Source organism: Lagenorhynchus albirostris, chromosome 20 (genome assembly GCF_949774975.1).
Source record: "Lagenorhynchus albirostris chromosome 20, mLagAlb1.1, whole genome shotgun sequence".
Taxonomy (NCBI): Eukaryota; Metazoa; Chordata; class Mammalia; order Artiodactyla; family Delphinidae; genus Lagenorhynchus; species Lagenorhynchus albirostris.
Genome location: NC_083114.1, coordinates 4,377,226 through 4,521,404, shown reverse-complemented (window position 1 = coordinate 4,521,404; position 144,179 = coordinate 4,377,226). Strand labels below are relative to the sequence as shown.

At 43.0% G+C, this 144,179-nt stretch overlaps 1 protein-coding gene and 1 pseudogene across 1 annotated transcript; one reads left to right on the top strand and one right to left on the bottom strand.

Moving 5' to 3' along the window:
* Positions 1 to 47,513: 47,513 nt before the first annotated feature.
* On the bottom strand, positions 47,514 to 132,562 carry HS3ST3A1 (heparan sulfate-glucosamine 3-sulfotransferase 3A1). Its single transcript, XM_060134279.1, has 2 exons — positions 131,964 to 132,562; positions 47,514 to 48,135 (listed from the first exon to the last, which is right to left on the bottom strand). Exons 1-2 carry the CDS (start codon positions 132,560 to 132,562, stop codon positions 47,514 to 47,516), a joined length of 1,221 nt encoding a protein of 406 aa, XP_059990262.1.
* Positions 132,563 to 142,840: 10,278 nt separating this feature from the next.
* The window catches only part of LOC132511469 (uncharacterized protein C3orf38 homolog), a 5,483-nt pseudogene continuing 4,144 nt past the window's right edge, over positions 142,841 to 144,179 (top strand).

Here is a 144,179-nt window from a genome sequence, read left to right as displayed (position 1 = left end):
TTTCTATCATTGTGTCCTCCCGACATCTTCTTGCAAGAAAATCAGTCTGTGTTTCCCTCTCTGTTTGCCACATTGACTAGGGTCTGTATTAACAGGGACCAGGGGATTAGACAGCCATTCTTCTCCATCTCTTCTGTGCTATGCTATGGAAAAGGTAGGACACTGCTTTTTAAAATCTCAGTGTCCCATCGACATCTTTCTACATCCAGAGATCTAATTCTAGAAGGCAGCTGGGAAGCGGGTACCACCAGTGCTTTCTGGGATTTGACCTTGACTGGGCTGTGCCTGGCATGGCACGATAGGGATGGTTTTAAATAGATCTTAGAAAACAACCCAATCCAAAAATGGGTGGAAGGTCTAAATAGACATTTCTCTAAGGAAGACATACAGATGGCCAAGAGGCACATGAAAAGATGCTCAACATCACTAATTATTAGAGAAATGCAAATCAAAACTACAATGAGGTATCACCTCACACCAGTCAGAGTGGCCATCATCAAAAAATCTACAAACAACAAATCCTGGAGAGGGTGTGGAGAAAAGGGAACCCTCCTACACTGTTGGTGGGGATGTAAGTTGGTGCAGCCACTATGGAGAACAGTATAGAACAGGGGTCCCCACCCCCCAGTCTGCAGACCAGTACAGGTCTGAGGCCTGTTAGGACCTGGGCCACACAGGAGGAGGTGAGCAACGGGTGAGAGAGCCAGTGAAGCTTCATCTGCCACTGCCCATCGCTCACATTACCGCCTGAACCATCACCCCCATCCGTGGAAAAATTGTCTTCCACAAAACTGGTCCCTGGTGCCAAAAAGGTAAAAAAGTTCCTTAAAAAACTAAAAACAGAGCTACCATATGATCCAGCAATCTCACTCCTGGGCATGTATCCAGAGAAAACCACAATTCGAAAAGATACATGTACCCCAATGTTCACTGCAGCTCTATTTACAATAGCCAGGATATGGAAGCAACCTAAGTGTCCATCCACAGATGAACGGATAAAGAAGATGTGGTACATATATACAATGGAATATTACTCAGCCATAAAAAAGAATGAAATAGTGCCATTTGCAGCAACATGGATGGACCTAGAGATTATCATACTGAGTGAAGTAAGTCAGACAGAGAAAGACAAATATCATATGTAGAATGTAAAAATATGGTACAAATGAATCTATTTACAAAACAGAAATAGAGTCACAGATGTAGAAAATAAACATATGGTTACCAAGCGGAAGGCTGGGAGGGATAAATAGGGAGATTGGGATTGACATATACACACTACTATATGTAAAATAGATAACCGTTAAGAACCTACTGCATAGCACAGGGAACTCTACTCAATACTCTGTAATGGCTTATATGGGAAAAGAATCTAAAAAAAGAGTGAATATATATATATGTATAACTGAATCACTTTGCTGTATAGCAGAAACTAACACAACATTGTAAATCAACTATACTCCAATAAAAATTAATTTTAAAAAAAGAACTTAGAAAGATTTCCAAACAAATACAAAAATACACAACACATAAAAATCTGCAGTGCTGTCAAAGTCTCAGTTGTTGATCAGATTAACTCCAGACGCCCCTTTGCATCTTCTGAGTATGATTCTTAGGAAACTCTGTCCTTATCTTGGCTATTTCCTATTGATATTTTCATCTACAACCCTTTCTAGAACTGCTTGTGGATCCAAAGGTGATTCTTACTAATTTAGGATTGATATTTCATTTCATTCATTTGGCCCCTAAGAGCTTCAATGGGACGTGAGATTTTTCTCCTTTTAACAAAATGATGTATGTCAAAGCGGAATCCAACTTTTGACCCCAGAGTCGGAACGTGAGGGCAGATGGTAACCAGCTCAGTCCCCGGTAGCTTATGAAAACCTGCTTCTTCTTAGGATTATTTTGGGGAGGTAAAGCATCAAAGAGGAAGTTAACTGGACTCCTGGACAAATGAGTGTGATATAGGGAGGAGACCTCTGGAGGCATTTGGTGTTCATTAGTGGGCATTCAGTAGCTGCTTTATCATTTTTCTTGTTTGTCATGAAAAATAAATAGAGTTTAATAGATGATCTAACCTAGCAGGTTTTGGCAACAAAGTAGACTGTGTCCCATTATGAGCTTGATGTGTATAATTTAAAGTAAGATGGAACATAAAACCATTTCCAGCGCACATAGGGGAGTGAGTGACAGATTTAGGCCCTGATTGTGCAGAAATGAAAACCAGTGCTGTCTTGGATGGGGTACTAAATCATGTATTCTCTTTTATGGAGTTTGTGCTGCAAACAGCATATTTCAGAATAATTAACCCTGTCATTTTTTACTTAAAAGTTTGTTTTTAAAAATTGGAGTGCTTTATGTAGAAGGCAGAAGCTTAAGTGCCGTAATAGATTGCATGAAGGCCAGAAGAAATTTCGAAGGGCCGGTCCTGTTAACTCACAAAATTGGTCAAAATTACCATCAGTTAGCAGGAATTAAGACAGCTGAGCCAACCCAGGGGGAATTCTGCACTTGGTGGGAAAGATCTGGGGTCCCAACCAGGGCCTCTCGCCTGGCCGGGGTGGTGAGGTGAGCATCCAGGTCTGCAGGAATCATGCCTTTGGCAGGACATGTTGGATAATCATGTCCTTTTCCACGGAATAGCATCAGGAATGGATTAACCTGTGCTGCGACTTGAGGGACTCTTATCAGTGAATTGCTCAGATTTTCCGCCTGGTGGGTGAAGCGACCCGATAGGAGTCACCCCCAGGGGATTTTCCTTGAGATGTATTTCTTGATTTGTTCTCAGATTTGTAGCCTACACTTGGTTTTCTTTGTTCTCGAAATACGAAAATTCTCTCCCGGCAAATTAAAGAAACCAGTGCTTTGCTGCGTTCCGAAGGCCCCTATTTTGGAAGAAATTCTCCCCAAGGTCAGGACTCAGGAGAGCCTTCTGCTGCTTCTCCTCCACGCCTTTTCCTCCCGTAACCCATGGAAAGCATCTTTCTCCTCCTCTGTCTTAAGAAAACATCCAGGCGATAAACGCCTAGTGAATAATACATCCTGATGATGTTTATAAATGCACTGTGCTACTGTTGATACAGATATCCCCAATATCTTGCAAGAAGAGGTGTATCTAGCTAGTCCCATTCGTGCATCAGACCGAAAGATTGGGTGACATGCTGAATGGTCCCCAAGGAAAAGGCAACCTTGAAAAATGGGTCGCCAGCATCCCTCTCTTGGGGACTTTGTTGGGAAACTTCTAATGGCATTTCCCTTTCAGTTTCCATGATCCTGTTCTGATTTCCTTTCCGCATCGTAACACCAGTTGTTCCATCACTCAAGCCCAAGCATGCATAAAATTTATTTCATCGGGTATTTATGGATATGACTACTATTTACTCTCTTACAAATGGTCTCTTATGAAATGGAGAGTTTTTCTTGGGAGTTCAGTGATCCAGCAGGAAAAATCAATATTTGCCCAGGAAAAAAAAAGCATACACACAAACACTGACCAAACAGCTACATTCACTCTTCTAAAAGACAACTCAGAGAACAAAAAATAGGACAGTTCGTCCAGGGCCATCCTCCCAAGACACTACACTTAGGCAACCAGGAACATCTCTTACCTGACCTGTTGATTGAGTAAAAATAGGTTTCATCCTTTCTGTGCAATCTTCACACGCTCCTGTGACAGAGATTACTGTTCCCACTTTACAGGTGAGGCACCTGTGGTTTGAGAGGTATTGTCCAAGGTCTCATGGCCTGTGAGGGCAGGGCTGGGACTTGTGCTCAGACCAAAGGCCATCACCCTCTTCCCACTACAGCAGGGAAGTAGCCAAACAGTCATAACATCCCTAAAGAGACCATGTTACGGCTGTAGCCTCGAAATAATGATACTGACATCAATCAGGTTTGGGAACCATTCTGCATATTATCCAGATATTTTCTTTTTATAATCTTAAATATCAAGAATGACAATTTTTAATTCAACTATCTGAAGTTTGGTATGAATTAACCTTAAGATTCAAGTATTCATTTTTCTAATTTTGTTATAAAATTATTATTACTATTTTAGTAGTAATAGAACTTGGTTTAAAAAAATTGAAAGAAACTTGAAACCATACATAGAATTACAGAGTTAACCTTGATCCAAAGTTAATCACTTTAAACTGCTTTTTTGTTGTTATTGTTCTTCTGTCATCCTTTGTGAAGATTCTTATGCACAGGGTCATACCGTGTATGTGTCTATGAAAACTCTGTAATTTTTCACAAACTGAGTCATTTAGATATACAGTGTTCTACACCTCACTCATTTCAATAATATACATCCCACACCTTGTCTAAACCAGCATATTTAACATCTTTCTTTTGAAAGCTGTGTGGTGCTATAACCTATACCACCTTCTCGTTGCTGACAAACACAAAGGCTGTTTTTATATTTAATGGCTGATTGTTTTCACATCTCAAATATCATTATACTCAACATGTATTTGCCAGTATATGCATAGAGAAAATTCACACAAAATAGTTGGGTTTACACTTGATGCACTTTTAATTTTAATACATAAGGCCTTAATTGTCCTTCAAATAATGTTTTATCAATAGATTGCTTCTAACAGTGCATGAGAGGTTGTTTTATCCCAGACCATGGGATATATCAAAATTTCAAACTTTTACCAGATTAGTAGGTAAACTGTGATATTTTATCTCCTGTCCAATTTGCATTTCTTTAACTCTAGGTGAAGATAAGCATCTTTTCATCAGCTATTTTTGATGATTATTTTAAAACTTCCTGTTTATTTTTTTCAGACAATCTTTAAGTTTCTTAGAAATATGTTACCAGTGTGATTCCTATGACCTTTGTAAATGACAAAAAAATAGCCCATAGTCTATCACATATATTGCAAAATTTTTTACTGGTTATATCTTTTGTATCTGGCTCTGTTTATGATTTTTTTTTTTTTTAATGCGGTTCGCAGACCTCTCACCGCTGTGGCCTCTCCCGTGCGTTGCGGAGCACAGGCTCCGGACGCGCAGGCTCAGCGGCCATAGCTGACGGGCTCAGCCGCTCGGCGGCATGTGGGATCCTCCCGCACCAGGGTACGAACCCGTGTCCCCTGCATCGGCAGGCGGACTCTCAACCACTGCACCACCAGGGAAGCCCTGTTTATGATATTTTTAACAGCTTTAATTGACATGCAGTAAACAGCAAATGTCTGAAGTATACAATGTGATAGCTTTTGACATCTGTTTATACTGTTAACCATCTCACAGTCAAGATAATGGACACGCCCATCACATTCTTTGTGCCCCTTGGTAATTGTCCCTCCCTCACCTCAGTGCCTATCTATGATGGTTTCTATCATATATTACTATGCATTGTCTTGAATTTTATAAATATGAAAGTACAGAATGTAGTGTTTATTGTCTAGCTTCTTCACTCATCATACTATCTGCTACTTGTTTATCTGTTCCTTTATTGATGGACAGTTAGGTTGTTTCCATTTTTATGAACATTTGTGACAAACTGTTGTCTGGCCACATGCTTCCCTTTCTCTTAGGTGTAGGATTAACTTTCTAAGAAATTTCAAATTGATTCAAATTGATTTCCAAGGTGGTTATCCCATGTGACATCACCAGCAGCTGAGTATGAGAGCTCCAGTTTCCTCACATCCTTGTCAGCACTTAGTGTGGTCAGTCTTTTTAATTCTAGTCATTTTAATAGGTATTGATCTCATTGTGGTTTTTAGTTGCATTTCACTAATGACTAGTCACTTTGAGTGTCTTTTCTTGTGTTTCTTTGCTATTCACATATCTTCATTGGTAGTGTTTACTAAGATCTTTTGCTCATTTACTTGTGGGATTGTTTGATTTCTGTTCTTTTCTCTTTCTTTTGGTTTGATTTCTTATTATTAAGTTTTGAGAGTCATTTATACATTCTGAATACAAGACTATATTATAATATTGTATATTCTTTATATTTAGATGTATTAGACTTGTGCTTTGTAAATATTTTCTCCACATCTGTGGCTTGTCTTTTTATTCTTTTAACGATATCTTTCAAAAAGGAGTTTTTGATTTTGATGAAGTCTGATATCGTTTTTTTTCTTTCATGGATTATGATTTTGTTGTATCTAAGAAATCTTTGCATAGTCCAAGGACACAAAGATTTTCTCACATGCTTTCCTCTAGACATTTTAAAATTTAGGTTTTATACCTAGGAATATAATACAGTTTTAATTAACTTTCTATATGGTGCATGGTACAGATTAGAGTTCATGTTCATTTATTTTTCATTTGGATATCCAATTGATCTACCACCAATTGATCTTTTGCAAGGACTATTCTTTTTCTAGTGAATTGCCTTTGTACTTTTGTCAAAAATCAGTTGTCCCTCTATGTGTGGAATTATTTCTAGATTCTCTGTTCCATTACAATAATCTGCCCATCTTGATGACAATCCTCCACTGTATTGATTACTTAGCTTTTAATAAGTCTTGAAATCAGGTTGTGTTATTCTTCCAATTTTGTTCTTTTTACAGGGAGTTTTGATTATTCTATATCCTTTGCCTTTCTATATATATTTTAAAACAAATTTATCAATTTCTAAGGAAAATGTTGAGATTTTGCTTTAATTGCATTGAATCTATTTACATATCACTATATGGAAAATTGTGATATCTTAACAGTATTGTGTCTTCTGAACTATGAACAATGTATGTATTTCCATTTATTTAGGTCTTTAATTTCTCTCAGATTTATTTTGTAGATTTCAGGATGCAGTTCTTTCATATCTTTTCTCAGATTTATCATTATGTGTTTCATATTTTTATGTTGTTATAAATACGTACTACTTATTTTAATGTTCTATTGTTTATTACTGGTATACGAAAATGCAATTGATTTTATGTATTGATCTTACATTCTGCAACCTTGCCAACCTCACTTACTAGATCTAGTAGACTTTTTGTAGATTTCACTGGATTTTCTACATAGATGATTATGTTTTCTGTAAATATAGTTTTACTTCTTCCTTTACAATCTTGATATCTCTTACTTCTTTTTCTTGCCTTACTGCATTGGTTAGAACCTTCAGTGCAATGTGAAATAGAAATGATAAGAGCAGAAATCTTTCTTTCTCATCTTAGGGGAAAACATTCAGTTTTCACTTCTGCGTATGATGTTGTTGGTTTTTCATAGATGCCATGTTATTCCTAGTTTCTAGAAAATTTTTGCCAGAAATGGATGTTGAATTTTGTCAAATGCTTTTTCTGTGTCTATTGACGTCATCATATATTTTTTCTTTTTTAGAGTGTTGATATGGCGAATTACATTAATTGATTTTTGAAAGTTAAACCAACTTTGCATTCTGGGGATAAACCCACTGATCACAATGTATTATACATTTTAAATATTGTTAAAGTAATGTTTAGGATTTTTGCATGGACTTTTGTGGGTGATGTTGATCTGTCCTTTTCTAGTGCTTTCTTCAAGAAGGTTTGGATCTCAGCTCAGTATGATTATGTATGTGTAAGGTGGAGACAGCGGTGATACTTCTTTCTTGGGCAGTCTACTTGAGCTCTACGGGTAGTGGGCGTTCCTTATATCTGCTATGCTTATATTCTTTTTTTTTGCGGTACGCGGGCCTCTCACTGTTGTGGCCTCTCCCGTTGCGGAGCACAGGCTCCGGACACGCAGGCTCAGCGGCCATGGCTCACGGGCCTAGCCGCTCCACGGCATGTGGGATCTTCCCGGACCGGGGCACAAACCCGTGTCCCCTGCATCGGCAGGCGGACTCTCAACCACTGCGCCACCAGGGAAGCACTATGCTTATATTCTTTACATTTATCCTTACTTCTTACTAGCCAATCCTTTCTTATGCCATTGCCCAGTAATAGTTATTAATTCTTTTTTGTTTTTTTTTGTCTCCAAAGGTTTTTTCTTTGTCCTTTTATTTCTTTAAACTCCATCAGGTGACTGTAAAACATAAAAAATTCCTGAGCAACAAAGCACAACAGTATACAGCTGAGAAATAAATGAACCACTGAATCATCAGTCTGGTGTATGACTTTAAAGAATAGACTATCTTTTTATTAGTAAGGGTTTCAGACCAAACAAGAATTTCAAAGATAGAGGCAAAAGCAAAACAAGCTCTTTAAATAACTACAGACATGATTCTGAAGAAATGTCTTTGTATGTACACAGTGTGCGAAGGACTATTGGTTTGACATATAACAAACTTTTTCCATTCAAATAACTGGTTTCTCTTTCCTGATTGGACACTGCCTGATACAATTATAGCTGTATAATATGTTTTATTATTTGGTGGAGGTAATTATCCTTCATTACATTTTATTTTCAAATTTTCTTAGATAGTCTCAGGTTTGTTTACAGTTGAAATTTTGTATAATTGTATCAAAATTAAAGAAATTCATTAAATTTCAAAATTTATGTATGTGAGATAGACTTCTTTACAATCATATTGAGTCTTCTTATTGAAGAACAAATAAATGCTTCCATTTTTTCAAGCATTTTTTAGATCCTTCATAAGAATTTTGTCTGCATATTTGTTATGTTTATTCCAAAATATTTTATCTTTAGCTTATCTTGGTCTACCGTTCCTTGGTAGCTTATCTTTATCTTATCTTCATTTATTTTATTTACTTATTTTCATTTATTTTTTTATTTTTGGCTGCGTTGGGTCTTCGTTGCTGCCTGCGGGCTTTCTCTAGTTGCGGTGAGCGGGCTTCTCATTGCAGTGGCTTTTCTTGTTGCAGAGCACAGGCTCTAGGCACACGGGCTTCAGTAGTTGTGGCTTGCAGGCTCTAGAGCACAGGCTCAGTAGTTGTGGCACACGGGCTTAGTTGCTCTGCCGCATGTAGGATATTCTCGGACAAGGGATTGAATCCGTGTCCCCTGCATTGGCAGGTGGATTCTTAACCACTGCGCCACCAGGGAAGTCCCTCTTCATTTATTTTAATGGGACATTTTCTTTAATCTGGTTACCATTTGTCTCAGGAAACTCTCGTTCACATAGTTTTATTTCTTCTTTGACTCAGGAGTGTTTAAAAGAAAAAGTAGTGATAGATTTATAGGTAGTTGGATGTGTGTTTGATGGATTTGGAGGGGTTTTTTGCTTTCATTTTAAATATTAATTTTCAGTTTTATTGGACAACGATGAGAGAATGTATCTGTAGTATATCAGCCTTTAAAAATGTATTGACTTTTTTTTTGGTAATCCAAGGGTACTTGTATTTTTTTAGAAATGGAAACCACCAGAGTCTCTGCATTAGAGGTGGAAAGACTGATCATTATGTTTAGATCTTTTTATGTAAAGGGAAAGATAGTGAATATTTTTCTGTAAAGGGAAAGTGGGTGTTACGGTCTGTGTTACAGATACGCAGCTCTGCCATAGTAGCATGAAAGCAACCACATGCAATAGCACAAACATGGTTGTGTCTGTGTTCCAATAAAACTTTATTTACAAAAACGAGGTCTGCGGAGGCCTGGTTTAAAAGACAACTGATGGATATGTTTTAGGACCTAAAGGAGGAAGATCAACTGTCCTCTTTCCTTTTTGTATCAGGCTTGTTTAGCATATAAGTTTTCTGTCTATGTTGAAAGAACAGAGAATCTGATGGGGGATAGAGAAAAAGCCAACAGCCCACCCCTGGGTGGCCAGGACCCCTCCCATACAAACAGAGGTGCCTAAGCACAGAGGCAGGCTCCATTCTGCTCCTCTGTTCTCCCTTCCCTTGAGTGACTCTCAAGTGCCACTTGAGGGACTGAATTACGGGCCTTTGGACAATGCCTTTAATATTGAGCTGGTATAGGAACATGAGCACCATCCTAGCTTTGAATCCTGGCTCTTAAATACATGATCTGCTACCTAACCTCTCTGAGCCTAAGTTTCCTATGTGTAAGCTGAGTACAATAAAGCCAGCTTTGCATGGATAGTCTAAGGATAAAATGAATGAATGAGGTAAAATCCTCTGCACATAATAGGAACTTTAACAAATACTGCTTCATCTACCTTTTAAACACACACATGCACACAGAGATTGTCCTTCCCTTTGTTTTTGCCTGGCTTTTTTTTTGAAATGATCTCATTGCTTTTTTTTACCAGTTATTTTTGACTGGTTCACAATCTCCTACTATATAGCAAATCAGAACCGGTCCTAAGACTGCTCCGTGAGCTTCACTGCCTGAAACAGGTATCTAAAAATCCCATTACAATTTTATTTTTAAGGTGTTTACTACTGGCCCAAGAGTAGGATAATATGATTAAAAGCAACATGGAGAAAAATTTAAATTCTATAAATCTCACAAATAAGAGAATTGTCTTTTGTGTAGATTTGAACATAAGTGGAGTTGAATTTTTTCCTTTAATTTTAACAATACTAATTTCACTCACATGAGCCTTCCCCCAGCATTTCATATATATTTTAATTCTGGAAGGGAAGCTCTTGAGTTCTCCTGGGTTCGTTCTCGCTCTACATATGTATGACTGTATGTGTGTGTGTATTTATATCATATTATATTACCTTATATTTACATATGTAGGAATTTTTTTGCACTTGAATTGAGAGTAAGTTATAAACAACTTAAAACTTTACTCTAAGCACTTCAGTATGTATCTATTAAAAATGCTCATAATCTCCTACATAATCACAATAGAAACCATTCTTAAGAAAGTTTACATTGTTTTAATCCATGCAGTCAATATTCACATTTTCCCAATGGTCCCCCAAATGTCCTCTTTCGCATTATTTTTTTTTCAGCTTGGGAAGGGATGATTTCTAATGTCTAGCTTTCATTCTTTGAGGTGTCCGGCCCCAGTGGCACCTGTTTATTTTGCCCAGGTAGGAACCTCTCTGCTCCTTGCCTGAACCTGGCTGGCTGTAACGGTGCGACCTGGCTCCTTAGAGAGACGCTAACTCCGTGTGGCGGGATGTAGGTCTGCCTCTGGCCCCATTGACTTCCCTTTGCCAGGCAGACTTTGTATTTTTTTTTTTAATTACGATTTATCTTTTTCCAAGTACTCAGCCCTTCCCTGGGCTTGTAGTTTATTAATGAGCCATCAGATTGTTCTGGTTAAAAAAAAAGAAAAATCAAGGTTTGCATATTTTAAAAGGTAGTAGACACGAAAGGGCATTGTTAGGGCAGGGGATCAGCCCTGACTAACGGAAGTGAAGCCTTGATTTGTTCCTTGTCTCTAACTGTGAGAACACACTCTTCTCAGAAAAACGTTGACGACAAAAGTTTCTCTTCGTTTCTGTTTCATCTGTGATTTGTGGCATGGAACAGGAGTAATCACTTAAATGGGTGAGGCTCAAAAAAGCAATTGAGCTGACCCGGGAGTCTGATTTCCTCTGGGATGTCTTCTGGAGCACAGAGGTCAACGGCAGAAACAATAACTAAGGGCTCTCTCAGCCTCTTGGCCTGTGGCTATTTTCCATCCTGGAGGGTAATTTGCCAAAGTAAACTCTTGTAGATGGATGGGGCCTCTCCCCAGTCACTTTCCCTGCAGCTTTAGCTGGTAATGTAATTGCTGTACAGATCATGGAGGTCCAGCCCCCGAAAGGAAGAAGTACTTCATAATCTAAGTCCAGGAATTATCCAGTATTGTAGAATCTTACAGGTAAATACAACCCAACGTGGAGCTGTCTTCTCATTCCTATAATTCCACACGGCTTCCAGTTCCCATGAAACATAGACTGTTTTCAATCTTACTAAGGTTTGGGGGGTTGCAAAGGGATATTACAGAAAGGGGTATCCACCTTTGCTGGCTTCTGTCTGTTCTTCTCCATCTCTGAGTTTCTCACCATCTCTCTTCCCAAAAGAGAAAATTGTAGTGTGTTAATATCCAAAACAACTCAGCTCAACTGGCTTCTGCGTTTAAATTTGCACATGTCTCCCTGACACGGTGCTTAGCAAACAAAACCCTTTAACTTCTATTGGAGAGTACACTCTATGAGGGAAACAAAGACTACCTGCTTTCTGCCCTCCAGAAGCTTACACTCTAGTAAGGGAGAGTGATTTCCATTGATTAAGGATACATGAAGGAGAAAGAAGTACAGGGACTTCCCTGGCGGTACAGTGGTTAAGGCTCCGCGCTTCCACTACAAGGGCCATGAGTTCAATCCCTGGTCGGGAAACTAAGATCCTACATGCCACGTGGTGTGGCAAAAAAAAAAAGAAGTACATACTACAACTTCTTTGTGTTTGTTTACGTTAACATTTCTATTAGTGACAAATTGAGAAAGACAACCCCACATCTTCCTTGGCAGAGTTACAGCCCTTAGATTATGAGGGATGGAGACCCCACCCCAACCTAACTTTGGTTTAAGCTGGGAGGGGGCCTGGCCTCCTCTGAGGCTGGGGAATTTGGGAGGTCGAGCGAGCTTTAGGTGTTGTTTATTTCAGTGTTGTTGTCACATGGCCAGAATCACAGTGCTTATCTTTGGGGCTCCGGGCTCAGCTATAGGTGGCAGTCCCCACAGCTTCAGTCTCAGACGAAGTGGAGAAGAGTTGATTCTCCCATAGATCCGACGAAAGCCTCACAATTGAGAATCTCCAGGTCTGTTTAACCTGACTTGTGTTATCCCCGTCCTGGAACTGACCAACAAGTGGGGAGAGAGGGATGGGGGCAAAGATGTGCTGACTGACCTAGCCTAGGGCATGGTCTTCTCCTGAGGGTAGAGACAACGCTACATGAGTAGAGAGTAGGATGAAGTGCTCTTCCAAAAGGAAATTGAAATGGAGTGGTGAACAAATGCTGATATCTCCTACAGCAAGTAGTGTAAAGTAAACCATGGGCAGAGGAATTATATCCTACCTGTGAAACACGGAGGTGACCCCAGGTCCCCCAAGGCAATGTGAACCGTTCCCTGTCTTCCTCGGCTGCCAACACTGGTCCATCCTCCTGACTGGGATGTTATCAGCACAGGCTGGACAGCTGGCTATCAGGATCCCAAGGTGTGCATCCTGTGTTCAGAGCAGGTCACCTGCCCTACAGCCCAGTGCCCCAGCCACGGAGCGGCACTCACAGGCTTGCTCCCTGGACATGGGACAGATACGGTTCTCATCCTTCGGGGTTCAAAAGACCTGTCCCATTTCTGTACCCCAGAGCCTCACCCCCGCAAGCTGAGACACTGTGTGGGGACGGGTTCACTGAAGGACAGTGAAACTTTCCCACCTCATCATCTTTGGTCCATTGGTTTTATTTTTAATTTTGCTAATGGTAGTCATATGTTGTATTGTTCAAGAGCCACAGTTGTTGCTGCTGTCTGCTACTGCTGGTACCACTGTTATTATTACTGTTACTGATCCTGCTATCCTTGTTAAAAATGGCAATCTACCAGAAGTCCAGAAGTAGGAAATAGAGAATAAGAATTTGACCATGATCTCCAATATTATCTAACACAAAGACCTCTGGCAAACCAAGTCAGGAATCAGTTGTATGTTTGTGATGGGTCTGTGAATGGGAGGGGCTTGGAGCATGTCTCACGTGAGTGTTCTGGTCAACTAAAGGCTTTTGCCCAATGAGTTGGTGTGATGCTCTGTAGAACTTTCTCTTCTGAATCTCTCTGGAGCAGATTGTTCCCCCAGATTCTGATGGCACCCAGAAAACTGCCTAATTAGACCCAAATAGAAAGAGCCTCCTGAGTGTTTACCATTTGATTTTGCTTCCGAAAACCAACGATTTCACACTTTGCAACTCCTGCCTCTGTTGTTGTTATGGCTTCCGAGAAGTTCTTCAGTGCTGGATTATGAGTTCCTTGATGTTGTTTGTAATAACCTGCTGCTTGAATGTTTTGTCAACAAAACATTGTCTGGGTTTTGAATCTAGAGAATGGGAGTTTTATCAGGCTGAAATCTCCCCAAACAATCTAATGAAAAACCTTTCCCTCCAAATCAGATTTGCTAGATGATTGACTCTCTTATTTAAATTCTGTGTGGCTTTTGATACATTAGGAAGGGTGCTTGGAGAAACGTAAACTTATGATTATTGTATCAAATTTGAAAATCCTTGTGCTGAGCAGACACTGGCTGTTTTCCGTCTGTTTCCATAACTGCATTTAAAAGGCATTAAGTGTTGTGATTGTGGGTGAGTTTTGTTTGGGTCTCGTCATCAATTTGATATATAATGGCATAAATTTCAAAGATACATTTTTATGGTGCTGCATTTGGGAATGAGAACGTTATTGTTCAGCATGAGACTCACAGAAAGGATGATGCCGTGTTAATGATAACGACCTTACGAAATGTTCCGCCTTCAAGAACATTCCCATCCATTCATCACTCTCTCAGCTTGCAGTCTCGTTCTAGGAAAGCAGCGCATTAATCTCCATGACTGTTATGATCACTGGTCTCATTTTCTCTGAGACTGTTTCGCACTCATTCAGAGCCAGTGCAGCCCAGAAGGTGGAAAGACATGGCATGTTCGGCCTCATTTTCTTAGCCAGCTTACAGGGACTTCCGTTACCCGCTAGGCGAAAACTCCTTTAGTCTCCAGCTCTGAATGGAAATTCCTGGGTCAGGCTGAGACCCTGTGCTGTCATCATACAGAAGCACCAAACAGGGCTTTCCAAGCCTCCAAGCCTTTCCATTGTGGTGCCAATCAGTTTTGCGGAAGAGAAGAGGGACCTAGAACGGTTGTTTTCACTAAGGAAACAACAGACACAAGTGCAAGAAGCCCCACCTCCCCTTCTGCCCAAACCTCAAAAGACCCACAGAATATTACTCAGCCGTAAAAAGGAACGAAATAGTGCCGTGGTGTGGATGGACCTAGAGATTGTCACACAGAGTGAAGTAAGTGAGAAAAAGAAAAACAAATGTTGTATAATACCACTTATATGTGGAATCTAGAAAAATGGTACAGATGAACTTATTTGCAGTAGAGTCACAGATGTAGAGAACAAACTTATGGTTACCAAGAGGGAAGCGGGGAGGTGGGATGAATTCGGAGATTGGGAATGACATATATACACTACTATATATAAAATAGATAACTAATGAGAACCTACTGCATAGCACAGGGAGCTCTACTCAATGCTCTGTGGTGACCTAAATGGGAAGGAAGTCTAGAAAAGAGTGGATACATGTATATGTATAACTGATTCACTTAGCTGTACAGCAGAAACTAACACAACAGTGTAAATCAACTATACTCCAGTAAAAATTAATTTTAAAAAAGATCCATAGAAATGGAAAGGTGACAACAGGTGAAGTAATCTAAGTGCAAACAAACTTTTAAGAATAACTAGTTTGGATTTTGGGGACAGAATTCGAAACATGAGTTCTCATAAGTAAGTTATATATTCTTCAAATAGTCCTCAGTTAAATGTTAGTTTATCCCACATCTAGAACCTCAAAGTTTCGAATCAGTAGAGTCTGAATTCATATTTAATTGATGCTTAATTTTAGACTCTTATTTTGCATATCTGTCATGTGTCTCCCTTGAATGTGGTAAAACCACTTAGGACATGAGACCAGGTCTTTTCTTTCGGTTCATACATCCCCAATACTCGGGGTAGTGGTACCTGGCGTGTGATTGACACTCGGTGAGTAACTGTTGAGTGAGTGAAGAAGCGTGTAGTTTGGGTGGCTGACTATCAGCGACTTAGCACAATCCTAAATCCTGAAGTTCAGGGGCTTGTGAGGGAGACAGAAATTTCAAGCCTCGGTTCCTCGATTCACAGCGGCTCTTTCTAGGTGTGTAGAGCCCAACGATTGGCAGCAGCGTGGTCAGCAGTTGAGGTCAGGGAGTCAGCAAATGCACACTGGAAGGTCTGCTCCATACAAAGGCAGCTGCTTGTAATAAAAGAGCTGCCAGCAACCAAACAGCAAATGAACAAAATCCATAAACCCAGCAAACAAACGCGAGCTTCATCCAGCCATCCCCTCAGGGCACATTCCGGCTTCAACTCTGCTAAGACTGCTTATATTTACAGTTTGAATTCACAGCTCCCTGATCTCTCAAACTGATGATGAAAATTAGACACGTGTCTAATATTTCTTAATGTGTGCAGGTTCTCTTGCCTGTTAATCAGATAACGTGAAGCAAATGGAAGTTATGAATTTTTTTCCCCTGCTAATGTATCCTCCCTAAAATGCAGAGATTGAACTGAAAAGACTCTCTGTGAAACCTGAGTCTATCAAGTAGGTTCTCCCAGGGCCTTTGAAAGACAGATAACAAGCTGAGGTTATTAAAGGGTAAAGCCTCAAGCTGTAGTCTAAAGACAGGGCGTGTTGGAAATAGGACTAAAAGCCCTGGAACGGTCGGTCGTAGTCTAGCAGATGAGGCGGTATAAATAGCTGGATCAAAGGATGCCTATTCTAAGTTATCCTTTTCGCTGGGCATTCTTGCGGGGAGCAATGCTTGGGGCGGGTCTGCTTCATCTTGGGGAGGGAAACAGTATGGACCAAGCTGGACCACATACCCCCCCATGCCTTCCCCACCACTGTATGGTCCTCTGGTTTTCAGGCATCCCACATCTATTCCAGTGCCTCAGCCTGAAGGACTGGTGTAGAGATAAAGTGCAGACAGAGCAGCTCCAGGAGGCCTCATGACAATGTGGATACAGAAGGACTCCGCGTGAAACCAACTGAAACGTGGCAGAAATCAAATTAGTGAGAGTAAGAGTTGAAATCATATTGCACTAAAACACTCTCTTTAAAAAACATCTCCAAAAACATTCAGTGGAGGATTTTTATGCCTCCACAGTGTCTCTCTTACAGATGGAGTGGAAAAGTTTCTGCTGTCATCTGATGGATTCCCAGAATTCTGCTTCTGTGCCTCAGATTAACTCTCTGACTTTAGTTCAATTCAACAGATACTCAATCATCACCTAATACAGCCAAGACACTATGTTTAAGCACCTTGAGGATATATACATGAACAAGGTGAGAGACATAAATACTTGTGATGGAAAGGGCCTTAGGGATCATTTATTAATTCATTCATATAAATACTGGGTCACCACTATGTGCCGAGCTTTGCTTCCCTCTAGAAAACTAAAGAGATGGCAATAAGCCAAGACAGGCAAGATCTCTGGTTCCTGGGATCCAGGGGCATGTTCTAGAAGCACCTGAAAAGCTTATAAGATGCCCATGCCAGGACTTCACGCCACCTTGAAGGTTCTGATTCGGTCGGTTTTCATAGAATCATGGCAACACAGGTAATTCTGATATACCTCCTGCCTTGCACCATTTTACCAGCATTAAGTTGAGGGAACTAGGGCTCAGAGAGAAGTTGTGTTGTTTGCAAGGATATATACTGCTTAATGCCAAGTCATGCTGGGACCTTGAATTTCATACTACGCTACACCCTGGCCTGATAGATAAAAAGACATGTACACAAGTGATCATAAAAGTAGGTAAAACTTGACAGAGGCTCTAGGAAAGGTTCAGAGTACCTGAGGATATAGGTGGGGAGACCACTTCTAGGATGGTAATCAAAGATGCCAGATGAAAAGCACCTTAGAGGCCTTGGAGAATGATGAGGATTGTGTAAATTTTTAAATAAGGAAGTGTGAGTCCTCCAGTTTTATTATTTTTCAAGACTATTTTGGATATTTATGATCCCTTGCAACTCCATATGAGTTTTAGGATTGGTTTTTCATTTCTGCAAAAAAAAAAAAAGCCATGGGGATTTTGATAGGAATTGCATTGAATCTATAGACTGCCTTGGATCTATTACCATCTTAATAATATTGTCTTGCAATCCATAAACAGGGATGTTTTTCCAATTATTTAGGTCTTTTTTAACTTCTTTCAGCGTGTCTTGTCAATTTCAATATCTATGTCTTCCTTAAATTCATTTCCAAGTATTTTATTCTTTTGATGCTATTGTAAATGAAATCATTTTCTTAATTTCCTTTCTGGATTGTTCATTGCTAGGATATAGAAATCCAACTGATTTTTGCATGTTAATCTTATATCCTATGACTTTGCTCAATTAGTTTATTAGCTGTAATGGGTTTTTAAAAATAGGTTCTCTAGGATTTTCTGTCTATAACATCATGGCATCTGTGAATAGCTGTACTTCTGCCTTCCAGTTTGGATGCTTTTATTTCTTTTGCTTGCCTGATTGCTCTGACTAGAACTCCTAGTACTATGTTGAAAAGAGGTGGACACAATGGACTTGCTTGTCTTACTCCCGATCTCGGAGGAAAAGCTTTCAGTCTTTCACCATTGAGTATGACGTTAAATGTGTTTTTTTCGTAAGTGCCCTTTACCAGGTGGAGGAAGGTTTCTTCTTTTCCTAATTCTTTGAGTGTTTTTATCATGAAAAATTGTTGGATTTTGTCAAAGGTTATTCTGCATCAATTGAGAAGATCGTTTGCTTTTTTCCCCTCCTTTCTACTAATATGCTTATTACTTTGGTTGATTTTCCTATACTGAACCACCGTTGCTTTCCTGAGATAAGTCCCACTTGGTCATGGTGTATAACCCTTTTAATATAATGCTGGATGGATATGGAGGGATTCTTTCTTAAGTAATTAAATTAATCTAGTACATAATATAGTTACCAGTTAGAATACTGGTGAAGGAGGGCACATGATTGAAGGGGAAAGATTGCAATTTCTACGTCTTACATGGATACAGGAATAGCAAGCAGGGAAATTAGAAAGGAAAATGCACACTTTCTTATAGGCTTGAAGAAATCTCTGAAAAGACTCTGTGAAGGCCTTAGGCTGCAAAAAAAAAAAAAAAAAAAAAAGACTGCTATAAACCCTGACACATGGTGAAGCGTCAAAATCCCAGGCGATACATGGGAAAAGAATCTAAAAAAGAGTGGGATAGATGTATATGTATAACTGATTCATTTTGCTGTACACCTGAAACTAACACAACATATACAATGGCATATCAACTATACTCCAATAAAAAAACATTTTTTTAAAAAGGTACAAACTTCCAGTTATAAGATAAATAAGTACTAGGGATATAACGTACAACATGATAAATATAATTAACACTGCTATGCATTATATATGAAATTTGTTAAGGGAGAGTAAATCCTAAGAGTTTATATCACAAGAAAAACTTTTTTTTTCTACTTCTTTAATTTTGCACCTGTATTTGATGATGGATGATCATTAAATTTACCGTGATAGTCACTTCGTGATGTATGTAAAGCAAATTGTTATGCTGGACACCTTAAACTTACACAGTGCTCTCTGTCAATTATATATCAATAAAACTGGAAGAAAACAAAACAAAACAAAATCCCAGGTGAGTGCTGTCATTCATGCACCATGGCATGGATAATCGTGAACAAGGTCTGTGCAGTAGATGATAATTAAGTTAAAATAAGTTGGTGAGTAATTTCTATGTCTATAATTCTCTGTGCGTTTAGATTCATTTGTATTCCTGTCCTCTACTGCTGCCTAACAAGCCACTCCAAAACTTGGTGGCTTAAAATAAGAGTAAACATTTTATTATCTCTGGCAGTGTCTGTGGGTTAGGAATTTGGAGAAGGTTCAAATAGGCAGTCTTGGCTTGAGGTCTCTCATTTCAGTCAAACAGGAACTGGCCAGGCATCTCTCTGTCTTGGTTTAGTCTAAAGAGCTTCTCCATGTGTTTTCCCCACATGGGCTGCCTTGAGCTTCCTCATGACATGGTGTCCTCCCAGGGGAAGGACTTTGTGTCCGGCTGTTTAGAGCTTGAGTGCCCAGGGTACCAGGTGAAGCTGTACCTCTCATATGACAGCCTCCAGAGTCACATGGCATCACTTCCACCATAGCCTGTGGACTGACCCATCATGAAGGTTGGCCAGATTCAACAGAGGGGATGTGGACCCTATTTCTCCGGGACAAGAGAATCAAAAACTCACAGGACTGTTTTCAAACCGCTACAATTTGCTTGACTGAATCCTTGAATACTATTTTATTTAATTGATTGGAAAATCTAATTCCCCGATACTGAAGCATGAGCTTCGTTGTGTGGCCCATAGAGCTGCAGCAAAGCAAAACTTGCCACCCAGTGGTGGCAAGCAGAATGCCCAGGAGGAAACACGATGCACTTCTTGAGTCCTGCATTTGCAGCCCACGCACAAAGTGAGAACTTCACAAAACATTGCTACTCCCAATACAGATACACAAAACCCATCTTCCAGGAAACAATGTTCCATGTTTCTTCGTGCGAAGTTTAAGAAAATGCCATAAAACATCATCAGATCAAGGCCCTCGCAGTACCTGTGGCTGACACTTATTTGCTCTTTTCATTTGTATGAACCATTTCACTGTCCCACAGAGCGCAAACAGCTGGTTAGCCCGTAAATGAACACGATGATACAAGAATGATGTTCCGCATGCACTCAGGAAGGTCTCGCTGGATAAATAAAAGGTTGCTCATTTATTTATGATGCAAAAAAATCCACTGTGCATTCAGCAGACAGAATCATCAATTATTTATTCAGAACTCTCTGTCTCCAAGTATAGCTTTTTGAGTGCACACGGCATGACTGCTGTTATTACTCTAAAACATGTAATTTTCTTTTTGATGGTGGTGGATGTACTCTCACGAAGCACGTGGCGCTGTGGTAACCTGTGCATTTGATAAAGGATTTCTAGTTGACCATATACGCTTTTCATCCGATCCCCATGGTGCCCTGTACTCAGAAACCCAGGAGCTGTGACAGATGCATATCAGGAGTGCATTCATTCACCAGGAATCTCATGCCCTCTCTCTACCCCCAGGACAGAACTACTGCGTCACTACATCATTAATTAAACCCTGGGAGCAGACATCTTCTCAGGCATCACTGCTTACCCTAACCTTAGTGAGGGCATGATTCTCAAAGGTATTTAAAGGTATTTTAAACTGACTTTCCTTCAGCTTAACTCTACATCCATCACATCCCATTGTCAGATCAGAGAACCTGGTTTCCCAGGTCTATGTGGAAAGTGTGAAGAGCTGAAATCGCGTTGTCCACAGCCTACTGTGTGAGCTCTCCAAGGAGTTCATTCATCCCCCAGTGCGTATACAGCGGCCGCCCCACTGCTGTGCTCACTTAGTAGGAGACTAGGGGAAGGTACGTCACGTGGGCCAGGAATTACTCCTCTTCCAGACACCTGTCAAGGGCTTTCTTTATCTTTTATTTTAAAAAAAATTTATTGGAATATAGTTGATTTGCAATGTTGTGTTCCTTTCTGCTATACAGCGAAGTGAATCAGTTATATATACATACATATTTATATACATCTACATTATATACGTATATATACACATATACGTACATCTCCACTCCTTTTTGGATTCGTCAAGGGCTTTCTTGGTGCAGAGGGTGGGAAGTTCCCCTCATGTGAGGTTTGCGTGGCTGCCTAGCACAGCCTCTGATCCAACACAGCTTTGAAGCACTTGAGCAGCGTCCACAAGCAAGAGCAGCCCTTGGATTCCTCACCCAGGCCCTCCAGGGGATAGTCTATGCTTGGGCCCCGCTCCTGGCTTGAGGACCAGCAGGTGTGGTCTCCATGGAGGTGCATGGCTCAGGTGATTTGGGGGAGCCTGCTAAGTGGAGAGCGGGGGACTGGCGGCCTTCAGCTGCCACACCTTGGATCCACTGTGGCATGTGTGCCAAGGCCATCCTCTTCCCAGGCTGCTTCCGACCGAGGAAGGAGTGTAGTGGCCAGGGGCAGGAGAGGGGCTCAAAGAAAGCCATTTCTTACCAATGTGGAGCCCCTGTAATGGGCAGCCTCTGCTCTAGGACTCCCCATCCGAGGACCTTCTCCGGGCTGCACTGCAGTTTGAGGCTCTTCCTTCCCTTCGTAATTCCTTTCATAAATGTCACACTTGCATTCGGATCTGAAGGCTATTATCCTCAATAAATTTTGCTTCACCTTGCCTTTATAGAAAGAGAAACAGCATTTGCCCCAGCAAACCTCTCCTACTTAAAATTCCATTGTAGGGTCTGCTCATAGAGCCCTAACCCTAAAACTAAACATCACCCTCACCCTCACCCTCACCCTCGGTTTCTTCCTCACCTTTTCCCACTCTTCCCCTCTCCTTTGGGTTCCTGCCCACACATCTGCATCTGCCACACAATAGCCTTCTTTTCTTTTCTTTTTTTGGTGGCATATCAGAAATAGATAAATATTCCATCTGTCTTATCCTACCTAAACCATTAACACACACACACACAACTGCTTTACTTTCCAAGTCCCCGCTCTCTGTGGGGCAGGAATTGATCCTCCTTCTTAAGCCCCAGCCCCCAGTAAGACAGATGAAACCTTCTAGTGAAGCAAGGAAAACAGTAAAAATCAAGTTGAACTTTGTAAAAGATGGGTGAAACATGCATACGCTGCTACATCTGAATTTTACTTGGTCATGTTTTATTCATCTTTGTATTCCCATCACAAATGCCTGGAGTGTAACTAACATAGTTGAAATAACTGTTGAGTAAAAAACCCACAAAAATTTATCTCTGCTATTTCCCCACCCACACTCCTCTTTACATAACCCCTCTAGAACCTCCTGGTAGCCAGTGGCTTCAAGCTTCCTTCTGGCATTTTCTACAACCTTAACCCTTGCACCCAAATTAGAACTCTCACCACTCAGATTCATTCTTGGCTCTCATGTAAAAGCCATATTAAAATCCTTATTCTATTAGCTCCCATTATTCCGGCTACCAGAAATCTGATTAAACTTATAAAGTGGGAAAAGAATTTCCATGGAAGTCAGTCTGCTGCCTTTAACTAGCGGAAGATTTTGGATAAGTAATTCCATTCCCTTGGCTTCAGCTTTCTCATCCGTGCTACCTAGTGTATAATGTCTATTGTACATTAAGGGAATTTTCTGAAAAATGAATTCATACAACAATACAAATGGCTGAAATTTTACTTTATACTTTCTATGTATGTGTGTATATATATATTTATTTATTGCATATTCTTGTTAGATCAAATAAATCAGATGCATTCAGCCTTTCTGTTGAAGTGAAAAATGTCAAGTAGTGTTGAGGAGATTCTGGGAGGATTGGAAAGAGTGATTTTCCTGCCATCAAGGTATAATCACCACATACACTCACACTCAGTCACACACACACACACCCACATGTGTCTTGAGAGCCATATCCCACCTGCTCTGGAATATCAGGGCAAAAAAGTCTTGTTGACACACTTGGGCAACTCCTTGGTGAGACACTTAAGTCCTTTTCTTGGCCATCAAGGCACAGGATGGATGTCCCGACAGTGCAAGACAGCAACAGTAATAAATGACATGTAAGGGGTTTGAAATACAGGGCGAAACCTTGGTTATTTATGCTGAACCGCTCCGAAGCTCTAAGAGAAAGGAAATCTGGCAGAAACCTCTGCATTTCCTTTCCCCACCTCTGGGACAAGACCCTGAAATCCACACACCTTGGAAAAATGCAAAATATCTCTTGGATCTAAGCCCCCTCCCTATTGGTTTTAAGTACCATAATATGCAAAGACGACGGACAGCCGGGAGACCCTGCCGGTGTTCCTCAGTAAAATGTGCCATTGTACGTTGTAAGACGCTCCCATCAGAAAGACAGCAGATAAACAGCCTATTTCCTTTTTGTCCAAACTTTTTGGCAGGATCCTAATTTTTCAGTCTCCTTTATTCTCACAACATAGCTAATATATGTCACTTGCCCTAAATGTACCTGAGGGACCCTTGGGGTCACAGGAGTAGCAGCTTCAGGACAGACAATTAACTTTAGGAAGCTTGTTGCATCCATCTGATCGAAAGCAGCAGATAACGCAGGATGAGATTTTGAAATACCAGACGAAGGTTCTCCTCTTTTACTGTGTGACTTCCTCTCCCCAGGACAGATAGAACATTCCACTTCGGTGTATCAGGACAGGGATATGTCAGCAGCTGTGCCAAAAGGAAGAAGAACTGAGTCAGCTTTGGATCAAAATTGATTCTGGAAACTCCTGGCAGGAACAGTGGTCTACTAGAAAAAGAATTTTAAGTCACAAGGACCTCAAAATTAGGAGTTTCAAGAGCATACATGGTCCAGCAGATGTTTTCATATATCTCCCTGAAATGAGAGGTAGATAAACAGCTGAGTTATCCTGCCTGTGTATTGGGCAGATTTCAAAGGCTGGGAGGAGAGAGGTTCATTAGAAGAGAGAAAGGAAGTTAGAGGCTCACCTGGTCCTCAGGCAGGTCAGCAGGGTAATCGTGCCAGGTAAGCTGGAGAAGTAAGGCCGCGACATCTGCGTCTCTTCCCTGTGGAGCCTGGGGAGATAAAAACCCTGCCCTCTGGTGCTCAGCAGAACGCTGGAGCTGTAGAGTAGAAATGGCCGTGAGGTGTGTCTCAAGGACTCAGAGTCTTTAGTCTCAAGAATGGCACCAGAGAATGGCTGAATGTCTGCCTTGCACCCCTCTCCCCTCTGCCACAGAAACACAGAAAAGGCTGAGTGGGAGCTAAACAGGTGTGTATGAAGAGGCCTTTTGTCTGGGGCAAGGAGGATGAAGCAGCAGGCTGAATGGTCAGGTAACTGGAGAAATGTTGGGACCAAGGAAAGATAAGACAATGAATGCCAGCTCTGACCAACAGCAACGGAGGGACAGACACTCCATCCTCAAAACACACACACACACACACACACACACACACACACACACACACACACACACACACACACACACACACACACACACACACACACACACCCCTTGGCACTTGGCAAGAAACTGAAATACAAAATGCTATAGGAATTGGGAGAATCCCCAAATTCACACATTCAATGACTTGTTTCTTGAGTTTCTATACATCGTTTTAGGTTCCTGGGGATAGAAAGGAATAGAAAAAATTGTCCCACCCAGTGGCACAGGATCTTAAAAGAGAAAATAGGATCAGCTAGAGATAATAAGGTAATGAATGTCTTGAAAGGCGAGTTTGTGGCCTGAGATTGGTGTTCATTCCCCAGGGGTCTTGGGGCTGGGGCAGGAGTCAGGAAACACAAAGAGAGAAACATTGATGTTTTGCTCTGGTTCACTTAGCTCGAGGGCCTGATTTTGCCAGCATGATGCACAATATGCTTCATCTCTCTTTGCTGGGCCCTGCAGCCATCTTTTTGGTAGTTAACCTCAGAGCAAGAAAGAAGGGGAACCATCTTGACAGGTGACTCAGGATAGAGGCAGAAGTTATGGGACTAAATAAGATTTCTTTCAACCCTAGACTCTTGATCTTGTCACTCTGCCCAGTGCTCACCCTCTTGGGGTTTGTGTACTGGTTCTTCCAGAAGGACTTCCCTCCTGGCCCAGATGCCCAGAGGCCTTCCAAGTGCCCAGCTTTCTCGCTCCTAAGCTACTAGCTGCCCTGGTTTCTAAGTCCTGGCTCCCTGAGGCTGATGGAGTATTGCCAACTCTGTTTTGATGGAAACCATATGTTTGTAACTTCATGTCAGTGTCAGATGGCAAGACATGGAGTAGAAGCCATGGCTTCTTGTTCCAAGGGGTCTTTGCTTGCCTTAGGCTTGTAGATCAGTCCTACAGTTTGCTGGGATAGCCCAGCAGCCCTGTACTCTGTACAAGAAGTCCTTTTGCTAGACGTGCATGTGCTCTTGGTTCTTCCAGGCAAGAAGGCAGAATAGCCATCTCAGAATTGAAGCATCGTGTTGCCCACCCCGACATTGCTCCCCGCAGGGACACAGTTCACCTGGAAGGCAGTGAGGATAAATCCGGGCTTTGTTCCATATGGTGGTGGCAAATACTAGTCACCAAACTTCAAGCCCCCCTGAGTGCCTGCTGCTGATTATAAACAAAGAGGAGGGCCTGACATGGGCAGAGTCTAGGGCCAGGACCGCTCTCTCGGGCCTGAGCATAGGGGGGCACAAAGGCCCCTATTGTTTACACTGTCTGATGCCCAGTCAGGAAGCCCCCTTCGCAAACAGAGTGGCCTCTGCCAGCCCTCGGGGACCTGGGGAATACATTCGCCCAGCCTTCGGTCTGCGTGTTTAGACTCACGCCACACCGAATTTCATCTGGGAGGAAAAGCTGTTTCGGATGACCATGAATAGCAGCTTTCATCAGCTGTCACTCCCCATTAGGGCCAGTGTGATGTGGAAATGTACTAGAGGCTGGAGTGGAAGCAGCTCTTTCTATTCTAAACATTTATTGACTTCATTTATCCTTTCAAAAAAGTTAATCAGTCCATTTGACTTTCACCCCCCCCCCCATCTGGCTTAGGTTCATCTGACTCTTTGGGGCAGAAAAATTTGGTACCTTAAGGCCAGACCTGGGTGGAACTAAGGATGCCAATCTAGGTGATTCTGGGATTCCATTTAGTGCCCTTTCCCTTGGGGCAATCAGCTGTGTGCCTCAGCTTCCTCATATGGACTTGGCCTCAAAGAGACAGGATATGTTTTCTGTGTTAGGAGAAATGGGATAATGTCCCTGTGGGCAGGTATTCTGTCTTCTATTTGTCATTAGGAGTAGTGATGGGCTTGCTTCAGGGGCATTTGGTAAACCAGCTCCCTCAGGAAAAAAAAAAAAAGGAAGGAAAGAAGAAAAGAAAGAAAGAGAGAGAGAGAAAGAAAGAAAGAAAGAAAGAAAGAGAAAGAAAGAAAGATAGGAAGGAAGGAAGGAAGGGGGAAAGAAAGACCGTATTTGTAGCATTTGCCAATTTCCACAGTATAAATACTCTCACCATGGTTGAGTTCAAGGTACCAGCATGACATCACTGAATGTGGTGTCCATGCAGCTGGGAAGAGATGCAAGCTGTTGGCTCTAGTGAGCCAGTAGGGGTCAGTTCCAGCACACCACTGGTGCGTGAGCCTGTTGGTTGGTTGTACAAAGCTGTGTGATGGGTACAGGCCCAGGAACTTCTGATTGACCTGTATTCTTCAAGCCAGCCCGGGCAATAAAAGAGCTCTCGATCCGAGCTATGGAGGGGGCAGGAATGACTGGCTGTAGCCCAAGCTAGCAGACATAATGTACTTTAAGCTCCAGCCTAAGACTAAACAGGTCAGAAGAGTCATTCATTAGCCATTCAAGATGTTGAACAGGCAGTGGGGACAGGCCAAACCCTCGTGTTTTGATCCTCGACATCCTGCTTATGTTTGGCCACAATATAGAGAAATGCAAAACTGGGAACCAGGACTTGTTCATGCAGCCTTGATGGAAAGCAGATTCTATTGTGCTGGGCAAGAGAAGGAATCTAACACCTTTGAAGAAAAATGACCCTCGCTAGGAATTTTCTGTATAAGCTGCTATGGCTAAAGTAAACTTTCACAAAGCCAACTGGACTTCCCTGATCACCACTGATTCACTTAAGGATTAGTGCTTGGTTCAAAGCAACTGTGTGTGGAGCGTCTAGGGTGATCTCTGATGAACACCTCCTGTAGGGGCACTTGTACAGCGTGGTGGCAAAATGGTCCAATCGGGAAAAACATATAAATGTAAACACAGACAAGGTGAGTCCTTCGCCCTCAGTCTTTCTCTGTGGAGGGGGAGAAGCTGTTCTTCCAGTGAAATGAGGGGCCTGTGTGGTGCCGTAACAGCTGGACCCTGGCCTTCCCTTGTGTCCTCATCACAGTGCCCGGGTCTGCCTCGATTTCTGTCCCGGAGTGAAACCAGTCCTGCGCTTAAGGAAACTGCAATCTAGGAATATAAGTTTAGTATATAAATAGCTAGTATACAAAGAACAACAAAGAAATTGTCAGGTGTCACAAAGGGCTTGGAGAAGGGTGGGGTAGCTCAGAGTGATTAGAGTGATTGGAGAAGGGATTATTAAAGACACAGCGCTGCAACTGGGCCTTGAAAGGGTCACAATATGACGACCTGCAGAGAAATTAGGAGGGAAGGACAACAGGAGAACATTCCAGAAAGCATGAGCCAGTGTATCAGAGTCAGGCAGGCACGGACTGTAAACTGGGGAGCAGGAAATGAAGGAAGGAATCACAGAAAATAACATCAGGAAAAAAAATACAGACAGACTATGGCAAGGCAAATAGTGAATTAATGAAATTTTTTGACCAGGAGGGAGTTTCTGGAAGATGACTGTGGTGATAGGGTGAAGCCAGGAACATGAGAGAAACAGGATCCTTTTTGCTGATCCATCCAGAAACAATCTGACATTGAAACTTCTCCTGATCAGGATGCCATACTTATTAAAAGATGACAACACATGTGACATCTGGCATCAATGAAAAGGATACGGGAGCCGTATGACACTAGCTCTGGAGGTAAGTTAGCTCTGCCCGGACAGCCTGCCAGGGCCTGGGTATCTGCCATGGGGAAAGATGGTCCCTATGACCATGTGAAGCCGGGATGAATCCCTGAAGAAGGAGGAGATAATAGGATTCGCTCATTAAATTCTTCTTTCTGTTTTTCCTTATGAAAATTTTTCTTATGAAAGAAATGGAATAGATTCATCACGGGGTGGCTGCCAAAAGTGACGTAAAACCATCCAACACGGCGTCTATAGGAACGGCTTAGAAATGCTTTCCCAACATGACTCATTTCACTTTGAAACGCTCAAGTACAAAGCCCTCTGCGATGATGGACCTGTCAGAAGGCAGAGGTGGCGGAGCAGTGGGGTCAGAGGCTCTGGAGCCAGACTGTCTAGTGTGTCGCGCCCTCCATCGCCTGCCTCCTTCGAAAACTTCAACTAGCCCTTAGCTACCCCAGGCCTCGGTTTCCTCTTCCATAAACGAACGTGGAGCTTACTGACAACACTAAGTGAACCCGCACGTGAACTTAGCATAATACCTAACCTATGATAAGCAAGCAATAAGTGTTAGCCAGGGGTTCCTGTCAACTCCTCTTGACTGTTGACCTTCATGGCTCTCAGATGGAAGTTTGCTCACCCTTGAACACCCAGAACGGAGCCGGACATGTTTGTGCCTCTGGGATCGAGCTGTAGCGGTGCCTTCCCTGCTGCTTAGAAGAGAAATTGTCTTAATTGCAGCCCCTTTTAGGCTGCGGACAATAAGGGCTTTTAGATGTTTTCTATCCAAGTCACCCCTGGAGGGCTTGCTGGAGCCTCTATGCTCCCACGAGGTCTCCTGAATTGCTCTAGACCTCCCTGCTCGCCCTTCCTTCCCTCCCCACGCCGGGCCACGCCCCCGGGGGTCAGGGGGAGATGGAAGGGGAGCGCATCCGCCCGCCAGGTGTCCTATAACGGGAACATAAAGAATTCCCCGTCTTTACCTCCTTCCTGGGAGAACACATTTCCTTTTAAAGCAGCCCGATCTTTTTTTTTTTTAAACACTTTTAGGTCACCACCAACATCTGTAACAGGTTTTGCAACAAAACTTTAAAGAATGCTTCATTTTGTGCTGGTGTCGAGTTAGGAGAGTGAGATCTGGGCCCCAGACTCCACTGCTGCTCACCAGCCCAACACATGTTCTATTCTGAGGCTGATTTTATTCCAAGATAATCTATCTACCCTCCCCCACCCCTTTTTTAAACCAGTGCACGTATACAGCTCATGAGAGGACTTCACTTGCTCTACATTTTCCTTCTTCCCCATTCAGAATTTGCTCTCTCTCCTACAGACCTACCATCTCAGTCCAGCTTTCTTCAAAAATACCTGCCGTTCTCCCAGTTTTAAGATAAATAAGTCCTGGGGATGTAATGTATGGCACGGTGACTCTGGCTAACAATACTGTATCGTCTATTTGAAAGTTGCTAAGAGTAGATCTTAAAAGTTCTCATCACAAGAAAAAAATGTGTAACAATTCGAGGTGATGGATGTTAACTAGACTTATTGTGGCAATCATTTCGCATTATATACATTTATCAAATCATTGTGTTATATACCTTAAACTAATAGAGTTATATGTCACATATCGATAAAACGGGAAAAGTGTTTTGTTTTGGTTTGGTTTTTTTAAAAACATCGTTCTCCAGTAATAGGGAGAATGAGAATAGGAGTATCTTCTTCCTGAACTTCCCCTTGGTCCAAAGTTAGTATTTTGAAGGAAACAGTAACTAATCCCTATTCTTCACATAATCTCCTAAGTATTTTTTTTAAAAACCAAATCTATAGATGTGCATAGTTAATTTACAAGAGGTCGGGAGGCAGGTGTGCGTGTGTATGGATACAAGATGGGAAGGGAGCAATAACGATGAGCTTAGGGGTCCTCCTCTCGCTCCCACCCCTGCCCCACGGATAGAATTTCTGAAGAATTTACAATTGTGTAGACAGAGTGAGAAAAAATGCAACTTCCTGATTTACTCATTTGGGCAGGATATGCGCAGTCCTGCCCATGGATTGTGGATTAGTCATTCCATCCACCAGGAACTCCGGCTGGGGAGAACATCTTTCTGAAATAAACCAGGAGTTAAGGAGTAGAGCCTTACTGACCAAGTCAGCTCATGTCTCACAACCTTGATGCCCTCATCTCTTCCCAAGCCCCATTGGGTGATGCTCTTTTCACAGTGTCTTATCTCCTTTGGTTCTTTGCTTTCTCTCACCTGACCCTCGTCATTCCCCCATCACAGTGAGTTTGGCATGCATTAAATCCCTGCACACTTTCACCCTTCCTCCTGCCAGAGCTAGGGCTTTCTTTGTTCTACATTCTGGCTCTATGAGTTGGATTAAACCCGTCTGCCCTCACATCACAGGTGGTTTGCAGTAACATCGGGAAGAGTGTCTCATTCCGACCCTTGAGCTGAGCCCAGTTATGCTACACAACACAACGGTATTCATTCCTTCCCCCCCACATCTGGAGCCCCAGTTCTTGAATGTGAATGCCTCATGCTCTCTGTACTGGGTTCCCAGGTAAGTCACAAGGAACAAGAGAAGAACAGGCAGCTTCAGTGGCCGGTGGGCTGAAGAGGTCGTGGCTGGGGGCATAGTGTGCTAGGAAACAGGGAAGGTGGGGAAGGTGAGATGAGTTTGAAAGTCATTCCAGTGGCATTAGGCAAATTACAGAGTCCACAAAGCCAGGTCTGAATTGACATCCGGAAGTCAAAGCCAGGACTGAATCAAGTATGGAATTGTTACTGGCATCCAACAACTTCTAGAAGTACTAGGCTCTCTTCTTTCCACTCCTTACAGAGAAAATAAAATTTCATTAATGTGCCAATGGATAGAGTTTGAAGTCACAAGAATAAAGTCAAGAACCCTTGTTTTCTCATGGAGAGTCAGTCCATCTAGGATTTCTCTTTACCTCCAAATAGTTAATAGAATAAGAGGGGTCAAAGGGGTCTTCTCCTCTGTTCCCTCAGAAGGTAAAGGAGATCAGGATGTGACCACTAGAGAGAAGGACGAGGTTGACCACTTGGGGGCTTTGTCTAGGTCTTCAGGAAGCTACCATGGTTAACTCCAAAGATCTTGTTGAATTCCACGATTAAATGAAATTGAAAATTAACTGAGATTTTCTGCATGGCAGTTAACATTTAATTGACAGTGCTGTGCATTTGTTTATGCCTCTGGCCAATCATATTGAATTCCTGGATTTGGGTCCAGGGGGTTGGGAAATGATCAAATTGCATGGCTGTCTTTGAAATCCTAAGCTGTTAGAAAGCTTTAAAATTTAATGTATCTTCTATTTTTCATGAAAAAGGTCGTGTGGGTTGTGGATATAATTAGGATTGAAGCAGAACGTTTTTCAGTGGCAATCATTGGAATCACTGATTTCACTGAGGTATTTCTTTTTTCATTCCTTTTCAAATGTTTTTTGCTTGGAGCACAGGCAAAAAAAGACCCTGTGATTTGCCGAATTCTTTAATGTCATCCCACCTTCCCCATTACAGCCCTTCAGAATGCTACAGGGCATCACCCAGACGCACAGGGAGAAGGAATTTATGTGCCCACCAGGCCTGGAATGGAAGTTGGAATCTCAGAACACTTCATAAATCTGGGAGGCCTCTCATGCCTGTTGGCAGACTCCTGGCCCCTGAGCCATACGTCAGGTTGAAGAGCAACTTTCCTTTAAGAATCTCAACTATAAAGCATGATCCATTGTGCAAGAAGAAGGTCCCTGAGGGCCAGCTGGGTCCGACTTCCATTGCTCTGTTGGAAAGAGGTCAGTGTGTCCATCCATTCTTTTTTATTTTTAGACAGTAAAAGAGAGACACAGATAGGCAAGAAAGCCTGTGACACTGACCTTCGTCAGCTTCATCCTGAAAATGTGTAGTACGGCTGACCCTTTTTTGCTTCAAGGCTACAGCTTCACCCACTGACACGGCATTTACTGCCAAGCGTGTGATGACAACATAGCTTTTCTTAATTGCTCTTGAATGTAATGAAGCAGGAAAGAGAAGACAGGTCTTTGGATTCCTAGCCTCATCAGTGGCTAGTGAATCAAGCATTCCATCCCAGGACGCCGCTGGTTTTAACTAGCAGTAGGTGCGGGATTTATTGGGGCAGATGGCGGTTATACGGGATGCGGGTGTGCAGAGTTCCCCTGAGCTGGAGAGGTGCGTACCCACCGGGGCAGCCTGGTGCTGTGGAACAGATGTACTTCCTGCCCTGGTTACTTCTCCTGAGTTCTGTAACTAAAGAGCTCCCTGCTGACAAATTCCTCCAACACTTTAAAACCACATTTCCTGTGAAGGTCTTTCGGAGGTGAAGTAAAAGTTAACGGGAAGCGCAGTGAGGGGCCGGGATCGGGTTGCCTTGGGGAAGTTTATTACGATTCACACAATGCTGTAGACCCTGCAGACGTATCCACTCTGACGTGACGTGGTGAACTTAGAGGGAAGCAAGTTTGCCACTTCCTTCACATGGCTTGTCCCTAGAGCAGGGGTGGGGTTCCTCCCAGCCCACACAAGAGAGGCCGTGTTGGTGGTCAGAGGCGCCTCCCAGACCTCACTAGGAGGGGAGCTGCTTGGTCCTGAGTGATGTTAATGTCAGTGACAGCTCACGTTTATCAAGTACCTGTCACTGGCCAAGCCCTGCTCTCAGAACCTGATGCACGCAACTTTATTGAATCTTTAAAACAGTTCTACAGATCTGATGTCATTAATACCCCTATTAACAAAGGAAAGTGAAGCAAATTGAAAACACTATCGTCTGACTCTGCGATCTCTGGGAACCCAGATATCTTCTGGGCGCCTGTATTTCAGCTGTAGGTCTGGGAAGCTGAAATGTGATTAAGTTGGACATACTATAAAAGAGTAAGTTATCATTCGAGACCCTGGGGATCTTGTCCATCTTCCCTTCCAAGCCTCGCTTTTCCATTTTATTCCTAGAGTTCATTCCCTGAATTCTAGAGCAGGGATGGCAAATAGGGTTATCACATGCAGGGGCTTCAGTCACTTGGTAGGAGGTTCCCAAAGCATGTGGCTGGGGAGGATTCTCAGGGGAATCGGGGTTCAGTACATCAGAGCACTAAGATGAAAGAATGGCATCTTCTGTGGGTACAGGCGGGAGTGGATGAGGGGTTAAGACCATCCCCACAGTGGTGCCGTTGTATCTCCGTTGGCCCTTCCATAGGGACCTGAAACAGTAAATCAGTTCATTAACTTATGTATCCTGAGATGCTTCTCTGTGGCGGCACCGTGTTTTCTCGTGCCTTCACACCACCCCCAACAATCCCATCCGTCCTGGGAGGTTTGGGTCAAATACCATTATAGCCTGACGGACGGTCCACGGTGGTGAGGCTGGAGATTCAAAGAAGAGTTTCACCAGCTACTGGCCCCCAATCAGAATTACTTTACTTGAATCTCCGTGTAAAATAATAAGGAATGTCCTATAAAGAAGCACCGGTGAATGACAGCAACAGACCCTGTATCGTATGAGACGGGTGCCGTTTATTACATACAGTATAAAACACAAACACAATGTTTTTTTAAAACAGAAATAACATGGAACACAAAGTGTCCAACAAAATATGTGAAGACAGATGTTTTAAACTCCTTAAACCTTTATCACAGAAAACATACATATTTTATGTTACATAGAAAGAGAGAAAACCTGGCGCAGTGGTGCAAATTTAATAAATACATTTAAAATGGGATTTTCCAATTTTAAACTTAAATTTTTTTTTTTTCTGGCCTCACCCCATGGCATGCAGGATCTTAGTTCCCTGACCAGGGATCGAACCCGTGCCCCCCGCAGTGGAAGTAGGGGACTGTCAGGGAATTCCCTTAAGCTTAAATTTTAAATTTGTTACTATTGCCTCTAACTTTCCTTTTTGTAATTTTGTCACAGCGAGTCTTAATGCATTAAAGGTAATTAATACATTAAACAGTGTCTAGTTTGAATTACTAGAGTAGAAAAGTTAAAGAATTAAGAAAATTCTCAGAGAACCATTTTGAATAAAAGACCTTAGCAGCTTTTGTAAGAACTGATCAAGAATGATGGACTGAAAACAGAAGAAGAAATTATATTCCCTCAGAGACAGGAAATGGTCAGTTGTCTCAGATGGGGTAAAATTTGCAGTACTAAAAAAGAAATTTAAAGACTTAAAGCACATAAAAGCTACCTTTTTGATAACTGTCAGAGAAAAATACTTTAAAGGAGCTTTGAAAGGCTTTTTTTTTAAAAAGTTAATTGTCATCAAATATGACCAAACAACTTGGAACTTCAAATAGAGTGCCCCCTTAATACAGCATATATGTATTTCTACTTCAACAAACATGAGAAAATAAATTGCATCAAATCAACATCCACGACCACCAATGGTCTCCTTTCAGTTGCCTTTGCTCTCCAGGGGGAAGAAAATAAACAAGCATGTACAATTGGCTTAACGGAACCAAACCATGATGGGAAACTATGAATTTGCTTGTTTTTTTATGAACCTTAATATGTTTGCAGAAATCCATAGGAAACCCAGATGTACCCTTGAAAAATTCCAACTTTTAATTTCAGAAAGTCAGGGAAGCTAAAACTGTTTAACCAATTTGATAGATATATAAAATGCTAATAGCCCTAGTCTCTAAGGCCGGGAGACTTGTAAAGTTTTATTTCATAGCATCTAAGTCCTATTTCCTGGCAAATATCTTCATCTTATAGAAGTGCTGCTAAAGAGCATTTTTGTCATATTGAGGTTTTGCAACTGTAATCGTGAATTAATTCCATGACCTCAAAACAGTCTGATAGACACAGCATCCCAGTTTTATTAACCTAGTTTATAGTCGAAGAGGTTGAACAACACCCTTGCCAGTATATGAGTCATCTCTCATTAGGCTTTTTTCCCTAACTTATCACTATTTTAAACTTCCGAACCATCATCTTTCTTCTCCTCTTCTAATAAGAACAGAAAATGTGAATTTACGTTGTCTCCATACCAGATGATTGCAGAAGTGGGGTGTGGCGTAGACTAGTACGAGATCTGCTGGATCACTGGGCCGGTGATAATAATTCTTAAAATAAAGAAAATACTCTGCCATGTAGCTGCAAAGGTATTACTGAAGAAGAACCATTGAACTTAGGGGCTATGAGGGATACTCGGTGATGAACATGAAAATATCCACCTTCAGGGGCTCTGACTCCCAAGAAAAAAGTTAGCCTTTGGTGTCAAAAGTCTTGGGCAAACTTTAAAGTGGCCACAATTAAAGTGTGTCATCATCAGGGTTAGCCAAGCGATCATCTTTTCAGGTTTGACAAAACGTGCATTTATCCTTGTTTAGAGCTGGTGGGAACCTTCAAAACCATCTATTCTACTTCCTGAGGAGTAAAGTGAGACTCTAGGAGCCCTAGGAATTTCTGTAAAGTCACAAGAGAGTGGGACATGAGGCTATGGGGGCTGCTCCGGCCCTGCTCTGGGGAGACCCACAGGTCACTCCACCAAGTAACCCCACGGGTTTGCTCTCTGTAGGATGACTTACAGTGGGCAAGCCTAAGTGGTCTCCCTCCTGCCCATGACTTGTTTCTGCAAAATAGAGGCGGGGGAGGTGACTGAGGGGTCACAAACACAGACTCCATCAGTGGGTTTACGCTACTCCCTGCTCCTTCCATCTCTGGGATTTGGAAACTTCCAGTGTAAGAGCAGTCTTCTAATTTCAGGGTAAAATAACCTTAAAATGGAGTGCAATTATCCCAAATTGCATAATCTCTGTGCAAAAAGACCTGGAAATGCATAGGAAGATAGGGATGCACCTGTACGTAAACGTGTTCATGCAAACAGTCATTTCCTAAAAGCAAGAGAGGGGGTCTGTAATACTCCTAAACAGTAGCAAACAGAAAGGCTGAAACTTACATCCTATTTGCTGTGCGCCAGGCATGGATATCAGCGCCTCACATAACAATTCAACCTTCATGTGAAGTCAGTGCTTTAAGTGCTATTATTGTCATCCTTTCTTCACAGGTTAGAAAACTGGGGCACAGAGAGCTTAAGTATGTTTCCCAGGGTCTTCATAAATTAATACATTTAGAAAGTAATAAATCTAGAATTCAAATCAAATATCCATGCTCTTAACTAATAATTTACACAGACCCTCGGGATTAAAGACTTAGAAAATAAGCTCAGATGGGCTTAAGGATGTGAGGTGATCTGGCGCTGCCAGTTAAAATTAAAATACATCGTCGTCATTCCTTTCAAATGGAGCTGAGAGGATGGTCTCCACTGCACTGGGCTGTCCTTGTCTCTCACACGGCTCCATCAGCCTCTCCTGTAAGTTACAGCTGCCAGCCGGGAGCAGATGATGAGAATGAGTAAGGGGAGCTGGGGAATAAAGCAAGAGCCTTGCAGCACTTCAGATCAAGGTGAATTTGAACGTGGTTTCGGGGAAGGCCGTGTGCCTGTGGCTGACTGTGTGCCCCGGCCCCATGCTACTGGGAAGACAAGAAGGAGGTACCGTTTGGTCGCCTTCCAGAGCCCAGAACGGAAAAGCCAGACAAGCTGGGGGAATCAGGATCCATCCAGATGAAGCCGCCATGTGCTTGCAGGACAGATGATCAGGAGGGTCTCTGGGATGTGGAATGTTGGGAAGAAGCAGAGGAAGCCGTGGAAGAAAACAGAGGATGAGTTGGTTCTTGTTGTGGAACGAAAAGGGGGAAGCTGATTTCATCTGAGGGACGGAGAGGGGTGAAAAGGTCAGGAAAGGGCAAGGAAAATGAGAAACAAGTCTGTGTATTTAAAAAATAAAAAAATTTAAAAGCCCCAAGAAGAATGACAAGAAGAAGGAAAGGGCCAGAAACAAAGATTTTGAGCTAAGGAATAAGAATAGAAAAAAGGCATCCTTTTCCCCCCACATCTATTAGGATCGCTATTATCAAAACAATTCAAATAAAATAAAAATCAAACAGAAAATAACATGTGTTGGAGAGGATGTGGACAAATTCGAAATTTCATGCTTTGCTGGTGGGAATGTAAGATGGTGCAGCAGCTATGGAAATGTCTGGCAGGTCCTCAAAGAGTTAAGCACAGAACTACCCTATGATTCAGGAATCCACTCTGAGGTATATGCTTAACAGAATTGAAAGCAGAAACTTTCACAGATATTTGTACACCCATGTTCATAGCAGCATCATTCACAAAAGGTGGAAACAGCCCAAGGGTCTTTCAAAAGATGGATGAATAAATGAAATTATATATATATATATATATATATATATATATGCAATGGAATATTATTTATCCTTAAAAATAAAGGATCATCACAATGTGGAAGGATCCTTAGAGACATTGTAAGTGAAACAGCCCAGACACAAAAGGACAAATATTATATGATTCTACCATGAGGTACGTATAGGGGAGTCAAATTTACGGAGACAGAAAACAGGATAGACACAGCCTGGGCTGGGGGAAGGGGATGGGGAGTTATTGTTTAATGGGTACAGAGTTTCTGTTTGGGAGGATGAAGTTTTGGAGATGGTTGGTGGTGACTGTTACAGGACAACATTGTGAATGTATTTAACGCCACCGGATTATATACTGCATGGTTAAGATGGTAGATTTTATGTGTACTTTACCAAAAAAAACTTTTTTAAGGACCCTTTTAAAAAGAGTTCAAAAGATCCTTGGAAACTAAGTAAATTCCCACAAATCCATGCCAACTGGATTTAATTATGAGGCCCTTAGGCACAATGGATAGTGCCTTTTCTGGTCCCTTGAGGATAATCTTTGGGCAAACCCTAGACTCAGAAGGCATTTGTATTGCTGATCAAGAGGCAAGAAGTATGGTCCCCATTTCCAAATGGTTATCAGTGGTGCATTTTCTCAGTAGTAAAGGATTCACAGAGTGAGGTTCTATCTTCTTCCTTTGCAAGCAGGGAATGAATGGTGCAGGAGGTGGGAAAAGCCAGAGTATAAAAAATCCACGGAAAATAGCATATGTCAAAGGAAAAGCATGGTCTGTCTGGACCAGATCAAAGTGATGATGAAGGATATGGTTAACACAAGCATGAATGAGTTTCTTTATGGCTATATTTTATCGTTCAAGGTGGGAGGTAGTCTGTAAATTAAAGACCCAAAATGGATGGATGAAGATAGTCCCAAAGTAGAAACTGTTATTAAGGACCTTTTTTAAAAATTTTTTTTAAATTTTATTTTATTTAGTTTTTTATACAGCAGATTCTTATTAGTCATCAATTTAATACACATCAGTGTATACATGTCAATCCCAATCGCCCAATTCATCCCACCCCTCCTTCCCCCCGCAGCTTTCCCCGCTTGGTGTCCATACGTTTGTTCTCTACATCTGTGTCTCAATTTCTGCCCTGCAAACCGGTTCATCTGTAATATTTTTCTAGGTTCCACATATATGCGTTAATATACGGTATTTGTTTTTCTGACTTACTTCACTCTGAATGACAGTCTCTAGATCCATCCTCGTCTCAACAAATGACCCAATATCGTTCCTTTTTATGGCTAATATTCCATTGTATATATGTACCACATCTTCTTTATCCATTCGTCTGTCAATGGACATTTAGGTTGCTTCCATGATCTGGCTATTGTAAATAGTGCTGCAGTGAACATTGGGGTGCATGTGTCTTTTTGAATTATGGTTTTCTCTGGGTATATGCCCAGTAGTGGGATTGCTGGGTCATATGGTAATTCTATTTTTAGTTTTTTAAGGAACCTCCATACTGTTCTCCATAGTGGCTGTTATCAATTTACATTCCCACCAACAGTGTAGGAGGGTTCCCTTTTCTCCACACCCTCTCCAGCATTTGTTGTTTGTAGATTTTCTGATGATGCCCATTCTAACTGGTGTGAGGTGATACCTTATTGTAGTTTTGATTTGCATTTCTCTAATAATTAGTGATGTTGAGCATCTTTTCATGTGCCTCTTGGCCATCTGTATGTCTTCTTTGGAGAAATGTCTATTTAGGTCTTCTGCCCATTTTTGGATTGGGTTGTTTGTTTGTTTTAATATTGAGCTGCATGTGCTGTTTATATATTTTGGAGATTAATCCTTTGTCCGTTGATTCGTTTGCAAATATTTTCTCCCATTCTGAGGGTTGTCTTTTCATCTTGTTTATGGTTTCCTTTGCTGTGCAAAAGCTTTTAAGTTTCATTAGGTCCCATTTGTTTATTTTTGTTTTTATTTCCCTTATTCTAGGAGGTGGATCAAAAAAGATCTTGCTGTGATTTATGTCAAGGAGTGTTCTTCCTATGTTTTCCTCTAAGAGTTTTATAGTGTCTGGTCTTACCTTTAGGTCTCTAATCAATTTTGAGTTTACTTTTGTGCATGGTGTTAGGGAGTGTTCTAATTTCATTCTTTTACATGTAGCTGTCCAGTTTTCCCAGCACCACTTATTGAAGAGACTGTCTTTTCTCCATTGTATATCCTTGCCTCCTTTGTCATAGATTAGTTGACCATAGGTGTGTGGGTTTATCTCTGGACTTTCTATCCTGTTCCATGGATCTATGTTCCTGTTTTTGTGCCAGTACCATACTGTCTTGATTACTGTAGCTTTGTAGTATAGTCTGAAGTCAGGGAGTCTGATTCCTCCAGCTCCGTTTTTTTCCCTCAAGACTGCTTTGGCTATTCGGGGTCTTTTGTGTCTCCATACAAATTTTAAGATTTTTTGCTCTAGTTCCATAAAAAATGCCATGGGTAATTTAGGACCATTTTTTTTAAACAGAATTTTTTTTTTCAGAATCCAGAAAAGATAACGGCCTTACAGTCAAGGAGTGAGAATGCCAGGATTGCAGAGAAAATAGGAAGAAACACACAATTCAAGGGCAGTCATCACTCCTCCGACATTGACAAATGCAGCTAAGTGATAGAGGAAGGAAAGGTTTGGTGGCCAGCTAGCACTGGTTCTTATTAATAAAAGCAAATTTTGGTCACAGTTTTTAGTGGCCTATGGGAAATAGGTAAAGCAATTGATTTAATGATAAGCATTTTAAGAGACAGAAGAAAAATAATTGTGACAGCTCCAACCATAAAATGTTTCCAGACATTTCAGTTGGACTGAGCTTCACAGTACAGTTTATCCTGTGCATTTTTTAAAATAAATGAGAAAATTGAGGTTTAGTGGTACTGAATGATTCATGCAAGAGTTCATCATTTCTGGTCAAATCAAGACTGTTCACAAAATAATCCACAGGACATGGGTTTTCATCTTTAAGGCACAGAAAAAGCTGATGAAATGAAACATCTTTTTTTTTTTTTTCTTTTTTAAAGGAAGCTAGGGTTAAGAAAATGGATGGAGTGGGCAGGTCATGGATTCTTTTCAAGGCATATTTAACTTTGAAGTGTGAGATAAATCTAATGACTATATAATCATATTATTTATCATTACGGCTCTATCCCTGGCCTCAAACAGTGAGTGGAGAAAAAAAATTTAAGTAATGTAGGAAATGAGAAGGGCTGCTTAGGAAGGGTCAGGCAAAGGCAGACTCAGCACAGTTCTAGACACATAGCAGACATCACAGTGGCCAGAGTGGAAATAAAGGAGAGGACAGTAAAAAGGATGACGATCAGGCTAGAGAAACTGGAGCCAGAGTCAATTAAATAATGAAAATGTCGTAGGAATAAATGGGCCTGAACAAGCAGGGAACAGACTGGCGAGAGAGCGAGAGACACACATCGAAGGACTGATGAGGGAAACAGACTCTGGGCATTGTTATCACACAGGAGATTTGCAGCTTAACTTAGGACACAGGATGATGCTGGTCAAAAGAGATCTGCTTCCAATTTTTCCGTGTATTCATTATATATGGCTCAGGCTAGTGGAGTTTATCATTCAGCTCATACGGAACTTTTTACTCAAATAGCAGAGGCCAAAGAGTCTGAAAAAGAGCTCATTATTTACAGCTAGATGGAGGAAGAGCTAAACGTGTTCAACACAATCATTTCACAGTTGGGAGCCAATGCCGTTCGGTGCTTTTGCATCTTAGTGGGTAAGAAGGGATCAGAAAGCTACATCCCCAAGAAAGTTCTCAATTCCAGACGCTCAGACGCTAGTGGGAAGGGGATTTTTCTCTAAAGAGGACTTTTCCGAAAATGAAAAGGCGCACTCTAAGAAAAGGTAAAGTAGATCAAAGAAGGGAGAGTCAAGGCCAAGTTGGGAAATGAAAACAAGGTATCGTTCTGGGGCCAGATGGTTACAAAAAGGGAAAAGCGACAACTAAGAGTCTCATTGAAAAGAAAGGCAGGAATCCAAAAAATAAAGATGCAAGATGACGTTTGGCATAAAGATTTTGATACAACAAAGTATTGCAGGGTAAAATGTCACCTAGAAGAAAGATGATATGGAAGTAAGAAGGGTGGGAAAAAAGGGGTGAAAAGATATTTGTAAGTTATTCAGTTGAGGGGAAATGTGGAGTTCGCTGGAAATGCTGAAGAGCTGTAATAGCCTAAACTTTTTTTTTTTTTAATTTAGAAAGAAAAAGAAAAAAACTGTTCAGGGGCTTCCCTGGTGGCGCAGTGGTTGAGAGTCCGCCTGCCGATGCAGGGGACACGGGTTCGTGCCCCGGTCCGGGAAGATCCCACATGCCGCGGAGCGGTTGCGCCCGTGAGCCATGGCCGCTGAGCCTGCGCGTCCGGAGCCTGTGCTCCGCAACGGGAGAAGCCACAACAGTGAGAGGCCCGTGTACCACAAAAAACAAAACAAAACAAAACAAAACAAAAAAAAACTGTTCAGGCCTAAATACGGTATAAAATACGGTATAAAAGTGCTTTGACTCATTCTATATAAAGGTAAGTTATTATTATTCTAGAATATTTACTTGGACTTTTCATGACAAAGTACAACTGATCTGGGGTTTAAGGGGTAAGATCAAGTGGTCTGAAACAAGAACTATGTTTTGCTCTGAAGGTATCAGTTGATAGTAACTCATCAGGAACTCTGTTCCCTCTGAAAAACTGCAGTGAAATGACTGCAAAATTTTCTTGCTTCCTACTGTTCCCTAGTTGACCAGCTGGTGCAGGCTTGAAATAAAGAAATCTGAGCTTAGATAAGGCTTTGTGGGAAAACAGGTGGGAGGAAAATGCCATTGCCCAGACCAGAGGCAGACAACCGTTCAGGAGTGGAATGCCAAGTTGCTGACCCTGGTTCTTCAGGTCAGGGATGAAGGGCAGGGCCCTGGGAACCTGGGAGGTTCCAAGAACACCTCCAGCTCCAGTCAAAAATGTGCCCACAACTTTTACCTCTGTTTCTTCCATCTTCCTTTGGGCCCTGTTTTCCTAATGTAAGTATTCTCTGGGAAAATGAAACTCATCTGACCTGCATCTGTCTGGGTGTCTACATCAGATAAACAGACTACTTTCCGTAGAGCTAAAGATCAGAGCAGTTGCCCCAGGTGGACCACAAGGTTTTCCCCATGAATCTGAAGCGTGAAGTGGACACCATCAAGTATGGTGCTTCTGATGAGAGGGCAGAACTTAGGCCAGTAGGGTTAAGCCCGTAAGGACACAAGGGAGCAGTGGACACAGGCAGGATGGGGGGGAGAAGTTACTTGAGAAGTGAAGGAAGCGGGGATCTAGGAGGTAGGAGGGGAAAAGGCACATCACTTCTCTTTGTGATGAAAACAAGCCCCCAAGGATGGTAAACACTTTATGATTACTATGAAGTGACTTTGGGGACGTGGACCATAGTTGGACAACGTCTAGACCAGACAGTAACCTGAATGCCCCTGAGGAGTTATCAGTTAGCGCCAACCTAGGAATCTGGCCTCATCGTGTACCAGCCAGGAGGAGCTAACAAAGGATGCCATTTCTCATCATATGTGATCCTTCGAATATACCTAGAATATCAGACCCAGGAACTGGGGGATGAAAAGGACTCACAACAGAATGTATGATCCCTCTGTATTGTTACTTTTTATTTTGACAGTAGAATTAGAGGAGAATTGAGATGTTGAGCCTATAGCTATTAAAAGAACACAACCAACTGTTGGAAATTTAACTAGATAATTAGGGTTATAGCCTGAAACATACTAACTAAATATCCTAAATGTCCCACAATGGATTCATATATTAGAAGCAATTTCTATTTTCAGTTTTATTTCCTCCTGACGTAACGAAAATCCATTATTTTGTTACTCTGTATTTGAGGTTGCACTGCCTTGTAATTTTCCAAAATTCATTTCTTTAAGCTTTAAACGAAAGATCTGCCATTCCACAATTTGATGATGTGACAAACAGGTCTGTACTTTCCCTGTCCATGGTTTTCACCATATAATTGAGGCTCTGAATGCAAATCTGTCTTCACGTCGATGAAGATATTTCAAAGACCATAAATTCTACAGTAGCGCTGACGTTTCTTGATGTTTGGGTTTTTAAAGTCCCCTTCTTCCTCAGTGATTACAGGATGCAATAGGAGAACAGGTGGGTGTTTTATTTCTACACTAAGACTTTCACTGGACGGTGAGCCATATTTTCTTAATTTGGGGAACCATACGATTGTCTCTTCCTTGATTCTATGGTGGGCCCATACAAAGACCTGGGGTTTCTAGAAAATGTGGCAGTAAGAATTCATCTTCCTTTGCTATTATTCAGCCATTCAGGGCCAATTGTAAACCGTAGCACATCAATCTGGATTTAGCTGGTTTACAGAAGTCGAGCCATTTACTTCTATTTCTCGACACTTGGTTGTGTCAGGTGACAAGAAATACTGTCATGGCACTCTCATGGAGGCAAACTGAAGCTGCAAGACTTGAACTCGAAAAAGACTTCAGAAATGTTTTATCAGAATGACATTTTTCCACCCGAAGCTGACTGATTCCACTTCCCAGAAATGCAGTGATCCATTTGTTACAAGCTGCTCCTGTATCTCAGTTGTAAAAAGCCCAGCTCAGCGATGCTTCTCTTTAGTACTTCTCTTGACAAAGCACACCCTTAAACACTGATCTAGTTCTATAGTGGAGTCACTTACAGAGTTAGAGAAGGAAAGGTTTTCAAGAGAAAACCTAGAGCGGTGAGTGAAAGAATTACTAGCCAAACCTTAATTAAAGTCTGGTTTGGACACAGACTAGCTGTAACTGGTGTACTTCTTCGTCAACTGGAAACCTCAGCACCACTGAGGTGCTGATGTCTATGTGTGATAACAAAGAATTATCACACATTTTGGGTGTGATAATACTTTGTTATGAAGGCTCTCATGTACATTATTAGATGGCATCTATAATCCACCATGCTTGGGACCCCCAAATATCTCCAGACATCACTTGGAATGAAAAACTGCTTTTCGTTGAGAGCCACTGTCTTAAGTGTTAGTTTTTGATCTGTACGGTGGAATGTAAGTGGAGAGTAGGTGTTGGTTTAAGGGGAGAAGATGTACTTAGGGTAATCTGCTACACTAATATAAGCTATTATCGCTTTATAGACACATTTATTCACATATTAAATGTTGGTTATCTTCATGGGTAACAGATTTGGCAGGTCTCAGCTGACAGAACAGGATGCAGGTGTTTAGAAGAAACGTATCCTCTTTACAACTGTAAAATCAAAAGTTAATTTAGAGACACATCAATGTTTTAAACCCCTGCATAACCAGCTAAAGAAAGGACTCAAGTGCCAAATGGGGATTTAATCCGCATTACCATTCAGGTTTCTAACTTTGAGGATTTTTGAAAATAAGAAAATTAGAGTGGGATTAATACTTCTGGAATAATAAATATCTGTTCTCTAGAAGCTTATTAATCTATAGTTAATAGGACAAAATTAATTTCCCTTAAAATTTCTTAGTTACTGGAAGAATTTATACACTATAGGTGTGGCCTCAAAGGCAAACGATTCAGAATGAAGCTGTAGACCTCTGGTTCTCTAAGAGGAGTGAGCTTGGAGGAAGGATGATTACAATGTTCAAATCAAGAGCACAGCCTATGATCTGATGTAGCCAAATGGACGAAAGAAATCCGAGGCCAAGTCCGTGTACAACAAGAGGAAGTACGACATAAAGGCAGAAATGGAAAATTCCTGTTCTGAGGTAACACTGACCCAAGATCTTTATACACTTGGCTGGGATCTAAAACCTCTACCACTCTTATGAAATCTTAGAAGTTAGAAGGCTTTCCTGGAATGCTCTGTAGTCATTCATTTTAAAAATCATATGACCAAACAAAAAATCTACATGCAAGAAGAGGTTCTTTGCACTCAATTCTGTTCTTTTATTATTTCTTAACACAAAAAGATGAAGGTTGCTGAATACAGTTGTCAGATGCACTTGTGTCCTTGTGCAAAAGCCACCTTCGCAGAAGGTCCGGCACATGCTTATTAGGGAGTCAGAAGCACAAATGTGAGTTAAGAGAAAAGACGAAAAGAGTTTAAAATGCGTTTCTTGTTGCTGGTAGTGATGATTCAAGTAGAACAAAAAAACAGGCTGTAGCATCGGGAAACTGAGGGCCTAGAAGGGAAGGCTGTCGGCTGGGAAAGGGGACCTGGATTGGGGGTTTACTTAACCCCCGTAAAAGAGAATTAATAAATCCAGAGATTTAGAGCAATGATAGAATATCTAGAAACTTAAACTTTTTTCCTTCATTTTAATCCCGTGTTAGACGTCTCAAGAAATATTTACTTCACCCGATGCAGCATCTATGTCAAATGCACAATGAAACTGCATATTTTAAAACAACTTTAGTTTCTTTTGATTGACAACACTGGAGAAGAATATTCTTTTAGAATACTGGAGTGTCTGGTCCTTTACATTTTAGCAGATATGGAAAATTTCCATGAGATTGGAGACATTTTCCTCTTGGGTTTAAACCTGTAATAAAAATGTTGCTGACAGACTAATTATGAATGTTTTATATAGTTTGTGCGTATGTGCTCTTCTCTAAACCAATTTAATTCCCATTAATGCTAATCTCGTTAATGCCCACTCAGAGAGGAGAGGAATACTCTTAATAAACTATTGATTTATTTGAGCTATCTAAATGGGGAACAGGCAGAAACAGATGGGAGAAGAGGAAAAATCACCACTTTACCCATATCTGCACTTCTTGTTTTCCAAATATTAACGAATATGAGGTTATAACTGGTACAAAGAGGAAATGGGGAAAAATAAAGTGACAAAGTGACAGCCCTCCCTCCACCCATGAAAAATTGGGGCCTTGTAAATGAGATGTTGATTGACCTTTTTTTTAGTACTAGCTGCAAGTTTAGAAATAAGATACTACAAAGAGAGGCAGATTTTCTTTGTTAAAAAAGAGGTTTGTAAAATGAGATTCATATTTGTAAGCTCTTACTGAAGTGGGTTTTTCTTTAAGAAAAAAAGGAAAATACAGTCAAAACAAGAATAGGTAAATTCTTCTCCTACCACACCTTGTACTCCTAGTGTGACTGGCCATCTTGTTCTCCATACAAGGATCCAATAATTTCTCTCAACTTCAATTGAGTCGAGATATCCATGTCTTAGGGTGCTTTAACAACCCAAGATGGGCTCTTAAAAGATGTTGTGTTCAAGACAGAGTGGTTTCCTTGAGTACAACTGTGTAAGGTGTCTGAGTGCCATAGAGGCTAGCCTAGAACTTAGAAAGCAACAGGAAACCCTCTCTGTTGGTCCCCAAACTAGCTAACCATTTCTAAAGGCTGTCTGTGCCTTTCCCATTCTCACTGGAAAAAGTGGCACAAAATAGGGAACAAGTGGAAGATGAGGTTTTGTCCATAGTCCGCCATCTGGCCTTAGGACACATCACTTAAGCTTCCTGAGACTCAGGTTCCTTATCTGTAAAACGGGGGTAATAATCTCCATGTAGTATGTTATTATATCACATCTGAGTATAAGGATCAAGAAAGATACTGTATTTGAAAGCACTGTGGTAACTGGGAAGTGATGTGCAAACATACAGAATCACTAAGTGGGAAAAGGGGTTAAGAAAAAGTGGCACAGGAGAAAAACTAAAGGGAGAAAAACATAAGGGTAGACATCAATCTTATCTTATCCGGGCTTTGTTAAAACAGGAGAGGGTGCACGAGCTGTACCCTCAGGAGTTTCTTAAAAGTTTTCACGGCAGCTGATGCTCATACTTCATAACTGTGCACATAAAACATGAAATGAAAATGGAAAATGGAGAGAATTTAGTTAGATGCGTGCACGTTTCCTTTTTTGTTTCTCCAGATGTTTGTGCGCGCAGTTGTACATGACGGTGAGGGCGGAGGCGAGAACAATCTTGAGAACAATCTCTTTAACAACATTCATGGGAAAAAAATACTGAAATATCAGCAGCGCAAATATTAAACTGCCTCTTCTCTACCGATTGGTAAAAAAATATATTATCTTCTGATATTTTTTTTCTTTTTAAATTATAAGGTTATCCGTCCCAGCCGAAGTCGTGGCCCGTCATCTGGTAGAACTTGCGGTTGAAGGGCCGGTAGAAGTCGCGCAGCCGCCGCAGGACCTGGCCGTCGATCTCGGGGTGGGGTCTGCCCTTGGTCTTGCCCAGGCAGTGAGGGCGGCCGCTGCCCTCGGCCTTCTTGAGGCAGGGGAAGCCCTTGGTCTGGTTGAAGTAGAAGTGCTTGTCGGAGATGATGCGCTTGAGGCCCAGGAAGTCCTGCACGCGGCCCAGCTCGCCGGCCGGGTCGCGCACCAGCCGCTCGCCGCTCACGAAGAGCAGCTGGCGGGCGGGGAAGTGGCGCAGCCAGCGCTCCAGGTGCTCGGCGTACAGGCCGATCTGGATGGCGCTCCACGCCCGGTCCACGAGGCCCGCCGTCCGGTTCCTGAAGGCCAGGCTCTCGAAGCTGGGGATGTCGGGCCGCTTGGACAGCGTCTGCGTGTAGTCCGAGACGGCCCTGGTCACCGGGTCCCGCACCACCACCAGGAGCTTGGTGTCCTTGGACATGGCCGAGATGCGCGCGGGCGCCTCGCGCGTCACGAAGTAGCTGGGCGTCTTCTCCATGGTGATCTGCCCCTCCAGGGTCCTCGGCATCAGGTCCCTGAGCGGAGCAGAAAGGCACGTTAGGGCCTGAAAACTGAGCGCCTTCCCCTGATTGCCACCGCGAGCTCCTTCCCGGCAGAGGGAGGGTCTTACAGACCCGGAGCCTGAGTTGAGGTACCAACTGCTCCGCTTACTAGATGTGTGACCGTGATCGCGGAGAAGTCGCACAGACGCAAGGCTGTGCACCCCTGGTTCCTCGCGGATGTACTTAATGGGAAATAATAACACTACCGATCTCCTACGGTTGTTGTGATGATTAAATGTATTCATATACCTCAACAGCTTAGAAAAGTGCCTGGCATAGAATACGCGCTGTGTAATTTTTATTTTTTATAATTATCAACCCACAAGGCTGTGAGAAAATAACCTTGATCTAATTCTTTAGGTGAATTAGGATAGTGTAATAAACACAATTGTATGACTATGGGATGGTGTTAAAATACCCTGAGCCCTTTCTGTAGTTTTCTAACAAAGCAGTTACAGTCAACATAATACCATTGCATAGTACACAAAATACTTCTCTTTATAATTCCTGAATTTTCCTGTAACAAACAAGACATGAAATAATCCATCTTTTATCTAATAATTTCAAATGCCATCCTTCCAGTAGTCTGAGTATCTTGGTTCCTCTTTCCATTGGCCCAGTTATCACATTATGGTATATTTTCATGTATATCAAAGTAAATTCTGACTCTGTTGTTCAAAACGTTCTTAATGATTCTTGTCTGTTTATTCTTCCAGATGAATGTTAGAATCACTTTGTCCTGTGGAAAAAAGAAATCCTGTTGGAGTCTTGATGGAGCGGAGATTGCTACCTAGCTCAAGCATGCGTTCCTGCTGAGAAGTGATGGGTCTCGAAGCCAGTCCAAAACTGTGAGTAGGAGAGATAAAACCTATTTATCCTTCCAAAAGTGTACTGCCATTAAAGCCACTATTTATTATATATATGAAATACATATATATATTTTTTCTAATTTTAAGGCACCGTCTTGCTAATTCCAAGTTTTATAAGAAATAGACATTGTTCAAGTCAATATTAGATAAATGTATTTGGGAGATTTATTGCAATGACAAAATGTATTTTGTCCTTTGATCCACTGATCCAAACTGGTAAGTACCCTAATATTAGATTCACTTTTATTCCTGGAGTAAACCCTATCTGATCATGGTATATTATTCTTTCAATATAGTCCTAGACTTGATTCATCATTATTTTGCTTTGGATTTGTCATCCATATGCATTAATGAGATGTTCCTGTAGTTTTTCTTTTGATCGATAGCTTAATCAATTCTGAGAACATGAATTATTCCACAAATAAAATGAGAAATGTTTCATATTCTTCTATATCCTAAAGAAGTTTCAATAGCAAAATAATTTTCTATTCCTTCAAAATTTGATGGGTCATCTACAAAGCCACCTAATACTGGTACTTTTGGGGTAGAGGGTAAGAAAGGGATTAGAATCTTCAAGTATCTTTTCAGTTTCTTCTGTGGTTATTGTGTTTTGTAATACTCTGCCTCATCTTGTGTCAATTTTGGCAATTAATATTTTTCTAAATGCATTATTTTGAAGTTTATCTCAGACATAATATCAACTGGTTCATAAACACTCTGGTGCCCATCTGCATTACGCCCGGCACAGATTCCTCAACAGTTGTGGCCATAAGCCACTGGTGCTGTGTTAGTTTAATGACGCACGTTTTCTCACACTTTTGCCTTCTTTGATATTTCAGTCAAGTTATCTTTACTTTTTTTTGGAGGGGGAAATGATAATTAGATATCTCATTTCTGTTGCTTTTTTCTTTGTTGTTTTAAAAATCTGCAATTCCTTTTTCAAAAGAACTTTTAATGTGTGCCCATTCCCCATTTCTTAAAAATGCCTGAAGGTCTGGGTAGGATAAAGCAAAGACCAGGGAGGTCAGTGTCGACACAGGGCGGCACAGACTGTCTTTACTGCCGACGCAATGCTGGAGCCACTGCGTGACATGAATTCCCAGATTTCACCACTGTATATACATCTACATACGCACTATATAGATACATTCCCTTCATGGAATTGAGAAATAGGCTAGCCCAACCTACTTTGGAGGTTTAGTTACACTTTTATAAGATGAGCCAGGAGATCTATCCAGAAACTGTTGGACTATCTCAGTGAAGAAAATTGGCTCAAAGGTGTGAAGAAGTTTTGGACTGTAAAAGCAAGCATCAGGCATCACTGAAACTACAAGAAGGAGTATCTGGTGATTTTTTTTAAAGTCAGCATTCTTGCCTCCTTCCCTATCGTCTCTGACTTTTAACCACTCGACCTCATATTTCGGCCAGTAAAATAGAGATAACATACTTCACGTGGGAGCTACTGGTTGGTAATCTCAGCCTTCCTGCCCTCTGGCCCTGGGGAAAAGCACAGACTCCCCAGTAGCCTTTCAGCAGAGATTAAAGCTGCAGAATGTGCCATTCCAGAGGAACTATTACCAATATTTCTGAAAAAAGAAACCATATTTTAAATTATCTCAGTAGGGTAGGAAAAAGAGCTATCCAAAATAGGAGGAGTTTGAAGAGGAAGCAGCTAAAATAGGATTTCAGAGGAAAAACACATTAATTACTGTCATCTACAGGATGAGGAAAGCTGACAGGTTTAGCATCCCCATTGGGATGGGGAGTCGGGTTAACTATGAACTCTCTGCAGTCTACTTTCCTCAAAAACAAAGACGTACAAGTGTAAATAAATCCTCAATGAGGCTTACATTGTAGAGCACAGTTGTTTGGTAAAAGGATTCACAACAGAATTCTTTAAAGAGCAATCTCCCTTTTAAATTCTACATTCATTTTCTTACTGCAATTTGAATTTTAACGTTCAGAAAGGAGATCCTCTATCACATAAAACAAAATGCACATGTACTTTGGAATATCGTATTTCGAGGTGTTTAGGCAAACTTAGAAATCTTCCTTCCTTACCAGAGTGAGGCATGTACTGTGACTCTGCTCTGTGCAAGGGCTCGGCCTGGGATGGGCGATGAAAGAGCCATCCCAGTACGATGAGAGCTTTGCAGAAACACCAGGCATGCGAGGGGAGCAGAAAGGTGTACGCAATGAGAAGACATTTGAGGTTTGTCTAAGGACAAGCTGGGGCGGAGGGTGAGAAATTCCACTGAACAATGGGAAGGGGAGGTCCTAGGACGCCTTAATTTCCAGGCAAACAGTATTGGCTATTCCATTCACTTCTCCATAGTGAAAAGAATTTGGAGACATTTATAGTAAGTATAGGAGAGGAGAAATGGGTAGAAACTAGAATAATAAAGAAAAATTAGAGACGCTTACTTGTTTTCTCCTGAAGATGACAAGGAGAAGAAGGAGTTTTACAAGCAAATGAAGGATTATTACCAGGTGTGTCCCACACATTTGTTCTTTGTCCCCAAAGAACAAAAGGAATTCTCCATAGCCAAAAAGTAGAAGCAACACAAATATTCATAGAGGGCTGGATGGGCAGGCAAATGTGATCTCTCCATGCAGTGGAGTAGTATTCAGCCCTAAAAAAAGAACAGGATTCTGACACCTGCTGCAACGTGGATGAACCTTGAGGACTTTATGCTGAGTGAAGTAAGCCAGACACAGAAGGACACAGATTGTGTGATTCCACTTGTATGAGGTCTCTAGAGGAGTCGAATCCACAGAGACGGAAAGTAAGATAGTGATCGCCAGGGCCTGGGGGTGGGGGGACGAGGAGTTCGTATTTGATGGGGACAGAGTTTTAGTTTTTCCAGATGAAAAGAGTTCTGAAGAGTGACTGCTCAGCACCGTAAATGTACTTACCGCTGTTGACCTGGACACGTAAGAATGGTTGAGATGGTAAATATTATGTCTGTTTTACCCTGATTTATTAAAAAGAGAACTCACCCAGAGGGCAGAGACTTCAAATTGCATCGATAGACTTGAATTAGATAAATGAATCTTTTTGGCTTTGCAGGTAATTAAACACTAGCATGAGGTACCTGAAGAAGATGGTGGCCTTGCTTTCCTCTTGCAAGACCAAAGGGGAATATAATCATGATGAGATTTTATGGAGCTGAGATCAGAAATGTTTGTGGCCTGTGTCATTTCTCATTTCCTTTTTGTTTACAGTGCTTCTGATTTTTTAACTACCAGCAGGGTGACCATGTGCTACTCATAACCTTTCCAATCTCGCCAGAAAAATCAAGCCAAGAGCTTGGGAAATCTGGATTGTAACGAAGTGTCAGCACGACAATTTCTACAAGGAACACACCCAAGCACTGCTCTTAAGAAAGTGACGCCCAGTGTGCAGAATTCCCAGCAGTCGGGAGAACCCCATTCCGTCCAGATAACTCGGGTCCAGGGGACATCAGAGACCCCTGGGCGTGTTCCTGGGACGTCCACACACATGCTCGCTTGAGGCCTCCTGCTGAGGAGGTCCGGATGGTAAGGAGGCTGATGTGCGAGCTGTGAGCTGGCAAAGCCGAATTCTCTGGAAGGACAGAGGCTGGCTGGTTCTGGTGGGAGAGATGAGCTTGGCTTCTCAAGGGCAAAACCCACCTGTAGTGTTAGATGTCAGGACAGCTGTTGCCTTTGTGGAGGGGGGGCGCTTAGTGACCAAAAGGGGCCACAGGGGGCTTCTGGAAAGTCAGGAATATCCCAGTGCAGGACCTGGGTGCTGGTTTCACAAGTGTATCCACCTTGTGAAAAGTCACCGAGTTGTATGCCAGGATCTGTGTCCTTTTCTGAATGGTGCTATACTTCAATAAAAAGTTTACGACACTTACAGAGGGCGGAGGGGAAGATGGCGGAAGAGTAAGACGCGGAGATCACCTTCCCCTCCACAGATACACCAGAAATACATCTACATGTGGAGCAACTCCTACAGAACACCTACTGAATGCTGGCAGAAGACCTCAGACCTCCCAAAAGGCAAGAAACTCCCCACGTACCTGGGTAGGGCAAAAGAAAAAACAGACACACAAGAATCGGGACGGGACCTGCACCAGTGGGAGGGAGCTGTGAAGGAGGAAAGGTTTCCACACACTAGGAAGCCCCTTCGCGGGCAGAGACTTCGGGAGGCGGAGGGGGGAGCTTCGGAGCCACGGAGGCGAGCACAGCAACAGGGGAGCGGAGGGCAAAGCGGGGAGATTCCCGCACAGAGGATGGGTGCCGACCAGCACTCACCAGCCTGAGAGGCTTGTCTGCTCCCCCGCCGGGGCGGGCGGGGCTGGGAGTTGAGGCTTGGGCTTCGGTCGGAGCGCAGGGAGAGGACTGGGGTTGGTGGCGTGAACACAGCCTGAAGGGGGTTAGTGCGCCACGGCTGGCCGGGAGGGAGTCCGGGAAAAGGTCTGGAGCTGCCGAAGAGGCAGGAGACTTTTTCTTCCCTCTTTATTTCCTGGTGTGCGAGGAGAGGGGTTTAAGAGCGCTGCTTCACGGAGCTCCAGAGACGGGCGCGAGCCACGGCTAAAAGCGCGGACCCCAGAGTCGGGCGCGAGCCGCGGCTAAAAGCGCGAACCCCAGAGACGGGCGGGAGACGCTAAGGCTGCTGCTGCCGCCACCAAGGGGCCTGTGTGCGAGCACAGGTCACTCTCCACACCCCCTTCCAGGGAGCCTGTGCAGCCCGCCACTGCCAGGTTCCCGGGATCCAGGGACAACTTCCCCGGGAGAACGCACGGCGGGCCTCAGGCTGGTGCAAAGTCACGCCGGCCTCTGCTGCCGCAGGCTCGCCCCGCACTCTGCGCCCCTCCCTCCCCCCGGCCTGAGTGAGCAAGAGCCCCCGAATCAGCGGCTCCTTTAACCCCGTCCTGTCTGAGCAAAAAACAGACGCCCTCCAGCGACCTACATGCAGAGGCAGGGCCAAATCCAAAGCTGAGCCCCAGGAGCTGTGAGAACAAAGAAGAGAAAGGGAAATCTCTCCCAGCAGCCTCAGGAGCAGCGGATTAAAGCTCTACAATCAACTTGATGTACCCTGCATCTGTGGAATACCTGAATAGACAACCAATCATCCCAAATTAAGGAAGTGGACTTTAGGAGCAAGATCTATGATTTTTTCCCTTTTCCTCTTTTTGTGAATGTGTATGTGTATGCTTCTGTGTGAGATCTTGTCTGTATAGTCTTGCTTCCACCATTTGTCCTAGGGTTCTATCCGTCCATGGTTTTTTTTAAAATTTTTTTCTTAATTAATTTTAATAACGTTATTATACTTTACCTTCGTTCTTTCTTTCTTTCTTTCTTTCCTTCCTTCCTTCCTTCCCTCCTTTAGACAACGAATCATCCCAAATTGAGGAGGTGGTCTCTGACAGCAAGATTTATGATTTTCCCCCATTTACATCTTTTAGTGAGGGTGTATGTGTATGCTTCTGTGTAAGATTTTGTCTGTATAGCTTTGCTTCCAACATTTGTCCTAAGGTTCTATCCGTCCCTTTTTTTTTCTAAATAAGAATTTTTTAATTCAATAACTTTATTATACTTCATTTTTACTGTATCTTCTTTCTGTCTTTTTTCCTTCTTTCCCTCCTTCCTTCCTCCCTCCCTCCCTCCCTCCTTTCCTTCTTGCCGCCTTTGCTTCTTTCTTTTTTTTCTTTCTTCCTTCCTTCCTTCCTTCCTTCCTTCCCTCCTTTCCTTCTTTCTTTCCTCATACTTCTACTACTTCCCTCTACTTTTTCTCCCTTTTATTCTGAGTCGTGTGGATGAAAGGCTCTTGGTGCTCCAGCCCGGAGTCAGGGCTCTGTCTCTGAGGTAGGAGAACCAACTTTAGGACACTGGTCAACGAAAGACCTCCCAGCTCCACATAATATCAAACGGCGAAAATCTCCCAGAGACCTCCATCTTAACACCAGCACCCAGCTTCACTCAACGACCAGCAAGCCACAGTGCTGGACAAACTATGCCAAACAACTAGCAAAACAGGAACACAACCCCACCCATTAGCAGAGAGGCTGCCTAAAATCATAATAAGGCCACAGACACCCCAAAACACACCACCAGACGTGAACCTGCCCACTAGAGAGACAAGATCCAGCCTCATCCACCAGAACACAGGCACTAGTCCCCTCCACCAGGAAGCCTACACAACCCACTGAACCAACCTTAGCCACTGGAGACAGACATCAAAAACAGCGGGAACTACGAACCTGCACTCTTAAAAAGGAGACCCCAAACACAGTAAGATAAGCAAAATGAGAAGACAGAAAAACACACAGCAGATAAAGGAGCAAGATAAAAATGCACCAGACCAAACAAATGAAGAGGAAATAGGCAGTCTACCTGAAAAAGAATTCAGAATAATGATAGTAAGGATGATCCGAAATCTTAGAAATAGAATGGACAAAATGCAAGAAACAGTTAACAAGGACCTAGAAGAAATAAAGATGAAACAAGCAACAATGAACAACACAATAAATGAAATTAAAAGTACTCTAGATGGGATCAATAGCAGAATAACTGAGGCAGAAGAAAGGATAAGTGACCTGGAAGATAAAATAGTGGAAATAACTATTGCAGAGCAGAATAAAGAAAAAAGAATGAAAAGAACTGAGGACAGTCTCAGAGACCTCTGGGACAACATTAAACGCACCAACATTCGAATTATAGGGGTTCCAGAAGAAAAAGAGAAAAAGAAAGGGACTGAGAAAATATTTGAAGAGATTATAGTTGAAAACTTCCCTAATATGGAAAAGGAAACAGTTAATCAAGTCCAGGAAGCACAGAGAGTCCCATACAGGATAAATACAAGGAGAAATACGCCAAGAAACATATTAATCAAACTGTCAAAAATTAAATGCAAAGAAAGCATATTAAAAGCAGCAAGGGAAAAACAACAAATAACACTTAAGGGAATCCCCATAAGGTTAACAGCTGATCTCTCAGCAGAAACCCTACAAGCCAGAAGGGAGTGGCAGGACATACTGAAAGTGAAGAAGGAGAAAAACCTGCAGCCAAGACTACTCTACCCAGCAAGCATCTCATTCAGATTTGATGGAGAAATTAAAACCTTTACAGACAAGCAAAAGCTGAGAGAGTTCAGCACCACCAAACCAGCTTTACAACAAATGCTAAAGGATCTTCTCTAGGCAAGAAACACAAGAGAAGGAAAAGACCTATAATAACGAACCCGAAACAATTTAGAAAATGGGAATAGGAACATACATATCGATAATTACCTCAAATGTAAATAGACTAAATGCTCCCACCAAAAGACACAGATTAGCTGAATGGATACAAAAACAAGACCCTTACATATGCTGTCTACAAGAGACCCACTTCAGAGCTAGAGACACATACAGACTGAAAGTAAGGGGATGGAAAAAGATATTCCATACAAACGGAAACCAAAAGAAAGCTGGAGTAGCAATTCTCATATCAGACAAAATAGACATTAAAATAAGGACTATGAAAAGAGACAAGGACACTACATAATGATCGAGGGATCGATCCAAGAAGAAGATATAACAATTGTAAATATTTATGCACCCAACATAGGAGCACCTCAATACATAAGGCAAATACTAACAGCCATAAAAGGGGAAATCGACAGTAACACATTCATAGTAGGGGACTTAAACACCCCACTTTCACCCATGGACAGATCATCCAAAATGAAAATAAATAAGGAAACACAAGCTTTAAATTAGATACACTAAACAAGATGGACTTAATTGATATTTATAGGACACTCCATCCAAAAACAACAGAATACACATTTTTCTCAAGTGCTCATGGAACATTCTCCAGGATAGATCATATCTTGGGTCACAAACCAAGCCTTGGTAAATTTAAGAAAATTGAAATTGTATCAAGTATCTTTTCTGACCACAACGCCATGAGACTAGATATCAATTACGGGAAAAGATCTGTAAAAAATATAAACACATGGAGGCTAAACAATACACTACTTAATAATGAAGTGATCACTGAAGAAATCAAAGAGGAAATAAAAAAATACCTAGAAACAAATGACAGTGGAGACACAACGACCCAAAACCTATGGGATGCAGCAAAAGCAGTTCTAAGGGGGAAGTTTATAGCAATACAAGCCCACCTTAAGAAGCAGGAAACATCTCGAATAAACAACCTAACCTTGCACCTCAAGCAATTAGAGAAAGAAGAACAAAAAAACCCCAAAGCTAGCAGAAGGAAAGAAATCATAAAAATCAGATCAGAAATAAATGAAAAAGAAATGAAGGAAACAATAGCAAAGATCAGTAAAACTAAAAGCTGGTTCTTTGAGAAGATAAACAAAATAGATAAACCACTAGCCAGACTCATCAAGAAAAAAAGGGAGAAGACTCAAATCAATAGAATTAGAAATGAAAAAGGAGAGGTAACAACTGACACTGCAGAAATAAAAAAGATCATGAGAGATTACTACAAGCAACTCTATGCCAATAAAATGGACAATCTGGATGAAATGGACAAATTCTTAGAAAGGCACAACCTGCCAAGACTGAATCAGGAAGAAATAGAAAATATGAACAGACCAATCACAAGCACTGAAATTGAAACTGTGATTAAAAAACTTCCAACAAACAAAAGCCCAGGACCAGATGGCTGCACAGGCGAATTCTATCAAACATTTAGAGAAGAGCTAACACCTATCCTCCTCAAACTCTTCCGAAATATAGCAGAGGGAGGAACACTCCCAAATTCCTTCTACGAGGCCACCATCACCCTGATACCAAAACCAGACAAGGATGTCACAAAGAAAGAAAACTACAGGCCAATATCACTGATGAACATAGATGCAAAAATCCTCAACAAAATACTAGCAAACAGAATCCAACAGCACATTAAAAGGATCATACACCATGATCAAGTGGGGTTTATTCCAGGAATGCAAGGATTCTTCAATATACGCAAACCTATCAATGTGATACACCATATTAACAAATTGAAGGAGAAAAACCATATGATCATCTCAATAGATGCAGAGAAAGCTTTTGACAAAATTCAACACCCATTTATGATAAAAACCCTAGAGAAAGTAGGCATAGAGGGAACTTTCCTCAACATAACAAAGGCCATATATGACAAGCCCACAGCCAACATCATCCTCAATGGTGAAAAACTGAAAGCATTTCCACTAAGATCAGGAACAAGACAAGGTTGTCCACTCTCACCACTCTGATTCAACATAGTTCTGGAAGTTTTAGCCACAGCAATCAGAGAAGAAAAGGAAATAAAAGGAATCCAAATCGGAAAAGAAGAAGTAAAGCTGTCACTGTTTGCAGATGACATGATCCTATACATAGAGAATCCTAAAGATGCTACCAGAAAACTACTAGAGCTAATCAATGAATTTGGTAAAGTGGCAGGATACAAAATTAATGCACAGAAATCTCTGGCATTCCTATATACTAATGATGAAAAATCTGCAACTGAAATCAAAAAACACTCCCATTTACCATTGCAACGGAAAGAATAAAATATCTAGGAATAAACCTACCTAAGGAGACAAAAGACCTGTATGCAGAAAATTATAAGACACTGAAGGAAGAAATTAAAGATGATACAAATAGATGGAGAGATATACCATGTTCTTGGATTGGAAGAATCAACATTGTGAAAATGACTCTACTACCCAAAGCAATCTATAGATTCAATGCAATCCCTATCAAACTACCACTGGCATTTTTCACAGAACTAGAACAAAAAATTTCGCAATTTGTATGGAAACACAAAAGACCCCGAATAGCCAAAGCAATCTTGAGAACGATAAAAGGAACTGGAGGAATCAGCCTCCCTGACTTCAGACTATACTACAAAGCTACAGTAATCAAGACAGTATGGTACTGGCACAAAAACAGAAAGACAGATCAATGGAACAGGATAGAAAGCCCAGAGATAAACCCACGCACCTATGGACACCTTATCTTTGATAAAGGTGGCAGGAATGTACAGTGGAGAAAGGACAGCCTCTTCAATAAGTGGTGCTGGGAAAACTGACAGGTACATGTAAAATATGAGATTAGATCACTCCCTAACACCATACACAAAAATAAGCTCAAAATGGATTAAAGACCTAAATGTAAGGCCAGAAACTATCAAATCTTAGAGGAAAACACAGGCAGAACACTCTATGACATAAATCACAGCAAGATCCTTTCTGACCCACCTCCTAGAGTAATGGAAATAAAAACAAAAATAAACAAATGGGACCTAATGAAACTTCAAAGCTTTTGCACAGCAAAGGAAACCATAAACAAGACGAAAAGACAACCCTCAGAATGAGAGAAAATATTTGCAAATGAAGCAACCGACAAAGGATTAATCTCCAAAATTTATAAGCAGCTCATGCAGCTCAATAACAAACAAAGAACCCAATCCAAACATGGGCAGAAGACCTAAATAGACATTTCTCCAAAGAAGATATACAGACTGCCAACAAACACATGAAAGAATGCTCAACATCATTAATCATTAGAGAAATGCAAATCAAAACTACAGTGAGATATCATCTCACACCAGTCAGAATGGCCATCATCAAAAAATCTAGCAACAATAAATGCTGGAGAGGGTGTGGAGAAAAGGGAACACTCTTGCACTGCTGGTGGGAATGTGAATTGGTTCAGCCACTATGGAGAACAGTATGGAGGTTCCTTAAATAACTACAAATAGAACTACCATATGACCCAGCAATCCCACTACTGGGCATATACCCTGAGAAAACCAAAATTCAAAAAGGGTCATGTACCAAAATGTTGTTGCAGCTCTATTTACAATAGCCCGGAGATGGAAACAACCTAAGTGCCCATGTTCGGACGAATGGATAAAGAAGATGTGGCACATATATACAATGGAATATTACTCAGCCATAAAAAGAAACGAAATTGAGCTATTTGTAATGAGGTGGATAGACCTAGAGTCTGTCATACAGAGTGAAGTAAGTCAGAAAGAAAAAGACAAATACCGTATGCTAACACATATATATGGAATTTAAGAAGAAAAAAAAATGTCATGAAGAACCTAGGGGTAAGACAGGAATAAAGACACAGACCTACTGGAGAACGGACTTGAGGATATGGGGAGGGGGAAGGGTGAGATGTGACGGCAAGAGAGAGTCATGGACATAATACATACACACTAACAAACGTAAGGTAGATTAGCTAGTGGGAAGCAGCCGCATGGCACAGGGATATCGGCTCGGTGCTTTGTGACTGCCTGGAGGAGTGGGATAGGGAGGGTGGGAGGGAGGGAGACGCAAGAGGGAAGAGATATGGGAACATACGTGTATGTATAACTGATTCACTTTGTTATAAAGCAGAAACTAACACACCATTGTAAAGCAATTATACTCCAATAAAGATGTTAAAAAAAAGTTTACGACACTTATAAAAAAATAAATGGACCAATTTTCCATAATTCTCCAAGGAACACATGGATTTCAAACAAGGGCATTTGCTAAGCCAGCTACATCTCCAGTTTGTGGACGTTTAGGTCATAAAGGCAAAGGAACTGAGCTCCCATTTCTAGGAACCAGTGGTCCTTATAGTGACCTCTTGCCCCGCACCCCCGGTAAGCATCAGAACAGAAGCTGCCTGGCCTCTGTCCCAAACGAGGTTCTCCCAGCGCTATAAGCACTACCGGGTTCAGGTTATCATGGAAGATGTGTCTCTAAGGTGTGGACACAAGCAGAGATACCTGAAGAATATATTACGCTTGCAAAACATCTTATCAGTGGTTTTCTCCCTTAAGATAGGCATTATGCTCCCCCATTTTTCTGATGAAGAAGCTGAAATTCAGGGAGGAAAAGCTGCAGGTCCACGTTCCCACAGTCAGTGTATGGAAGGTGACAGAAGTCCTCCCAGTGCCTACGGCCAGGTTATTTCTGTTGCATCGGATGAGAGGAAGTCAGCAGACAAGAGGGATGGGAAAAGGGTATGCCCGAGGTGACTTGGATGGAGCCAGTTGGACGGATGGAGAACCCAAGGACGTGTGAAACTCACCCAGAGGGTAGCTGTGAAGAGCCTGAAAGGCCCAGACTCTGAATTGGACACAGATGAAGAAATTTGTTTGAAACAGGGGAACTGTATGAAATGAGGCTGCAAGTGTGAGGGTGTGATTAGAGTCAGTGATAGATTTAAATCTGAGTCGGAGCACAAGTCCGGACGGATCAGGAAAATCGTGCAGGTAGTGAGATATTTTGCAAGGCTCCTCCGGTGTAATCCAGGCTTGAGGAGCTGAAGACCCTGGGTTTGGGGGCTGATGGTGAGAGAGAAAAAGGTGGTGAGAACGAGAGGAACATTGGTGGGAGAACGGAGGAGGCTGCACAGCTGACTTATGGACGGAACACGTTTTCAAAGGTGTTCCCAAAGCTTTAGAGGTGGAAAATGATAGAAATTTTACTTTAAAAAAAACCCCAAAACAGTTCAAGGAATAAGTAGGGCCCCCTTCCTCTTAAAAAAGGGGGAAAAATGTAAGTTTCTCCTTCAGTAGAGTTGAGGCTAATTTTTTTTATACATTTATTTATTTAAATTTTTGGCTGCGTTGGGTCTAAGTTGCTGCACGCTGCTTTCTCTAGTTGCGGTGAGCGGGGGCTACTCTTTGTTGTGGTGCACAGGCTTCTTATTGCGGTGGCTTCTCTGTTATGGAGCACGGGCTCTAAGCACGCGGACTTCAGTAGTTGTGGCACGCAGGCTCTAGAGCGCAGGCTCAGTAGTTGTGGCGCACGGGCTTAGTTGCTCTGCAGCATGTGGGATCTTCCTGGACCAGGGCTTGAACCCGTGTCCCCTGCACTGGCAGGTGGATTCTTAACCACTGCGCCACCAGGGAAGCCCGAGGCTAATTTTTTAAGTTAAGATTTCTGCCTAAGAATTCTAATGGAGACAAAAGACGACACATGATTGGCTTTATCCCAAAATATGGCTCAGATGCATCACATATTTCCATGAAGAAACCACAGTCTTAATGGGACACTCAAAACTGGGAAGAGAAATGTGGATTCAGTCTTGATTCTGCTGTTAAAAGCTGCGTGATCCTGAGCAGGTCACGTCACTTCTCTGGGCCTTGGTTTCTTCATAAGCAAAATAAGACCACCGTCCTCCACCTCTCAAAGGCCATCCCACCTCTCAGGTCCCATGCAGATTCAGGGCTTTCACTCCTTAGTAACTTCTCAAAGTTCTGCACAGCGTCACACTTGCTGCTCTGTTCTGAAGTGTGACTCCACCAATCAAATAAAGAAGATCTGTGTAAAGCATTAAGCAGGGCAGTTCTGCAGCAACAGAATTGATTTCAAAGTCAATGAGGTCGGAAAGAACGCGGCTCCCGTAACAGATGCCTAGGGAAAGTGCTCAGGCTGGTTCAGACGAAGGCTGTACTGGCCACGTCCCTCATGCCTGGAGCTAGCAGAAAGTCCAGCAAGTCCACCAGCTGAGTGCTGTCACTGCCTTTAAGAGGGCAGGGATGAAGGAGACCCATCTCTGTCCCACGCGTCCTCTGTGCCCAAAACATCAAAAGAAGATGTATGTCCCTGCTAGAAGGTGAGGTTCCCAGATAGGGCACTGTTACCAATAACACACACAGGGCAGACAGGGTTTCAAGTCCAGGTGTCTTAGGAAGAACATGATGAAGCAAATGAGCACTTACTAAGCGTTTACCGTAGGCCAAGATCTGATGTATCCTTTCCTGTGTCTCACAACAGCAAAAAGCTAGAATTACTGGCATAATTTCTCAGATGAGATAGTAGACTCAGAGAGGTAACGTGAGTTGTCCAAAGACACACAGCAATGAGTGAAAGGGACAGAATGAAAATCCAGGTCTATTCTGCTCTAAAGCACACGCTCCTTCCACCGTCCCAGACACCCAGGCAGCATGAGCAAGAGTCTCTGGGTGGATAGTATAGCCATCTTTGACGTTCTGTCAAAACATAGGAATGTTAAATGCACTACTTCCCTATTCATCTCAGAGTATAAATCATTGGAATCTTGCAAACAGGTAATAGACATGTTTTTCAAAGGCTTTCTTCTGTAAGAGAAGGACCTGAGTGGTAAGGCAAAGGTAATTTACCTTGAGAAATAAATAAATCTGGCCCGTGTACACATACAGTTTTCTTTTTTTTTTTAAAGTCTCTGCAACCAAAGAGAACCATGTGTCTGTTTTTGGAAGCCTCCAGCAAAAGCAGAAAATTCGAAGGGAAACATGCTCTTTTCACGGCCACGGCATGAAGGTGGTTCCCCGGGGGGCCCTGGTGGCGTGAGCTTGGAGCAGAGGAAGCAAAGCAAACTCCGGTACTGTCGGGCCTGCATCCCTGGGGCCAAGGACCAGCCACATCGATATTTCTTTTCCTGCTGCTGTTTTCCTGCTGCGGGACCCTTCCCCCCCCCGCCCCCCCACCAAACGTGCCTTGTGAGGCTGGAAAGAAAACTCCCTTCCATTGTTTTTTGAGTTGGCTTCTGTGGGAGACGAAGACGTATTGTTTTTGAACCGGTTCCCACACTGACCGAATCTGGATGTGCAGATCTAATAAGCAAACTGTCGTCAAGATATTCAAGCATCAAACTTAAAGGCAGGTACATTTCCCAGTGCCCTTGACGGCAGGTTCCTTCTAAACCTCTGAACAATCAAGTAAACGGACAGAAAGGCGTGGTTCTCACCCTCCCCAGGCTTAATGACAAAGGAAACAAGCTTATTTCAAGAAAGCAACACAATGTTCCTTGGCACTGAGAGGAGAAGAGTCAAGAATTCTTGGTTGATAATTTGGGGTAACCCGTGAAAGGGCAGAAAACACATCTCTCAGGTCAGAAAGAAGGGCAGCCCTGAAAGGGAAGAGGCAAGGGTTATCTGGGATCATAAATTCAAGCAAGAATCCTTGATGTTTGTGTGGGACCTCAGAGTTTCCCAAGCAATTCCACAATTTTTCTCATTCGTGGGCTCTTAGGAAGTGTAAAAATAGACCAGTAACTTCCAAGGCTCATAGCTTCACCCTCTGATTTTCTCCTTCTAAGTTCACTTCATTGGGAAACTCATGTATTCGTAAGATTTAAAATATCATTTCTAACCTTGTTTACAGCGTCCCAAACTCTGTTTTAACATAGTGTCTGGCTCTTGGGAACTGAGAGCTTCTCCCAAAGTCCTAACAAACTATCAAAGAACATCCAGAAGGAAAGCCCTCACCCCCTTAAACACTAAAATGCACAGACCCGCTAATGATAACGGCAGAATCTATAAGAAAATCGGAGCCTGAGAAAAACATAGGAAGTCGCCACTTGTCCACGGTGGGTCTGTCTCTGGATGTCGGATGTTCTTTATGCTTCAAGCTAGAAAGGGACAATCATTGTTCTACCCAGATGCGAAGAATTCAACACTGCACTACCCAGAGAGGAAGCATCTCCTCAACTTCTGCACCCTGTGTGCCACCGATGCCTCACCCCAGTTCTGGTCCTGGTAGAGACCTACACTCTGAAATGTATGAGGAAAATGCTTTAGAATTTGAGGATAAAGAAAGTATTTCACAGGTGTTCACATAGAAAGGCGAACAAAAGAGCATAATAACTAGGCTGCTGACGAATGAAGGTGACGGAGGGGGAGCTGGGCCCTGACTTCAGTAACGAGGGCCCAGAGCTTACGGAAGATTAAAGAGAACAAGACCTTTTGACTGAGCTCAGTTTTTACTTCATTGAAAGTAGTATCCAAATACCATCTTCAGATACGCAGTGATTCCAAACACTTGGCATCTAGGCAAGCTTGAGAAAAGTGCAACCTTGAGATTTCATTTCAACTGAACCACAGATAGAGAAATGAGAAGCTCACATGTTCAAGGAACGGAGGGGACATCTAAATTCAGTTAGAATAGAAATGTCTTAAAGAATGTTTCCAAATCTAGTTATAAAAAATGACCATAGAAAACAGAGATAAACTGTGATTAAATTAGTCAGGATCTACAGCCTGAAAAATATTTAGAAACCCTTAGAAGTGTGTGTGTGTATGAGAGAGAGACAGAGAGAGAGAGAGAGATTGATTACAGAGAGACAGAGAGAAGAGATCAAGAATGAATGAGCTGGAGAAAGTAAGTCAGACAGACAAAGACAAATACCATATGATATCACTTACATGTGGAATCTGAAACAATGATACAGATGAAGTTATTTCCAAAGCAGAAACAGACTCAGACACAGAAAACAAACTTACGGTTACCAAAGGGGAAACATGGTGGGGGGGATAAATTAGGAATTTGGGAGGAACATATATGCACTACTATACATAAAATAGATAATCGACAACGACCTACTGTACAGCACAGGGAACTCTACTCAATACTCTGTAATAACCTATGTGGGGAAGGAATTTGAAAAAAGAATAGATATATGAATCACTTTGCTGTACACCTGAAACTAACACAACATTGTAAATCAGCTATACTCCAATATAAAATAAAGCTAAAAACAAAAAGAATGAGCTGGAGAAAAGGAAGCCGGCAGACTGGGCTGTCCCGTGGGGCAGCATCACCAAGAACTGGGAGGGTCTCAGAAGCCCCCGCCCCAGCCCCGTGGTTTCACAAAGGCGGGAGGTTCTGAAAAGACATGCAGCCAGCTGGACCCGAGGCTTGGCTTCACTCTGGTCTCCTGAGCCCTGGTTCACTGTTCTTTCCATGATACAGAATTCTGCTCCAGTTCTAGAAATACAGCATGCTCAGGGTTTGACCACCTTGAAGTTTCAACTCCCTAAAAAATAAAGTTCATTCCTGCAGGGGAATTCCCTCGTGGTACTTCTGAGGCAGGAAAGGTGCATTAAATACGAGCCCTAATTAAAGGGAGAATTGATTGTCCTTCATCCTATCTGGTATTTTTAACCACGTTCTAAGATCAGCAATCCAGAGGGGATGTGGAATTCCTCATCAGAGTGGGCGGGGCCCGGGTCGGGGCTGGCGGGCAGCTGTCCCGGCTCTGCAGCCACGACCCCGCACACCCCCAGCTCAGCGCATCTTGGCTCCTGACAGGGGATTTTATAAACGACTGGTCTGAGAGCTGCGCTATCAGCTTCTGTGGCACTGTGGATGGGGCCCTCTCATCAGCCTGGAATCATCAGGTTTTTGCATACATGCCGCTGCAGGTAAGGGAAGAACCGTGCTTTCCTGGCCCGAGATCCACAACCTAAGGACACTGAGGCAGCTGAGAGGCCGAGGGCATGATGAGGAAAACCCTGCCATTTTAGACAATGTTACATTTGGATGGTGCATTTTTTGTTTTGGTTTCCTTGATTTTTTTGTCTGTTGGTTGGTTGTTAGGTTCTGGACACAGAGTGGGTGCTCATCAATAGGTCTTTCAAGTTTAAAACAGGAAAGGTGACGTGAAGCTATTATTTCGCAGCGTCTGGGGCCCTGGCCTTCCTGGACGTTCTTTCTGAAGTTTGCCATCAGGACCCTGCCATCAGCCTCCCTGGGTTTGAACAATAGAAAACGACCCACATCCTGTCTCACTAACAGAACTTCCAAAATTATCTCACTCTGGTGACACAAAACAAACCTCCAAATTTATGGCGTCATCGTGAAATGAGGCAAACGGACAAAACAAACTCAGGAGAGCAACCAGTGAGGGTCGTTAGACCCACACCATCGGCATGGCTGCCAGATGTGCCACCAAGAAGGGGAAAACCCTGCAACAGGGACACAGGTGGCCCATGGGTCAAATCCAACTATTTTTTATCAGTAACGTTTTATGGACACACAGCCATGCCTGTTTGCTTACTTATTGTCTATGGCTGTTTCTGAACTTGGACAGCAGGCCAAGCAGTTGTGACAGAGACCAGATGGCCTGCAAACTCTAAAATGTTTCTGACCTTGGCCTTTTCAGAAAATGTTTGCCAACCCCTGCTTTAGATCATTATTGCCACCAGAACAAAATTATTATGAAAATCTTGATGGTAACATATTTAGTATTTTGCTGAAATTAAGCAGGAGAAATGAATTGTACTGCAGAAGAGATAATTGCTCATGATGTGTGTGTGTTTCCATTTTATTACTCACCCACACGTCACTGGTCCATGCACAGAACACCAAGCAGAGCAATAACAGTCAAATCGAGTTCCCTCCGGTATTTTGCCAAAACTTTCAGACATATAAAAACAATAGATTTAAGCACATTTTTTTCTGTTTTGTCGTCATGAAGGAATATTTGTCAAAATAGAATATATTATGTTTAACAGTTTATTAGCTTGATTTATCACTTTTGAAATGTTTAGATGCATATGGGATGTGGGGCTTCCATGAGTAGTTTTGTCCAGGGACCCGTTAAGGGTGGATCAGAAGAGGATGTACCAGGGCTTGGAGAAGAAATCACAGAGAAATAGAAGGCAGACAGACAAGGCTCTGGCTCCAAACAAGCCTGAGGGCCTCCAGGAACTGGGCTTTCGAAATGAAGCAATTCACAGGGACCAGGTGGTTCTCCTATGGCAGAGATGTCACAGATGTGCTGTCACTACATCTCTGTGATGGACCAGGAAGGAATCTCTCTCCTATCGGCTCAAGGAGACAAAACACTATAGGCTGCAGAGTGAGATCATGGAGAAAAACAGCTGCTTTCCAGAAGGACTAGTTTTTTTTAATTAAAATTTTTTTAAATTTACAAATTGCACAAGTTAAAAAGAATTGCACAAAATTGCACAAACTGCACATTGTAGAAAAATGAGAAAATTCAGAGAAGCCCAAAATTCTTCTACACTCGGATGTAGTATCTTGAAGTATATCCATCCAGGCTATTCTGTGCAATTCTTTATAACATTTGTGAAATGAGATCGTTTTGTATGTAAACCATTCTGAACTGCTTTTCTGCACTGAGGAACAGGAAATTCCTGACCTTAAATGCACATCGACTTCATTTTAAACGACTGTGCAGTAACCCACTATATGAATCACCGTAAAGTGTTTAGTGAATCCCTTATTATTGGATACTTAGGTTGTTTCCAAAGTTAAACATTTTCATTCATGTTTAATTATTCCCTTGACGTATAAAGGAAGGTGTGTATATTTTAAAGGTTTTTGAATCATACTGCAAACTGGACTTCCATAAAGATTTTTAAACTTTATCTTTGAATTTGAATATGTTACTTTAGATATCTCAGTTCTATTTCCGTATGTTAAAATATGTCTTCTAATGCGTTCATTTATACTGTGTATTATGATATTGCATAATTAATTCCAACAAACATGGAAATGATTTTTAAATATTTTAATACTTACATTTTAAGCTAGTGAGCATTTTCTCAGACATTCATTAGAAAAGCTACTTTTAAAAACACTACCTGGTTATGCATTTTTGTCTATTATTTTCTACTGAGATGCCTCTTAGATTTTAAGTATTTCCTTTATATTAATTTATTTATACCTTTTCTTTTATGTAGCAAATATTCTGGTTTATCCTTTCTCATTTCCTTTTTGTTTATAGTGTTTTTGATATTTTAAGTGTTTTTAAATCTCTCGATCTTTTTCTTTGTGACTTTTCCTTCATGATGTTTTCTAAGGTCGTCCTTACTTTAATAAATATTAAATAAACAAGTATCCATCTTTGATTTTAATTTTATTCATTTTGGAATCCATTTTAAATTATTGTTGAGGTTGACTTCTAAATATTTTTCTTTATTAAAAATTACAGATTTTTATCCATTACTGATATGCCACCTACTTCATATACCAAATTCCTGTGTAACTTTCATTTTGTGTATTAAGTTTTTATATTCTTTTCTACGTTTATTTTGGCACTAGTAAAGCAGTCTTTTAATTATTGTAATGTTATGATAACGTCTTAAATCTAACACGAAATTGCCCGTCCTATTCTTGAATATTTTTTATTAAATGTTTTCTTCCAAATGGACTAAAGGATTATCAAATATTTTCATCAAGTCCTCTTCTCCTCATTTCCATTGGAATTGGGATTTCACAAAATGTAAGGACTAATTTAGGAAGAAATGACATTTTTCTATATTGAGTCTGTCAATCTAAGAAGATGATATGGATTTCATTTATACAGATTTTCTTTTATACTCCTCAGTAAAGCTTTTATTTTATATTTAAATTAACAGATAGTAAAATTGACATTTTCAAAGCATGATTCAATGAAATTCAGTTATATCTAGATTTGTGTAACCATGGTGACAATCAGAATGTAAAACAGTTCGATCACTTCAATACTGTGCTGTCACTTTGTAGGTAAGGTATCCTTTCTTCACCCCTAACTCCTGGCAAACATTGAATGGTTTTCTTTCATGACAATTTTGTCTTTTTGAGAATATCTTATCAATGGAATCCTGCAGTATATAACATTTCGAGACTGGCTTCTTTCACACAGCATAATGCCTTTGAGATCCACTCAAGTGTTGCATGTGTCAACAGTTTGCACCTTCTCACTGCTGAGTAGTTTTCCATTGCATGGATGGACCACAGCTTCTTTATCCAACCACGTGTTGGAAGATAGTTGGGTTGGTTCCACTTTTCAACAATTATGAACAGAACTGCTGTGGATCTTTGGCACAGGTTTCTGTGTGAATATGTTTTTCTCTTGGTTAAACAAGGCGTGGGATTGCCAGGGCATTTGATAAGTAGACATTTCACTTTATAAGAAGCTGCCAGGCTGTTTTAAAGATTAGCGATACCAATTTGCATTCCCAAAGCAATGTATGAGGGTTCCATTTGCTCCAGTGTATGTCAGCACTTAGTACTGTCAGGTTTTTAATTTTTTGGTTTAGTCTTTCTGACAGTTACGTAGCGGTATCTCATAGTGGTTTTAATTTACATCTCCCTAAAGGCTAATGATACTGAACATCTTTTTGAACATCTTTTCATTTGCTTAATTGCCTCTTGTTTGAAATGTTTGTTAAAACCTTTTGCCCATTTTTAAATTCGGTTATTTTCTTACCATTAAATTTTATAAGTCCTTTATATATTCTAGCTAGAAGTCCTTTGTTGGATACAGTATTTGGAAATATTTGCCAAGTCTGTAGTTTGTCTTTTTTTCATGATTACTGCACTAAATAGTAAAGATTAAATTTGAAAACTTCTTTTTTTCAATTTTTTTCTTTTTCTTTTTTCTCGGTGAACACATTTAAGTTCTGCTCTTTTAGCAAATTTCAATTATACAATACACTGTTATCAACTATAGTCACACCATATAACTACAGTCATACGTTAGATCCTCAGACTTTATTCATCTTAAAAATGAGAGTTTGAACCAACCTCTCCCTATTTCCCCCCCCCCCAGCCCCTGGTAACCACTTTTCTACTCTCTGTTTTATGATTTTGACTTTTTTTAGATTGCACATGAGTGATACGATGAAGTATTTGCCTTTCTTTTAGCAGTGTCTTTGGCTAAGTCGAAGTTTTTAATTTTGATGGAGTTCGATTTATCCATTGGTTTCATGAATTACGCTCTTAGCATCCTAAGAGCGCTGCCTCGCCACAGCTCATGAATCCTCAGTAAAGACCTTTACAGCGAGTTGTGCACACGTCTTATTGACATTATTCCTAAAAGTTTGTATTCTGGCTACTCTTTTGCATGGGATACTGCTGTTTCATTTAATCTAAAAATACTATTTTTAAGTGTTTTTTAAGATGCAGAAGTCATATTTCTTATCCAGTGATTTTCTGAACTCTCTTTCCTCCGAGAAATAGAACATATCTGTGTATTTACACAGAATTATGGTTAAGTAATGTCAAATGAGTCTTGAGACCTATTTGTGGTAGATGTTTCCCTTTTATATATCTGTAAGTCTCCAAAAATATTTTAGGGGTAGGTAAGGTCTCTAAAATATAAAGATAGTGATATGAAAATTCCATATTCTGGCCACTTGCACACTTGTCATGAAGTGAGAATTAAGGCCTATGACGGGGGAAGGGTCATGACGGATGCTCTAACCCCAAGTCCCCCAAATCTGTCCTTCGTGGAGCTAAGTCTGACATGGGGTCATGTTCCTATCAACTGGAGGTAGAGGTTCTCAACCGAGGTCCCAAGACTGAATACAGGAAGTAGAGAACTCACTGCAAGTGTATGTAAAAATGGGAACAAGTACATACACCTATTTTTCTGAGGGAAAAGTCTGAAATTTCATCAGACTCTCTCAGAACACCGTCCGACGTCAAGAAGCCACGCTGACAACATTCTTGCCAGCTTCTCATTTCAAGTATATCCAACTCACTGCACATATTCAATAAATATTTACTGAATCACTGAACAAATAAGTATCTATTAAATTATTTTGATATGGCTACCATTAGTTTTGACCCCCAAGTGTAAGATTTTTACTTAGCAAACCTTTGTCAAGCGCCTACTTTGGTCAAGCACCCAATTAGGAAATGGAGCTATGAGGCTCAAAAGACGACATCCCTGCTCTCGGAGAGCTTTACCCTCTTGACAGAAAGACGTAGCAGCAAACGTGTTTGGGAAAATGACTGTAACGGGAGTGTTTAGATGTTCGGAGAAGGAGTACCAGTCTGCCCAAGGAGCTTAGAGAAGGCTTCACAGGCACAGCGGTGCCTGAGTGAAGACTGGAATGACGTTCAATTGCCAACGCTGTGAACCTGAGATATTGCAGGGTGCGTCTGGTAGGGAGGCTGGCAGCCAATCACCAGTGATGCTATACGCAGGTTCACTTTCTCCTGGGTGTCACTGTATCTTACTGGTCAAGTAGAAGAGGGAGGAGGATTTTAGAAGCAACAGTGTTGGATGAAAACATGGGGGCGTAGAAGATGGGGGCACATTCAGGGGATTACAAGTTGCTCAGTCTTGCTGGAAGATAAAGTAAGAAGGATCCCACAGGTTCAATTTACTGGAATATCAGTGTCAGTACACAAACCGTTATGCAAACGTGTCCACTGCAGCACTATTCCAAAGTTCCCAAAACAGAAAACAACTTACATGCTCAAAATTAGGGAACTAGATAAAAACTTCTGGTATATTCATATAAAGGAACATTTTGCAAGGTTAACAAGATTGAATTATATCTGTTTCAAATTAAGAAAGGTCTTCAATATTGTATACGCCATAAAATGGTAGGATAGAATACTATCTCATATTTGTAAAAACAGGCAATTAAAAAACTGCTCATGTGTTCATTACGTTTCACTGACTGTTAGGCTGGGTGTGCTGACGGCCCCAATTCTTCATTCCTCTCTCTCTCCCGGCCCTTTGCCATGAACTTAGCAGCTTTTTCATCATGAAGGTGGAATCTATTTTCCCATGCCTGGATACTGAGTGGCCATGTGTCTTGCTTAGGTCAATGAGCATTAGCAAGTGTATAGTTATTTCAAGAAGAGGCTTGAAAAACCTCCTGTATGTTCCTCTCACGTGCCTGGCCACCTCTGTGAGGACATGTCTGGATGAGCCTTCTGGAGGATGGAAGACAACTGGAGTGACATTGAGTGACCAAGTTATCTCAGCAAAGACCACCTCAGATCAGCCTTCGGCCAGCTAATTCCCCAGACATGCGAGCAGACCCAGGAGAGATCGGGACAGTCATCTGGTTGACTCACAGCTGACCACACACACATGAGTAAGGCCAGCTGCGACCTCAGGCCAGCCCGGATCAGAGGAACCCCGTAGCCTTGTCAGATAAACAACGGTATGTCTCTGAGGTTTCACGGTAATGTTATGAAACATGATTTTAGCCATAATAACTGATGTGATGTATTTGTGTATAATACTGGCTTACCAAAAATCTGGACGGATGCACACCAAACTACTAACAGTGGTGACCTCTAGGGAATGGAATTGTTGGTCAGCTTATACTTCCCAACGCCGAAAGTACTGCTGTATCTTCTAAGAAATAGAGTTGCACCTTCTGATTTGATTCATTTTCCTTTAACTTATTCTTAAAACGCCAAAAGCAGAGTAGATAAGAAAATAGGCCCTAATCCTGAGAGCCTTAAGATGAAGTCTAAATGGTTACAGCACCGGCTTTGTTTGCAAAAGGTTTCGAATGGTCGTCTTTGGTTCTTGCCTGCAACACTGATGGTCCGAACATCAGTGAAGGAGCCACTTAATCTCTATTTTAGCCCATTTTTCTTTTGTAAACAGGCAAGTAGCTCCTGCTTGGGGTGAGGTCATCGAGATAATGATTGTGTCTCCCAGGAATGGGAAAAGCCAGGATGAGACACTGTTAGAGCTACCCACGATGCTCTACACACAAGCAAACCAGCTGAAGGTGCTCGGTATGGTGAAGCTGATGATGCAATGAGTTTATTTTTCGCCACAGGAATGGCCACCTGCTACATGATCTCTTAAAGTCCTTGAGGTTGATCTAGTTTGGACTTTCAGATGATGAAAATAAACGAGATATTTTTAAATACCGGCTACTGGTGTGCATAGTTGTTTCATTCCTTCATGCCGCCTGTCTGGGAGACGATACGGCTATTGTTTAAACGTGACCAAGTCCAGAAGAAGAGAAAGTCACTACAGACTCTTAGGATGTGGTTGGATTTTTCTTCCCCACATTAAGCTTCAACAAATACTGTTAACTGCCTGTAAGGCATTTACAGTAACTAAAATCCAAAATATCAGAGGACCATCCCCTGGTGTGAAGTACAGAATGCAGACGTAGTAAGATGGGGAAATGGTGTAAAAACGGGTCAAGTTTGGGGACTAAACCAGAAGCATCTGGTTCCATTTCCTAACAATTATCTGACCCGTAAGTGTCTTACTTTCTGTCTCAGTCTCTTCCTCCACTTAATGGAAACAGTCAGTGCCCCACCGTAAAAGTCAAACTCAGTCATTTGCCACCATCTCCCCACTTCCGCCTTCCTAACAGTAAGAAGCCTGCAAAGGATCAACGAAGGAAGAGCTGGTTTACATACCACTGCTACTGACACTCTCCATAATTCTTAGAATCGGGAAGTTTTAATTCGTTACTAACTCCCCTTCCGTGGTATGCTTTTATTTTCTAATTCTGCTTGGGTGGAGATATGTAGAATCTGCCGTAATAGACCAGTTCTATCATTATCCAACTCTCTTAAGTCCATAGTAAGTTCAAGGGGAAACAAAGCTTTATAGATGACACCAGTCCAACCACACATTTAAATATTACAAAAGCCTGGCTGGGAGATGCAAAATAATTTGCCCAACATTCTACTAACCAAATAGGAACAAAAGTCTAAGACTGCAGGCCAGAGCAACCTCTAGAATATTTCCTAACCAGTGCACGTCTGTGGAGCCAATCCACAGTGATTATAGCTAAGAATGCTGAAGGACAGGCAACATATTTCCATCTAGATAAATAAAAGGCATCGCTTATTCATAGAAAAACCAGAACCGCATCCTGTATGCTGAGTTTGATGAGGGCTTGGTGAGACCACCCTAAACCTTCCACCCAAAGCAACTTCATCAGCTTCCTTCCAAATTCTCCATCTTTCACACGCATCCTGCTGAACTTCTCTGGTCCCACTGGCATCTTTTCTTCCTACTCAGGAGCAGCTGTCTGCAGAGGCACCCTTCCCAAATCCAGGCTTCTGAGTTTCAGTCACAACCTGCTTCTTGGCCGGGTTGGTCTACAGACTACATTCCAAGTCTCTCCACTTTGGGTTCTGCTTTCAGATTCTTTGCTAAGCGCCTGTTTCTTTTGAGGGGCACAAAAAGGGCCTTTGCTTCCTTGCCCCAGTGGGCAGGCTGTCCTCTGCTTTCAGATGTCTTAGCCCTTCCAAATATAGTCTTCATCTTGGGAAAGGAAGTAATTAGCCTGATGGGGAAGAAACTGCCATTTCAGCAGTTTTCTCCCTCTTGGGTTTTGAAGTAATAGAGGCCCAAGCAGGTCAGAAAGAAGTTGAGGGCTGTTGGGTCTTAATGCCCCACTAAGCTCCAATACCAACTACGGGCACCCGAAGCTCATTAGCTCTAACCCGACCCTGCTAATCACCCTGAGTGCTGAATCAGCTTCCATGGACGCTTAGAGAAGCATTCATTAGTGTTTTAACCTCAAAGTGCCCTGTGTGGCCTTGAAGACCTAAGTCTCACTAGCTGACCTACACTTGAAGAAAGAGTACGCCACGCACTAAAGTAAGGAAAAATGGGTCTATTCTGTGGGGTGCCCTTAAAGACAAAAATTGTACTTATTATTCCCCTTGGAAGAACCTTGGCATATTATTAGGGGCAGTGTTCCCCCTTCTTGGTAACCCTAGCAGAGAAGTGTTTTTAGATCTGAGGGCACAAAGCTTCAGATCAGCACTTCTCAGCCTCAACATGACTGACATTTCAGGATGGATAATTCTTTGTGGTGGGCTTACCCGGGTTGTGTAGCACGTGAGCAGCACCCCTGGCCTCTGCCCACGAGATGCCAGTAGCACCCTCCCCCCAGCCCCTGCGGCAGGACAACAAACAAAGATGTCTCCCGCCATTGCCAAATATCCCCTGGGGGAGCGAAACCACCCCCTGCTGAGAACCACTGCTTTAGAAGATTGCCACCTGCATTCAAAAGAACAGACCTCAATAAAATAGGACAGGATAGAGATTACCAGACAGCATCACAGAAGAATTCTTTTTTTTTTTTTGAAAAGCACTTGTTTTATTGTTTTATTTTTATTTATTTATTTTTTATTTTTGGGCTGTGCCGCGCGGCACGTGGGATCTTAGTTCCCTGACCAGGGATCGAACCTGCGCCCCCTGCATTGGAAGTGCAGAGTCTTAATCACTGGACCGCCAGGGAAGTCCAAAAGCATTCCTTCTTGAACATGTATTTCACATTTTGTTTGTATGTATATGCACGTAAATAACGTGGGTCATGGTAAAAAAAAAAAAAAAAAGTGAAAAATGCTGATAGAGTATCTTGACCCTCACAAAAACAATTACTTATCTGTGCTTCTGCTAGGAGATGGGTATTAGTCTCCCACTTAAAAATCTCTAATTTTTCTTCAAAAATTTATTGCATGTTTTTTACTGGGTTCTTTTTAATTTAACATGGCTTTATTTCAACAACAAATGGGCACTCTGTCTTCTACCTTATTAAGACAATTGTGCTGATTTATCTCTACTCTAGATTTACAAAATTATCAAAACAAAACATTGTGGGTCATCCAGCAGATTAGGGAGTCTTGACTATGGGCTGAAAGAAAATGTGTGAATCCAAACGCTGCCATTTCAGGGTTTATCATCTGTTTTAGGAGACCATGCATTAAACGATGTTTCTTTAAGTCTAACTTTGCAGGCAGATCACACAGTTAGTCGGTGAATATCAAGTCATACAAGAAATGATATCTGCTCTTTAGGGATGCCTAACGTAAACACATAAAAACTGAAACAAGTATACAATGGTAAAATAATCTTTCACAAACCAAAGCTGTTATGAGTCAAGCTTCATAGATTCACCAAAAACAAAAACAGTGAGCACAGAAGAACATATTACTCCCAGTTTGGGCCACATCACCATAGAACACACAAGTGAAGTTTTGTAGGCGGTGGCAGAGCACGTTCTCAAGCTGAAATAGACATCTGGAATGAGGCAGAAATGCTGAGTGTTTGGAAATGAATCAGAAGTGGGTCAAGATAGGAACCAGAGGCAAGAGGTAAGGTCAAAAGTGAGACATTATACAAGCCAACAGGTTCATAAAGGAGAGAGGAGGAACTAGATCTCAAGGGTTAAGCATCGAAGACTGTAGAGTCATCTGAGACTCTAGAATCAAGCAGAAGATCAAGAGAAGTTTTGTCCACTTTCCTCTGACATTAGTTCCTTTCTAGAAAAAAGTGATGTCAAGATCTGGCCGTGTAGTTGTGCAGAAAGTGGGTAAAAGAAGGAAAAGACAAAAAGAATCTGGTTAGTTTCTTGAGAAGGAAACAGGATCTGGTGATTGAAACAAAGAATATAACAATTGATGGGACAAAGCAGGGGAGGAAGAGGGTAGTGTCGATGAAAAACGAAACAGGGGACGGAGGAAAACCTTTTAAAAAGCAGTCCTGACCAACAATGTCAAAAATCAAATGCTGCAAAGATGTGGGTAAGGATGGTGAGGGCTGGTGGACTGGACAACATGGTGTACCTCTGTTACCCAAGGAAAGTACGCCCTCCACAACTCCCCATGGTGAGGCTGGTATTTTCCGTGCCTTGGATAATGATAACAGAGGAGCGTACTTTTCCATGGAGAAACCTCTAACAGTTTTCTCTCAGTAAGATTTTGTCTGCTTTTCTTTGGTTGTTTTTAATTTACTTTGGATTGCCTTTCAATAACTGATGTCCTTCGTGTTTCCTGCAGACAGTTTTGGTGACTTGTGTCTTTCAGTAGATTATATATTTCAGGGATATAGATGGTCTGTGATTTATGATGCTTCAGCCTATGATTTTTCAACTTTAGATCCTGCAAAAACAATATACACTCAGTGGAAACTGTACTTGGAATTTTTTTTTTTTTTTTTGGCCACACCATGTGGCATGCAGGCTCTTAGTTCCCCGACCAGGGATCAAACTCGTGCTCCCCTGCAGTAGAAGTGCAGAGTCCTAACCACTGGACTGCCGGGGAGGTCCCCGTACTTGGAATTTTGAATATGGATCTTTCCCCAAGGGAGTGGAGTGACAGGAGGTACGATGCCCTCTCACGATGTTGGGCAGGGCAGCCATAGTTCCCAGCCAGCCCCGAGATCGCAAGGGTGAACCACCCATACGCTTAACAGCCATCGTGGACCCAGACAACCATTCTGCTTTTCACCTCAACCCATTATAGGAGACGTTCAACACTTTGTTATCAAGTAGGCTTTGTGTTAGATGGTTTTGCCCAACTGCAGGCTAAGGTAAGTGTCCTGAGCACATTCATTTCCTTCACCAGAGGACACGTGACGGACAAGAAGGGAGTGAAGGAAAGGTCACGGACAGAGGTGGTTTCCTACAGGGGCCCCTTGGGGAACCTCCACCACACTGGGCTTCTGGCTGGATGCTTCACTGTTCTGGGGACCAGGGCCCCATCCCCAGGGACTTCCTGCCCCTCCGCATGTGTCCACCCCAAACAACCTGCCCGTTTCCACTCCTCAAGCCCCAGGAGCTGTAAAGAGAGAGCTGAGACCGGCAGTCTGGGTCTGCCCTCACCTACCACTGCTCACGTCCATCCTTTCCAACTGCTTGTTTTTTTTTTTCCCTTTTCTGCCTGGGCTTTAAAAAAATACGAAACAAAGGCTTTCTATGTCCACAAAGTGACACTTTAGGGGGAGGGAGGGAGGGAATGGGGCACGATAAAGAGAGAGGATGCTCGAGAGACACAGAGTGGATTCTGCCTAATTATACTTTTTAAACTCCCCTAATTGCTCTGTTTAATTATTGATGTGGAAAGTGTTTCCTTTGAGGGAGTTCAGTCATCAAGAGCCCTCAGGACCAAGGAGACAGACATCACCTGCTTTGGGCTTGGTAATTAAGGCGCAATTGTCACCCAAGAGTGGGGCAGACCCCTTGGGAGGGGAAGGTGGGGCTGTGCCCACCGCCAGTGCACAGCCCCCAGCCCCCAGCCCCCAAGCACAAGTGCACCTAAGGCCTCGGAGCCCAGCAGCTTCTAGGAAGAGCAACTGACAAATAGGACGGGACTCTGCCACAATCGACTCCCATTCTGTCACTGATCTTCCTCCTTTTACAAACAAACAGCTGCCCACAGACTCCCAGCTCTTGCTGCGGCTCACGTTTCTTTGTGGGTTCAGCTCCCCTTATGACCTCTAATTGTTTGGGGACTTCAAGTCACAAAAGCCTAATATTTGAAGTGTCAATACAGTTTTGTTTTGGTTTTTTAATGTGTAACTGAACCACTGGGCCTAGTGCCGATATCACAAGTAATTTCCTCATTTTCTTCCCAGACGTCCAGCAGTATTCATTTCCTTGGCCCCCAGGAAAAGGCGGTGCCTCCCGGGGCGGCCGGATAAATGGATGCTTGAATGTCACTGGAATGAAGGAACAGGAACGGGAGTGGGTGGATTGATCTAGTAGATTCTGATTGAGATGCAGTTCAGAATGGACCCTAGAATGAAGGAAGTCATAAGACGGTGTCTCCACTTCCTCGTCTGTAAAATGCAGGGGCTCCAGTGCACGACCCTTAAAGGCCCTTTCCGGTTCTCATATTCTGGGTATATGTAGGTCAAAGAGTAAAAACTCTGATTAGCAGCAAAAAAGATGGAAGACACAGAGATGAACTACTCTGATCCCCTTTCATGCAAGGACCTGCAGCCTGGCTGTGTGACCAGCTGCCAGGTCCCAGTCGTTTGAGCCCTTAGGGTCCATCTTACTGCGAAGCACAGGCTCTGCTCCCGGGGTCTCTCCGTCAAAGCCTGGACAAGGAGGCAGCCTGGCGGCTCAGCCCTGTCTGCCCAAGTTGGGACGCCTCTGATGACTGATCTTTGCTCTGGGTCTCCCACTGCGGCTGGCAGAGACTGTCAGGTCTACACTGGGTCTGCCCAACCCAGATTCCTTCCCTTTTCCTCCGCAGGTGGCCTCTCTCCAAGACATCTTTTATACACCTAACTCCTTCTCAGGATCTGCTTCCCGGAGAAGGAGAACCCAAAGGGTGATGGGGAATGAGCTGTAAACAAAATGGCATAAAACTCAGGAAAGGATGCCATGATTCCAACCATGGGGGAAAGCACGGTCACGAAGGAAGTGGCATTCAAGGTCGCCTTTGAAGAATGAGTGGGTAGAAAAAGAAGAAAATCGGCCTTGCAAGCAGAGGGATGGATGCGTGCACAAAGGCACAACGATATAAATATATAGGACGTGGGACCACGGGCAGTGCCTGGAAATGGAGTATTCCGTGTGTGCAGCGGTGGCGGCCGGAGGGTGGGCCGGAAAGGTAAGGCTGGAAAACACGGGACCCAAGATACAGAGCTGTCACAAAAGCCCCGTACATACAGCCACTGGTTTGTAGACTCTGACATAGGGAACCGGGAACCCTGGGAGAAGAACAAGGTATCCAAAGCAATAAAATACGGGAAATTCCATAGCACAGTACTTTCGAAAGCCCTAAAAAAAAGATATTTTACCTCTGTGTAGGTGGCTTCCTTGAACGAAGACCACCAGCTCTTTGTCAGGGAGAAAATGAATTGCTTGTCCCACGTTACGGCAAAATCAATCATATCGTAACACTGATCTATCAGGGAGAATTCAGTCTCTAGGCCCGTGTTTTCAGGGGCAGTTAATACTCCGATCCCTTTTTAGTTATTCAGGAGAAAAAAAGGACCTGCCCCCTGGGTCTCAAAATAACTTCCTTACGACCGTTATCAAATTCTGACACTGAAGTTCATCCGTCCTAACAAAGTTTTCATTTTATAAATCACAATTTGCTGTAATAAAAACAAAACAGCATTTCCCAAACTTTGTTCCAAGGAACACGCAGTCCTTTGGGTTTTCACTGTCATGAGGGAGACACTGTGCATGACAAATCCCATTTACTTGTCATATTGAACCTTAGAAACACAGCTCTTAGAAGTCCACCATGAGAAAACCCTTAAAAGACCACCATGTAAGTCTGCTGAATCCATTTCCCATTCATATCTGACCACAAGATCTTCCTGCCCTCATGACACCCACAGACACTACAGAAGTGACATTATAGGGAATACATTTTGCAGGCTGACTTTGAGGATTTCAAAAGCATTTGCTATCGAAACGTGACAGTAGTGAACAAAACCATCGCTTTCACAAAATCCCATCTTTTATTCTTGAACTTGGTGCCTCAGGACTCAAGGTAAAGTTAAAGGGGTTTCACTCCCAACCAGGTATGTGCATGGTCCTTCCAACCGGTCATGGTGTGGAAGGTCCAGTGAAAGGTGGGATGGGGAATATTAAATTTACTGTTTCTGTGGTCAAAAGAAAAGCTCTAAGCTGGAAGCACACATTGAAGGTATAAATGAGAAGCTCCAGGCCTATGGTTTGCTGAGCTGCCAAACAATCATCTATTGAACGAACTTCCCATTCTGCAAAATTAAGGAACGTTTGTATAGAGTTGTCTTAGGGTTTGTGACCCCAGGGCAATATTCCTGTGTTCCCCTGAAGTTTCGGTGATGTGATCAAAATTGCACATTATTAAAAAATGATGCAAATCTGTCCCACACAGCTAGAGAAAATGCAAGCCAATGAACTGTTTATTCAAACTAGGCTGAACACAAACCTCCAGGCTTCTTGGAAATGTGTTAGGGACACCCTACTAGGTGAGAGGGTGGGTCAAGCAGGTGGGTTCTGGACACCCACCCTCCCTCACTCAGTCAGCACGGATTCTTTTATAGACTAAGAGGTGGCAGGAGGTTTGTACGAACATTTGAAACCAGAACTGTAATCTATCTATCAACATGCACACACTAGAAGGTAAATCTGTCATTAGGAAAAGGGACACGACCAGGGGCTTGATGGCAGGGGAAGAAATGCCCTCCTCTTCATTGCTCTGAATAAATGCAACATGAAGTTCCCAGGGGATTCTCCTGGTTAGATATCCACAATCCCACCTAAAATACAGCTCTTATTTTCGGCTTTGAAAATAAGAGGAAATTGCCGGGTCCAATGTCTCCAGTCACTTTAAGTGCAAAGGATGTTTACAAATGATGGGTCCAGAAATGATGGCTTCATGAGGTCATGGGTCAAATGACAAAAATCACAACAATAATAACAAGATAGTTCACATACACTATCTCTATGGTCTCCACCTTCCCGGATGGCGAAACTGAAGTGTGCAGAGATTCAACAACTTGTCCCAAGTTACCTGGGGGTAAGAAGGAGTGTTGGGACTTGAACCCCAGATCGGCAGTGCTGTTACAAAGGCAGTGGGTCACATTAAGCAACTTTAAAAGGCCCTAAGTAACGCATCTGTTCAGATATAGGACAAAACAGGTTATTCTCAAGGATCCTCAAGGGGAGCTCGCTTTGTGGAACTTGGAGGCAACTGCTACCAACCAAAATTTAAATGGTGCTCAAACAGCTTATATCCCTGAATCATGGCTTCCTCTGCTTGAACTTGCCAGCGGCTACGCTCGGTACAATGTGCAGTCACTGCACGCGGACACGCATTTAAAGCTTTGTAAATGTGACGAGGATGAGGCGGGCATTTCCTCTCTTCCACCCAGTGGTTTTACAGCATTGAGTCAAGGCCTTCTCTTCCCTATCTCTTTGAGGAGGGCCAGTGAGTGTGTGCTCACTCCAGCCTGCCCAGGAACGAGCCCACTGGCCACCTATTCTGATAAACAGAATCAAGACCCGTTTCCACTTGAGCCAGTCAGGCAGCTCTTCCCGAGGTCAACTTGGTGTCGTCCAGAATTCGAGAGAATCCATCTACTGCCCAAGTCTGGATGTCTTGACTCATTCAATCAAACACTTAGGGAGGAAAGCACCAAAAGACGGCTGTGTAATTTTATCATGGCTTCTCTCCCAAGTGCATTCAAAGCAAAGCATGGATTGAGTTTGTTCAAAGAATGGCCAGCTCCGTAGACACACTCATTAGTAAATAGCTCGCCTTCAAAATCTAGAACCCACGGTTGCATTTTCCATTTTCAACCAGTTTTCGTCATCAGTGCAATTCCTGGGTGATCACCTACCCCCGCGCGTGACATCCCCTTCTCATCAGAACAGGAGTTTGCAAGTGGCAGCGCTTGTGAGGGCGGCATGGGGGTGTTGGTCCTACCCACATCCCAATATCGGAGCGAAAAAATAAATAGGTTTTGTTCCCTTAAAATGTTTCAGGCAGGAGAGACCGCCTTGAATGTTATAAACTTCAAGAGAAAAAAATGTCCATTCTTCTTCCCCACACCCCACTCTGTTCGAGTCTCAAAAAACATGTAAATCTTGGCCCAGACTAAGCAAATCACCTTAAAAAGGAAGGTTGGAGAACTGTTTATTATTTGAAATGTCTCTCCCTAGGCCTTATTTTTGATAAATTGGCTTCAGCTCCATTACTTCATGATATATCTCCCTTGACATTTAATTATACTTACTTCAAACACATTAAGCGAATCAGTCTGAACAGCTTATTAATATGCAAATTTCTCCTTTGAAAACCCATGAATCTGTGGAAAATCTCTTTAGGCTTCCGTTAGACCCACTCAGGAAGTTGTATACCTCACACAGACACCCGCTTCATTCACTGACTCAATGATTCAGCACTTACTAATTGTCTGAGTTAACTATTCTGACCACATCAAGGGGACTTGGGAGGAAAGCGGGGGGGCGGGGGAAGAGGGGGGACAGGGAACCAAATGGGATTCAGAAGCTGAACACTTAAAAGATGAATGATCAGAAGGCCAGGCCTGAATTAGCGGCTGTAATTAGAGTTGAAAAGCCTCTCTGCAAACACAATCAGCCGTACAGCCAGATGAGCTGACACAGCCCCCTCTGTGGCGGAGGAGGCCCAGCTCACCAGTGAGCGACTGACTTCTCCGGCCACTGCTCTCCAGGACAGAGGAGGGGCAGCCGAAGGTGGGCTCCTGCGTGCGAGAGATCTCCGTGCAAGCTCAAGTGTTCCCTGCCCATGTGTTCACTTACGATCATATTTGCAAAAGACCTGGTTGTCCTGTAACAGGGGGACCAACATGGACTCTTGTAGTTCTCAGAGGAACAAAACAAAGACCAAACGGAGCGCTCAGAAGTTCAGACTTCAACTTGGCAAAGGCATGGTCCTGAGGCTGTCGGGGGTCAGAAGCAAGTTCCAGAAGAAGAAGCCATAGCTCCCCAAATCAGGACAAGAAGGCTACACTTCCGGAGCAAGGAGAAGTCCTGGCACTGAGGAGACAGAGGCAAGATGGTGCGAAAGTGAGATTTCTAGGAGAATCCAAAGCCTGAGGGGTCAGAAAAGAAGGGGAACAAAGTAGAGATCAAGGGAGAAAAGGAATCTGGAGAGCCAGACTTCACGAGAGAATTAAGGGATTCTTGGCTCTCTGATGATGGGATACTCAAGATGGGGAAAGACCACCATTCTCCACGGTCCTCGGACAAAAGTGTGGGATTTGGGACATCTGGGCAGCACAGGATAAGAACATCGAAAAGCAGCGTATGCCGGAGGCAGATTCCGTGGCCTTATAACCGTGATGGCATTGAACATGCCCAAGAAATACTTGCAACTGGTAAGCAATAGGGTGGCGTATTTGCTTTGACTCATGATGAAAATGGAGGAGACGTAACAGGTTATTTTCAGTGGCATCGGTGAGTGCCACTTCACAGCTGTGCCAGGCGGAGTCTTTGCTCCTATAAATGGTTTAATGCCCTATCTGCAGCGCTGCTGAGAATCTAAAGATGATATATTTAAGGTACTTGGAATGAGGAGTCACGAATGGTCGGTGCTGTCATTAAACACTCCTTGAGGATGCGATGTGTTCTACTGCACTTTGCATCCTTCCCCTGAACAGGTGGGCTCTCAACCACACAGTCTATTCTCCTTATTCCAGGCACTTTACAACGTCCCGCAAACACTAAATCAGAAAATACTGAATCATGCTCCTAGGGGAAACGCAGGGTTAGGCTCCCATGAGCCTCTGGTCACAACATTTTCATCAGTCAATCAGTACATCGCCTTGTCTTATGTGTGTTTCTGTTTAAAGACACCTCACTTAATATATCCTGTTGATTCATTAATGTTGAGCTTGCAGCCAGCCATGCTCTAACTCAGACCTGAACGAAGCTCATCTAACACACGGATTTTCTCCATAGGGCACCTCGCAGCCTCAGGAACACTGGACAGCCCTTCAGTTCTACGCTTCGGGGCCACTTTAAAGAGTGAAATCACCAACAAAAAGCACGAAAATGAGAAAAGCATGGCACTAAACAGATCCCCAGAAGGACATCTGTTCACAGCCTGAGCTGAAACAGGAGGGCAAGGCGTTGCTTTTTTGTGATCTCAGGTGGGAACACACACACAGGGCGACTTAAGTTTTCTGTGCTCTGCCCATGTCCAAAAATGACCCCGAAAGCGCTGCAAGTGAAAACTGGGGGATTGCAAATAAATTTTAGCAAGTAGGCGAATTCACAAACACAAATCTGTGAATAACAAAGGTCCACTGTATTTATTAAGTGGATGAATAGAAAGTGAAATGAAAAACCTGTAAAAAGCAGGCCAACTGCATTGCAGGGCTTCTTCCAAATTAGGTTTTCTGCTCTTACAAAAAAAAAAAAAAAGCAAAACATCTTTAGGTCAGAAACACATTCATACGAAATGGCACGTTGATGTCAAACTGCTTTCCCTATGCTAATAAATGAATGTACTGACCCACTATCTATTCTCTGGGGCATAAAAAGGGAGAAAAGAACAGATCTACAGAATTATTTTAGATTCTCTCATCAAGACCAAAAACGGAAATATCAGCATGTTTTTCTGACTCCAGAACCTTCTCTAAAGAACGCAGAGAACCCCAGAGTCACCCACTGTGCGGCTGCGGCGTGCAGAGTGCTGTTCCTCGGAGCTCACACACCAAACCTGTACGCTCAGGTTCAGTGACCCTTTCATGGTTCAAGCCAGAAAAGTTATACCTCATCCCGTTCTCATTTGTCAATAACCCAGAAGTTCAACTTCAGAGCGCAAGCTTTAAAGAAGGCGCTCGGGTTTCAAGGTCTCTTTTCAAATAGATAAACCTGCCAAAGTCGGCTGCAAAGTCTATTCCAAGATAAATCAGCTTATGCTAGTTTTTAAAACTTCTGCTTGGGGACCAAAAAAGAGGTTTAAGTTGTTTTTAAAAAAAAAACTAATTTTTTAGGCTAACTTTTAGGCTAATTTTTAATGCAACTGAATGGACTTGGTTTCATTTTGTAGATATGAGAAAATACATTCTTTTTTAACTTAAGTTCTCCTTTGCTCTACAAGACAACGGCCACAAGCTTTCTGCTCCCCACCTTCTGGGTACCCACGAGGGTCCACAGACCTCTCTGCACAGATGCATGGTTTGCAGAACAGAATAGGGAGAGGCCCTTCGGACTTAAGGTTTGAATTTCTTCTCTTCTTCGAGAGAAGATCCTACTTAATAATAGTGTTGCTAACTGATCCCACCGATGCTCCCCCCGGCCAAGGTGAAAGCTGACAGTCACGTCCAAACCATTCAAGGCATGAAAACCGAAACCTCAAGATGAGCAAAAGCTTCTCGTCTCAGACTCGTCACCGGGTCGGGATGGGCTTTGCGGGCATCAGACCCACCACCCCACAGGGTGCACGCTCAGAAGGGCTCCACTCCCTGCTCAGTGCTCTGCTGCTGCACCTAAAACTTCGCAATAACTTTTTAACAAGGACCCCTCCATTTTCACTCTGCATTGCGCCCCGTAAGGTACGCACCTGGTCCTGCACGGAGCTAATTACTGACTGAGGGAGAACTCCCCAGATCCCTGGTCCAGTGCTCCTCCCATCTGGACACAGTCACCACACCTGAGGTCCATGGGACAGCTCACCTACACAGACATGTGGCATCAATTTTGTGCCCCAAGAACCCATCCATCCATCCGTTCATTCATCTGTCCATCCATCCATCCGTTCACTCATCTGTCCATCCATCTGACTATCCACCCATCCATCCATCTGTCTATCCACTCATCCATCCATCTGCCCAGGGCGGGCTGTGAACCAATCTCTCTGCACTGCCCGACTCGAACGCACTGGAATCACAGCCTCCACTCTGCTCTGCACAGACCCAGTTTAACTTTATTAAAAGAATGAGCTAACAGACAGGCAGGTTAGGGATACAATTGTTTCCTGGATAAATAGCACGGCCCTCATATGGCTGCATCGGTGGCATATATTATGCGTACGTATTTTTATAAAGCAGCTAGAGAAATAAAGCAACGTTATATCATCTAAGAACAACAATACATGACTTTCTGTTTGGCCGGCTGCCCTGCAATCCTTCCCTCCACAGCTCCTGGAGTGGTCCCCTGCCTGTCCCCATTACTCTGCACAAAGGTGAATAAATCAGCGTGAAACTCTTACTATCTCATTTTCTCTCTGCTCCCCCCGCTTCTGTCCTCCGCATCTTGAATGGTTTGAGAAAAATTAATGCCCGTGTCTCTGGCAAACGTATTGCACCTATAATTCAGCTTTAAAACAAGCACACCAGCAGTGGCCAAACCTTGGGTGGAAGGTTCATTTTTCACATGAGTAATTGAATCCTTCCCTTCAATTCCCTTTCAAGTAGTAAAGACGACTTATGCCTCGCTGAAAAATCTTATAAAACTTCCACCAGACACTCGTCAACTGAGGGTAGAGATGCCTCTTGTACCAGACAGGGATGGGGGGAGGGGAGAGGAGACGAGACAGCGGGAAAGCATTCTCCTGTGGTTCACAGGTAGAAGGTTATCCTGAGGTACTGAAAGTACCTATCCTCTATTTCTTCAGCCTCCACTCTATGCCATCAGTAACATGATTTCAGTAACATGAAAATCTGGACTTCAGTGTTTACTTAGGTGACATCGCCAAATTTAACTGCGTTTTCAACAAATGCAATAAACATTCTTTAGCAGATTGCTTTGCCCTGCCAAGGTTTTAAAGAGTGTTTTCTACCAAAAAATATCTGTTTGGCCTGTAAGTGCTACATTTGTGTATTTCAAGTGACACATAAATTTTATAGTGTTTTTCTATCCAACAGAAGTGACATGTCTGACCACTTAATCGTCAGACAACCAGCAACAATTTCATGCAATGAAGCTCACTGTGGTACTGCATAGCTAAGTCACCCTTTGTGTTTACAGACGGTGATTCCACCTTTTTGTTGTTTATCAAACTTCTTTTACTGTTCCCTGAAATGGCTCAGTGATTCACCTCCAACCACCTGGATTGGCCACTGAGTAGCCCAGGAGACATGGACTCACCATTTTCCGAGTCCACCGAAGTTGTCTCTTGATATTTTGATAGTAGCACCTTCTTTTCCTTGAAATTCATCCCCCCACCACCTTACCTTATAAGTGTCTAATTTCCCATTTCTGGTCCTTATCACTACCCCCTTCTCCCTGAGGGTTTGTATTCTTAAGAAAGTGTGTGTCACCTGTCACTGTCTTCCTTTGCCATGAGAATTGAACACCAAGCACCAGTAAAATAACATGGAATGTGAAATTCATAAAACCGTGACCCGTACTGGTGACCACTCCTACAAAGCTGGGAGTCACATCAGGACACTGGGGCCAGGTCCTCCAGCCCCATCCTTCAGCCCCATTTGGGTGGAAGGGAAGTTCTGCAGGGTCTAACACTGAGAAGTCCCAGATGTTTTGTTTTTGTTTCGTTTTTCTTCACCTAGAGTCTGGGCAGCATCAGAAGACAAAAGAGCAGAAGAGTCTATCAGGAGGAAGGGAAACGTCTATCAACCAGAGTCCATCAGCAATCTCCCGGCCAGTTGTCTCAGCTCGCTACTGCTGCTTAACAAAGCACTCGATGCTTAGAGTGACGCAAAGCATTTTGTGTTTTAGGAAGAGCTTGGTTAAGTGATGTCATTTGGACTCATTTAGCTTTATTCATCTTGGAGCTCAGCTGGGGCTAGAATGACCAACATAGCTTCCATCACACGTCTGGGTCCTCAGCTGCAGAGACCGAAGAGCTGGGGGCTGGCAGAGACCGAAGAGCTGGGGGCTGGCTAGCCTCTTTCTCCAGCAGGGTTGGACTCCTTGTACGGCAGCTCAGGGCGCCAAGAGAGCAAAAGCAGAAGCTGTCAGCTCCTTGCATGGCTAAGCCTGGAACTGGCATGGCATCACTTCTGCCTCCCTCTACTGGCCCCTGCAAGTCACATGGCCAGCTCAGGTGCAAGGGGAGAAGAAATAATTAGATTCCACCTCTTGATGGGAGAAATGGATGAACAAATATGGATGGGAGGAGCTGTCTGGGGCCATTGTTGGAAACAACCCCAGACCAACCCCCAGTGTTCTTCTAGTCCGAGGTCCTAGCTTAGGGGAGGGTACTAAAGGTCAGTTGGGGGAATTTGTGGTCATTCTCTATGGTTTCACTTCATAGGTTAGATGCATTGCCAAAGAACACCTTTTCTCTTAAACAACGCAGCATATTTGCTATTATATCCTCACTTCAAGTTTATTTGAGTTACACATCAGTCCTATCACTAGGAGTCAATTTGTGGATAAAGTAGGAAACTTGTATAGTGGAATCAGATCCCATGCAATTCCTCAACGTACTCAACTAATCACTCTCAAAGAGAATGATACATTCTAAAAAAGAATGGAAAATTGGGAGACTGGGATTGACATATATACAAAAATATGTATAAAATGGATAACTAATAAGAACCTGCTGTATAAAACACTAAATAAAATAAAATTCAAAAAAATATAAATAAAAGTTTATATTTTTTGTAAGAGTTTACAAGTTTGTAAGAGTGCTATGAATAAACAGACTGATGAGGTTTAAAAAAAAAAAAAGAATGGATACATGTATACGTATAACTGAATCACTTTGCTGTACACCTGAAGCTAACACAACATTGTAAATCAACTACACTCCAATAAAATTTTAAAAAGAGAGAGAACGAAATGTATAATATATTTATGCTGCCCTGCTTAGTTCAAAAGAGACCTTGGCTTCCAACAACACAGGAAAAAGAATATCTCAGCCAAATGTCCAGGAAGAAAAATAATATATGATTTGTCTTTGGGCTTCTATGGGTCTAAAGGATTCTCAGAGACCATTTTGATTTTGTAGCTCACTGATATCAAGAGCTCAGCACAAATCATATAAGATGAGATTCCACTCTACACGTTCCAAACTTGCCACAGAAGAGCTATAAAGAAAGGGTACCCGCCCCGCTCCCGAGTCTGGGCTCAGGTAAATAAACCCAAATGCCCTCCACGAAATCATCTGAGCCTTGCTGGTGAGACTGAGAGACTCATCTTTAGAGTTCCAGCAGAAATTAGCTCCTTGCAATACATCTCCGGTATAGATGAAATGCAATTTTGTACAACGAAAGTAAATGGTTTCTTTTAAATTTCTGATTGCCTCTGATTACCGAGCTTTTCTGATAGATCAAATCGTCCTCAGGCAACAATCCATACTGTTCTAGTGTTATCTGTGTCACCGACTAGCTTCTCAACATCGGGCAAGATATTTTTCCATTCTCTGAGCTCCAGTTAAGGGGTTCAGTGGCTGGTCATCAAAGGAATGTTAAAGAAAAGGAGTAAACATCATCATCAACACTTATTCTTGCAAAGTGTTTTACAGGTTACAAAGCACTTTTATGTCATTATCTCATTTGATTTCAATTTCTAGGGTCCTTGCCATCTTCAACACTATCGATTTGATGGATTAAAAAATGCATGGTCAATTGATAAAATATACCTTGTTTCAGCAGTTTGCTTTAAAGAGTCAAAGAGTTTTAAAAGCTCCTGCTGTGGGGAAAATCTGATTCTTTCAATCCCTACATTTATGTTGGAAGACCACATATCATTTTCAAAATAGTTTTCAAAACTTAAGGAGAGGTGTGATTTACTACTTAACGATCAGCTTCCACTCCCACATGCTCTGTGGTCCAGGAGAAATTCACTGTAGAATGAGAACCTCCCAGAGAAAAGGCATTCGATCTGTCTTCTTGGAAGATCCTGGTGTTCGCTTCCGTTGGGTCTCTGCGACTTCGCATCCGTTCTTCAGGCAGAGCACCTTGCTCTTACCAGTACTGTTCTATTTTACCTCAGTGTAAAATTTCAGTTGAACCCAGAGTTCTAAGGTCACCAAGTATTTGAAAACTACTGCTTAAAGAAACACATGTGGATTTGTACATCTTGCTAAATCTACTTAAATATTGTGATGTAATTCTCCCTACCGATGCTGCAAAAGAACTTTTTTCTACGGAAATCTACGATATGAACTATTCACTGACCCTGCCTATCCCCAAAGGCCTCCTTTATAGCTCTACCCTGTAGTTTGAATGAGTGTTGAACGGATGCCCAACATTTCCTATCTCCGGGCTAAAGAGCCTAAGACGACAAAAGAAATCACGCCAGGAGAAAATAAAAATAAAACAAAGATCCAGCCACAGAGTTTGAAAGAATTCTCAGATGTTAATTCTGACCCAAGTGCCAGTGTGGGGCACTGTTGGGGGAGATGCTGAGTGATCTCACTCTGGACTTCTTAATCCATGTTCTATTAATGGATTTTAGCCACAGCTCAAAAGGTCAGGAATTAAAGACCACATTTCCACCTCTTCTTATTAAATTATTCTAACCTCACCCTGGGTAATTCATCACTGTCTCACTCACTCCTGGTATACATGTTGGGAATGGAAGGGCCGGTGTGTATAATTACCCTCTCCACCTTCCCAAACATATTATAAGGAATCAAGGCCTGAGTCCGGTTTCTTTGAGATTTGAGAGGCTGATTCTTCCGATTTTACATCCTGTGCTATAACAGGACAGCCAGTTCCAAGAGACTCGCGCTCCGTGAGAACCCTCCTCTCTCAGTGGAGTCCTAAGCTTGATTATTTTCAACGCTGATCTAGGTTGAGTCTTCGAGCATCACAGCCAGACGGCTCTCTGTTGGCTGTTGACACGGCACGCATTCGGTGCACACGAATTCCGAAGGCTATTCAAATAAGGGAGGTGCAGGCCTTCTTCCATCTGTGGATGGTGCTGGTTTTCTCTGTTTTCGGTACATGTAATAAAGTATGCTGAAGAAATGAAAACCTTGACCTAACTGTACCTGTTTATGTGCTCAGTGCGTCTCCTTAAAGTCTGTGTGTTGAAGCTTTAACCCCTAAGTGGCTGTATTCAGAAACGGGACCTTTAAGGAAGTCATTAAGGTTAAATGTAGTCATAAGGGTGAGCCTTAATCTAAAAGGACTAGTGTCCTTATAAGACGAGACAGAGACAACAGGGATGCACGTGCAGAGGAAAGGCCCCTTGAGGACACAGAGAAAAGGTGGCCATCTGCAGCCAGGAAAGAGGTCTTACGAGAAACCAGCCCTGCTGATACCTTGATCTTGGCCTTGCAGCCTCCCAAACTGTGAGAAAATTAATTTCTCTTATTTAAGCACCTAGCCTGTGGTATTTTATTACGGCAGTCCTAGCAGACTAATACAGTACCATATAACCTCAAGACCTGGAAATCAGCATAAAGATTAGTTTCCAGGAGACATTAGGACTGTCCTTATGTGAGGGGCTGCTACACAGAGAATCTAATTTTTTTCTGTGTACCTAGGAGGAAATCCAGAATCTGCTAGAATTATAAAGCTAAAGATTTGGGCTCAATTATAAAAAAGAAGTTTCAGTGGCTAAAGCTATTCAAAAGAAGAATGAACTATATACAAAGAGAAATGAGATCCCTTCACAAAATAATCATCTGTCAGGATTCTGAAGCATCATGTAGAATGTCAGACTACTATGAGTCTATGATGACTTTAAGGGGTATAAGTAGGACTAAGGAGACCTCTCATCCAAGTTGACCACTAACCAGATCATGATCTTGGCAAGCTGCACAACATCTCTTCATCTCAGTTTCCAAAATCTTTTTTTAGAGCAAGTACCATTGTTGTGAGAATCAAAAAAGACTATTAGTGAAGCACGATATGAATGGGAAAAACTAATCATCACCATCACCATCATGTTTTTCGGGCCATCAGGCACACCTCATTTTATTGCATCTACGAAGCTTTATTGCGCTTCACCGATTTGTACTTTTTACAAGTTGAAGGTCTGTGGCGACTCTTCCTCAGGCAAGCCTAACGGTGCCGTTTTCCCAAGAGCATCTGCTCACTTCAAGTCTCTGTGTTACACTTTTGTAATCCCCACAGTATTTCAAACTTTTTCATTATTATTATATTTTTAGGGTGTTCTGTGATCAGTGATCTTTGATGTTACTGTTGCAAAAAGATTATCATTTGCTGAAGGCTCAGATGCTGGTTAGCATTTTTAGCAATAAAGTACTTTTTAAGTAAGGTATGTACGTTGCTTTTTAGACATAATGCTATTGCACACTTAATAGACCACGGTACAATGTAAACATAACTTTTATGTGCCAAAAAATCCACACGACTTGCTTTATTGCAATACTCGCTTTACTGTGATGGTCTGGAACCAAACCCACAGTATTTCCAAGGTATGCTCCTGTCGGCCTCACCCAGAGCATCAGCACAAACACTTAAAAACTATCAGATGAATCTTTATCTGCAGCCTCTTGCCTGCGTCTGTATACAGTTGGCCCTTGAACAGCACAGGTTTGAACTGTGGGGTTCTTGAAGATCTTTTTCAATAAGTATTACCTGATCCTCGGCTGGCTGAATCCATGGACATGGAAACGAGGATAAGCAGGGCTGGGTATGGGACTTCAGCATCTGTGGATTTGGTATCCATGACGATTTTTTTTTTTTTTTTTTTTTTGCTCTGGGCTTGCTTTAAAAATATAAACATTTATTTTTGAAAGTGTTTATTGAAAAGGCAATCATCTACACTCCTTTACAAACCAAACCCTAAACTTTTGTATTACATCAGAAGAGGAAGAAAAAGCAGAGGTGAACTTGGACAGAGGGTTCTGTTTTCCAAAATAGGTGTAATGGGATCTGTATCAGCTGTAGATGGAGAGAAAGAAATGTCAGTCCTTCATGATAAGGTCTGGGACGACCTTTGTAACTCGGGCAAAACTGCCTTTCCTGTGAGTCACCCTTTGGAGGAAAGGGCCGTCTGCCCGGGAGCAGATCTGCTGTCTCCCATGCTTTCATCCATCACTCCTCAGGCCCTGGACGTCCGGCACAGCCCCTGCCTCTTTCCTGGCTCCCCTTGGCTCCTGCTGCCGTGGAGAAGAGAGGTCAGGAAACTGTGACTCAGGTGAGCGACAGGGAGCAGATGGCGCCTACACTACCCCAGCCCCTCCGTGCACCCGGCTCCTCGGAACACGAGTAATTATTATAAATGGGCGGGTGACTGGAGGAGCAAAGACGGGGGTTTTCCAAGGGGACCTGAAAGCCTCATCCTCTAAAAAAGAAATGCAGCCTCGGAGCTGGGCAACACAAAGGGACCCCTGACTGGACACTGTTTTCTGACACGATGCTCCCTCCGCGGGCTGTTGTTCTAATCTGATTAATGAAAGGACAGTGTTAACGGTGGGGGGGGGGGGGGGGGGGCGCACAGCCTGCTGCGTCTCGTGGCGGACCAAGTCGGGCAATTCCCTCTAGAACATCAATTCTCGGTGCCCTTGTCAGATAATTGTTTATGACGAGATGAATGTATTTGGCCATCTCGGGTAAACGAGGCTGATGGATGGGTTATTAATGATGGCAATAATCAGTTTGGTAATAGCCGGCTCGCGTGTGTCAAGTGGCAGCCAGGAGGGGTAGCCTTCCTCAGTGCCCGCATCTTTATCTCCAGGCTGGAGTCTGACAACTGCCCAAGATCACCCGTGAATAAACACTGCGTCTTCCCCAGACATCATTAACCTGCCAATGCTGATACGCCTAAGTAATGCTGATATCTTAGTGACACCAGAGAGTGTCCAGGTAATGAGAGTGGCATGAGGGGTCGGGGACAAGGCATGGAGACATCGACCCTCTGCTCGCTCCAGGGAGCAACTCCCCCAGTAACCCATCCCAGGGTTTGCTTATCATCAGGCTTTCATTTCTGGATTTTCCTCTCCCCTTGGTTTGCCATCACCACCCCAGAAAGCTTTTCTTTCCTTTCTAGTCTTGGGGGCTAAGCATCTCTCCTCACGAAAGAAGTTTTCATGTTTTCTATCCCACTCCAATGGGCCCAATTTCCGTGGTCACGTGGCCTCTGAAATAAGCCAACTGTGCTCCGGACACGGATGAACATGAATGTGGATCCTGGACCTGGAGCTGCATCACCGTGTCTGTGAGGTCATGGAAGAGACCCCGGTCCTGGACGTGACCGTCTCCTGATCTGTCTGCATCACCCAGAGCATCCAGCCCAATAACTTAAAAAGTACCAGATGAATCACCATCCAACCATCTTATGGCCTCAGGGGATGCCCCTAACACTGATTCCTCACAGTGAACCACATCCATTGGTCCTTTTCTGACGGTAGCTGGTCCTTACTCTCAACTTTTGTTTACAGAGAAGCTCAGATCGGGGGATTTATTCAAAGACAGGACTAGGGTGACATGAGTGAGAGATTTTCCTCTGGTATGCAATTTAAGGGGGCACAAAAAATTCAGTCATCAAGATAAATAAGATGTTAATGCAATATTTTAAGAAATCAGAACTGATGCAAAAAATATCGATCACAAACAAATGAGCAACCCTTTAAATAAAGGCAGGATCACCGTTCATTTGCTCCAGCAGCGTCCTCTCCTAATTTGATAGGTTTCCACCCTCTACCATGCACACAGCACCAACGAACTGTCCTAAAGAACAGCTTGGACCTCACCCTGCCCTGTTCAGAGGACCACAGATAACTGTAAACTCCTGAGCCAGCGCCCTTCGCTCTCAGTCTCCAACTATTTTCCGTGCTTTGATGAATTTCTGTCTCTGAAAAACAAACAAACAAACTTCACTTCTATCTTCACTATTCACTTCTGTCTTGATGCTGTGCTTAAACTTTTTCCCATTCTTAAATTTTCACTCTTTACCAAACCCTCTCCATTAAGATCCAATCATCTCCTTCATGCAACTTTCTCATAACGACCTCTTTGCCTCCTGCATTTCCTTTTCTGTTTTTCATATATGATTTAACCCAAGAATTACTATTCAACTTTGTAGGGCTGAGTCTACTTTATTCAACTAAGCTGTACGCTTTGTGAAAGTGAAGAAAGTTCTGTCTTATCCGACTGACAGGCACTTAACTGATTTGATTTAGGCCTGAGTTTATGGCTGTCTGACCGGCAACTGCTGGTTTTGGTTTTGAACACTTTAATTTTCCCTTGGCTGACCACGGTACTTACAATCCAAGTGCCAAGGTACGTCAGGGCAAAATACGATTGCGACACTGATCGATACAGCCTCCCTGTGAAAGCATCCTCAAGGGTGTACGGAAAGGGGATGTGGGGAGGGTGGGAAGGGGGTCCTTTCTGTCTCTTCTTAGGTGGATGGCTTTGGCTCTGACACCTCATTTGTAATCTTATTTGTACAAAGAGTTCCCATCTGTACTGAAATGTGTTTGTCTCCAAACTCTGCCCACTGGCTGGAGCGGCAGTGCCCCAATCGACCTTCAGCATCATGATGATTCAGTACTGCATTTGTTAGTAACTTTTCTGGCAGGTCTGGGGGACTTTTTCAAGAGCAAATTAAGGCAAAGAAAGGTAAAAAACTATAAACAAAACTACCATACGACCCAGCAATTCCACTACTGGGCATATATCCTGAGAAAACCATAATTCAAAAAGAGTCATGTACCAAAATGTTCATTGCAGCTCTATTTACAACAGCCAGGACATGGAAGCAACCTAAGTGTCCATCATCAGACGAATGGATAAATAAGATGTGACACATATATACAATGGAATATTACTCAGCCATAAAAAGAAACGAAATTGAGTTATTTGTAGTGAGGTGGATGGACCTAGAGTCTGTCATACAGAGTGAAGTAAGTCAGAAAGAAAAAGACAAATACCGTATGCTAACACATATATATGGAATTGCAGAAGAAAAAAAATGTCATGAAGAACCTAGGGGTAAGACAGGAATAAAGACACAGACCTACTGGAGAATGGACTTGAGGACACGGGGAGGGGGAAGGGTAAGCTGGGACAAAGTGAGAGAGTGGCATGGACATATATACACTACCAAACATAAGGTAGATAGCTAGTGGGAAGCACCCGCATAGCACAGGGAGATCAGCTCGGTGCTTTGTGACCGCCTAGAGGGGTGGGATAGGGAGGGTGGGAGGGAGGGAGACGCAAGAGGGAAGAGATATGGGAACATATGTATATGTATAACTGATTCACTTTGTTATAAAGCAGAAACTAACACACCATGGTAAAGCAATTATACTCTAATAAAGATGTTAAAAAATATATAAAAATTTAAAAATAAATAAATAAATAAAAAATAAAACATTTCCTCTTCCAGCCTCTTCTCCAGCCCTTGAACTTGAGAAGGGGGAATGGAAGCTGCAGAGTAGGGTAAAGAGCTTCCCACGTCTAATCTTTCTGCAGCAAAAGCAAATAATCAGAACCTCCAGTAACCCCGTTCAGATTATTTGGTTACTGACTAATACTGCTTCCCCTTTAGCAGAGAGAGGATTGAAATCAATTGCTTAGAGAGGTGGCCTTTTGGTGTCATTTGGACATTTGGTTCCCCTGGGACTAAGGCATGCTGGCTTTTTCCATGATTAAGTAACTTTTTTAAAAAAAACTTTTTATTTTATATGGGAGTATTGCTGATTAACAATGTTCTGATAGCTTCAGGTGTACAGCAAAGTGATTCATTTATACATATACATGTATCTGTTCTTTTTCAAATTCTTTTCCCGTTTAGGTTGTTACATAATATTGAGCAGAGTTCCCTGTGCTATGCAGTAGGTCCTTGTTGGTTATCCTTTTTTTTTTTAATATATAAATTTATTTATTTATTTATTTATATTTGGCTGCATTGGTTCTTCATTGCTGCGCTCCGGCTTTCTCTAGCTGTGGTGAGCAGCGGCTACTCTTTGTTGCGGTGCGCGGGCTTCTCATTGCGGTGGTTTCCCTTGTTGCGGAGCACGGGGTCTGGGCACGCGGACTTCAGTAGTTGTGGCTTGCGGGCTCTAGAGCGCAGGCTCAGCAGTTGCGCACGGGCTTAGTTGCTCTGCGGCATGTGGGATTTTCCCCGACCAGGGCTCGAACCCGTGTCCCCTGCATTGGCAGGCGGATTCTTAACCACTGCACCACTAGGGAAGTCCCCTGGTTATCCATTTTAAATATAGCAGTGTGTACATGTCAATCCCAATCTCCCTAACTATCTATGATCGATTTAATTTAAATTCCTTTTTTCTTTCTTCCCACGGAGCAGAGTCAACTCAGTAAGCATCACTGTGGCCCAAAGGCACACACGAAATCCAGAGCCCTATGAACAAGGGGTTGGCTTGTGTCTTCAAGGCTGAGTAGAGACTGGTGCCAGTGCCCCCTCCAGCTCCACGTGGACACTAAGCGTGCAGGGGTGGGGAGACAGGAGAGAGTTGGGGTGCTGTGAGTTCACACGATGGGAAACTTGATGCTGCCTGAGCAGGTGTAGTGGGTGGGTGGAAACCCGGGAGAGCACCTCCTGGACCCCGTGCAAGAGAAGCTGCCTGTGGGAAGAAGCAGCTCTCACGGCAGGAGCCGTCCTGAGGCATCACTGCAGGTTCCGAGTGCGCTGATACGGATTTCTCTGCTGATGATACTATGTTTTCTCTCTTCATTGAAAAAAACAAAGATCTTTTCTACCTGTGGTTCCTTCAGGGTCCTCACGACTTGTCCAGATCAGATGACGTTCTAAAGAAACGATCCAGGTACTGAAATTCTAAACAGCAGTTCAGATCTCCCTAAACATCTCTGAGATGATGCCTCACCAATCAAGTTGCCATCCACAGCACTCCTTGCTTTAAAAAAGGGGTATTTCGCCTGAAGTGCCCCTGGCCGGCTGATATACTACTTTCTGAACGCTCTGGCATTTTTCCCAGGCACATGAAATAGTGTTGATTTCCCAAAATATATATACTTTTTAAGTTCATCATCCCTAACCTCCTCCCCTTACCCTTTCAGGTACTTCCTTTTAAAACTGTAACCATCTTGGCCTAACCCCTCACATCTTTATCAAATTTCCCTTAAAATGATACCCAGGAGGAATCTTACTCTTTTGGAAGCCCTTACAGATAGAGACTTCAGAGCAAGGGATGATCTAATAATTTTCCTACAAAAACTCCAGACAGGAATCTACAACGGAAAGTAGACACTGAGATAAGGAAACGGAGCCTCTGATATGATCGCCAGCAAGTATGGGGGCTGGAGACCCCAAGGAAAATCAGAGATTCAAACAAAAAAGAACCTTCTCGGTAAATTAACCAGCGTTGGGGACACTTCCTGCCACATAAACGAGACATCTTATCCATTCGACAGATCGCAGGTTTATTCCTTGGGGTTTTCTTGCTTGTTTGTTTTCTTTTGCTTTGTTTCTGAGAGCTTCTATCGAGTTGCCAGCCTGTGCTCCAGGCAGGACTGAGGCTCAGAGCTTCGCAGGTCCAGCTGCAAAGCCCACGGCCCAAGTCCAGCAGTTGAAGCGGCCTGGAGCCCTCCACGGACTGCAGCAAAGCAGCAGGGAAATTCGAAGTTCTCAAAGCGGTAATTGCCAGTTATTGCTCTACTGGTTCCAATTTTAGTAGTAAATTAGCAATGCATCAGGCTTATTAAAAAATAAAAATGAGAAATAAAAGTGCTCCAAGGGGAATGGCAAATCCGCGAAGTTTTTCCAGACACAGCCGTGACCAGAGCCGCCATCTGACTGTTCAAGGCCCCACGTGGCACTGATGTCCCTGGGATGCGGCCACCCGCCGGGCGCTCAGGGGTCACTGCACAGCCCTGACCGGAGCACAGCCTTCCGCGCTGAGTGCCAGTGATTCAGGGACTGTCATGACCCAACCCTGTGAGGGCGACCTAGTTAGCAGCGCACTCAGCCTTCTTCCAAAAGAGAGAGAAGGCAAAGGCTTTGTTTTTCAAGCAGGAAGAGGAAAAGTTCATCGAGGTTTTCCAGACCTGCTGAGGTGGGGAAAGACGCTGTCCCCGCCACAGATGTCACCTCCCTCCAGCATCTGTCCGCCCTCCGTGCCTTCTTATCTGTAAACTAAACTATGTGATGTCCTCGTAAGTGACCTCCTTGTAGGCAAACCGCGTGAGCATGCTTCTGCTGAAAACAGACAAAAACAGCAAAGTCCCGAGAAGCCAAAGCCCACGTCAGAAGCAGCCACGCAGCTCAGCAGGGTCACAAAATGAACAGGGGCTGGGGGACAGGCTGGAACGTTTCCCTGGCAGGGCCTGTGAGACGCCACCTCCTCCCTCCGGCTCACAGTTGCCGAATCACTTAATGAGACTGGATTTTTCATTAGCTGACCCTCCTGTTTATCTGGGGTGATTCACACACTCTATTTTTCACGCAAATGAAAAGCCTGAATAAAACCTTGAGCGTTCAAGTACGAGTCAACAGATAACAACAGACATCAGCTCTAGAAAGAGGAGCCACAAAGTTAAAGGAACAAAGCCCTAAATAGAAAGGGACTACAAAGGTACATTTTGGAGAGAAAAAAAAATTTACAACAAATAAACAAAACCCGAAGTAAATTTTAAGAGGTATTAGCCCGATATGCCCACAAAACTTAAATATGGACCTTACGGAAACAGAGACAAATTGTGAAATAGTAAGGATAAAGAGAGGCTCAGAAAGAGCGAGTGGATGAAAAGAGTTGCCGTACAATCCGGCAATCCCACTCCTGGGCATCGATCTGGACAAAACTCTAATTCAAAAAGACACGTGCACCCCTACGTCCACAGCAGCGCTACTCGCGATAGCCAAGCAACCTAAAAGTCCGTCGACAGAGGAATGGATAAGGAAGATGTGGTACACATATACAATGGAATACTACTCAGCCAGAAAAAAAGAATGAAATAATGCCATTTGCAGCAACACGGATGGACCTGGAGATGATCACACTAAGTGAAGTAAGTCAGACAAAGACAAATACCATATGATATTACTTACATATGGAATCTAAAATATGACACAAATGAACTTACCTACATAACAGAAACAGACTCACAGACGTACAGAACAGACTTGTGGTTGCCAAGGGGGAGAGGGTGGGAGAGGGATGGATTGGGAGTTTGGGATTAGCAGATGCAAGCTATTATATATAGAGTGGGTAAACAACGAGGTCCTACTGTAGAGCACAGGGAACTAGATCCAATCTCCTATAATAAACCATAATGGAACTTTGCTGTACAGCAGAAACACAACATTGTAAATCAACTATATTTCGATAAAAAAAAAAAGTTACAAAAAGGAGTGGGTTGAAAGGTAACAGAAATGGGAAGGGAAACAGGACAATCATTAAAAGACACGAAAAATACAAAGGTAGAAAAGTTCATCATCACTGTGGAGGCCAAAGGTGACTCTGTGTCCTCTTAGGCTGCAGAGAAAAGTTGTGGAGAGAAAAGGACAGAAAAGGGGGAAGGGCAAACAGAGACCAGGGCTTCACGATGTGGGGATGGGCTGCTCCAGATGAAGCTCTCATGACCCTGAATCTTGAGACAGAAAGAGTTTACCATGGACAAGGACGACTACTGAAAAGGGACAAACATATGATGTACCCAGGTAAACAGTTTGAATTTTAAGAATAAAGACAGAATCATACAAGTTACCTAAAAGCAAGACAACAGTTGCCTAAGGCATCTCTTTCACAGCATGAAATACCATAAAAGCAGAAATCAGCTTCTGCGGAATTTGGTGGGGGGAAATATCTATGACTCAGGAAAGCTAACATTTACCAAGATTTCATTTAAGAGAAGATTTTTTTTTTATATTGGACATGCAAAGAATCATAATGAAATGCTGAAATATTAAAATACTACAATGAATACATGGATAAATGGAAATAAAATGTTCAAATATCTTACATAAATTTTAAAAACAAAAGAGCAGTTATTTATGGTATGCGTCAGTAATAAAAACAAAAATATACAACTGAATGATTTTAAAAAAAGATTACCACAAGGGACAGAGTATAGGGGCTGGAATCAAACAGGGACACAAGGAAACTGACATGAAACGACACCAGTTTATATCTTTGAAAAACATCTATATCCATCTCTACCTATGTCTGAAGCAAATATGGAAAAAGGTCAGGTCTGGTACATGAGAGATCAACTGTATTATTTCTATGCTTGACATTGTATATGTCCGTTAAAAAATAACTGAATAAAGGAGAGATCAGAGAATAAAAGGCTTTATCATCAAATAAGCTAAATACAGAAGTCTAAATAATTGTCATAAAGAAGTTTATAAAATGCCAAGGTCAAAAATAGCTCTTGAAAAAATGACAAGGTTAATGAAAAGTAATAATAAGATGCCAGGGGATATAATATTAGCGGTTTGAGGTCTGAGTTCAGGGATAACACTGATCTGTGTTCCGAGCCTGACTCCAGCACCTAATGGCTGTGTGGCTTTAGGAAAATTGCAGCACCTCTCTGAATCAGTTTCTCCCTTTGTCTTACAAGGTTCACAGTGATACCTGCCTCCAAGGATAACTGTAACAATTATGTGAAACAACAATTACAAATCTCTCATCCTAGAGCCTAGAACATATGGATTCTGAATTAATATTAGCTATTACCAATATTATTAAAACAAAAAATGGGACAGGGTGGAAAAAGTGTTGCAGGAAATAAAAGCAAGAATATCAGTTCATCTTTCAGAAAGTAAATCGGTACTTTCTCTCTCCATATTCTCATTATAAGAGAAATACAGTTTCAATTTTTAAAAAATTAATGATAAAATTAGCAGAATTAAGAATACGATAAACTTCAGCCAAGTTAATAAAAAACATAGTCTGGGCTTCCCTGGTGGTGCAGTGGTTGAGAATCTGCCTGCTAATGCAGGGGACATGGGTTCGAGCCCTGGTCTGGGAGGATCCCACATGCCGCGGAGCAACTAGGGCTGTGAGCCACAACTACTGAGCCTGCGCGTCTGGAGCCTGTGCTCCGCAACAAGAGAGGCCGCGACAGTGAGAGGCCCGCGCACAGCGATGACGAGTGGCCCCCGCTTGCCACAACTGGAGAAAGCCCTCGCACAGAAACGAAGACCCAACACAGCAAAAATAAATTAATTAATAAACTCCTACCCCCAACATCTTCTTTAAAAAAAAAAACAAAAACAGTCTGCGTAGAAAAAGAAAAGTTTAAAAATAAGTAACAATGACAACAAAACGCATGAAATGGGATGATCGTTTGTCCAAACATACGATGTGCTTATATGAACAGATACATGAATGAATGTTCATTCATGCATTTGTTCATCAATGAACAAAAGTGGGTTCAGCCTATCAGACTGTTACACGTATTGTAAAAAACCCAGCAACGATTTGCTCTGAAGAGATATACCTAAAACAAGGTGGCATCAAATGGTTTTAAAAAGTAAAATTAAGGCAAAGAACTTGAACAAGCAACAATGAATAAACAAATTAAGTAGGAGAGCGACACCAAATAAATCAGAGTTTAAGGGCAAATGCACTGAATAATGGTAACAGTCAAAACCTCTTTGTTGCCCATATGGCACCTTGATGCAGATGTGGAAAAGCGCCCCATCCTTGGGTGCTGCAGCCCCGGGTCAGGATGCTCAGTGTGGCATCACCAGCCGTGAGCATCTTTGTTTCAGCACCCCAGCCCCTCAGCTGGGTACCAGCACCGAGCAAAGCTGGGGAAGGTCATTTCATATTAGTGGACGGTCCCTCCCCCAAATATCTAGGAACTCAAACAACTGTATATCCAAACTTTAGTTCTAGACTACACTTACAGCTAAAGAGAGATTAACATATATATTATCCATATCTCTATATAGCTACAGTATATGCAAAAAGGTTTTAAGCAATTTATTATGTTTATGGTATCCTTCCCCTTTATAAAATTCTGGAAATGAACACACTGTGACAGTAGATAGCTTCAACGAACAGCTGACAGGGACCAGCATTTCCTTAGACACGTTCTAGGCACAGAATGTCAGCACACACCAGCCTTAAGATAACTGAGGAAACTGATGAACAACAGGCAAATACAGATTTTGATTTTTTTTTTGTTTAGGTTGTGCAATTAACAATATTCATTTTTCAAGGAGTTCATTTATAGTTGGGCCACCGACTTATTTTTAGTCAATTCTTTGATTCCATAAGCTTTTATTTCGAAAAACGTCAGAGTTCTAGGAGAGTTACAACAATAGTCGGAGTGAATTGCCCATTAAATTCTTCACCTAGAATCACCAACTGTTTTTGCTTTTTGCCACATGTGCTCCTGTGTGTGCAAATGTATATATTCTTTTGATGAACTATAACAGAGTTAGTTGCAGGCATAGTGACACCTCATCCCTAGATGCTTCCACATATATCTCCTAAGAACAAAAGTCATTCTCCTAAATAATCAGAATACAGTTGCCACGCTCAGGACGTTTAACATTAAGGCTTTTTTTTTTTTTTTTTCTTTTTTGGTCATAACATGTGTCTCGATTTTTGGTTTAGAACATAAGGTCTCCATTAGTCTGGATACCTTTGCTGATTATGCTTATGCTAAAGTGAGCTGACCTCTTCCAGGGCAAAACAATATAGCTCCATTGCTCAAAGGATAAATCTCTCTATATGATTCAATACCACAGCTCTATTTCACTCAAAGTAAACTGCAATATAGGTATCTAATAGAGAAACTGATTTTGAACTAAAGTACTCAGCACTTCAAGAGAACTCTTTTCAATGTTTTCTTCTTTTAAATGATAAATACACCAAAGTTTGGGAAATTAAAGTGGCATTCCTCAAGTTCACCGGCTGAGAAAAGGCTGGTGAAATTCAGACAAATTCCAGCAGCGTCATCCAGCAAAGCAAGAGAACTTAAATGCTCAGCCTGTGGGGGGTGTGGCCGTAGAAGAGTCAGGAGACCAGAAACACACATGTTCCCTCTCCCTCATTCCTGTAACTAACACATCCGAACAGAAGCCCCACCCGTCACGCACATTAGAATCATCCTGGGACCATTTGCAGGACGCCCAGATGCTTTGGCGTCCAGCTCAGACCAATTAGATCGGAGAGCCGGGGCATCAGTATTACCAGCTCCCCAGGGGGCGCTAGCAAGTGGCCAGCCCCAGGACCCAGTGCCCTGGAGGGACGGCAGCCTGGACATTAGCTGCAGACAAGCACTTCTGTCCACTTCCCACAAGTGGGAAGTTTCTCGTCTTAGGAGGTAATGCTAGTCTGCATTTTTTCTCTCCCCGCTGCTGACTCTCTCCCAGGCATTCTCCCTGAGATGCTGCCAGCCCAGAAGCATCCCTAAATGCACTGGCCACAGACCTCCCAGCGAGCTCGAGGCACCGAGGAATCCCACCAGTAGGCGGGCCCAGCAGCAGGCAGCAGCCCTTCGCTCACACAAGCACCCAGAACGCTGTGCATTTTGCAAGAGCGAAGGTCCCCATCACAGGGGTGACAAGAGGAGGCTCCCGAAGCAAAGTGGCAACGCTGTGTGCTGGTCTGTGTCGAAGGCAGCCTCCTCGGATAAGCTTTTGGCCGTGATGGGGTTCTCACTGCGCTGGCGAGCTCGGCGGCAGGAGGACCCCACACTTGCCAAAGCAGGGTGCAAGGTCCACCCTTATGGACAGCTGGCTCCTCAAGCAGAGACCAACCAGCAGTCTGTTCAGCCTGTCTCCAAAAACCTAAAAATGGGAACCGACTACGGATCGGACTCTGCCCCCTTGCCCTCCACCCAAGGCCTTCCAGCCCTGTCCTGTGTGGCTGAGACCAGCAGTGTCTTTGGCTGTGTCTCCAGCCCTGCTGGCCACACGACAGGCCAATGAATCGGAGGTGAGGTGACTGGCCCGCAGACAGAGAAGATGGCAGACTAGCGTCTCCGAAAAACGACCTTCAGGGGGTTTGGAGGCCAGTTTCTTTTATAGCACAGAGAGGGGAAGGAGATGAGGAAGTAAAGTAAAAAGGCCATACGTTTTGCAAATATCCCCTGGAATGGCCAGCCTCAGGGAGGGGATATGTTAATTTCTTCTTGCTTGCAGCCATCCACAGGTGGACAGGGTCCAGATGTGTCCCTGAACAAAGTCACTTTAGTTTAACATTCAGGCAGAAGGACAGGGTGCCCCGAGGCAGGCCGTTATGTATATAGAGACAGTATCCTTTCAGTGAACAAAAGCAACGGGAAGCAAATGTTAAAGTGAAAGAAAGACCCTTCGCTGTCACAGGGGGTGCCCAGCCGCCTGCAGGCATACTGCATGCCAGTAGACGAGTCAGACACAGACCTGGCCCGCAGGAGCCCAGGGTAACTCCCTCTGCAGAAGGCAGGGGCAGGCCCAGCTGCCTCTGACGGACACCCCAAGCCCTTCTGTGAGCACTGCACATCCTGTCACCAGTGTGGTGGCCGGGGACTCACGGACCGTAACCCTATCCGATTCCTGACATTGCCGCCCCCTGCCACCCCCTCTGATCTCTCTTACATCCTGGGATCAAATGGCCCTATAAAAATGTCCAGTGTGAAAGACAGATTCAAAAACTGGAGAAACATGACCCCGAAGGAAGTGCTTTACCATCCTCCCCCCAGGCCCCTCCATCGCCGCCCTACACCCCAGCCCCGGTCAGGCAGAGAATTTATGGGCTGTAAGTCCTGCTTTTCTACATCGATGGAAACTGCTGGCAACACTTCCATGGGCCAAACTCCATCCAGAGTCAAACATTAAGGCAGCCAGCTGGGCTCCAGGACCCAGGCTTTATGAAGCCAGCCGACGTGCCCTGCGACCGCAAACCACCTTAGATTTACTATGACAGGACTGTATTTGAGCTCACAGAAAAGGTGATTTTTGTCTAACTTCGGCTGCCTGGAAGGCCTGAGCTTCTTCTACAAGGGGATTGTGTATGAGGAGTGGGTACACAGCCTGCGAAGCTCAGTGGGCCCGCTGTTGCTGCTCGCTTGGTAGGGGTAAAGGAGTCAAATCAACCCCATGCGACCCACGACAAGACCCCCGAGATCCTCAGGGCTGCACTGGACGTGGGAAAGATACAACCTGTGACGTACAGTGCAGACGGAAGGCAGGGGAAGGGGAACCCATCTTCCCCAAACGAGTACCAGACCCTCCTCCCTCCAGGGATGCATGGATCCCATTCGGAAAGTAAGTGATGAACCTTTCGGACGGGCCACCAGAACCCTGGGAAAAGTGAGATCACAGGTCATCTGTTCAGGGGGGCAATGGTACTGAAAGACACTAACGGTGGGGCCCAGGGAAGTGGAGGGGTTAGAAGGGCACCGACGCTACTGAAACAGGATGGCGAATTCTCTGCTCTCTGAGGCACCTGAAGGGTCTGTGTGCTGGTACCAGTGTTGTGGTCGGATCGCGATGCAGGAGGACGTTACGTCAGCTGGAACCAGGGCAACCGGAGGAGGATCTGTGTAGGTAATCTAGAAGTCAGAATCTGGGCAAACTGTGAATGGCACAGATGTCCAGCTCATCTGCCGATCCCAGCGCAGGGAGCATTTAGCTTGTTCATGTCTATAGCAGCTTGGCGGGTTGGAAACTCAGAAGGTTCTTTCAAGCTCTACCTCTAGGAATCACTAATACAAAGGCGTTTGGCTCAGCAAAGCATCACAAAATGACCTTCCTCCAAGACACGGGTTCCCCATGCCGGACTCGAGGCTCTGTCCTCTCTCTTTCTGGCTATGGAAATGTGTCCCCAAAGAACATGGCTGGAGCTCCTTCCTGTCTTGAGCAGATGCCTCTGAACTCTTAAAATGCTTTTCATCAACTGAGAGAGGGCAAGTGAAAAATCACAAAATTGCAACTATTAGCACTGGTGCTGGGCGTACAGTTTTTCTCAATTACTGTTGAATGCATGGCCCAATGTACTGGTACACAATGAAACATGTGGACGGGTCGCCCTGACCAAAAAGCTGCATTACCACTGCTCTGTAGGAAACTATAGAGTTTAGGTTTGATTTTAGGAAACTTTTAATGTTAATCCAAGAAAAGCCATTCTTCCATCAGCGGCACCTCAGGACACGTGTTAATGATATTTTTTCTACACACTGATCTTTATTCAGCCTGTGCACAGCGACATGTATTTTAATGCCTTGGTGTAGAAGATACTAGAAGTGCGGTGTACTGCGGAAGTTTGAAAGGAGTAGAAATTTTCTCCAAAGATCCAGGTTCTTTCTGACAGAGACTTATGTTTCTGAGAAAATTATCCAATCCGAGAATCTTTCGATGTCTGAGTTTAATCCATTTACATTTATTTTGATTACTTATAAATCTGGACTTCTTTTCTGCCATCTTATTTGATGCTTTCTAGATTCTACGTCTATTCCTATGTTTTCTTGTTCCTATTCTATGGGGGTTTTTTTTGCTACTTTGTTGACTTCTATTGGGTTGACTGAGTTTATTTATACTGTTTTACCATCGCTCCAGTTTGAAGTTATTTTTATTCTTTTAGTGGTTACATGCAAATGGTTTGCGTGATGGTTAACTTAAGAAAATCTAAAGTGAATATCACTCTCCTTCTCACTATCAACACTACCCTTCACCTCATTCTCATTAATAATCCAACAAATTTATGACTTTTATTAATTTTATATCCTTGCTCATTTAGATGTACTATAGCATGTTTACCCAATTCTTGGCTCTACACGGCTTTTATTACATCATGCTTTCCTTACGGATTCAGTCTTTCTTGCTAACGTATATCATTTAGTAGTTGTTTCAGTGAAAGCCTGTGTGTAGTTAACTCTTTATTTATCTGAAAGTTCTCCACGTTCTCTTCTCTGGATGTCTTACTAAATGTACCTTGGACCTAGGTTAGTCTATTCTCTGTGCCTAGAAACCACCCTCTTCTAGTCCTCTGCCTCTTTATCTCTTTGGTAATTTCATCAAACCTTTTAGTTATTAATATTTTCCAGCTGCTTGGTTCTGCTGTTTGGTAAACCTATCAGACTGATCTCTTAGTTATTACTAAGTTTGTTTCTGCTATTTTAATCTGCAGCTTAGCCTATCCATTGAGTTTTTAATTTCAACTCTACTGTTCTTTTCAATTCTCTTTGGTTCTTTTCCAAATCTTTTTTATGCTGTTGTAATTTTTCATTGTGACTTTTTATATATTTTAAAATTTCTCTAATAATTTAAAACGAGTTATAAACACCTTTCAAAGTGCTGTGCCTCTGAGGTCTTTCTGGGGTTTGCTGAGTCCCCTGTTTCTCACTCATGGTTGATTTCTTTTCTCAAGTGATTGAAATTGCTAATGGTGGCCTCATCCTCCATCCTGGCTGCTCATTCTGGGGAATTCTCCTGGGAACCAAGTTATAAAAAATCCAAAGTAGTTTTTTTTTTTTTTTTTTTGGTCTGCCAAAGATACCAGGGGTTTCAATGGCCCTGAGACCAGTTTTTATGTTGATTTCTCAGTGTGTGAAATCACAGTTTATACTTCTCAGTTTATACTTCACAGGAAGTATAAACTCAGACCACATGCCAACATACAGAACTGCGGTTTTAAGTTTTTGTGGGTGATTTTTTCTTTTGTCCAAAAACCTGTTGAGAAGGCAAGCCTCCTGGCCACATTCTCCTGAGCTTGATAGGTGAGCCACGAGGACAGAGAGCAGGGCATTTGTCACGGCATTTGGCAGATGTAGGGGCCACCGTTTTGTCTCTCCTGGCAAACACAGGCCGCATCCCAGAACCCCGGCCTTCTGCCTGCGGGCCCTCCCTCCTGGGCATCCTCTGTGGGTACCACAGCCTCGGCCTGCATTGCTCTGGCAGGAGAATTCCCTGCCTTTGGACTCTGGCTGGGGGTACTTGTTTTTGTTGTGGTGGTTGTGATATTTTCTGCAACATTCCTGTGTATTTATTGTTAGTGGCCAAGGGAGGTGGGAAGGGGATCATATCTTTCCCCAGCTCAGTCCTTCTCATCACTGGAAGTGTTTCTGAGATAAATAAAGGTTCTCATGGTGAGGCTATATTAGTCCCACATCTCACGAGCGGAGAGGCTAAGCGTACAGCATCTCCGTGCATTGCAGGAACACATGGCAGATGCATACAGCACAGGAGCCCTCCGAAGGAGACGACCCTGAAATGCAACACCTGCCCAAAGCCTGATGCTCACAGAGGACCCAAGAATGAATTCGATGAGTCATCACTCCTGTTCCCAGGCTGCGTCCTGCCAACTCTTCCGGTTCCTCTTTCTCTGTACAACCAGCCATGATTTTTAAGATGTCCATTTCTCACAACTAGCAGCCTCTGAAATTTTAATGCAGGAAACTAGACTGGAAGTAAAATTCTGATGCAAATCCCTTTCCCTTGGGAAAGACAGTGGGGGGAAGAAAAGGGCAAAACAGAACTTCTGAAGAGCGCACCCAAGAACTTCCAGGACGCCTGCCCTCGCGACCTCGCTGGTGTTCGCATTCTCTGCTTAAAAACCTAAAACGGGGCTTGAGCTGTCCCTCGCTCCTCCCACCTTCCTGCTCACGGAAGCTGGGCCCTGGGAATTCTATTCCGGGTGCCACTAATCCCGCCTGGAAAGTGGCACAGTGTGGAAAACAGGAGTTCGCAGGTTAGCCAACGGTTAATCTAACCTCTCAAAGTCTTCTCACAGCTCCAAGTGATAAAATCTTCTAGAATCATTGACAGTCAAATCTTCTCCACACATTTGTGAGACCCCAGCTGTTATCCAGGGATGCAAAGTAAACAAATGTTCTTAGGCTACAGAAGGTATAGATCAGCAGTCAGTACTACTCGTAGGCAAAGAAGGTTCATTTCTGCGAGATTTCAGTTTCTCCCCCAAATGACTGATTGCTTCCTTCTTCCACTACCTACTACAAAAATCATTTCTTGCTTTTTGTCCTAAAATGATGAGAACAACAGATGCTTAGTCCTAATACACTTTTTCATGATAAAGGGAGTACCACCGTATAAACAATTTTGGAAAACAGGAAGAGGAAATTATCGCTGGTCCCTAATTCTAGCATGCTGGCATTTTACTGGATCTCCTTTCAGTCTTTTTTTTTCCTTATGACTTTTATTTCAATATCATAAAATGATACTTAAAATCATTTTACCCCATGTGTTTTTCATGTATTTACAGGAGCTTGGGGTTCCTAAGTATCTCTTTTTTTTTTTTTCATCACAACCACCCTCCCACTTGAGCCTGGTGAAAATTCTTGGCCATATTTTACAGAGAAAGAAACAAGCACAGGCGTCTATTTGGTGGCGAGTTGCTCAGCGTCACAGAGAGACAAGAGAAGCTTGCTGTCATGAAAGCTCTCTCCTTAGATGGCTGCAAACACAGGGAACTCAGCCCGCACGAGCTCATGGGTGCTGAGAACAGTAGCCACAGCTGGGATTAGAGGGAGAAAGGGGGATGAAGGGTGGCTTGGAGGAGTAGCGTCACTAGTCTAACCTGTGTCTGTCTGTTCCAAGCAAGAAAGCCAGTTTTCTTATGAGCTGTATAGTCCTGAGGGGAATTCCAAAAGAAAAAATCCCCCCAAATACTCTGGGTGATGGCAACACTGAAGGAGGCATATAGCCTCCACTGGAGACTGCTTTGATGAACTCTGCTCATTTGGATCTACAGATCCTGTGCCTTTTTATATTCAGTCTCCTTGTTCTTATATTTTATATTGTGCAGTTGATGCATCATTTCAGCAAAAGCTCTTTTCTGTGAAACTGCAGGAAGAAACTCTCCCTCAGAGGACATCCAAGATGGCGCTGGGTACCAACCTGCCGACTCCAGTGGTCTCAGTGACTAACTGGCAACTTACCCCAACGTTCCCAGGGCCCTGTGGTGTCTGAGGAGAGTCACCACGCCCTAAGGGACCGTGCAAACAGAAGAGAGTCCACAGCGCACAGAGGACACATCGATGGAAAACTATGTGATAAAACGAGCACAATAAAATTCTAAGAACAGACTCGAGGTAGTGAGCAGATGGGTGTTTACTGCAAGTCTTTCAACTTTACTATATACTGAAATATCTCATAACAAAATGCTGTTTTGAAAATTAGTGTTCTCCTAAGTAACAGAATGCTGCTGGATAGATTTTTTTTCACCTGCCTTTATCTCCCTTCACCTCACCCCCTCACCGTGTCTAGTCCTTACCTCTACGATTCCTTGAGAACACATCTCTAAAGATGACCAAATATGTTCAGAAAACACTGAGTCAAACCCAGTTTTTAAGAAAACAAAACTGAGGTCCTACCGAGGGGAACAGACTTGTCCCAAACCGAGTCATCACCTGGCGGGTTCAGGAGTACGTCTCCAGTTTCCAGATCACACTGTGACACTTTCCTTCCTAGGAGATGGACAGTTGGACCTTTGTATCGTGGACATTCCTTGAAAGGATCAGAAAACCAACACATCTGGACATTTTAGAAGGAGGTTTAAAAGAAGCCAGGGTGCTAAGGACAAGGCAAGAGCCAGCAGAGGCAACATGTGAGCAGCTGAGCAGCTGATTCTGTGGATACAGGGCTCACGTTTTCCCAGTCAAACGAAATTGTCTCTCTGTTGTTTTAGAATCCCAGAAACAGAGAAACTTGATCACATTTCTACCTGTACAATACTGCTGGGAGTAGAAATTCACACAAGCCTTCTGGAAATCAATTCAGCGATACGTATCAAATATTCACAGCCTTTGACCTTATGATTCTATTTCTGGCAGAGCATTCCAAACAACTTGTATTCAACATAAAAAAAAGCGTTACAAAGATATGCATCAAAGCACTGCGAATAAGAGCCCCAAATTAAAAAGTGACCAAAGCCCAAATGATAAGTAAATTATGATACATTCTTAAAAGGGGATTTAGAAGTCATTACAACATTTATAAAAGGTCTAACAATATAGTTAGAAAATGTTTATATGATACTCCTAAATGATAAAATTTCTAACAAATTGTACGTGTGCCCTGAGCCTAATTAGATTAACAAATTTAAAAAATATGTGACACATAGTAAAAGGCCTGAGAGGAAATACATCACATTGGTTACAAGGCTTGTCTGTACTGCATTTGCTACATTTTCTGTAATGGTATCCAGTCAGCTGTGCTATAACTCCAACATATGTATTCCTAAAATCCCTCCACTACATAAAATCACACAATAAAAACCACAGAGCTTATGGGGAAAATGGACTTAAGCTACAACACTCTCAAAATTTATCAGTGGCACATTTTTTGAAAGGTAGAAACCTAGTAATAACAGTACCCCAGTCTTCACACTTTAACTGGTTAAGTGATTCATAAACACATGACACTTGACCTTGAGAAAGCCCTAAAGTTTTCTAGTGGAATTGCGCGTTGGGAGGGTTGCAGCTTGGGAGTCATTGCGAAGTGGTGGAAAGCAGGTTATCAAAAATGGGACTGTTCAGCAGATGTAGATGAACGTAACTCAGAACTGGCTCTGAGCTGAGGTGGTTGGTGGACAGTTGAGGCACATGTGTGCAAATGTGTCCACGTGTGTGTGTTCTTACACGACTCACTTCAGCTGAGTGCAGTTTTCTGCATTCATCTAGTGTTTCTTGCTGATGAAAATGTACACGAGCTACGAACGTACAAATCTAAAACTGGCAGTATACGCAAAGGCTTTCCTAAACTATGAATTCCACTGGAACAAACTCAACGTGTTCGAAACAATCACTCTAGCAGAACTGCTGTATTATCTTTCTAATAAATAAATAAACGTGAATATGAGCTACTAAAATCCTCTTTCTAAAGTGGTCTACACCCTCTACACTCTCTCAAAACAACTAGTCACATGAATAAAGAATAAATAGATGAGATTCTGCTTGGCAACCAGTAGGCAAAAGAAGCCAAGAACTGACTAAATAGTTTACCCTTCAAATAAGTCAGGTTACGTCAGTGTTTGAAGACATATCAGAAGATTATTTGTTGACTAGAGCAGCTATGGGACTCATTTAATATACTTTGGTCTGTCAGATAAGTACTGGGCCCGATGACCTGGAGGTCATTTCTAATGCTAATAATGAGATTTTATGATAGTGTACTTATTTCTTAATAATTAGATAATTTATTTGGGGGTGAGAACAGGCAAGTTCAGTGCCGAGAGAATTGAGATTTAGTACAAAGTCCGCGAAACTCAAACAGGAATTGAATATCATAAAAGTAAATTCGGTCACACTGTTCTGAGCCTAAATAGTTTAAGTTTTCAAAAACCGTTTATGATACATTTTACATTTTGTTGTGGCTGTGTCTAAAAAAACCTGCAGATCTGTCTTATTTCCATCACTGTTATGTGAACATACACTATTAAACAGTCTACATTACTTTCCTCTGATTACGGATTCCTCTTTCCTTTAACTACTGTCTTAGCATTTCTGTGCCGACAGGATACAACCCACAGACTCAAACTTGTAAATATCACCTGAGAACAATACGAAATTTTCCTCTGATTTTAAACTTACCTTGACTTAAGCAAACAAACACACGCACAAAAAGGCCTTCCTGGGACACAGTTTGTCCAACAGAACACTTCCTTTTTCTGATGGATGTGATAAAAGGGGAAACGACTCATTTGGCAAAGTATAGCACATCATTACTCAAAGCTGGGTTCAACAGTTCAGATTTTTAAGGCCTTGGGAGTAAGGAAAAGAATTTTCTTTATTTAAGGAAAATGATTTTGCCCACGCTTTCAAAACGGAGCCAGCATTCTACAAAATTCTGATAAGAGGCACTCAGAAATCAGACGCCCAAATCAATACATTGAAATTGTTTACATATTTAGTTATTATGCAATTTAAAGAACTTACTGTTTTGAAGGGCAACGATTTCACCCAAACCTTTAAAACTGTGCTGCAGATCATGACAATAGGTACACATACATCCCATGTTCAAGCCAATGTACTAATGGAGCTGTTTAAATAAACTATTATTTATTTGCTTTCTTTTATGAAGGAAGGGGAAACAATGCCTGAAAGAAGAGAGTCAAAATATAATCTATCTGAACGGACACACAACGAGGTCCTGCTGTAGAGCACAGGGAACTAAATTCAATGTCCTGGGATAAACCATAACGGAAAAGAATAGGAAAAAGAGTATATACATATGTATAACTGAGTCACTGTGCTGTGCAGCAGAAACTAACACAACATTGTAAATCAACTACATGTCAATAAAAAAACCCATATATATATATAAATATATAAATATATATATATAAATATATATATAAAATCTAACCCTTGATGTAGTTTGATGAACCATCAGGGGATTGGCCACGGAATGAGGCATTTCACGTCCAACAGATTTCCAAGTATTTCATAATAATCATCTTTTACATCTGCATACCCCTGTTCATACATTGTATCATGTGACTCATGATTTTCCTGTTTCCTCTCCCCAAGAAATCGATAATCTATTAAAGAAACCATATTTGAAATACTGTCATATTTTTCTGAAATCCTCTTTGTTTGTCATAGATAGTAACCCCCAGCAGACACACTGATGATATGTAAGCAGACTGCACAGTTCACGAGGTTCAGACATGCGTTAATTTTGTAGACGCAGATGATGTGAATTCCTGTGAAGGCACATAGCCGTTCAGTCTCCGCGAATGTGGGGAGATGCTCTTTTTCGAGAAAGATCAAGTGGACAGAATAATGAGGACCTTTACTGGAAACCGATGGCCACAGGAAGGATTGTGGACGGGGAGACACACAAGGAGGGGCAGGTGCGAACATCTCCACACCTGAGAATTTCAGGACTCACAAAAGTCCCCAGAGGTATCTACCGAAAACATCAAGAGCGCCAGATCGGAGCCAGGTCTGAACCCGCTTGCCCACTCCACGCCCCTCCTCGTGGGTCTCTGGGCCCCCTTACTGGTGGCCTCTGAAGCATTAGCTCAGCAGTGCTTCTCTTTCTTTTCCCCTTCTAGTTTTCTATTTTCGCCACTGCTGCAAGTATGCAGCCCTCTGGCCACGCAATGAAAAGTTCTCCAGTTCTGTCACACAAATGAGAAGGGCGACACGGTGGCCTGCTTCACTTTAATCAGGATATTAGATGAGTGAAGATTTCATGCAGTCATTTGTTTACACGTAAACCCTTGAGCTTTTGAGTTCCTCGGTTCTCTGGACGTCTCACCCCCCCTTCCCTCCTTCCTTATACTTTCCAAATCTCACCACCACGCTGTTTAAAGGTCCACCCTCAATTTCTGAGTGGACCAGAAAGGACCATCATGGTGAAATAGATGAATTATTTGCAATACTCCAAGACTAAACCTAGAGAGATGCCATGAAAATAGTTTCTGAACTTTAGGTAGGCGAGTCCCCTTATTTTAAGCAATTTTCAACTTGAAATGTCCTTCATTCACGTCCTTTCCCTAAGAGCCTCTATGAATCAGAGAGAAATGACTGCCATTGACTTAAATGAGAAACAAACACTACAAAAACAATTTTTTTCCCCCATAAGCAATAGATCTGTGAGTCAGACAGTAGGAATAAGTTGGTTTGGTTTTCTCAGGTTTTTCCTTTTTCCTTTTTTTCTTTTTTTTTTTTAATGCTTTCTCAGCAGCAGCAAAATTTCCAGGGAAACGAAAGGAAAATATGAGAAGCATTACAAAGAATGTCTTCAATTTGGTATTCCTAGAGAAGAAATAAGATGTCACCAATGGGGACTTCCCTGGTGGTCCAGTGGGTGGGACTCCGCACTCCCAGTGCAGGGGCCCAGCTTCGATCCCTGGTCGGGGAACTAACTAGATCCCGCACACATGCCGTAACTAAGAGCTCTCGTGCCGCAACTAAGACCCGGTGCAGCCTCAATAAATAAACAAATAAATAAAAATCAATCTTAAAAAAAAAAAAGATGTCACCAGTGAAAGAATATCCATGGTTGAAACTTTAAATTTCAGTGTTGGTGAGAGAAAACACAAAGCATTCAGATAGTCCTCATTCTTTCAGGGAATTTTCAAGTGAGTTTTCAAAAAGACGGAGATTCTTAAAGCAAGTTTCTTTTGCTGCCCAGCCTTGCAATGGAGTTTAGAATAGGCTGGTATAGCACTACCTTGAAAGTTAGCCACTACACTTTTACCAGGATGTTCAAGAAACTTAAACAGGCCTATCAGATGCTACTTGTGCTCAGTAACTGATGCAGGAAGTTTTAAGCATCCAGCCAAAGAGCACAGTCTGCAATTTAAAAAAAAAGGCTTTTTCCTAAGACCTTGTGATAAAGGAACTGCTGATCAAGCCACCAGGCCTAAGTAACGACATCCACGCAGAAAACAGGACACACAAATGCAGTAACCAGGACAGAAACGTACTAAACACACTGTAAAAACCTCCTTTTTTTGTTTTATGTACATGGATGACCAGCCATAATGGTCATAAAGCAAGCAGGAGGACCCCACTGGCCAACTCAATCCAGGAAAAAGAGGGAGACAGCAAAGATCAGGCAGACACATGGATGAAGTTCATCACACTCTCTGCCTCTTCTGAGTAGTTTTCTTTTACCCATCAACACACTGCCTGCTTTGTCACACGCCATAGCCCACCTGGTCTCAGGGTCACCAATAACTTCCTAGTTGACAAGACAAACATTCTTTGGTCTCGGACCTCTATTCACACCTTCTGTAGCATTTCATACCACTGACCTTGAAAACATCTCCTCCCTGCTACTGCCAACATTTTCTTATGAAAATTTTAAACGTGGCAAAAATTGGTAAGAATTGTACAACCAAACACCCATCTACCCACCAACTAGATTCTAAATGGGGATTTTTCTGCACTTTTATTATCACATATCTACACATCCCTCTACCCATCCCTCAATTCATCTCATCCTTCTGAATGTGTTTCAAAGCAAATTCTAGACATCAGTACCTTTCCCTCTAAACACTTGCGTGTGCACAGCATAAACTGTGGAAACGGCCCTTCTTTGGGGCAAGGATGTAACCACGTCTTCCTGCTCCTGCCCTCCCCTCCCCCCGTGTCCTTGCTGCACAGTTTCGTATCTCGGCTACAGTGGCGCTGGCGCGGCCTCAGCCACCAGGCCTACGGTGGTCCCAAGCCTGACATCATTTGTGTGCTCCAGCCACCTTGAGGCTCCATCCGCTTCATGTGCCAAAACAAAGTTGTCTGTTCCCCTTGGTACCTGTTAACTCCTTCTGTGTCCCTCCCTATGACAGTCACGGTTAATCATAAATATCCCTGAGCTGGAAATCTTCCAGTCTTCTCCAGTTTCTCCCCCTTTCCTCCTTGCTAGCATCCCACACAAAGTTTTATGATTCCTTCCACCAAAACGTCCAGCAAATCTCCTTCCCACCACTTCCCATGGCCATGGCCCTGTTCTAGTTCAAGCCTCCATCTCTGTCCTTGAGACTCAACAACCAGGGGCTTGGTGTGCATCCCCGCCCTTCCCATGCCACCTTGGACTGGGTTTCCTGGGCAGAATCAGAGGACGTCTACGGAATCAGCTCTCTATGGAAAGCCTTCAAAACCCCTCCCCTGGCCCTGTCTCAAGAGCCGTAATTACCCAATATGGTAGCCACTGGCCTCAGGGAGCTACTGAATACTCGAAATGTGGGTAGTCGGAATTGAGAAATGCCGCAAGCATAAAATGCATATGAGGGACTTCCCTGGCGATCCAGGGCTTAAGACTCCATGCTTCCAAGGCAGGGGGCACAGGTTCGAACCCTGGTCAGGGAACTAAGATCCCACATGCTGTGTGGCACGGCCAAAAAATAAAGATAAAATAAAATAAAGTGTTAAAAAAATAAAATAAAACAAAATGCGTATGAGATTTGGAAGATTTTGGACGAAAAATGTCTCGTTGATAATGTTTTATTGTTGATTACATGGTGAAATTATAATATTTCAGACAACTTGGCTTCAGTCAAAATATTATTAGAATGAACATTGCCTCTTCATTACTACTTTTTTTTTTTTTTTTTTGCGGTACGTGGGCCTCTCACTGCTGTGGCCTCTCCCGTTGCGGAGCAACAGGCTCCGGACACGCAGGCTCAGCGGCCATGGCTCACGGGCCCAGCCGCTCCGCGGCATGTGGGATCTTCCCAGACCGGGGCACGAACCCGTGTCCCCTGCATCGGCAGGCGGACTCCCAACCACTGCGCCCCCAGGGCAGCCCCATTCCTACTTTTTTAAAGAAGTTACCAGAACATTTAAAAGGACATATGCGGTTCCCGTTACATTTCTTTTGGACAACGCTGATCTAGAATAAAGTCCAAACTCCCTAAACATGTTACTGAATGGTCTCAAAAATCTTTTCTGACACTTTGATCCCAACGTGAGACCTCACTCTTCAGCTGCAAACTCAGACTGTTGGCTGAAACTGCTGGGTGGGATTGCTTCTCAGGACAGAGGTCAGGTGACCCCATCACAGGATGCCCAAGCGTCCAAAAGACAGACGGAAGAATGGAGAAGCAGGGGAAGCTCTATGTAAACTAAACAGGTACTCGAGACAAAGTCAAGGAATCCGCAAAATGCATTATTAAGCTTTTGTAAAAACAATGACCAAAGACTGCCGATTTGTGTTTATATGATGTCTCTTCCAAAGTAGAACGTTTGTCATTGAGCATAGGAATCACCTTTACATGGAATGCCACCATGCTGAACAAGTCTGCATATTTCAAAAAGTTCCCACTGGTCACTGCCTGGGATGGACACTTCTAGCTTCATCCAGCCTCGAGGAGCTGTTATTTCTGAGCGGCACCTCGCATAGGGGGTCCCTCAGCTACACCCTCAGCACCTCCCATGAATGTTCGTGGTGGATACTCACATGCTAAGTAAAGTAAGGGAAGGTCCAGGGACATATCTGAAGCTTTTAGCCTATCCTAGAAGTCTGCAAACCAGGCCAGTGAGCCAAAGGCCTGTTTTGGTCAACAACGTTTTTATTGGAACATAGCCACACCCATTCATTTACATATTGTCTAAGGCTGCTTTCCTGCTAAAAAGCAGAGTTGAATAGCTGTGACGGAGACCATATGACCCATGAAACCTAAAACATTTACTATTGGCCCTTTCCAGAAAAAAATCACTGAGCCATGGCCTAAGGCATCATTTTTTTTATTAAACAAAGAGTGAATCTCTTCTGTGACAGGTACAGTTCCAGGGCCCAGAGATACAAAGTTGAAAAAGACCAAGGTTAGTTTCTCGAGGGACCCTGAAGCACGTTCACTTTAGTCTCTTCACACAGGACTTCTGCTCACACCCGCCAGTGTTTTTCAAACTTTTTTCTATTGAAATCCACTAATAACAATTACGTTTACATCCAATCTTTCAGCACACACTGATCTATTTATGTATGTAAATACCTGAACCAAGCTTGTCAAGATAATATCTGCCCAGCTTACTACCTGGGATTTGCTCTCTTATTTTATCCTGTTATAGCCCCTTCCATTAAAAAAATAGTAATTGGTTTTATTATACACTAATGTCTTGGGATTCACAGTTTGAAAATCTCTTAATACACACCAGCTTTTTGTTGCTAACTCTGATCTTCACTGTAAGCCAAAGGTTATAAACTAGCAGCCCCTCTCCTCCAGATGAAATTGATTTACTCCCTCTATGCAGAATTTTGGTTTGTGTTAGTTTTGGTTTTTAATATGTTAATTATTTCTCAATATGTTTTTTAAAAAATCAGTATCCCGAGATTCTTTAGAAAAATCAGAGGGCAGGGCAATCATGAGTCTACTTTCTTTCTTGGTAACTGTCAGCTGGAGCTGAGAAGCGGTTTCTCCAATGTCTGCTTCCAACTTGCCACCCTCTGCCACAGGGCAAATGCACCTGAAAATCCCAAGAATTTTCATCACAAGCATTAGCTCCCCATGAACTCCCCCCGCCCCATATAAATATAAAACAGATCCAATGTGTTTTCTTTCCATCATTAAACCCTAGCAAGGCATTCTAGTAGACCCTCTGGCTTTGGGGAAAGCCTTTTTAACAGATACTGTTGTAATCTCAAGTCCTCCTACACCAAGAAGAAACAGAAAGGCCTCATTAGAAAGAAAAACAAGCGGCCTTTATTTCTTTAAGAAGAACCCACAACATTTGATGAAAGAAACTACAATAATTAAAGTCCACCAGAAAATTAAGAAAAAACCCAGATGCCAGTTTTTGTTTACTCAAAAGCTTTGTTTGTAAAACGAAATCACTTCATCACTGCAGCCTTTTCTTACCGCCAGAACTTTTCAAAACATCGATTGCAAGCAAACATGGCTTCAGTTAAGAAAGGTGACCAGGGGCGCAGCAGTTAGCCCTGGGAATGTAACTTTCGTTGCGGCTTAATTCAGTTCCCTTTTTAAATACCTGAGCTTAAGGAGAATCTGCAAAGATTTACGACCGTAACAAACACACCACTTTTGAATTTGTCATTCAAACCAGCCTGGCAACTTTGATATTTCCTATTGAAAGGAGAGCTCTAATCCAAGTAAGAACTCTGAAAAAGGGAAAAGGAATTTTATTCCCATAATTTGATTGATTACTTCCTACTCTGAACACTCGAGAGAGAAAAAGCAAACTTTTTTTCTGTCTGTAGTTGGATTTCTCCCACTAATCTTTTACAATCAGGTAACAACCGTAAAACACAAATTACTTACAAGGATCCACAGGCCAATCGTGCTAGCTGGGTTCCAAAGTCCATAAGCACCAAAATACTGGGGAAAACATCCGAGATGAAAACCACAAATTTACAGATGAATTGATCACTGACCAAATTCAATTCAATACTTTAATTCACCAGTTCTGGGAGGAGAAAGAATAATGCTATCAATTGTTCCATTCTCTGGAATAATTCTGCCATCGATACAAATCCTCCAAAATGATATTTATGTAATTTAGAGCATGCAATGGTTTCCCAATTGTAGTCTCCAGAATTTTACCCTGAAAAATGGAAGCTCTAAGCTCTTGTCTTTTAGCTTAACCTTGGGCAAGGCACCGTTTTCTCATAGGCAGAAGACAATCTCTGAGATACTTTCTAATTCCAACTTCCTTTACGGTTTATGATTCTGTCTGGTTAGAGCCAGAAAAGTTCAAATCAACAACCATGCCTTATTTGGCAATGATCCGACCAGTACAGTAAAGAGCTTGGCATTATTAATGACCAGTTGGCAGGATAATTAGATAAAAATTATTAATAACAATAATAATGAAGATAGAAGAGTGCCTGGGGCTAAAAATTGGGCTATGGCCTGATTGGGAATATTAACATTTCTAAAGAAAAAAAGTGTCTATCAGAAAGTGCAAGTACATGTGGATGACTGAGTCACTTTGCTGTGCACCTGAAACTATCACAACATTGTTAATTGGCTATACTCCAATATAAAATAAAAAGTTAAAAAATAAAGGGCAAATACAGAAAAGAGTGAGAAAGATGGACTTTGGCATGACTCAGCCATGGCTGGTTGGGGGTTTCCTACAAAGTTGAAGACACCAGGGAATGGGTACAACCACCAACTCACCTTGCCCCACTTCCAGGAGCAGCCAGCCACCTTCTCATATGTCTCTGACAATATCTTGGCTTCCCCATGCAGCCATTTAGAAGGAGGAAACTTGCTCATTTGGACCACTAAACAAAGAGGTTCTTTTCACGGTGATTATTTTTCAATGGGTGGGTGAAAAATCAATTGAATGGCTCAGGATTTCTGATATGATCAATAAGATGAGCTCTGTGATCAGATTATATTATTTCTTAAAAAAAAGAATTACACAAAAAGTAGAGGTGGTTTTAGTTATTCCAGATAGGCCAATATACTCACAAGGATATTTAAAGGCTTAAAAATTCGCTTTGTCAACTCTATGTTGATATGTTGCCTAGTTTTTAACTAAACGTCTAAGGCCCAGAATCAAACATGTCCAAGTCCTTCTATCACATGGGACAGGCTTTCAATCCCTACCATCTCTGAGCCACTGATGGCTGGATATCTAGGCAGGAACCACACATGGGCAATTCCATCTGAGAACATGATGCTTCCCAGCGGTGAAGCATTGGCATAAGGTGGGTGGACTTGGATTCAGCACTAGTTCTACTATTTACTTGACTATATGACCCTGGGCAAGTTACTTCATCTTTTTGAGCCCCAGTTTCTTGAGCTATAAAAGTAGTAAATAATAGGACCTACCTAATGATATTAGTCATATTAAAAAAGTATCCAGACTACATGCAGCAGGTCATGCAGCAAAATCTAGCAACACCCAGTGTGGGCTCAACAGATGCAGCTATTATTACCTTACATCTAAAATGACAGATAGATCATTCAGACAGGAAACCAGTGAGGAAACACTGGATTTGAACTCTATGTTCAATAGTTAGGACCGGACAGACCTAACAGACATATACAGAACATTCCATACACCAGCAGCAGGATGCACACAGAACGTTCCCCAGGGTGGATCATATGCTTGGCCACAAATCTAGTCTTAACACATTTAAGAAGACGGAGATCATATCAAGTATCTTTTCTGAACACAATGGTATGAAGCTAGAAATCAGTAACAAGCCGAAAACTGGAAAATTCACAAATATGTGGATGTTGAACAACATCCTACTTAAAACCAATGAGCCAAAGAAGAAATCAAAAAGTAAATCAGAAAATATCTTGAGACAAACGAAAATGGAATCCGAACACACCAAAACTTACGGGATGCAGCAAAAGCAGTTCTAAGAGGGAGGTTCATAGTGACAAATGCCTACATTAAGCAAAAAGAAAATCTCAAATAAGCAACCTAACTCTACCCCTTAAGGAACCAGAAAAAGAAGAGCAGTCCAAGCCCACAGTTAGAAGAAGGAAAGCAATAACAAAAATCAGAGTGAAAATAAATGAAATAGAAACTAAAATGACAGATTTCGTCAAATGTACTTTGCAGGGTTCAAATATTGTGCTATTTTTAAAAAGTTTCAACATGCATGAAGAAAAGCATTATACCAACTAAGATGGAAAAATGTCAAACAACAAGCCCAGAATGGCATTAAATCACGGAAATTATTTTTATCTACATAAGCATTTAGTAGCCTTTCCTTTGCACAATACAGGTTCATAAGACAGATGCGACCAAGGTAAGTGAGCCAACGATTAAGAGGAAGTACTGTTATCTTCTCTGAGTCTCAAGACGTACCAGGTATTGTTTTGTTTTGCTTAAGTAAAAATAAGATTTTTTTTATTTTTTTTTTATTTTATTTTTTTTTTTTTTTGCGGTACGCGGGCCTCTCACTGTTGTGGCCTCTCCCGTTGCGGAGTACAGGCTCCAGATGCGCAGGCTCAGTGACCATGGCTCACGGGCCTAGCCGCTCCGCGGCATGTGGGATCTTCCCGGACCGGGGCACGAACCCGTGTTCCTGGCATCAGCAGGCGGACTCTCAACCACTGCGCCACCAGGGAAGCCCTGATTTTAATTTTGACAGTTCTTAAAACTAGCAAAGGAAATGTTTTGAGGCAGACTGTCATTACTCTATTAAACCCGAGCCTCTGATGCACAACAGAGGCTGAAAATGCCAGCATGCTACCTGGACAGGGACTCTGAGTCTGACAATGCTGGTGTCCCAGGCCTAGCTGCTGCAGCAGGAAGAGCCCCCAGGATGCCCAGGTCCTGTCCTCCAGTGCTCTGGAGGTTGGATGTTCTCCCTTCCACCTTCTCCTTCAACCCCGTGATTGCTCCAGGTCCGCTTTGTTCCCGTGGCAGATCCCGTAAGCCAGGGTCTAAACCAGAGGTTAAAGCACGAGGGCAAGTAAGCAGGTAGAACATTTAAGCTGACCCAGAAAATCCAGACTGTGTTGTCGTCTTAGCTGTAAGCAGTGTCCCCAGGCACGGCCCCATCTCGTCACCGCATCGCCAGCTTCCCCAGCCCTGACAACTGCCCCTCCTACACTGGAGGCAAAAAAGCCAGATGCCCACGTCAGATTTTCCTCTGACCCCTACTTCAGCTCTCTGTGTTCTCAAGAACTTGCCGCCGCCATCAAAGTTTTTTCTCTCCAGGCAGAGAGGGACTCAGTCAGGGCTGGGTGACTTTTTATACTTTCTTGACTTGACACTTGCCAACCACAAAGAAGAGAAAGAAAGACAAAACAGTCTCTGTCCGTGTTTCAGAGACAAGAGAGTAGGAGGGGGGCCCGGAGCCAATGTTATTATGCAATAAGCTGAGGGGGAGATCAGCATGCCTGGAGCAACAGGTGCTGGCGTGGAGGGAGCCACCGGGCTGGTGCTGGGGGCCTTGGGGAGGAGAGGAGTCAAGGGCTGGCTGGGTGGAGAGTTTCGGGATGACCCCTCACACTCTCTGCCTTCTTTGTTAATGGTCTTCTTTTCCCTTTGGTTTTGGAATCATTCTAGACAAGAAAACTGTTAAAAAAAAAAAAAAAGCAGTACAGAAAAATCTCAGAGACCCCTTCAGCCAGACAGTTTCCCCTGAGGCTGTCATCTTCCATAACCCTGGTAAAGGATCAAAACCAAGAAATCAACCTTGGTGTGACACCGTGAACTAAACCACACACGTCAGTCACATTTCCTCAGTTTTCCACCAATGCCCTTTTTATGCTCCAGGATCCCGTCGACGGTACCAGACTGTATTTATGCATTAGCAATTAGTCTCTTTTTTCCCCTCCCAGGGTGACAGTTTATCAGTCTTATTTTGTTATTCATGATCTCGCCATTTGTGAAGAATGCTGGTCAGGTATTCTGCGGCTGTACCGTCCATTCACGTTGGTCTAACGTTTTCTCATGATTAGATGGGGGTCAAGGATTTAGGGGAAGAAAACCCCACAGGTGAAGCCCTCCTCCCTGCCTTACACCAGGGGATACAAGATCTCAACACGGCAACTAGGGAACGTCACCCTCAGCACTTGGTTCAGCGGGGTCCGCCAGGTTCCTCCACCGTAGCGTTCCCATGTTCCCCTTTCCCCCTTCCTTACTTTTTTTTTAAATTGAATTATAGTTGATTTACAATGTTATATTAGTTTCAGGTGTACAGCAAAGTGATTCAGATGTAAATACATATCTATCTAATCTTTTCAGATTCTTCTCCCTTATAGGTTATTACAGAATATTGAGTAGAGTTCCCTGTGCTCTACAGTAGGTCCTTGCTGGTGATCTATCCTATATATAGTAGTGCGTACCTGCTCACCCCCCCTCGCCAGGCCCTGGACCAAAGTCACAGGAAACAGTCTCCCACTGGAACTCCGAAAACACCTTCCTATAAAACTGTCCCACATGGTGGATCTTCCCGAAGTGTATCTCAGGTGTGTTAAGGGTTAAACAGGCTTCTGGGTGCTGCCTGTTAAGAACCCTGGGACCCTCTTCCGGAGCCTACACCACGTGGGGATAGAAATAAGACTGCATTACTGATGTTGAAATAAAATCATCTGGGAGTGTTTTCATGTGAAGCTGGCTTTCAGAAACAGAGGCAAAACACACTAACAAAACTAATCTGGGCATATGGCATTCCTTTCAGGCACGCGCATTCCTAATATAAATCTCCTAATCACTTCTCTCTTCTTTTTCAGGTTTATTGTCAAGGCAGCTCTTTTCTATTTCTCTCCAAAGGATAACCTCCCTGCCTGAAAGAGCCGGCTCAGGCAGAGGGGCTGTAAGTGCTACCCAGGATGACTTTTTTTTTTTTAAAGTGAGACCAAATATACTCTGATCATGATGAGGTTTTCAAAGTCCACCCTTTTGAGTTCCTTGCTGACTCTCCCTCCCACTAGGTGGCGCTACAGGTCACGTTCAAAGTGGGCTGCTCTCAAAAGAGACCAGGAAGAGGATTTTCTTTTTTTAACCTTTGTGAGAATATCACAAGTACTAAACTAACTGCAAGTACTAAACTTCCTTCTTACTAAGCAGTTCCCCTTTTCTTTTTCACATTTACTGCCATCTGACAGCTTCTGAAACTGAGCAAATCTGAACTTCTGGAATCCAGCTTTCAAGGAATCACAGAATAAATGTAAATGTTAGAGGCGTAAGGGTCATGACCACATGAGTGATATATAAAATCAGCAGTTGCATCATTGGAGGCAAGCAGCTGGGAAGATGTTTCAATTCTCTGAACTCAGCATTTCCTCAGTTTCTACGTTCTGCTTTCACATAAGTTTATTTCACTCAAGTTTATTTATTAACTATATCAATATTCCCCCTCCAAATAGATTTTTTAAACTGTATCAAATGAGCAAAGATTTTAAAGTGCTTCCGAACATTTTTAAGACATTCTTAAAAATGCAAAGACTAGGGAGCTAAAATATTACTTAGGTGCAATTTCCTCTGGTAACACATCAAAGGCATATGTTTTAATAAGAAACCTCATTTCCACAATTATGATTCATCACTTAAGGAAAAACAAACTTTCTAAAAGCTTCGAGTCCAATATCATTGGGAAGCACACGGAGAAAGGATGCTCTTTATCAGCCCAGTTCCTGTTCCTTGGGGGAGGAAGACGTGCCCCTGAGGGAAATTGCTACGTCTATCAAGTTCCCAACCCAGCGCAGCAATGTGGCTGATGGTAATCGTGATGTGCAGTCCTTCAAATGCATCCCGTAGAGATAGCAGGCCTTTGCTGTTTATACCAAGTCAGTCTGTTTGCTCCGTGACACTCTCCTACTATGATGTGAGCATCTGGTCTGTGTAAGGTCAGCCCCTGTTGCCATTAATTGCACAGGCTTATTTTGTTCTCATGACCCCTCCAGAATACAGATTTGGCACGTACTCTTTCTGGGCCAATCAACAGAAATTCTATGAGACAAATATTTGGGCCAGAGCGTTTCTTGATTTTTTTTAAGAGGAAGGCAGAAGATTCCAATATTGTGGAGGGCTTTCACTCCTACTTGGCCATGCATTCCGCACACACTACATCAGCACCTGATAAACCTCATTACTACAAGGGCATAATCACTCACACAAGGTATTCCAGTTCCAGGCTACACCAAACATGGTTTTGCTATTGTTGTTTTTAATGCCTGGACTCCATAATCCTAGACCTTGCTCCGCCTGGGTGTCTGATGCTGCTCAGAAGTTCCCCAACCACTGAATAACTTTTCTGTTATCAATTCGATCACTTTCCCCACCTACTGGGTACCTGCTCTTGCATACATGTGTGTATGGGTGCATGCATGAACCTCGTGCGCCACACACACACACAGAAATGAGACTGTTGGACTGGTCTTGCTGGGTTGGTCTACTGGGGAGATGAACCCAGGGCAAACAAAATGGCAGCTTGTAGCTTCTCAAAGGGGTTCTTTGCAACCTCACAGTTGATGGAGAGTGTCCAGTCACTGAGGGCTCCAGGGAGCAAATGCATGAAAGAAATTGGGCCCTCCCCTCCCCCCACCACAGACATGTACCCTAGACTCAGGGCCCAAAGCTGCTTCTCCACGATCCGCCCCCCCCCCACCCCTTATCCCTTCCAAGGTCCTTCGTTTCCCTCTGAGGACACAGAGCCCCTTTGGATGTCAGTCCCCAGGACCTTGCATGGGTGGCCAGACTCCCTTGGCTCGAATTTCACTTCCAACCCTTCATGTAGAAGGGCTGGTGGCTCAGGAGGGTGGGAAAGTACGCACGGAGGTACTCTGCAGCTGCTCCCAGCTGCTCCAAGATGCCGATCACCCCCGATAGGAACCGGAAGTGCCTCTGCTCAGCCTGCCTCTCCCGTGGACTTGATAAACAAGGCAGTGATAAGGAAGGGCCAGAAAACTTCACATTCTGATGAAGCCACGGAAAGGACCAACTCCTAAACTCCAAGCTGAGTAATCTTTGATCTTTCTGGATGCTACAGAGTAAAATAAGTTTAGCGACATTCTTCTCTGGGGAAATCACCCAGTTGCACTAAAGAAAATGAGTCAAAATATAGGAAAGATACGTGCTAGCACAGGAGATTAGATGATGAACACTTACTATCTTGTCCCCAAATAAAAGACTGAAGTGTTACAGAATCCAAACGTTTATACTCATATACATATATAAATATATATATATGTACATAGTATATATAAGCACACACATATCTTTAAGTACTTTATAAACAGTTATCTTTTGTCTTAGGAGAAAAATAACCATGGCCTCCAGCTGGTGCAGATATACAGGCAGAGTAGGGGAGGGGGCTTCTTTTAGAATTCCAAGGTCACCTGCTCTTGAACCACAGCACACGCATTTGGTCTTAACTTCCAGAAAAGATCTCAAAGTTCTGAAGGTAATGAAACAATTCCCCCCTTTTCTTGAGGAACCCATCACACATCCGATGGAAATGGAGACCGCTCACAGTGAAGGACTGCTTTCCTGTGACACGCAAGCCACAGACATTTGTTGTCCTGATATCATGTCAGCTAAATTAAGTAATGTGGAATGTTTTTTTAAACCCCATCAGAGCGGAGTTTCATATCCGGAAAAGTCCACTGAAGCGTCCTAAATTATCATCAACAAATTTCCCGGCATATTAAAATGTTCATTTATTTCATTTATTTTAGAGTAATATTAGGACATTTTTAAATCAATAAGAATAACTTCCTTTTTAGAGATTTTAAATAAATTCGTTTTCTTGGCCTTTACCTCACATTTGTCCAAACGAAGAAACCATTGATTACACTGTTCTTGGGATGTAGTTTATAAAGTACTTTTAATTTTTTTCCCAGAGAGAGAAATTTATTGACACATCCTAACAACGGGCATTTTTAACTCTCAAACTCAGTTTCCAAGAGATTTTCTCCCAACTTCGCAGCAGCAACAGATCTGTCCCATTGTCAGGACGGTAGGGGGCGCTGCCACAACAAACTATTACGACAAATTGAGAGAATTTTCACTGGGCGAAAAAACAAGGCTAGACATCATGATTCTCCCATGTCAATGAGAGAAAATATTGTACAAATTTTTTTTAAAAATTATTGTAAAAAATATTGTACAAATTTTTTTCTCTTCTATAATTCACTTCAGGGTTCAAATACTAGGGTTTTCTTTCTGTTCGTGTGTGTGTGTGTGTGTGTGTGTGTGTGTGTGTCTGGTCATAAATGTGTGTTAGAAACCCTATATTTCAATTTTGGGGCTGACTCAAGAAGGTCTTACCGAATCCCTTTACCTAAAATACTGGCTAAACACAAGCAGCTAAAACGTGCCTAATAGTTAAATGGCATTCTGTGTGATTTTTTGTCATTGGTAAGTAAGTCTTTAGTCTTTTTCACAAACATCTAACTCCAAGTTCAGGGCCGAGATGAAAGAGAAATGTAGCAAAGTTTCATTAAATAATCTCATAATCCAGGCCCCATAGGTTGGACTTCTTAAATAGTTTTCCATGTAATTGATTTAAACTTAAATTTATGCGTCCAATAAAAGACCACTGCAAATGGTAAAACAAAGACACTGCTCCAACACTTGGAAAATTAAATTCACCAAACCATGAAGTCTACTGTGCAGTTATTTTTGTAACCACCATAAACTGCTTTATAAAACTCCTCTACCGAAGTAAACAGTCCAAGGAGATATTTACTTTATAGCATGCCTCCAGTTTCCAAACGAGACAGCAGCCTAAAAGTTCATGACTTTTTCTTCTTTTTTTCCTTTCCTTTTTTTTTTTTTTAAATACTTGTGTTTCTAGTTACCTTGAAACCTTCCTTCTCTTACACAGGCTCAGAAAGGTCAACGGAAAATAAGATCCAGCTCTGTGGATATACTGTGCCCCCGAATACTCATTTCTGGAAGAGGAAGAAACAGTCCTACTTTGTGGAAATAAAGGCTATATAGCAAAATGAAAATAAAGGGTTTTAGTACTAAATGTTTCACCATATTTAATAGCACCTCAGAGTCCAACATTGTCTTAGATGTTTTTGGGCAGTCGGCTTGAAATGTGTTCACTTATAGCCCTGTACCAGGCCACATACAATGCAAACTGCTATAGATAAGAGTTTTAGGGGTCTTTAATCACTTCTTTCTTGTGTCCTTGATGGGAAAAGCAGAGCTGCCTTTGTGCTAAGAAGAAGGACCTGTTGTTTCCAGATTCAACAGGTCATTTTTATAAGAACTTCCCAGAGGATACAACATAAATGACAGAAACACAAGGGGATTTTTTAAGTGGCTGATGATTTTAAATGATATATATTCTATAGTAAGGGAAGGTTGTTTTGTCTTCCTCTCCAACAAATGGAAAGTTACTGTTTTAAACATGTTTAATGTTCTAGTTCGACTTTTAGGACCAAATGTTTTCTCATGAGTTGGGTTACTGTAAATTTGCTTCCTGTGCTTGACCCTCGAGTAAATAAACATGTCAAATCACATCCATTTCTCTTTTGGGGATGAATGGTTAATTGAGTGGGCTTTTGAAATATATTTAAATGGTATTGTAACGTTTGTCCTATGATTTCAGTCAAGATAACAAGGAGATTGCAAATTTAATGAACAAGATAAAACTTTATAAAATGGAAAATTCTGGCCTATTTTTCCATATACTCAGAGGAAAGAAAAAAAGGCCAATATTTTACGGCAAACAAAATCCAGGTGACACTAAGATTTATTAGAGTTTGGCTTATTCTATTATTAAAGGTGGTTTGAATTTGAGAAGACTGGTAAGTTTAAGATTAAGACCTAAATCAGACTTGTTTCCTACACTGCATTAGGAGGGTTTTTCACAATGTAACCAGGATCTCTATTTTTCCCCACGTTTCTTCCTTTCAAAAAATTTTGTCTACCTCATTTTTAAAGGGAATTGTTTGGAGATCTTTAGAAAAGTTTCTGCCAGTCCAGAATCAAAAGGTACTCTTCCCTACAAATACAGAAAGCATTTTATACGAAGTCATTCCTAGCCCCAAACAAAAGTTATTGCCAACGAAGCCATCTTTAAAGCACGCTGCTCTCACATATATCTCCCCCAAACCTAGAGTCTAGTTCTTGACACTTTAACTCAGTGTCTATATTACTTACTACCTAGGACAATTAGGCAAAGAGTTAAGGTAAATAAATAAACAGGCGATGGCAAAGCCTGCGTTAACCGCAGGGAATCGCCCAGAAGATGAAGAAGAAATAAAAACAGGCTTCCTTGGGAAAGGGATCCACTAGGTCACGTATCTAGTAATTGGTGAACAGGTTTCTAACTTGGAGGACACATGCTTCTTTTTTTTTCTCTCTTTAGCTATGCACAGGGAAACTTTCACAAAGCAGGAGAAAATGATGAGATTGGCTATTGGGGGAAAAGGGAATTCCAAGAACTAAAGACAAAATCTGCAAGGCCAAAATTTCCCTCCGACCCGCTCCCTCTTCCCCGGGAGAAGGCAGGGTGAGGAAGGAAACCCCTCATCTTAAGGACAACTACCGATGACCCTCTGCCCTCTGCATGAAACCGGGGAGGGCGATGAACTGGGTGGGCGTCACCACGGGCTCCTCAAGCCCCTACCCCGGGCTCTGGCCGCCCCCCGCCTGCCCGCCTTGTGCGGCCCCAGCTCACCGGTACCAGGCGAGGCCCTTGTCGTAGCTGCGGTCGAAGAAGTGGGGCTCGGCGCCCACGGCGCGCACGTCGGGGTGCACGCGCAGGAACTCGAGCAGCGCCCGCGTGCCGCCCTTCTTCACGCCGATGATGATGGCCTGCGGCAGCTGCTTGCTGCCTTCGTCCAGCAGCAGGGCCAGGGTCCCCGGCGGCGTCTCGGCCACGCTGCTCCCGGCCCCGGAGCCGCCGGGACTCCCCGCCAGGCCAGGGGTCTCCTCTTCCCAGGCCGCCACCTCGCCGTCGTCCCGCAGCGCGGGCGGCCGGCGCCTCGGCCACGGCTGCACTTGCAGGAGGCGCTTCCTTCGCGCGACCGCGGGCCACGCCACCGGCTCCCCCGCGCCTCCCGCCAGGACGCCGCGACCCGGGGCCCCCACCTCCTTGCCACCGCCCGACCGCCCCACGACGGGGCCCGACAGGGTCTGGCAGCGCTCGGCCAGGCAGTAGAAGACGTAGAGGGATGTGAGCAGGGAGCAGAGCATCAGCAAGAACTTCCGGAAGATGCTGCGGGACAGCGGCTCGGTCGAGGTGGGGTGGGAGCCGGCCGGGGCCGGAGGGGCCATCCTAGCCGGAGGCGACGTCGGGCAGCGCGCGGGCCATGCTAGGCCGGGACTTCGCCAGGTGCCGTGGCATCCTCCGGGGGGGCCGGCGCGCTGGCCGGAGGCCACATCGCCCTGCGCCCCTGCGGCCGTGCGAGCTGCCCGGGCGGCGGCAGCCGAGGCTCCTCGGGGAGACGGAGCCCCCGGAGCCCCGCGCTGGATCCCAGCCTCCGGTCGAGAAGGCGGGAAGGGGGACGTGGTGCCGTGCTTAAGAAACCATCGTCTGAGAATCGCCCAAGTCCTGAGCCCGGGGCCGCGCTCGGCGCCCCCGGTCCCCGAGAGTCGCCGGAATGGGGGTGTCGGCGGCGGTGGCAAAGGCGTGCGTCTCAAACCCGGGCCGAAACGGCCTCTCGGCGGGAGTCCCAGCTCAGCGATCGTGCATCCCTCGCTCGGTCCCAGTGAGGGGACGTGCGGCTCCGAGGCCGCTGAGCTCCGTGCGCTGCAGACCGCGGCGGGGACTGTGCCTCCCAGCCACCGCTTCCTCGGTCCCCGGCCCGCCTGGGCGCGCGCTCTCGGCCCCGGGGCGAGGTCCCCCGAGTCCCTCTACCCGAGCGGGAGCCAGAGGACCCGCGCCGAGCCGTCCGACCCTCTTGGTGCGCGCCCAGCCGCTCCGGCGGCTCTCGGGCCCCACCTGGGAGCGGCGTGGACGAGCCGGGCTGCGCGGGACCTGTCAGCAGCCGTGGCCACTGCGCTCGCCGCCTCCCGGGCCGTCGCTGCAGCCACACGTGGGGCTCCGAGGGCAGCAAACTTGGAGGTGACGTCAACGGCCAGGGCCGGACAGGCCCCCGAACGAGCGCAGCGGGGAGGGCGGGGTGCGACGGCGAAAAGGTGGCGCGGACCTCGAGATGGCCGTCCAATGACATCGGAGAGGGCGGGGGCGACAGGGGCGACGCCCCTTCCCCACTCCGCCCACCCCTCCCCGCCAACCACAGCCGGCGGCCTCGCCCCCTCGGACCGCTGCCGGGTCTGCGGCGGCTCCTGGGGCGTCTGACAGCCAGGGCAGCCGGATCCCCGGGGACCTGACTTCCACCCAGCCAGCCGCTCGCTGGATCAGGGGTTCCCAAACCTCTGTGACGCCGCTCTGCCCTTCGCAGCCCTGACCCCTCCGAGAGCCCCGGTTCCCTCCCTCCGGAGTCGCTACATCCTTCCCTCGCTCTGCCCCGCCCCCCGCCCCCTCCGCGAACCTTCAGAAGTTTTGTTGGCGGAGGTTCCCGGGACCAAGCCGCGCGCCACGCCCCCATTTGTCCTGGACTAACCGAATTCCTCCGCTGCGGCTTCGCCTTCCACCTACTCTGCTGTCCACTGCCGGCTCCGTAGCAAAGCCTTTTCTCCCCGCAGCAGTTTTTGGTGTTTTTTGTTTTTTCATTTGATTGTTTTCCTTTGTATTCGTTTAGGATGATCAGAGTTCCCCAGCACCTGGAAAGGAGCAACCTCTTAGGAAATGAGCCAATAAATAAGGGGAGAAATTAAGATTTACCATATGCTCAGTTTTTGAGGGATTTTTTTAGTGTTGCTTACACTGGTGTGTGTGTGTGTGTGTGTGTGTGTGTGTGTGTGTGTGTGTGTGTGTGTGTGTGTGTGTGTGTGTGTGTGTGTGTGTGTGTGTGTGTGTGTGTGTGTGTGTGTGTGTGTGTGTGTGCGCTCGCCAAGCTAAAGGAGTTATACGTCCTTTCCTAAGCGGTTTCCTCTTTCTCTTGCCTCCCCCGACCCTATATCCTCTCCCTGCGCTCCTCGGAGAGCAGGTCAGGAAGGGATACAAATCGCCTTGCTGTTTAATGGAGGGAGGTGGCCCGTGGAACCTGCATGAGGTGGTTTTTAATTCCAGTCCGATTTGTTCCTGATTTCTTGGCTTCCTCGTCTCGGCAGGACGCCCCGCAATGTGGGCGGTAGCCTGACCTCTTCGTACCCACCCTTGCAAGCTGTGCAGGCTGCTTTCGGGGCGCACTGCGGGTGCTGACCAGGGCTGGCAGCGGCAGCAGAGCTAGGGATGCAGGAAACTCACAGGGGAAACTTCTGCTTCCTGTGCTCTATCTGACGTGGAACTGAAGTCCTTTTTAACCTTCCAAAGGGGACCTGGTGGTTCTGACTCGGTGCCTGGGTAGAATCGCTGTGTTTGTGCCGGTTGGATAAATACCCAGGACTGGACGTGATTTTCTGTTTATGAAGTGCCAGTCCCAACCTATTCTGTGAACTAGTGAAGAGCTTGTTAGGTTCCACTGCCGCAGAGCAATGGCCTTTTATGTGAACTAGTGAAGAGCTTGTTAGGTTCCACTGCCGCAGGGCAATGGCCTTTTATGTGAACTAGTGAAGAGCTTGTTAGGTTCCACTGCCACAGAGCAATGGCCTTTTATGTGAACTAGTGAAGAGCTTGTTAGGTTCCACTGCCGTAGAGCAATGGCCTTTTATGTGAACTAGTGAAGAGCTTGTTAGGTTCCACTGCCGCAGAGCAATGGCCTTTTATGTGAACTAGTGAAGAACTTGTTAGGTTCCACTGCCGTAGAGCAATGGCCTTTTATGTGAACTAGTGAAGAGCTTGTTAGGTTCCACTGCCACAGAGCAATGGCCTTTTATGTGAACTAGTGAAGAACTTGTTAGGTTCCACTGCCACAGAGCAATGGCCTTTTATGTGAACTAGTGAAGAGCTTGTTAGGTTCCACTGCCGTAGAGCAATGGCCTTTTATGTGAACTAGTGAAGAGCTTGTTAGGTTCCACTGCCGCAGAGCAATGGCCTTTTATGTGAACTAGTGAAGAACTTGTTAGGTTCCACTGCCGTAGAGCAATGGCCTTTTATGTGAACTAGTGAAGAGCTTGTTAGGTTCCACTGCCACAGAGCAATGGCCTTGTACAAGGATGAACAGTAAGTCCTGCCAAGCTTTAAGGCCTCTTTGTGTCCTAAAATTGGACATCAGAAATCTAGTTGAGGTTTAATACTAACTTGAGCTTTAATATATTCTAGTTTGTCTCTTGGTATTTCAGTCTGACTTGCAAAAGTGAGACCAAAAAAACAAAAAGGCAGTTTTAAAGTTATTCTGAAAGTATACGCAATCCCATAAATGTTGACAAACATGCTTGGGTTTTCCCATCTGGAAAATGGTGGTCGCCAAGTTCCCTTCTAGCTCCAACACGGTAGGATATTATGCGTTTTGCTTTCACGTTCCCAGCACAGGTATTTCCTTTATGTGGGTATTAAACACCCACACTATGAAGGAGACAGGGTTCTAAGGACCACTCACACCATATCTAGCTCTAGGGCAGCTCTGTACATTAGAAATAAAATAGAAGCCATGAACACAAGCCTCACAGGTCATTTAAAATGTCTAGTAGCCACCTTAAAAACGGTAGAAAGCAGGTGAAATTAATTTACTAATACAGCCAACATACCTAAAACTGATTTTACCATGCAGTCAATATAAAAACTACTGAGGTCATTATGTTCTTTCTTTTCACACCACGTCTTCAAAATCCAGTGTGTGTTTTACACTCTCAGCACTGCTTTACAGGGACGGGCCACATGTCAAATGTTCAGTCACCACAAGAGCTAGTGGCTCCCATGCTGGACGGCACGAATGAGGATGTTGTTTTTGGTGAGAGGAGTGTCTGGTGTTGATGTGCATGGATTCATGAATGGTTCTCCTCAAAGAATTTTGGGTGCTTCACTGGACCTTTCATACTGCCACCCTTCCCCCAGAAGACTGACATATCTCGGGAACAACGCTGTGGCGCTCCACTGCCCCATTCCTTGTTTTAGGAGCTTATGATCTTAATGAGACAAAACGTACCCACACTCTTTAGAAAGCAAAATCACATTGTGTTCAACTGAACACAGGTGTGCTGCCCACTCACCGGATTCACATCCAGCTCCGGGATGCGCCCTGTCCCTTCCTGTCCCAAAGCACATGGTGTTTCGACCTAGAATGTACACCCTCTTCATCCCTCAGGTGTCAGCTGTACACATCTTTAAGGATGCCTTCCCTCTGCATCCCCTGTCCCTGGTTTGATCATGTCTCCTGGTACAGATTCTCAAAGTTCCCGGCAGTTTCCTTACAGACTTGATGAGGGTTTGCAATGTTACAGGTGTGTGGTTATGTCTGCGTTTCCCCGTTAGAAGCTGAGTACTCCAAGGAGCCAGGAACCACTCCTCAGTAGCACACCTGGAACATCTAGCGTATTAGTTGGTACAAGGAGATGCCTGGTGAAGATCTGCTGATGAACTAATGAACCTAGAGGATTGGGGGCTGGGCATCCCAGTCTGAGAGAGCACCTCCTAGAAGCCAGGAGATGGGAGGGAGCATCGTGCAGTGTAAACCGCTTGTGTTCAGTGTGAACCAAGTGTGGGCTGGCCTGGGGAAGGCACTGGGGGGACTCGAATTAGCACAAAAACAAGACTAGAGAAGAAAGCAGGAGTCCTGATAATTAGCTAGAAATAAGGAGGGAGATTTGGTGGAGGGGCTGGATTTCAACATGGGTCTTAAGGAATTGACTGGGGTGGGGGGACACGATATTTTAGGTCACAAGGAATAAGCACTAAGGTGTCTGCTGCAAGACACAGACAATAAATGTTGAGTAATGCCCTGTGACCAAATCTTCATTTATACTTATTTCAGCCGTAAGGAAGTGTTTCAGTGCTCTCTCTTTTAACTTAAGAGACAAAGATGTTAGGGTCTGCGATCTTCAGACTTCAAATTCGAGCGGCTGATTTCTTGTGCTCAGTCCAGGAAGAGTGAAGGTAACATTTTAGAAAATTACTCTGCGAGCTGAATGCTGGATTGGTTAGAAAAGCTTGGATGTAGACAACCCAGTGGAGAGTCCAGAGTTAGATGTGAGCCATGAAATCATAAAATCCCAAACTGTAACGTTAGCAGGGGGTACAAATAGAGAAAATCTAAAATATCTTACAAAGAAACATAAAGTCTGTGATAGGGCAGATGTCGCAGATGAAAGAATACTCAGAAGCCATTCCAAGTATCGCCACTGAATGGGTCCTTCTCCAGCTGGCCTGGTGTGTGTTTGCTAGTCAGCTTTTTTCGTCTATCTTTGCAGCTGGGCATGCTGGTGACTGCTCTAAATTGACTCGGGGACCCGCGAGTAGGACTGGAGAAATGGAGCTGAGTAGGTAGCAGTCAAATGGCCAAGTGGGAGTTGAAGGTAAATCAAGTCACTGTCAGAACTGAAGATACAGCACTGGACACAAGACCGTTCTCACCAAAGGATGAAGCAGACTTGACAAGAGGTCCCAGTGACTATTCTGATCATTATGATCCTTACTCATCTCATGTGGGGGGGCAAAATGGTTTTCTCAATCTCAGATGACATGTTGATTAATATGTATTAATGGCTATCCTGTGAGTCATTAAGAGTTCCAATAAAATAGATCACCAAGAATTCCCAAAGTAAGTGGAGTTTAAGAAGGACCTTGTAGAAGAAGGAGTAAGAGTTTTGCAGATGGAGATGAGCATGGTGGTAGTTCCAGACCGAGAAACAAAATAAACAGAATTACAAGACAATATTAAAAAGTGTTCTTACCACTGTTGGTGATCAATATTAGTCTTTGTAGTTTGGACAAGAAAGGATGATGAGAGAGAGAGACTAGTGATATCCCCTGAAGGCCAGACATTGTGCTGGGTGCTGGAGCTGCTCCTACTAGGTCTCACTCTGAGTGGATGCTCAAGTCTTTGCTTGCCATTTCTAATGCTGGAAGAGGCCAGAGTTTCCCCAGATACAGCCCTAATCCTGGGAAATGTTCCGTAGCAAAGTATTCTGTGATACAATAAATTTGAAAGACTACCCTCTCTTGAGCATTCCTTAGAAACATTAGCATGTTACAGTCTCTGAAATGACTTTTCAGTAAAGATACCAGTTAAATTTTGCTTAATCCAATGTTTTCCAAGGCTTTTGGACCACGGACTCCCATTACCCATGCCCTATCCAGTAATATTCCTTGTTCTCAGGAACACGTATCAAGAAATGTAATCCTAAACTTTACAAAGGCTTGCTGTTGTCAGGAACCTCGAAGGACAAATGTTTTCTGAACGCACAGGGGCCTCAACTACAAATAGCGAGGGTTTGTTTTCCTTTGAGACCAGGTGGGGGACATTTCACCAAGTATCTGGACTTTTCTTTGTTCTATTATTTCTCCCGGGACCCACCTCCCCTGAGGGATAGGGCTTTAACTAAGGTCTTGACAAATGGTAATTTTCATGAATTATTGATTTAGCCAAAAATAAATGGAAAGCTTGATAATTACACAGAGATTTTCTCATGCGTCTTGCTTCTGTCCTGAGTCAATTCTTTCAGATTCTGTGACATATGAAAGAAATGGGTGCAGGTTTTGAAATACACCTTATTAAGAAGTGAATTAGCATGCAAAAGGATCAACGGACATTTTCAGTAGACTGACCACTCAGTTCTCAAAATCTCCAGGCTACAATGTAAGTTAAGCAGGAAGAAATAAGAACTGTTAGTTAAAAAGCAGGACCTATTTAAATAAATAATAGAGAGCTAAAAGTTGATTCAAGGAGGGCTATACGGTTATTTTTTATTTATTCTCAGTTTCTCTTCTGAGAGTAGAGGATGCTGAGTCCATAATTTTTTCTTTGGTTTATTATAATATTGGTATTTCTTTTATTTAAAAGATATCACATACTTTTTATGGTAGTAGACCAAAATTGAGTTTATATTTTAGGTGAACTTTAGAAGGATGTGGGGCATAAATAATGGACCTGAAGGATAAGGGGAGTCAGAGTGAGTTTCCTTGGTTCTCCACCTCTAGAGATTTTTAAGCTTTCCTTATGTTATAGGAGAAGGAGGTATGAGTCAGAGGGAAAGTAGGAGAGCGACAGCCTGGTGCTTCCTATCTGTCCCCCTCCCAAGGCAGGAGCTGGAGGAGAGACATCGACCCCCTAGATGAGCCAAGGGAATTTGAGAGCAAAGGAGCCTTGTGCCTCGGTCCCCAGGGAGCACCCAGGGAAGCGGCAAGCCTCAAAGAGAGAGAGCAGAAGAGGAGAAGGGCTGTGGATTCCTTAGAAAGCACCAGCAGCAACTCCCTAGGGGCCCCTCAAAACTCCTGAGGCACGGAAGAAGAATCAGTCAGCTGAGACGGAGCAGGGTCTGGAGAAGCCTGGGGATCAGGAACAAGGCATGACGCAACCGTGATAGGCGTGGGCTGGTGACCAAGGACAGGAAGGACAAAGTACAGCTCATCAGATGCCCAGTGGATGGGTAACAACGGCCGAAACCCAGACTCCCTATGATATCTTGGCATCTCTAAGACCAAACCAGAGATATGGAGTGAGAGCAGGACTGGGGGCAGGGGGAGGGAGGGGGAGACCCTGAGGGTCCCCAGAATGCACTGAGATTACATTTCTGCTACTGTGAAAACAGGCGCTAAAAATGGAAACCCAGCTTCAGAAGCAGGAGACGGTTACTTTGTGCACACCTGATTTCCAGTTGGAGATCTGTGTGCTCATTATACTCTCTGAAGTAGGCATAGACCCCCCAGGCTTAGTTAACTCACCAGAACGTATAAGGCTTGCCTTGACACACCCATGCACAGCACCTCTTTCAACAAAGGTTGTTACTTTCCTTTTTAGTTCTGATTATTATTTCTTGACAATCATATACCTTTTCCAGATATATTATTAGGCAACTGAGGGCAAGACCGCAAGGTTCATCACTGCTGATACTTTCCTGCATACTGACTTGGTCATTTTATCCATCTGATCGCCCCTTCTCTTTAGCATTCTGCCCTTCAACTACTGGCATAATAGTAGCTGGGGCTGCAAGGATAATGCTTATCTTTACTAATTAAACACTAAAAGCCCAAGCTCACCTCCGAGCTTTTTACAGCTTAGCCTCTGACACGGCTCTCGCTCTTTTAAAGGATTTGGAATAATTCAAATCCTAGACTATATAGGAATGTGATTTTTATAGACCCATTTGCCCAGGAAAAAAATAACGGTTTTAGACATGGCTATATATTGATTTTAAAAAATAGTTCCGGGGCTTCCCTGGTGGCACAGTGGTTGAGAGTCCACCTGCCAATGCAGGGGACATGGGTTCGGGCCCCGGTCCGGGAGGATCCCGCATGCCGCGGAGCGGCTGAGCCTGCGTGTCTGGAGCCTGTGCTCTGCAACGGGAGAGGCCACAACAGTGAGAGGCCCACGTACCACAAAAACAAAAAGAAAAAAAAAAATTTCCTTCTTTGTATATGATTAGGTCTCTTTTTTTCCTTTACAAACAGGAGAATTCAATCCAGTGTACTAAACATCTCAAGAGATTATGAATGAGACCAGGGAAAGTTACCAAGAAAGGGTTATTCTGAGTACGTTTCTTACGTAAACAATTTCTCTATGTGTTGTAAGGTAACCATTCAATGTTTCCCCCCCACCCCAAATGATGAACTAGTTTTCCTAATACCTATTCTTTCCTTGCTGACTTGAAATGACATGTTTCTCTTATATTTAGCTTGATACGTACTTGAATCTGTCCTGGGACATTTTATTTTGTTCTATTCATCTGTTACTTTCAGGACCACACTATCATGATAGTACTTACTATGTACTATCACTTTGAGACTCCAAACCCTAAACTACCATTCCAAAGTGTCTTGACTATTCTCACACCTTTATTTTCCTAGAAATTTAAGTTTATTAGATCAATTACCCCCCAAAATATGCTGTTTCTATTTTTACTGGACTTTAATTTCATTTACTGATTTCTTGAGGGGAAATTCAGGTATATATAATATAATACAATATAGTCCCTTCCAAGAACATGGTATGCCTTATGCTACATCATCACCATTAGTCTGTTCTATTGAATTATATTGCATGACCACAGGAAGAATTTTTCATTGTCTTCATAAAATTCCTGCATCTTTTGTTATGGTTATTCCTGTATGAGTTAAATGTATGATTGTTTTGTAAATGAATCTTTCCGCAAGATATTTTTCATGATTTTTCCTTGATATATAAGCAAGTTATTACCTTTCCCACATATATTCAATAACTGGCACCCATAATGGATACTCTTACTAGTTTCAATGTTTTTCAGTTAGACAATTATTTAATCTCTAGTTGACAAAAATTTTAAATCCTCTTTCCAAAAAGTCTAACTCATTCATTTTTCTTGCCACATTGCATTGGCTAGAACTATAAAAATAATGCAAAAGTGATGATAAAATATCAGATGTCCTTCTTCTGTTTATGCTATTTATGGCATAATTCTGTATTTTACCTTTAAGTATGACGTTTGTTCTTTTTTCCACTATGGAGTCTTCATCTTATTAAAGAATTAGCTAACTTCATTTCTAATATAAAAATACATTTTAATTATAAATGAGATTTTGTGTAAGGCCTTTTACAGATACTGAGATACCTGTTCTTTTTGGTTTGTTTTCTGTGATGTAATATTTTATGTTACGTCAATTTGTGTTAATGTTGAAGTGTACTCATATTCACCTCCTTGGTAATGTTGTACTGTTATTATTTTATTTTGCCATTGTATGTGTTTTGCTAAGATTTTATTTGGGATGCTTGTATCTATATTCATTCAAAAGGCTAAACTTTTATTGTATTCAATTTTGGTCAGGTGTTTTTATTATGATTAATCTGGCTTTCTAAAAGGACATGAGAAATTCTACATTTTTTCCGTGCTCTGCAAGAGTATAAATAATTTATATGAGAGTAATATAAAAATTATCCATAAAGCAATTCACATCTGGAGCCCTAATGGGGAAGGATATTCATCAACAATTTCAAAAAATCATGGTTTTTATATTCAGATTTTCTAACATTTCTTGAGTCAGTAATTATTCCTTAAAATCATTCATGAGAATTTAGATCAATATAGTAAAGTGAGCATGCTCATTACCTTACGGGGAGGAAAATAAAGGAAAAAGTGTAACAAGTGTAACAAGTAGACCAGAAATGTTGCAGAATGCATGAAAGCAAGACAGAAGAATAGAGTAGATACAGGGAACCAAGTGCTACCCAACATGCTGTAGGGCAGCGGTCCCCAACCTTTTTGGCACCAGGAACCCGTTTTGTGGAAGACAATTTTTCCACCGTCCGGGGCGGGGGTGGGGGGCGGTGTCGGGCAGAGGGGAGCGGCTGGGGGGGCGGTGGTTGGGAGGAGATGGGTTCAGGTGGTAATGGGAGGGATGGGGAGCGGCAGATGAAGCTTCATTTGCACGGCCCAGGGCAGGGGTTGGGGACCCCTGCTGTAGGAGACGCTGTCGCAGAGATGAGCGTGGTCCCGTGTAGTCTCAATGCCATAGTCAACAGGTGGGTACGAAAAGTGGAGGAGCAGTTCCTCAGGGTGATGAAATGGGAAGCAGTGCTCAACCTCCGCCCTCTGCCCCTCCCGCTTGCTTGCGGTGTGGCTCGGCAGTGGGAAGCCCTCAGAGGTTCTGGTTCACAAGGGGCCAGCCCACCCCACCTGGTAACCCTATCGGTGACCAAACAACATAGAAAAGCATAGGCAGAGAAACAGAGGGTCTTACGAGACTTGCAAAATATGAATTCACTGTTTTTGTAGGTTACAAAATAGTCAAACATCAGTAATAACATTTGGTCAACCTGCTTTGAACCACCAGGAAAGATCGATACTTAACTGCATTAAAAGAAGGAACAATATCCACAGGTAAAACTGCAAAGAGAAGAAGCAAAAACACTTTTCAATAAGTAAAATTACTATTGTCAGTGATGAGCAAGAGACCACTGCATTCATAGAAAAGAATCAACTCGACTTCTGCCTTAAGATTGAAATTTCTTCACAGAAAATCTCTTTGCCAAAACCTAAAGAAATGAGTAAAAATTAAGAAACAAGCTACCTCTCTCCCATTACAAAATGTATCAGGAAAGAAGGGAGGGAGGGAGGGAGGGAGGGAGGGAGGGAGGGAGGAAGGAAAGAAAGAGAGGAGACCTAATTGAATTTGAGCAGAGCTGGGGATAAACTTGATTCTGCTCCTACGTCTGTTTCAATCCCTAGAAACCATTCTGGTGAAGAGACATAAACCTGAGAAATTTTACTAATATTCCCAAGTCTGGAGAGATGAAAACTGAGGAGGGAGCTTTATCTTTTGACTCTTCTGATCAATAAGTAATAGAAATTACTGCTGGGGAGCAGTGAAAGCATGAGATATGTTGCTGGGTGGCCTCATCCAATTGGCAGAGTAAAAACACTGATGATAGAAAAGATTTTCAAGAATGAGCAAAAAAAAAAAAAAAATCTAAAAGAGTAATGCGAAAAGTATATTGGTGTTGACTTTTAGGAAGGTGAGTTGCCACCCTCTATCAAGCTAGAAATGATAAATTCTTCCAGGAATTTATGCTAAAGAAATGCTTGCACTTGTGCCCAAAGATGCAGAGATGCTCAATTTCCATGCTGTTGATAAAAGCAAAGTTTCTAACATCCTAAATGTCCATCAACAGAGACGTGGTTAAGTAATTTAAAAGGCTACCTTCCCAAGGAACACGCTGAAGCTGTAAAATTGGATGAGGCAGATCCACATGTCAACACTAGATTTACCATCAACTCATTTGCTTAAGTGAAAAAGGAAGTTCCAGAGCAGCATGGATAA

Excerpts from the sequence above, each read along its gene's own strand:
- HS3ST3A1 (XM_060134279.1), bottom strand. The coding sequence starts at position 132,562 with ATGGCCCCTCCGGCCCCGGCCGGCTCCCACCCCACCTCGACCGAGCCG. Across the intron at positions 48,136-131,963 it reads AAGGGCCTCGCCTGGTACCG|GGACCTGATGCCGAGGACCC; the intron begins GTGAGCTGGGGC and ends TGCTCCGCTCAG.